The 144,179-nt window shown below is 40.6% G+C and overlaps 1 protein-coding gene across 2 annotated transcripts; it reads right to left on the reverse strand.

The window, feature by feature from the left end:
* Nucleotides 1-26,463: 26,463 nt before the first annotated feature.
* On the reverse strand, nucleotides 26,464-106,252 carry PDCD6IP (programmed cell death 6 interacting protein). Of its 2 annotated transcripts, none has more exons than XM_080815179.1 (18): nucleotides 105,898-106,252; nucleotides 82,549-82,603; nucleotides 80,834-80,903; nucleotides 76,926-77,053; nucleotides 73,656-73,809; nucleotides 72,377-72,477; nucleotides 70,008-70,124; nucleotides 61,895-62,117; nucleotides 60,756-60,879; nucleotides 58,356-58,533; nucleotides 50,632-50,743; nucleotides 48,908-49,077; nucleotides 41,621-41,869; nucleotides 41,147-41,281; nucleotides 39,644-39,738; nucleotides 29,376-29,499; nucleotides 28,062-28,252; nucleotides 26,464-27,135 (listed from the first exon to the last, which is right to left on the reverse strand). In XM_080815179.1, the coding sequence occupies exons 1-18, from the start codon at nucleotides 106,104-106,106 to the stop codon at nucleotides 26,961-26,963; spliced, it is 2,610 nt and encodes an 869-aa protein (XP_080671305.1). In that variant the 5' UTR covers nucleotides 106,107-106,252; the 3' UTR covers nucleotides 26,464-26,960. The 2 variants fall into 2 exon arrangements, with proteins under 2 accessions (XP_080671305.1, XP_080671304.1); XM_080815178.1 differs by having other exon boundaries at nucleotides 70,008-70,139.
* Nucleotides 106,253-144,179: the final 37,927 nt, after the last annotated feature.

Below are 144,179 nucleotides of genomic sequence, written 5' to 3' on the forward strand. Positions count from 1 at the left end.
TGAGGAGGTATAAATAGTATCATTCTCCTTTCATGGAAGAGGCTACTGAGGCCAGAGCCTAGCACAAGTAACTAAATTCATTAAATATTTGATGTCACTATGAGAGTGGTGTCAATAAGAAAGCCAAGGCTTTGACCAGAATATACCTAAGATCCCAACCCAACAACTTCTGTGCCAGCTGAGTGTCATTGGTACTGTTTCCAAACTCTTCTGGGCCTCATTCTCCATATGTACAAAGAGAAGATAATACCTATTTCAAGGACTTGTTATAGAATTAAATAAGAGAATTAAAGAACATGTCAGTGCTTGCCAGTAGTATACTGGCAAGTATTAAACAATAGGCTCTATGAAGAAAGTAAATGTCTGCATGTGTATACGAACATAAGTTTATTATAAATTGCTATTACCATAAAGGATGTTTAGCATACAATTGACAAATCATAATAAAATACACAATACTTAGTATTACAAATTCTGCATAGCCAATTGATGCTAACAGAAAGCTTCCATTGGTATTTTCCAAACTCTTATATTGGTAGCCAATTTACACCTCCAATTCAACCAGGATTTGACAAACAGAATTGGATCCCAGTCTGCTATCTCTTTCCCCAACAGATGTATCATCAATAAATCTGATATGTGACATAGAAAAAAAAAAGAAAAAAATTGCCTATAGGCAAATTATCATTAGTGTCTATTTAAATTTCCAACTTATTTTTGTAGGTTAAAAACTTGCAAAATGAGGGATGCCTGGGTGGCTCAGTTGGTTAAGCCTCTGCCTTCAGCTCAGGTCGTGATCCCAGGGTCCTAGGATCAAGTCCCGCATCAGGCTCCTTGCTCAACGGGGAGCAAGGAGCCTGCTTCTCTCTCTGCCTCTGCCTGCCACTCTGCCTGCTTGTGTGCTCTCTCTCTCTCTCTCTCTGACAAATAAATAAATAAATAAAATCTTTTTTTTTAATTTGCAAAATGAAAACAAATCAATACACTCTAGAATGGATCATACTCATTTAAGCAAATATTAATTCAGTTGTGAATAACTTTACCTCATCAGCTTCTTACCCCCTTCCCAACATGGAGAAGAGCTCTGTTTTAGCCAGATCAGCCCTCAAGAATTTTGCAATGTAAAATCTAAAAGATGAGTATGCCAGACATTGCCAGCTTCTTATCCAAGGTCTGTTCTTCCCTTCTTTATTAACATGACTTTGATTATTTTTACAGTGTTCAAAGTAACCAGTTATACTTATCTTCCCAGGCACCCTTGCAGCTGGTGATTACCATGTGACCATTTCTGGCCAATGAGATGTAAGTGGAAATCTACAAGATGTGGTTTCTGGGAAATCAACTGTTTTCCTGATAAGAACAACATATTCATCAGGCACACGTCTTTTGCCTTTGGCTAGTCCCCCTCATCTGGCCTTGACTACTCATCCTTCAGTGCCCAGATCAAGCATTTTGAGAAAAGCAGCCCTGAGAGATTTTATCCAGCAGTTGGCCTAGTTGTTATCAACTAGGCTGTGATGTTCCCCTGATGAAAAAGCAAGTTCACAGAATATCAACATTGGCAGAGAACTCCAACAAGACAAAATAATATGACTCCATAATCACCCCTGAACAGAGATAAAAACAAATACACTGTGCAACCACAGAACAACAAAGCATCCCCTCTCTAGGCTAACATGAGTCTCTATTTTTTTTTAAGATTTTATTTATTGAGGCACCTGGGTGGCTCAGTCGTTAAGCAGCTGCCTTCGGATCAGGTCATGATCATGGGGTCCTGGGATCAAGCCCCACATGGGGCTCCCTGATCCACTGGGAGCCTGATCCTCCCTCTCCCACTCCCCCTGCTTGTGTGTTCTCTCTCTCGCTGCATCTTCTCTCTGTCAAATAAATAAATAAAATCTTTTTTTTTAAAGATTTTATTTACTTATTTGAGGGAGAGAGAGAGAGTATGAGCATGAACAGGGGAAGGGCCAGAGGGAGAAGCAGATTCCCTGCTGAGCAGGGAGCCTTATGTGGGACTTGATCCCAGGACCCTGGGATCATGACCTCAGCCAAAGGCAGATGCTTAACCAACTGAGTCATGCAGACATCCCAACATGAATCTCTATTGCTTCTTTTCCAGTGATATCTCTAACCCCACTCCATTCCTCCCACTTCCTAGATTGAAAGTATTAAGATGTCCAGTTACCATGTCTCCAAAGGCAAAGGAAACAAAAGCGAAAATGAACTTTGGGGACTTCATCAAGATAAAAAGCTTCTGCACAGCAAAGGAAACAGTCAACAAAACAAAGAGGCAACCCACGGAATGGGAGAAGATATTCACAAATGACACTACAGATAAAGGGCTGATATCCAAGATCTATAAAGAACTCCTCAAACTCAACACTCAAAAAACAGATAACCATGTCAAAAAATGGGCAAAAGATATACAAATGGCTAACAGACACATGAAGAAAATGTTCATCATCATTAGCCATCAGAGAAATCCAAATCAAAACCACATTGAGATACCACCTTATACCAGTTAAAATGGCAAGAATTGACAAAGCAAGAAACAAGTGTTGGAGAGGATGTGGAGAAAGGGGAACCCTTTTACACTGTTGGTGGGAATGCAAGTTAGTGCAGCCACTTTGGAAAACAGTGTAGAGATTCCTTAAGAAATTAAAAATAAAGCTACCCTATGACCCTGCAATTGCACTACCGGGTATTTACCCCAAAGACAACCAAAGATACAGATGTAGTGAAAAGAAAGGCCATCTGTACCCCAATGTTCATAGCAGCAATGGCCACAGTCGCCAAACTGTAAAAAGAACCAAGATGTCCTTCAACAGACGAACGGATAAAGAAGATACGGTCCATATATACAATGGAATACTATGCCTCCATCAGAAAGGATGAATACCCAACTTTTGTATCAACATGGATGGGACTAGAGGAGATTATGCTGAGTGAAATAAGTCAAGCAGAGAGAGTCAATGATCATATGGTTTCACTTACTTGTGGAGCATAAGGAATAACACGGAGGACATTGGGAGTTGGAGAGAAGGGAGTCAGGGGAAATTGGAGGGGAAGAAGAACCATGAAAGACTGTGGACTCTGAGAAACAAACTGATGGTTTTGGAGAGGAGGGGGGTGGGGAGTAGGTGAGCCTGGTGGTGGGTATTGTGGAGGGCACGTATTGCATGGAGCACTGGGTGTGATGAACAAACAATGACTCTTGGAATACTGAAAAAATAAAATAAAATAAAATTTAAAAATAAAATAAAAATGTCCAGTTACCAAATTGCCCCGCTTTCTAACAACACTATTCCAGAAAATATCCCTTATTTCCTTGTACTCAAATCACCAAACACAAGCCCAGATCCTCTATTAAGCCCCTCCAAGCCTCCTCTTACCCAGACCCTCCATGCTTGTCTGCCATATGTGTTCTCCTTCTGTATGGCAAGTTACAAACACAACCTTAACTACGTGTGTGTTCCTGGGGACCTCTGGCAGGTGGCTGTTGACCATCCCATCGTCTCTGACCTTCCCCAACCCAGCAGAACAAAATGCGTATTTCTGTGTTACCAGTGTGGACGTCCAGCATCCCCAAACCCTGTTCAGAACAACACCCTGCGGCGACGTTTCTTGTTGTGTTGCCCTTCTTGCTGTAACTGTCCCACGACCTCTCCCATAAGACTGCTTACTCCCTGGGCAGGCTACTGGGATGCCTGCGGAATAAATATCCCAACATTCCACACCCCAAAGCAGCCCAGAGAACCTCCGTGCCCAGCACCAAATAGCTCCTAAGCGCTCATCCTTCTCCGCCCCCGCCTCCCGTGGAGCCAGAGCACGGGAACGCGAGAAAGTTGCTCCTCGTCAGCACTTCAGATGCGGCTTCCCATTTTTGCCTTACATGCTGTTCTTAAATTGGCCAAGTCGCCATGACTGCTGATCATTCATCGAGGCCCCCTCTGTGACTCTAGCATCCCCCGACGGTGCTGTGCCATTTTATTGAAAGCGAGGACTGCAGCAGCAGGCAAATAACGCGAACACGACTTAATGAGTTGATAACACCGAGATCCTTCACCAGAGGGAGGAAGGGAAGAGTCTTAGGGTTTAAATCACCTCCATAAAACATCTGCAAAGAGGAGTCGGAGAGGCTGCCCGGAGCCTCTGGTTCTTGTTTAACATGCACAATTAGCAGTTTTACGAAGCAGCCTTTTGGAGACAAGCGCGTCCTGAAGTGTACCCTTTGGTTCCTTCTTCAAGTTGGACTCAGCGGCCTGAAGGCAAGCCGCATTGGCCCCGGCCCCGGAGCCACTGCACGCTGCCTCTCTGCATTCTGGAAGAAATGGCAACTGTTTTTTTCCAAGGAAAACATCATGTTTCCCAGCTTTACTGAATGTGGAGCAAAATTTTTTAAGGGTCAAAAATATCAGGTTTGGTTGTTATGGTGGTTTTTTTTTTTTAAGATTTTTTTTTAAGATCTTATTTATTTATTAGAGAGAAAGAGAGAAGATCACGAGCAGGGGGAGGGGCACAGGGAGATGGACAAACATACTCCCCGCTCAGCAGGGCGCCCAATGCAGGGCTTGATCCCAGGACCCTGGAGACATGACCTGAGCCAAAATCAAGAGTTGGCCACTTAACCAACTGAGCCACCCAGATGTCCCGCTTGCTTTCTTTTCTGTCCAAAATGGTTCCCTAGTTGGTAAGGTCAGTGCACATACCACTCGCTCACCCAAGTTCCAAATGAAGCTTCATGTCTACCCACCATGTCCTCACTCCTGCAGCAGCCTCTGCCCCCGTCCCAGAGCCCTGGTCTCATCAGGAAGGAACTGGGCTCACAGACAAATACACAGGAGACAAGGTGCCCAGCAGGACTCTGAAATCAAAGGAAAGAAAGAGCTTTTCTTCTCTCTTTTTCCGTAGTTGAAGGGGGGTTGGAAGATAACAACATGGTCCCATTTTTTTCAACACAAATTAATTCTGCCAGCCACAGGAAGACTTGTAAACCAGATGCCACTTCTCAATAGTTTAAGAAACATATGACCCAGGGGCACCTGGGTGGCTCAGTGGGTTAAAGCCTCTGCCTTCGGCTCAGGTCATGATCTCAGGGTCCTGGGATCGAGCCCCACGTCAGGCTCTCTGCTCAGCAGGGAGCCTGCTTCCCTTCATCTCTCCCTGTCTGCCTCTCTGCCTACTTGTGATCTTTGTCTGTCAAATAAATAAATAAAATCTTTAAAAAATATATTTAAGGGATGCCTGGGTTGCTCAGTCATTAAGCGTCTGCCTTCAGCTCAGGCCATGATCCCAGTGTCCTGGGATCGAGTCCCACATTGGGCTCGAGTCCCACATTGGGCTCCCTGCTCAGCGGGAAGCCTGCTTCTCCCTCTCCCACTCCCCCTGCTTCTGTTCCTCTCTCACTGTCTCTCTCTCTCTGTCAAGTGAATAAATAAAATCTTTAAAATATATATATATTTAAAAAAAAAAAAAGAAACATATGACCTGTCACCCCTGAAGGTGGGGTTCTGTTATCTGAGCCCAAAATCAAAGGAATATTACAAGAAACATTTATACAAAATCTTTCAAGTGCTTATGGTTCTCGGGGGGGGGGGGCAGGGAATGGTGGAGGAAGTGAGCCTATAAAATAAGCATCCAAAAATGAATGACACAAGCTCTTACATCACACGCCAGAACTGATCTTGCTGCTTGTGTTTCCAGCACACCAGGGACAGGTCCCTCTGGGAGCAGAGTCAGGGACACAGCTAGTTCCTGAAGTTAGCCACAGCATGGATGGCCTCCAAGGAGTCAGAGAAGGTCTGGCCTCCTACCTCACCACCTAGCCCTCCTAGTGCCCCGCTAGCTCTGCCTCCATCATTCTATCGTCACCTCCCACCTCAGCTACCAGCAACTCCCTGCCGTCACTCCCCCCCACACCCACCCAACATCACACCCACATGATGGCTCACAGACCACCCCTGCATATAAAGCAGGGAGAGACCAAACACAGAGGCCAGCCACTCCAGCAGCTGGTAAGTCTGACAAGCAAGGAAACTTATGAGGCTTGCCTTGGCTAGCCAGGGGATGAGCGGACCTGCACACTTGCCACTAGGATCTTAAGGTTTCTAGAGAAGCGTGAACAGGGTTCAGCCATGTATACCATCCAAAAGGTCTCAAAAATACAGTGCGCTCTCAAGGCTGCGTCCTTGAAAACAGCCCCACTGGGGCAAGGTGGGCGGATGGTATACTCCAAGGACAGGAAGGGGTGAGGAGTCTCTGAATGCCCACAGGTAGCTCGCCCGCCAGCCCTCGGTCATGTCCTCTCCACGACCTCCTGCAACACCACCCCACCAGGACTCCTCCACTGCTACCACTCACCATAGAATATCGAGGAAACGGGGTCCAGGGACGTGAGACCACTAGTCTCGAATGCATAGTAGATTCTCACAACCCTTTAACTTTGTCATCAGAACATGTGTAACAAGTTGCCTTGGGCGATGCAATAATAATAATAGCTCAGCATGTGAATGCTTCCTACCTGCGAGGGGCCACTCCAAGTACTTTGCATGTGCAAATTCATCACCAGTCCTATTCCAAATATGGGGAAACCGACGCACAGAGGGACTCAGTGACTCACTTAAGTGCTGCAGCTAATAAGTGTCAGCGCTGGGACTTAGCCCAGGCCACCTAGCTTGAGAGCCCACGCTCTTGACCACTTTGTCACACTGTCACTTCACCCAATAAACCTATGACACTTATATGAAGGGTATTCATTAAGTTCCCTGCTTATTGGAGGTACCACCTCATAAACAAAGCAGTAAGCTGCCACGGCTCCCACTCCTGGCTGCTAACACTCGCCAGGGAACATCACGAGCTCCAGGAACAAAGCGATCATCCTTCCTGACAACTGCCAGGCACCGGGCTAGCTGGGGACTCACTTTGTTTTCTTAATTCTCACAATACTCTCATGAGATAGCTAATATTAGTCTCATTTTATATTTGAGGAAACTGAGGCTCAGAGCAGATCAACAACTTGCCTCCCAGTCATGCTGTGGACACCTGTGAAAAGCCCCTATTCAGGTAGCTCAGTGGGTGAAGTGCCTGCCTTCGGCTCAGGTCATGATCCCAGGGTCCTGGGATTGAGTCCTGCATCGGGCTCCCTTCTCAGCAGGGAGCCTGCTTCTCCCTCTGCTGCTCCCCCTGCTTGTGCTCTCTCTCTCTCCATCTCTCTCTGACAAACAAATAAATAAAATATTTTTTTAAAGATTTTATTTATTTATTTGACAGACAGAGATTACAAGTAGGCAGAGAGGCAGGCAGAGAGAGAAGGAAGCAGGCTCCCCACGGAACATAGAGCCCGATGTGGGGCTTGATCCCAGGATCCTGGGATCATGACCTGAGCCGAAGGCAGAGGCTTTAACCCACTGAGCCACCCAGGCGTCCCTAAAATATTTTTTTTTTAAATTTTTTATTTGACAGAGAGAGAAATCACAAGTAGGCAGAGAGGCAGGCAGATAGGAAGGGAGAAGCAGGCTCCCTGCTGAGCAGAGAGCCCGATGTGGGGCTCGATCCCAGGACCCTGGGATCACGACCTGAGCCGAAGGCAGAGGCTTAACCCACTGAGCCACCCAGGTGCCCCTAAAATATTTTTTTTAAAAAGAAAGACCCCCTACCTATTCAGAATGGTGGCATTTACCCAACACATGCTAAGCACTCCGTGGCACACTATAGAGCAACACAGCATTGTGGGGGAGGGGGAGCCCCTGCTGCGGCCCCAGCACCCAGGATGGTGCCTGAAAAGGCACCTCACAATAGATGACGTCCTCAGAAGATGAATGCATGCGTGCACGGGGGGATGAGTGCACGGAACAATACTGCCCATAATTAGGACCGCAAAAATAACAGCCAACCGTCGTCCAAGGCGGGAGAAGAAGGTTGTGTAGCAAATGTTACTTTTAGAGTCACTGCGGGAGGTGGGAGCACAGAGCCAGCTGCAGAGCGGGAGTGATCCCCCCCCCCCCGCCCCACCCCACACAGAGACCTCTTGCTGGTGCTTCTTCAGCCTGACCCAGTTCAGCTCTAGGGAGGGCGTGGAGAGCTGTTTCTTGGTTCCATGCTGACTCATAAAAGTGGCTGCTGCCCTTTGCAATTAGACAGCCTAGACCTCCATTCTGAGCCCTTAAACATATACAGTGACCTACGTGCTGATGCGGCCAAAGGACAAGGAACGTGTGAAACTGTTCCCATTAAAATCAGCCCTGGGGGCAACCACTGCATAAGCAAGTGGCCGGCCTGGCCCAGGCCTCAGATTTCTGTTAGATTTGTGTCCCCTCCTCCCTCCCACACAAACACAGCACCTTCTCCTAACAGCCATTGAGTGCTTGGCAAACTTTCTGCGGCGTCTCTAATTGACGGTCTGCGTCTACTAGAATAACAAACCGAGTGTACCCTCTGCTTTACAAGCCTGGGATTGGCGGGGGGGTGGGGGCTGAGAAGACCGCAAACGCGACCTGGGCACTCAGCTACCGGTCTCAGCTAGGCCTAGGAGGCTCTCTTGTTCATAGCACATCTGCCCGGATTCACAGAACAAGAATGCTGCGGCTCTTGGCAAGATCTCAACTACAGGGCCCCAATTACATTGCTAACAGTAAAGAAGAAAACTTGAACCAATTTTAGAACAAGAGTTAAAAAGGAATACAGAAAATTCCCTGCTGTGGTCTTCTAAAACATGAGTGGGGAAATATCTCCCTCTTGTGGTCTAACTGGGAATTGCTACTCTTACCCAGAAAGTTTTCCACTGCTTGAAATTCATAAAAGTTTTTGTGCCATAAACCATACCAGAAGGTAAAGCCAAGGGACCTTTTCCCAATTCATAAGTCAAAATACGTAGAATTACAAGGAAAACCAATTAAATCTAGATTTGTTCACCCAATTATTAAATAAATGGGGGCTGTATAAATATATATGCTTCTTTAACACAATAAATAACAAAGCCTTATTACCAAAATGCTTACTACCACAAATAAAAAGTAGTGATGAGAATAAATGATATTTTGAGAAATCAGGGACAACTGTGACACAATATGCAAATAGCTAGGATTTCCGGGAGTGACAAAGTTATAGGTTCTGATACTACTACATAGGTCAGTGTTTGACCTTTTATTGTCATTTATAATTGAAGGAAATTCTGTATTTCAATTAGAGGTCCAGCTCCAGTCCTTCCCCATTCCAGTGCATGGGTCTCCTGAGTTCATCCACAGACCCCTTGGGGTCGGGGGAGCCCAGCTAGTCTAACCTAGCTTAATCTAATCAGTGAGCGGCTTTGCCACATGAGGCAAGGTTGCCAGTTTGTTGTGCATCAGGAGCAAAAATGCAATTGTTATCGCCAGGGTGTGTGAGAACTAGGGATGCCGAAGAAAACGGCCAATCCAACATGTTTAATGTAACAGAAACGACACTGGTCTAAAAGCCTGAAGCACTAGCTTCTGACCCGGCCTGGCCTGAACATGCAGGGAAAGGAAGAAAGATCAAGTAGAGAGAAGCCAGAAGTCATAGAAGGCGAAGAGTCCCCACAGGTTAGGGGACGTTTGCCTGTGTTAGTGATGCGGGAGTTCTACTCTGTTGGTGCCCTCGGTTCTTGGTCACAACGCTTGGAAGAATGAAGAGGGAGATGGAATGAAGAGGGAGACCAGACGAAGAGTGGTGGGCAGCAGAGCAGAGTTCACTGAGCGATTGTACAAGGCTCCTGGAGGGGGAGGGGTGGCCCAACTCTGGGTTGCCTCCAGAGTTTCTAAGTTTAGGGAGTTTTTGTGAGCTCTTTTGTGGAACTATCTTAAGCAGTCAGGGTGTGCTGAGTCATGCCAATCAGGGCTTTGTTCATGCATCTACCTATCGATATCAGGTTCATATCAAGTGCGGATGGTCTTTTTTTGCTGACTTCTAGGGGCTTACGTTTTAACTGCCCTTGCCCATGATAGTGACAAGTGCATTGCGGATAATTGTCTTCGTTTAGAACATTTCGCAGAAGTCATTCCTGCAAAGGCTGCAAAGCAGAATGTCAGTGTGTCCTGTCTAAGCTGCAGAACAGGATGTCAGTGCTGTTTTGTCTTAGCTGTCCTGATTCCGTGCTGTCTTGTTGGGGACGCTGGCCCGGAATACCTCACTGTCCAACCAACTGCCAACACTAGTAATAATCAAAACGGCCAAGTGGTGGAGCATCTACCGGGGCCATCTTTCAGGCATTCTGCCATTCCGAGGGAGGGATTATTACCTCTTTCAGCAACGAGGAAACGGAGGCTGACAGCAGAAGTGTCTTGCTCAGAATCACACAGCAGGCTAGTGGTAAGTCCAGGACTAGAGCCCAGGTCAGTCCGGTTCTTACTACCAAGTCTTCAATCCCTGTTGGTTTGTAAAGCCAGGAGCTTCCCGGGTGAAATCCAAAACTGCCCCCCTGTACTCAGAGGACAGGGAGAGGCCAAAGAGGCCGAGCACCCCAGATCAGTACGTGGCAGGTGGACAAGCCAAGGAATTTATGAGGCTTGTCTTAGGCAGCTGCAAAATGAGTGGATCTCCACACCCACAGCCGGCATCTGAAGGTTTCTCGAGAGGCCTTCACAGGGTTCAGCTAGCTTATACCATCCAGAGGGTCTTACTGCCCCGTCAGAGCTGCATCCCTGAAGATGGCTTCCAGGGTGAGAAAAGTGGGCAGAACGTACATTTCGAGGCCTGAGGAGGGGTGAGGAGATTGTGAGTGCCCTCTCCAGTTCATGGATCAACTGGATGACCGCCTCCAAAACTGTGCCCCGTGACCCGCTCTTCCAGTCCTACAATCCCCCTTACTCCACAATGGGCCCTGAGTGGGGGCAAAGTTTCAGTCGGCGTGGAAATGGCTGGTGTGCGGCCCTCAGGCTGCAGTGGAGGCAGATACCACAGCAACAATATAGGCACGTCCAAGAAAACGGAGTAAAATAATGATCCCCCAAACAGGTAACAGTGTTTTCCATTAAGAGCTCCGTGATCCAAAGCACTGATTTATGAGGCCCCTAAGAGTAAGGGGGGGTCCAATCCCTCAGGGTATCCACGTGTGTCCTCATGAGATGTGATAAGGAAAATGTGCCTGCAGACTCCTCAGGTATGAGCATGACATTCGGTTGGGATGACGGCAGAGGTGTCTCCTTGTGAGGCAGCAGCAATGTCCAAGGCCATCCTGTCTTGGAAGACAGCTTTTCTCGTTAATGACATTTCAGTGTTCAGTCCAGAGAGGTTTCGTTGGCTCTCATCTAAGACTTACTGGGCGAATTCAGCAAGGGCTTCTACTTGTGTGATAAAGGCTTCCAGGCCAAGGGAGGGAAAAAAAGACAGCAGCCAAATGGTTGTGTATATGCGTGTATCACATGTAGTGTGTTTCAGCACGTCTGGCTACAGCAAGACAGTAGGGTCCCAGGAGAGATGGAGGAGTTCCCATTCTCCCTGCTGCAAAGCACCTCATCCAACCTGGAGGGACATCCCCTTGCACATTCCCGTGGGTAAGACCTTTCCCAGTCTCGATGGACTCGCTGTTCTCAGCATCCTCGGTGAGAGTCAGGGCAACGGCTGTCTCCCTCAACTTCCATACCTTTACGAGTTGGGTGCCTCGACAGGGGTCTCCAGTGTGACCTATGGGGCACCGGGCCCAACTGGTCGACCATTCAAACATATTAAAGCTTGAAGCTTTAGCCCCCCTGCCCCGCCAAGGTGATTTTACCTGTTAGTAATTTAATCCGCTGCTTTAATATTCCTTTTTTTTTCTGCTTGTGGATTTTAGGGGAGATGCACCTCCATTCAGTGTCATGTTCTTTTGCCCAGGCTTGCAAATGCTGCCTTCTAAATGTGTCCCCTAATCAATGTCTAATCAGTGAGGGTATCCATACGTGGTACTCAGCTTCTCTTAACCCCTCAATGGTGGCAGGCCTGGTTTTCACGGCGACAGGAGAAGCATGGGTTAGACCAGCTGAGGTGCCCACATGCCAAGGCCTCTTTAGAACCCTCACTCAGAGGGAGAGGGCCAGTATAATCGATTTGTTGCCTCAACAGCTGCCTCAGTGGGAAGGACCCCAACCCCAATGGGCCCCCGTGATAGCCACTACTTGGAATGATAAATTGAAGGGGAAGCCAGTACACAGGGCAAACCTCGGTCCCATCAGTGCTTCTGGGAAAGGCAACATGGGAGCAGGACTTAGGTCAGAGGAGGGCTCCCCATGGAGAATGACCCAACAAACATGGCAACCAGGGACCTCCTAGCTAGAGGGTCTGGTCCACTTACCACAAGCCTCTAATTGACCAACCAATTCCACAGCAAGTCCAAATGTGTCCCTTCTCCCCACTGGGCTGCCTAAACTTCATCCCACCACATCACTCCTCTGCCTACCACCCTCTTGGGGCCTTTTATTGCCGGGTGAGGTCTCTCACCTGCTGCCCTTTCTCACCTCTGGAACTTCCCAAACATTGCCTTTGTCTCCCAACAAGCACCACTACCTCCCCCGCCACACACACACACACACACACACGCACACACACACACACACACAGAGTGAGGGGAAGTCTCTCTCGCTCATCTAGACATCACAGGAAGGAACGTGACTGGCCACACTCAGTACACCCACCCTGAATCCCACTCCAAGTCCTCCTCTGCCATCTCACCAACTATGGATTTTCTCTAGGGCTGAGAACCCTGTTCAATATCCGTGTGTCCTCCACGCGCCTGCCGTGCCTCTTCAGGACCACCTTTTCTGAGGACGGGTCCGCCTGGCTCACCTCACCGTCCTCCCTGAGCAGGTCTCTCCTCACAGCATCCAGGCCACCCCACCAAGGACAACTGAGGGTCACCCTCACCCAAGATTCAGGTTCCACAACCCATTGCCCAGGAGTCTAAAGCACATCTCCGTTTGTTGGCCTGAGTAGGACCCGCTGTGGAGCCACCAAAACCAGCCTTGTTAACTGGTTCCCTTCACCCACGAGTACCCAGTCTTTACAGCATCGGTGGCTGGGAGGCATGAGGTGAGGGTCTGTCGTTCAGAACCTGGGATGGGATGTGCCACTCAAGTCATGCAACACCTACTGTGAATGTACAGGCCTCGCTTGTAAATTTCAGAACTCTCCAAGGAAGGGCCTTCCACACCCTCTCAACTCATCCGTCGGTGCGGACGCCTTTCAGCAGCCAGCTGTGTGCTCTGAAGGCCTGCTCTGGCTCTAAGGAGCAGGTCTCAGCAACTGAACCTTTGCTCCAAGAGCCCCGGGGGCCTGAGGACCTCACCCTTGGGATTTCATGGTCTCTTGGCCTCCCATCTGCTGCACCTCAGACAGGGCCCAAGTAAGACTAAAAGACTTCTCCTGGGACCAAGCCAGAGCTTTATCTCCCCAAAACACTCATGGTTTCTAGTGGGCTCATTTCTACCACAGAATAGCTCTCCCCACAATCTGGGCAACCGCTTGGCCTAGGCCTTCCACAGTATGACCAGACTAGGGCCATGTTAGGATCCAGGCACCTACCTCCCAGGCACGGGGCACCCTGCCTCCTGGGAATGTGAAAAATCAGTCTCCTCAGCCCTGCCACACACATGACTTACTCCTCTCCATTCTCCCAGCCCCCATATCTAACCAGTGCACAAAACCATTTAGTCTTTTGAACCCCATCTCATCCTGTACCGGACCGAGGCCCTGAGAGCCCCCTTACTTCTGCTGGCCAGTCCTCCAGCGGGATCCCAGCCAACCCACCCAAATGAATGCAGTGCTGCCTGAGACCATGACTGCGGGCGTGCACAGCAAACATCCTTCGCTGTCCCGGGGGCGGCCCCGATGCGGTGGTAGGTGGCTGTCAACCAAAGCTAACTGCACCAGGTGCCCAAGGAACGTCCATTTGTTTACTCAGTAAAGCCCATCCCACAGGCTGGTGAGAAATTCAGTCTCAGCCATTACTGGCTCCCCATACAAATGCCCAAGCTGGTGCCGGGCCCGGGGTCCCCACACCATGGCACCCAGCCTCATGGACGCCCCACTTCACATGCTGCAACACCCTCTCTGGGAAAGCTGCGATCCCTCTACAACAAAGAGCTAACTCCTCTGAGATTTTGCCACTTCCTTCATCTCCTACTCCCAAAGACGCCAGGGGGTTCTGCACCCCACACAGCATGCAACCCCTGCACAGGAATAAAGGGCTTGGCTACCCGGCTGGAGCTGAAAACAAGGAGGAAAACATGGAGAGCACCCTCACACAAATTCATAATGTAACACCCACCTTAAACCCACCGTGGTTCCCAGGTCAACTTCACTCTCCTAGAATAGAAATTCCTTGCGGGCACAGCTGCATCCCAGGACCTCGAACAATAAGGAGTCTCTCAACATACAACGCTGAATTACTAGGGAGAAGAAAATGAATGGTTAAAGACATAGATGCATGTTGGCATCTATGCATTGGTTCAGGTCACGATCTCAGGGTCCTGGGATCAAGCCCCGCATCAGACTCTCTGCTCGGCAGGGAGCCTGCTTCTCCATCTCCCACTCCCCCTGCTTGTGTTCCCTCTCTCACTGTCTCTGTCAAATAAATAAATAAAATTTTAAAAAGAGAGAGAGAGAGATGCATGTAAGAAATGGGAGCAAATGCCCTCTTATAAAACATACTCCAAGCAACAGGGGAGACTTCAGAACCTCTTAAAGTTTCATCTCAATGAGGGCTCAGCTCCTTGACATGCCAGCCCCCGGGACTCAGTCTCTCCAAGCCTTGTTTCTGCCTCTCCTGTAAACTGGGGCGAAGCTAGTGGCCACCTCGTAAGTGGTTGTTTAGATAAGGCAGTGGATTTTGAACGCCTAGAAGAGGACCTGGAACATGACGGACACTCAATAAACGTTAGCTATTTTTGGCGGCTGCAGCAACAGCAGCACAGAAGAGGAAGCGCTGCTTGTCCTTAGAGATATTGAGATCAGAGGCCAGCAGGTGAGCGAGAGCCCAGCCCCAGCTCATCTACGAAGCAGCCATGTGACCTCGGACGAGTGGCTCAACTTATCCACAGCCAGCGACTCCTCTGTTTGGACTGTGAATCAAATAATATCACTTTCATAGGGTTCTTATGAAGCATAATGAATCATTACTGAAAGACACAGTAGCGTGCCTAGAAGTTGAACTGGATAGTCGATGTTGAGCAAGTCACTATTAGATGAAATAGAGTAACTACTAGGAACGCAGCAGTGGTTGGCCATGGAGGGAAATGTGAAACTGGTAAAGACAGCAACAAAATATATCTGTGGCAGCCAAATTAAAAAGGCTTTGGAGATGGGGTGTGGAAGAGTAAATGCTGCAGAAAAATGAATTCTGAGTTAGAAGTCTCTGATGGCTAACGTTACCTGTCGACCTGACTGGGCCAGGGTGTGTCCACACAGAGTTGAACAGTATTCTGGGTGTGTCTGTGAGGGTGTTTCTGGATGAGATTCACACTTGAACCAGTAGACTTAGTAAAGCAGACCGCCTCCCGAATAGGGGCAGGCTTCCTGGAACCCACTGAAAGCCTGAATAGAACAAAAAGCTGAGCCAGAGAGAATCTGCTCCCTGCCTGATGTTCTCAGAGGCGGGCATGTCTTCTCCTGAACTGGAATTCCTATCGTTAGCTTTCCTGGTGCTCAGGACCAGAGACTGCAGATCTTGGAACTGCTCAGCCTCCATAAATATGGGAGCCAATTTCTTATAACTAATACAAAAACCATTTCTGGGGCCCCTGTGTGGTTCAGTCGGTTAAGCATCTGCCTTTGGCTTGGGTCGTGATCCCAGGGTCCTGGGATCAAGCCGCACATCAGGTTCCCTGCTCAGTGGGGAGTCCGCTTCTGCCTCTCCCTCTTTCCCTCCTCCGACTCGTGCACTCTCTTTCTCTCTCTCAAATAAATAAAATCTTTTGAAAATCCTAAAAAAAAAAAAAAACATTTCAGGGCACCTGGGAGTCTGACTCTTGATTTTGGCTCAGGTCTTAATCTCACGGTTCTGGGTTCAAGCCCCATGTTGAGCTCCGCATTGGGTATGAAGCCTACGTAAAAAATAGCGGGGAGGAAAGGGAAACCATTTCAAGAAAGTCTCCCAGAACTGAGAGAGAAAAAGTTTGAAGATTAAAATAATGGGTAGGGGCGCCTGGGTGGCTCAGTGGTTTAAGCCGTTGCCTTCGGCTCGGGTCATGATCTCGGGGTCCTGGGATCGAGTCCCACATCGGGCTCTCTGCTTGGCAGGGAGCCTGCTTCCCTCGCACTCTCTCTGCCTGCCTCTCTGCCTACTTGTGATCTCTCTCTGTCAAATAAATAAATAAAATCTTTAAAAAAAATAAAATAATGGGTAAAAAAATGACTGATATTATTGAATATTTATATGCTAGGCACACAGAAAACATATGAGGGGGATCAAGCATCATAACAATAGGAATTTCAGAGGGCAGTCAAAAAGCACATGGAAGAGAGATCATTCTAAGTTTAAGAAAGGCTTGTGTTTTTTATTTGAATCTCCCTGATGGCTAGTGATGATGAACATTTTTTCATGTGTCTGATAGCCATTTGTATGTCTTCTTTGGAGAAGTGTCTGTTCATATCTTCTGCCCATTTTTTAATATGATTGTCTGTTTTGTGTGTGTTGAGTTTGAGGAGTTATTTATAGATCCTGGATATCAACCTTTTGTCTGTACTGTCATTTGCAAATATCTTCTCCCATTCCGTGGGTTGCCTCTTTGTTTTGTTGACTGTTTCTTTTGCTGTGCAGAAGCTTTTGATCTTGATGAAGTCCCAAAAGTTCATTTTCGCTTTTGTTTCCTTCGCCTTTGGAGACATATCTTGAAAGAAGTTGCTGTGGCTGATATCAGAGGTTACTGCCTATGTTCTCCTCGAGGATTCTGATGGATTCCTGTCTCACGTTGAGGTCTTTTATCCATTTTGAGTTTATCTTTGTGTACGGTGTAAGAGAATGGTCAAGTTTCATTCTTCTACATATAGCTGTCCAGTTTTCCCAGCACCATTTATTGAAGAGACTGTCTTTTTTCCACTGAATATTTTTTCCTGTTTTGTCGAAGATTATTTGACCATAGAGTTGAGGGTCCATATTTGGGCTCTCTACTCTGTTCCTGGTCTATGCATCTGTTTTTATGCCAGTACCATGCTGTCTTGGTGATCACAGCTTTGTAGTAAAGCTTGAAATCAGGTAACGTGATGCCGCCAGTTTTATTTTTGTTTTTCAACATTTCCTTAGCAATTCGGGGTCTCTTCTGATTCCATACAAATTTTAGGATTATTTGCTCCAGCTCTTTGAAAAATACCGGTGGAATTTTTATCGGAATGGCATTAAAAGTATAGATTGCTCTGGGCAGTGTAGACATTTTAACAATGTTTATTCTTCCGACGCAAGAGCATGGAATGGTCTTCCATCTTTTTGTGTCTTCTTCAATTTCTTTTAGGAGTGTTCTGTAGTTCCTCGGGTACAGATCTTTAACCTCTTTGGTTAGGTTTATTCCGAGGTATCTTATGGTTCTTGGTGCTATAGTAAATGGAATCGATTCTCTAATTTGCCTTTCTGTATTTTCATTGTTAGTGTATAAGAAAGCCACTGATTTCTGGACATTGACTTTGTATCCTGCCACATTACTGAATTGCTGTATGAGTTCTAGTAGTTTGGGGGTGGAGTCTTTCGGGTTTTCCATATAAAGAATCATATCATCTGCGAAGAGAGAGAGTTTGACTTCTTCCTTGCCAATTTGGATACCTTTTATTTCTCTTTGTTGTCTGATTGCTGTTGCTAGGACTTCTAATACTATGTAGAACAAGAGTGGTGAGAGTGGGCATCCTTGCCAGTTAGAATGGCCAAAATTAGCAAGACAGGAAACGTGTGTTGGAGAGGATGTGGAGAAAGGGGAACCCTCTTACACTGTTGGTGGGAATGCAAGTTGGTGCAGCCACTTTAGAGAACAGTGTGGAGATTCCTCAAGAAATTAAAAATAGAGCTTCCCTATGACCCTGCAATTGCACTACTGGGTATTTACCCCAAAGATACAGATGTAGTGAAAAGAAGGGCCATCTGTACCCCAATGTTTATAGCAGCAATGGCCACGGTTGCCAAACTGTGGAAAGAACCAAGATGCCCTTCAATGGATGAATGGATAAGGAAGATGTGGTCCATATACACTATGGAGTATTATGCCTCCATCAGAAAGGACGAATACCCAACTTTTGTAGCAACATGGACAGGACTGGAAGAGATTATGCTGAGTGAAATAAGTCAAGCAGAGAGAGTCAAGTATCATATGGTTTCACTTATTTATGGAGCATAACAAATAATATAGAGGACAAGGGTAGATGGAGAGGAGAAGGGAGCTGAGGGAAATTGGAAGGAGAGGTGAACCATGAGAGACTATGGACTCTGAAAAAGAACCTGAGGGTTTTGAAGGGGCGGGGGTGTGGGAGGTTGGGGGAACCAGGTGGTGGGTATTAGGGAGGGCACAGATTGCATGGAGCACTGGGTGTGGTGAAAAAACAATGAATACTGTTACGCTGAAAATAAATAAAAAATTAAAAAAAAAAAAGAAAGAAAGGCTTGTGTTGGGGCGCCTGGGTGGCTCAGTGGGTTAAAGCCTTTGCCTTCGGCTCAGGTCATGATCCCAGGGTCCTGGGATCGAGCCCCGCATCGGGCTCTCTGCTCAGCAGGGAGCCTGCTTCCCTTCCTCTCTCTCTCTCCGCCTACTTGTGATCTCTGTCAAATAAATAAATAAAATCTTAAAAAAAAAAAAGAAAGAAAGAAAGAAAGGCTTGTGTTTTTTTTTAAGAGTGCGCGCGCATGTGTGCACACTCGCACATGCACACACGAGTGGGAGGAGGGGCAGAGGGAGAGGCTGTCAATCTGCTGAGCACAGACTCCTGGGCAAGGCTCGACCTCACAACCCTGAGATCATGGCGGGAGAGGAAATAAGAGTCAGATGCTTCACCAACTGAGTCACCCAGGCGCCCCAGGCTCCAGAGTTTATATCAAAAAGTTCATTTAATCTCCAGTTTCTGCTCTGACATGTGACCACTCCACACACACAAGGAAAAGGCCAAACTGAAAACCAACCATTCCTCTTAGAGCATTTGGAGCACTGAGGTCACGGGGGACACAGGCCCCAAACTGGAGCAACGGGCAAAGGCAGGAAATCACCGCTCCCCAGGGTCTGGGAGGAAAATAAACCAGAATGGACAAAACACTGAAACAGAGCGAAGGACTAGCTCGAGTTAAAAGCTTCTGGGGCCCAGGCTTAGATGGAAGGGCCCCCCTATTTCATGAGTTTTGGCTCCAGGAGCCCCACCAGGTTTCCACGGGGAGGACTGAGAAAACCTCCTCCAACTTCCAGCACCGGAAAAGGAGATGAACCAAAAGACTGTTCCGTTCTCTGCCTGCCTGCAGGGGGAGCCGCGTCATCAGAGCCGAACCAGCTTGGGGGGGGGGGGGGGGTGGACAACGCCCGCCCGGTTCCGGGGTCCTCAACCATCCTGTCTGATAAGGCGTGGGGGAGCGCTGGGAGGCACTGGTGAAAGTTCGAGCCCACACTCCTCCCGCCTGCAGCCCGACCCTATCAGCAGGGCTCCCAGGTAGTTAAGAGGATTACAGCTGCAAGGACAGGGAGGCTGGGATTCCCTTTAAGGAGTTCCTAAGGAAACAATAGAAGAAACAAAAAAACAAGAACACTAGAGGGAACTTGGCTTACAAACCTCCAGAAAACAGTAAACACAATCTAACTCACCAGAAAAATACAAACCCTCTCACTACAGGTCTATTTACCTCAGCTTCTCTGACCCAATACAGCATGTCTGCCTTTCAACAACTACAAGGCGTGTTAAAAGGCAAGAAAAAAACCCAGGTTGTTCGTCTTGGTTTTGGTTTTTGGCACTCGGGCCTATACATCCTCTGGGGAGTCACCACTGTGTTGTAGATCTCCACCTCTCTGCTCACAAGGGAAGCTAGGGTATGTCGTTTATTCCGTATAACCCAGGGAGCCCAATGAGGAAACTACCTGTTCATAGACCAGACTGAGTATAATTCACTTACTATTGCTGCTGTAATAAATGACCACAAACTTAGTGACTTCAGACAACACAAATTAGGGGCGCCTGGGTGGCTCAGTTGTTAAGCATCTGCTTTCCACTCAGGTCATGATCCCAGGGTCCTAGGATTGAGCCCCACATCAGGCTCCCTGCTCAACGGGAAGCCTGCTTCTCTGTCTCCCACTCCCCCTGCTTGTGTTCCCTCTCACTCTGTCAAGTAAATAAATAAGGTATTTTTTTAAAAGACAACACAAATAATCTTACAGCTCTTGAGATCAGAAGTCCAAAATAAGATTCACTGAGCTACAGTCGAGGTTTTGGTGGAACAGTGTCCCCTCTATCAGCTCTAGGGGAGAATCTGTTTCCTCCCCTTTTCCTATTTCTAGAGGCTGCCACTTTCCTTGGCTCATGTTCCCATGGCTCCATCTTCAAAGCCAGCAGGGTTGATGGAGTTGAGTCGTTCTCAGGCTGCCATCCGTTTCTCCCTTGCCTGTCTCCCTCTTTTCACTTTTAAGGCAACCTGTGATTACATGGGGCCCACCGGTAATTTAGGGTAAAGTACCTATTTTAAGGTCAGCAGGGTAGCAACCTTAATTCTACCTACAACCCTAATTCTCCCACTTTGCAGCCTAATATACTCATGGGTCCCGAGGAATAAGACAGAGACGTGTTTGGGAGGTCATTATGCTGTCTACCACAAAGTAAAATTAAATGTGCTTATGTTCTGTTCTTTTAGGTGCAGTTTATTTTCTATGCTCCAATGTTAGAAAGTTTTCTTGCTGAAAAATTAAGTATCAGTCTGAAATACAAATACTGTCAAAAATTGTGAGATCTACTCTGGGTAATTACGAAAACTCATAAAGCATAATGGGATTAGAGATTAGTGACTGTTCAAGACATGTCATTAGTGCAAATAATGCCAGGTGTACCTGCACTTCAAACAAAGTCTGTGAAGTTTCCAGCTAAAAAGGCAGTCTTTGGTCTTTATGAAAGAAAGGAAGCCAAGGCAAACTTTGGTTTTAGATCCAACTGTCACAGTTCACTGCCTCCCTTCCACAGAAGGTCACATCACATCTGCTGCTGGGAGTTGATAACCCTAAAGACAATTTGAACTCTGTGCGTGCTGGTAGCAGACACTGTCTCCAAGGAAGGAAACTGGATGAGACATTGTTTCATCACATGCCTTTTCTTGCCTCTTGTAATTTATACCACGTGTATATACTTACTCAAAAAGTACACTAAATTTTAAAAGAACATATGATGCAGCCCAATCTATTGTGGTGGGTGGTGAAGGTTGTAGGGGTGAAGGTTCTTCTTTATCCCTTCTTCTAGGTTCTGGTAGAAAAAGAAGGCATTGGCCCTTCACAGGGGTCCCTTGTCTGGGATCAGGTGCTTACTGGTAACAGAAAAGCCACAAGACTGGAAGCACTAGGGGATTTGATGTAAGACAGACAACAAGATCAAACATCCTAAATGGTCAAAGGCCACCCCAAGATGAAAAAGGGAGGAGACCCAGCTCTGCCATGTTAATGTATTTTGTAAACTGAGTAATATAAAACTGAAGAGGGGCACCTGGGTGGCTCAGTGGGTTAAGCCGCTGCCTTCGGCTCAGGTCATGATCTCAGGGTCCTGGGATCGAGTCCCGCATCGGGCTCTCTGCTCAGCGGGGAGCCTGCTTCCCTCTCTCTCTTTCTGCCTACTTGTGATCTCTCTCTGTCGAGTAAATAAATAAAATCTTAAAAAAAAAAAAAAAACTGAAGAGAAACACAAACAAAACGCAAGCAAAGTCCAATTATTATAATCCAGAGAGGATGCCTACTGTAAAAATAATAGTGCATTAACAATAGCAATCTAAATCCTGTTTATAAAAAAATTTTTTAAAAGGCAAGATTTGGCTGGGGGTGGTGTGATAAGAAAAGTATTAATGTTCCAAATAACTAGAAGAGAGTAAACATAATCCAAGCAATTAAAGACAAGAAAAGGAACCAGAGAAGACAAAATATACCAAACAAAATGATCAAAAGATCATATAATTACAATTTTAACAAAGTTGCAAGTGAAACTTTCCTATTCGATTAGCCACAAAAAAGAAAAAAAAATCTGATTGGGTCCAGTAACTACATCTGAACACCTATAACTAAGGCAAGCACACATAATTTAGAAATTTTGCTAATGCATCCAAAAAGAACACAATGGTGGCAATTTTAATAACAAAAAATATTACAAGGTGGAAAAGGAACAGTCATTTCATGTTCACAATAGACATAATTAACATGAATATGAATCACATGACTTCAAAATACATAAAGAGAGTTAAAAATACAGTAAAACTTAAGAGTAAATTAAACGGTAACAGACATGAGCCTGTTCATTAGTTGAAAGGGACTAAGCAACTTCTAAACGCGAAGGAAGAGTATCAGGAGCCACAGAACTGACAGAAGCCAGGGTCCCTTGTAGGCGGGATGCTGAGGCAGACACTCAGGATGTGCGTGGACTGATTATATACACAGGAGAGCCTGTGAGCCAATGGGGACATTGGTTGGCAGTGGCCTGAGGCTCTCTGGTACACAGGCTCCGGGCAAGCTGAAGCCTGCTCTCTGCAGTTCCTAAGCCAGCCCCATGCGACTTGACGAAGTAAATGCTAAAGCCACCCCAGCACATGAAGCTGCTCCTTGCTCTTTAGACTGCAGCACAACCCAAGCACCAGGCACTGGCCTCTCACTGCAAACAATCTACGTGTCCAAGCCCCTAGTGTGAACTCTGTACTCTCCGACCCAGATGCCAGATAGGTGAAAACAGAAGTAAGATTAAACTAAAAAAAAAAAAAAAAAAAGAAGTAAGATTTAACTATGCCCAGTTGATGTATTTAAAATTTATATAATAGGGATCCAGACTATTGATTCATTCCTGGAGCCAGTTTGTTCAACAAATTTGGAAGACATACAGCATCAACACACTTTCGGATAAATTGTGCATTGTGAGCTACATAATAAAACAGTTGCATCTGACCTTAAAACATGGAAGTAGAAAGAAAATGTTTTAAAAGACGAACACATTTCAAAAAATTTAAGAATAAAACATGAACACATTTCACCACCTCCCCTTTCCTAACCAACTGAATAACATACCATACATTTCCAAAAATTAACCCCCCCAAGAAATGACACCTGAGAAGATTCCTCACAGACCTGCACCCCTGAAACAAATAATACGTTGTATGTTAATTAAAAAAACACACACACACAAAATTACGATGGGTTTTGCTTGTTTAAAAAAAAAAAAACTGGGGCAAATCACAACTAATGAAAAACAGTCCATCCATGGATCAAGTATGGGGCTGACCGCTGTAAGAAAACATTTAAACACGGTCTCACGCATTTAGTCAGAGTGGGTATTTTTTTATTTCCCAAACCACCATTTGTCAAACTGCAGAAACTATAAAGCTGAAGGATAAACACTTCAAATAAGAATTCATACTCCAAGGAAGTAAGAATCTTTCAACTTTTATTTCTAGGATACATTCATCTGGAACCCTTTTGTTGCTTTACAATTTTCCCCCTAAGAGAAATGAATACAATAAAAATATAATCCAACTACCAGCAGTGTTTGTAACCAGAAAAGAATCTAAAATCTCTGGTGTGATAATATAGGATTTTTTTAAAAAATATAAACTTCATACCAGAAATAAAGCCTGAATATTCTCTTTTTCTTTAAAAATATAATTTTTCCTTCTTAGCTCTTCCATGTAAATCTTATAATCAACCATTTAATTCTACAGTCTATTTTTATACTAGTAATTTTAACACTATAGCAGTTTTTCCCTACTTTGTATCCTGTTCTGTACTGTGAATCAACTAATAATTGCAGAAGTGTTTACAAAGAGAGAAAGAGAGATGCCACTAGGTTGTAGCAAGATTCTTCAAGATATACCAATCATTAAAAGAAAAAAAAAAAAATCCCCATTAGCAAACTGAAACCTACTGAACAAACTGCATTTTATCATGTTTATGAAATTAGAAAATGTGTATAAAGCACTTTTGCAAACTTTGTAAAGCTCTAATGGAAACATTTTTAAAATCTGTTTTAACTAGAAAGGCTGCTGACTGGGATAGAGTGTCAGGGACAGAAGGTTCTGTGAAATCTTGTTCTTTTTTTCTGTTAACTACTTACATTTGGGGAAGGAGAGATTATAAACTGCGAAGAAACCGGGGTTATGGGTACAGGAATGTCTCACAAAGACTGACTGGTTTGCAGTGACATATAACTGTTCTTCTTAACTGAGAATAAAAATCAAAGGACATGGGAGTAGACCAATACTTTACACCAGACTGAGAAGTCAAGCTATTTGTCTCCAACTAGGAACAAGAAATTGGAGAAGTGAGGCTTTTCCCCCCTACTTCTGACTAGCTTCTCCATGCAGAGCTTCATTACTTGCAGTCCTTTTAAAAACAGTATTCCAAACCCAAACTTAAATGGTCTGGGAATGGTTTCTTTAGTTTAGGAAAATTATCAAAAAGTCTAATTATAAACATAGGTAACAAAATACCTAAACCAGAGTTGACACTTTCCTACCTCTAGATGAATACCATTGTCCATAACACCTTTTTAGGGTATTCTGTGGAATATAAGAAGTTAAGCAAAGGACAAGAAAGTCTGGTAACAAACATAATCCCAGTGGGGGCTTCCTGGCTTGTTAGAATGCAAAACAGACTAACATAAACTTCTTACCATGAGCTACCCTAATGAAACTAGAAACGCTATGAGGACAGCCCCAGCAAGGAAGGGCTGCAGAAATCTGGTCATCTGTACCCAGACACAGGCAACCAAAAAATGCATCCACAGTTACCTAAAGGATGAGTGAACTGACCAGAGAGTGGGTCTGCATTACTGTGTAAAAAAGTCTTTGAGCGAGTCAGGCATGATGGAAGAGGCTGCCACTTGGGGCTTTAGAGCCTCCTTTCTAACAGTTTCTGAACAATTTCCCGTGGCTCTCTAGGAGCAGGCCTGGCTTAGCACACAGAATGGGCTAAGTGGCCTTCTAACCTCTTTCGCCCCTCTGATGCTCTTACTCTTCTTAGAGCCTTCTTTCCCCAAGAGAATATTCAGGCCAATTTGTTTTTTGTTTTTTTCTGCATTAGTAAGAATAAACTAGCAATTTGGAATACCCCTAACTCTGAGTATCTCATGTTAGTATAGGATACCATGAATAGTAAGAATAATAAGAATGTAGAACTTTAATGCCTTTTACATAAGTGTCAAAAAAGCCTATGTCATAGTTTGATGATTCCACATTAATAAAATTTAGCTATGGTATGTAAAAAACTACTTTTGCCAAGGTTTTAACTATTGGACTTTAAACCAATTTCAATATTCCATGGAAAGGTCATTTGTAACATGCCTTCATGTTTTCTACGTACAACAACAAAGTAAGATTTTTTAAATGTACATATATTTTTTAACCAATGCACTCCCTTTTACAATCACACCTCCAGTCCAACATTTAAAATATAAACCCAAAATGTCAATGAAAAGAACAGTGGACCAAATGACAGTATCATTTAAATGTAACAATAATGCAGAAAAGGTGAGCATCAAAACTTAGAAAATAAACATAAACAGATTCATTGGAAATCTGCTCATATGCCTGATGTGTTCAGAAACGAACCTCACACAAAACAAATCCCACTATTAGACAACTCATACCTTTCTCTTTTACTCACTCCATGATGCATGTCTCACTATTTTTACTGAGGTTTATACAGTGATTAATTATCCTAACAGCAGAGCTTAATATTAAATATACAGGCTATTCCAGAATTGGCATATGCTCCCAACAATTGTTTTGTACGCTCCCTGAATTATGAAATAGTCTAGTATTTTAGGAGCATAAAATGAAAAGGGCTTAGATTGACTCAGATACATTGTGCATTAAATGTTACTAAGTTAAGACAGTAAGGTGGAAAAAAGGAATAGAAGGGTACAGCAAATTTTCTTTAAACAATTCCATTACATTAAACAGTACTATCCATGATATGTATTTATTTTAAATAGGTTATGAAAAAAAGGGAAAAAATTATTATCAGAATTTGTATCAGTTTCTTGGAGGCTAATAAAACTTTAAATATACATATTTATTTGTATATTTATTTGAATAATCTTTGGTAGCAATTGTGTTTCTCCCACATTATAGGACTTTTCAAAATAAATGTCAAAATTAATTTACTAATCAGCATATGAAAGATAAATTATGGTACTATTCTTTTGGTTTTCCTATAAACCTGACTATTAACTTGCACTAATCATGCACTTAAACACAGTTATCTGTTTAACTTATGTACATATAAAATGAGAGACTAATACCAGAAAGAAATTAGACAGTAATGAGAATCAATGACAAAACATAACAATGACAACTGTTCTTAAGTAATTTATTTTTAAATTATAAGATTTACAACGCTTTGATTATGCAAAATAGTATGGAAATTAAACCAAACTGATAAACCAAAAGAGAAAGAAAACTTAGTTTTCTTGAATATCAGTACTTAAACCATCATTGTAAGTATCTGATGTCCCAACCACGTCTTATGTAGACATAAGTATAATAATTTCAAACGTTTCACTTGTGGGTTTAATTTCTCATTTTCAACTTTTATGAGCTGAAATGTAATTTATTTCAAATCCTATTATACCTATTATAGTGTTTGTACTGCAACAGCAGCATCTCTCAGTGTGCAATCAAATGTGGAACTGGGGCACAGTTTTTAGCTTTCAGCCACAGACAGAAATTATACACTGTGTTCAGTATAACAGAGTACGTTATATTAACCAGAACATAGAGTTTAGTACACTTATTGCAGGGTTGGTACTTCTTTCCCTTTGAACTGAACCAGCTGAGCTTCTGAGCTGACATATTACTGCTGTGGATAGTAAGACTGCTGTGGGGGCTGAGGGAAGGGGTATGAAGGCTGCTGGGGTCCTGGGTATGGAGCCTGTCCAGGGCTCTGGTGATACACTGGCGGATATGGCATATTATACTGGCCGTATGCGTAAGGATTGTAGCCCATGGGCATGGGCATTTGGCAATACCTGATGAAAAGAAAACAAACAAACAAAAAAAGGGATTGGTAAATCAAATACTGGAAAATGAAATGTAACAATTATTCTAAAACCAAGTTTTTTTCAAGAAAGTCATTTTTCTCTATTTCTCAGTCTAGCAGAGAACATTAGGGAGAAAAAAAAATAGCTATTTCAAGGTACTTATTAGAAAAAAAGTGTTCCTATCTGTTAATACTTGAGATAAAAGAATATCGAGTATTTAATACTATCCAGAAAATAATACTATAATGGAAATAAGACTAAATATTAAACTATTAACTAGGAATAAAAATGGAGACCCTTAATTTTAATGTAACAACCTAAGTACCTTCCTGATTCACAAGATTCAATACTCACTGTAATGCACATAAATTCACCGTTAACAAAGTTTTAATATTTGGAAGACAGAATGTACTTACAAAGCAAAGTCTGGAGCACATCTTAAGAGGTAGTCAAATGTCTGGATTTTTAAGATTAAAAAATTATCACAAAGAAAGCTGTTCTTTAAGAAAGCACATGCCGTAATTAGAGTCGTGTTCAACAGTCTGTCAGAATGCCAATATTTCAAAGTACAGGTACATAAGCGAGGCCTTATCAGTCTTCCTAAGTTCAGAAAAGGTGCCTATCCGTTGATCACCAAAATAAAGACGACCAAGGAAACACATTCTACATTCCATAGAGAAGAGATTTAAGATGAATCCAGCATGTAAAAACTAAAAACATAAATAAGCCTGGGAAATAGCCATTCAATTGCTCAAATAAGTGCCTGTAAAATTATTTTCATTTCTGTGTAAACTGACAATGCAGATTATTCATTCATGACACCTCCATTAGAGAAGGGGTAACCCTGTTTTTAAAAGGCTAACCAGAGCTGGAAACATTAGCCAATTCATTCAGATATTCAGTTGCAGCCTTACCCGGGATATCCTGGATAGGTAGGATATGGGGGTCCCTGGGCCTGTGGAGGGGGAGCTGCTGAACCAGGAGCGTGTGACGGAGCTGGCGGAGCGGTGCCTGTCCCCACTGGAGCTGGAGCAGTAGCAGGAGGAGCTCGATTTGATGGAAGCACAGGAGGTGGAGGCCGGGCTGGGGGTTGGGGCTTAGCAGGCTATAAGAAAAAGTCAACATTGACTACAAAATGTTTTATGTTGCTGTCAAATTACTGTCAGTTAAGATAAGTGAGGGTATATGAGAAACTCTAGAATCCAACCAAATATATTTCTAATTTCCATTTTTAAATGTTGACTTGTTGCTCTAGAAATGTAACAAGCTGAGGAATAATTCTCCAGTTTCTGGAAACTGCACAGCTACTGCTCTGTTCCTAATGCCTAATCATTTCTGTACTCATTACTGCTCCCATCAATGGTTAGACATTTGAGATGGGAGGAAGGAGCAAGTCAGGTACAGTTTTTTACTGTAATCTCCTCCTAGCCACATTTTTTATGCAAACATTTTCAAACACTCAAAAACTTAAAAGAATAGTATAATAAACAAATGCGTATTTACCAATTAAATTCAGTAATTATTAACATTTGGTCATGTTTGCTTTATCTATAGCTATATCCATATATTTATCTACCTAAATGTTTGCGGAACCATGTGAAAGTAAGTTGCAAACTTTATGACACCAGCCCTAAAGACTGTAGCATACAAGTCCTAATATTCTCCTACATAATCAAAACACCATTTCACTCTAAGAAAATGAACAGTTACTTCCTAATGTCATTGCGTATCCACTCTACATTCAAGTTTTCCTATTTATCACCAAAAAAAGCTCTTAAAGGAATTTTTATAAACCAAGATCCAATCAAGGGTCATGTACTACATGATTATTATGAATCTTTCCTCTTTTAAACCAGAATGCCCCACACCTATTTTTTTTCTTTCCATGACATTCACTTTCAGAAAACACAAAGTGTCTCAGAATGCCCCAGTTCTGGATTTCTCCAATTATTTCTTAATGGCACAATTTAACTTCTTATTTTGTAACACTGTATTTGCTATAAACTGAGAGGTGGTTCTAAAGACCTGATTAGATTCAAGTTGAACCTTTTCTGGCAAGAATTCATGAGTAATGCTGAATCCTTTATATTGCAAAACATCAAAAGGTTGGTCAATCTGATGAAAACTGGTAACCACCAGATCTTTACAATGTAAAGCCTGTTTCATCCTTCACGGCAAGCAAGCACTAATGTAAAACTTCCATTTACAAACTGTGGTTGCTTACTGACCGGCATGGTTCTTGGTGCTGGCGTTGGAGGAGCTGGCGCATGTCCCCCAGCTGGGGAAGACTGATATGCAGGTGTAGGAATTGACGGAGCACTAGGTTCCCTGGCAATGCTTTGTTGCAAGTCCCTTATTAAAGACAGAAGTGTTAGGAATTAACACAATTTTAAAAAACAACATATGTAAAATACCAGATCTTTTTTTTTCATAGTTTTTTTAAATTTAAACTCAATTAATTAACATATAGTGTATTACTACCATCAGGGGAAGAGTTCAGTGATTCATCAACCTTATATAATACCCAGTGCTCATTACATCATGTGCCCTCCTTAATGCTCATCACTCATTACCCCATCCTCCCAACCCCCTCTCCCCACCAGCAACCCTCAGTTTGTTTCCTATGATTAAGAGTCTCTTCTTTGGTATGTGCTATGGTGAGTGCTGTGAAATGTGTAAGCCTGATGATTCACAGACCTGTACCCCTGGGGCAAATAACAGATTACATGTTAATTTAAAAAAAAAAAAGAGTCCCTTGTTGTTTGTTTCCCTCTCTGATTTCATCTTGTTTTATTTTTCCCTCCCTTCCCCTATGCTCCTCTGTTTTGTTTCTTAAATTCCACGTATGAGTGAGATCATATGATATATGACAATTGTCTTTCTGACTGATTTATTTCACTCTGCGTAATACCCTCTTAGTTCCATCCATGCCATTGCAAATGCCAACATTTCAATTTTTGATGGCTGACTAGTATTCCATTGTAGACAGATACCACATCTAGATCCATTCATCTGTTGATGGACATCTGGGCTCTTTCCATAGTTTGGCTATGGTGGACATTGCTGCTATAAACACTGGGGTGCAGGTGCCCCTTCAGATCATTACATTTGTACCTTTGGGGTAAGGGTCATAAGGTGCTCTATTTTCAACTTTTTGAGGAACCTCCCTATTGTTTTCCAGAGTGGCTGTACAAGTCTGCATTCCCACATGCATCCTCACCAACATCTGTTATTTCCTGATTGTTAATTTTAGACATGACTGGTGTGAGATGAATACCAGATCTTTTTAAATTTTTTCTTCTCTTCATATAGGAAACAGAAAATAGACTCAAAACAATGATGGTATTTTAAAATATACCTTTCTGTTCTTGGCTAGAACAAACTCAAATCTTTTTTCCTACTATTTAAAAAAATAAAATTAGTTCTTTTTCTATTTCTGAAGACTAGGAAAAGATCAGAGATCACAGTTATAGCTAGAGAAAGGAACATGTCAAACTCGGCAGGCAGTCCTAAGACTGCCCACTCACTATTAAGAAGCCACCCCTAGATGGAAACTCCTAATATACTGGCCTATCTAAAAGTTATCAGAACACCACAACTGCACACAGTCAGCCAGCTGTTTCATACCAGTGTTTTAGGAAACAAAACAACAGGTGAGAAATCTAACCTGTTCAAACCATTATGCAAATTTCTTGATGAAAATTTTCTGAAGATATTCAAAGAAATGCAACACTGAGATATTTTATGTTAAAAGATAACCCTAACATCTATATCTAAAGTAAATGCATGACAGACTGTTAAAAGGACTATTAAAATCGAGTATTAAATTTTAGGAAAATAATTTAAAGTCCCCTCCAACAGTAAACTGAAATCCATCCCAAAATCTCACTAACCAAAACCCTAAGGTAAAATGCACTCTATGAAACACATGGTATTGACCAACTTCTATCTGAACTGAGTCATATACACAAAAAAGTAAATATGGCAAGCCCCAACGTGTTCGCAACAGCACCTGATGTCCTGACATAACAAGTAACTGCAACTCCCAACGTCCCCCCCAGACCACACTTTCACTACCAAAAAAGGGTCCCAGTTAGAAGATACATTAGTCACTCTCTATATAAAGAAAGCTAATACACACTCATCAAGAAACCAAAAATACAGAGCAGCTGGGTGGCTCAGTTGGTTAAGCATCTGCCTGCGGGGCTCAGGTCATGATCCCAAGGTCCTGGGATCCAGCCCAGCATCAGGCTCTCCGCTCAGTGGTAAATCTGCTTCTCCCCCCACCCCTCCCTCTCCTTCTGTGACCTCTCGCTTGCTCGCTCAAATAAATAAAATCTTTAAAAAAAAAAAAAAAGGCAAAAATAATTCTTAACGTTTGTAAGTTTGTAATAACTGCTTACAACATAAATTAGAAGTTTTTAATCAGTATTAAAATTCAAAAAATTCCGATTTTTTGAAATATGTGTATTTCATATATACAAGTATGTTTTACCATATTTAATATGTAATACTTCACTTATTATAATGGTTTCTATAATTATAATTGATTAGATACTTGACTATATTACAAATGCAATATCTAACATATGTAATTATATTATAAAGCCTTAACATAATACTTTTCTTTATCTTTGATAAACTCCAGAGATAGCTGCAATAAGTGACATACTTACAGGACAACGGAGAATTTCCTAGCCACTTAGTAATAATTATATAACTCAGAGCTATTAAATCATGAGACTAATAACATAAAAAAGCAAAAACATATGAAATAAAACCCCACCAGTATTTCATTGCCAACAACCATCATTACTGACATTAGTTTCAAATCACTAGTGAAAAGAAGGTAAAGTTCAGAGAAAAATATTTATTCTTTTTGCACACTGAATATAAAGAAGACATATTAGTCATGAGGAAAATGAAAATTAAAACCACAATGAAATAACACTACACATCTACCATAACAGCCAACTCTCATACACAGCTGGAAGAAATATAAATTAGTACAACCACTTTGGAAAACCGAAAGCTTCAACTAAAGCTCCATATACATATACCCTCTCACCTAGCAATTTCACTATTAGATATATATCCAACAGTACTGCATGTATTTGCTCACCAGAAGCAGGACCTAGAACTAGCCCATATGACTATTAAATACCTGAAATGGGGCTAGTGTGAACTGAGATGTGCTGTAAGTGGAAATTACACACCAAATCTCTAAGACTTACTCCGAAAAAAGTAGTATGTCATACATATTTTTTATGATTATGTTTAAATTATAATATTTTGGGTATACCAGCCTAAACAAAATATATTTTGGGGGGTTTTTTGTGAGGTTTTTTTTTAAAAGATTTTATTTATTTATTTGACAGAGAGAGAGAGAGAGAGCACATGAGCAGAGGGAGTAGCAGAGGGAGAGGGAGAAGGAGAGAGAGAGGGAGAAGCAGGCTCTCTGCTGAGCAGGGAGCCCAAGGCAGGGCTTGATCCTGGAACCCCTGGATCATGACCTGAGCTGAAGGCAAACGCTTAACCAACTGAGCTACCCAGATACCCCAACAAAATACATTTTTGAAAATTTAAATTTTAAAATGTGGCTACTGGAAATTTTAAATTGCATACATGGCTGCATAGTACTTTCACCATACAGACAAAGCTTTATTTCACTAGTCCTGGACATTTGGTTTGCTTCTATTCTTTTACTGCTACCAGCAAAACTGGGGAATCAGATTATAGAACATTCATCCTCACACTCGTCATAATATAATGGCTAAAACTACATACTACTCAAACACCCAACAGAATATGTATGTAACTTATAGCACATTTACACAATGAAATACACCCAAATATGAAAATTAAAGATCTACAACTACACACGACTATACGGTAAGTCTCACACAGTGCTGCCTGTAAACCAGGTACCAAAGAGTGCATGTGACTCCAGATACACAGTGCAAAACAGGAGAAACTAGTCCACACTCTCACAGTAAGGATAATGGCTGCTCTGGGAAAGTGGTTAACAACTGAGTAGATGCGTGGATGAGGCTTCTGTGGTGCTGACAATGTCCTGTGAACTGACCCAAGTGTTCAGTGCGTGACTACATTGTTTGTGAAGATTCAATAAGATATACACTTATGTATACTTTCTCAAAAGATTTTATTTATCTATTTGGGAGATAAAGAAAATAAAATAAATTTTATTTATCTATTTGAGCAGCAGAGGAAGAGAGAGATGCAGATGCCCTGCTGAGCAGGGAGCTGACCTGGGCCTCAGTCCCAAGAACCTGGGATCACAACCTGAGCTGAAGGCAGGCGCTCAACCCACTGAGCAACCCAGGTGCCCCTTATGTATACTTCTGTTGTGTTTTTATTTTATAATCAATAAATATGTTTGAAGGAATTTAAACCCCTGGTATTAAAAGTGATTTTAACAAAATAAACCCTCAGATTTTTAAAAGCTGATGTTGTGTCTATTTGGCCTACCTTTTTTTTTTAAGATTTTATTTATTTATTTGACAGGGAGAGACACAGCAAAAGAGGGAACACAAGCAGGGGGAGTGGGAGAGCGAGAAGCAGAATTCCCGCCTAGGACAGAGCCCGATGCGGGGCTCAGTCCCAGGATCCTGGGATCATGACCTGAGCCAAAGGCAGATGCTTAACCACTGAGCCACCCAGGCGCCCCTGGCCTACTTTTCCATCTTCATTTACCTTTCAATCACCAAGCTAAAATCACCTGACAAGTTGATGAATGTTTCAGAATTGATTTTGTTCATAGTATAAATATAGAAATACACATGCAAACAGTAACAAACCTATTTTTCAAGCTAGGTATTTGAAATATGAAATATCTGAAAACAAGAATATCCCCAAATGTCTTGCTAAGCCATGAACCTGTATTATACTACACAATTCTGAAGAGAGTTATGTTAGCCTATTTTACCCTAAAGATTTAAGTGGAAAAACAGTACACACAACTAGAAAGTAAATTATCACAGGCAACAAAAGGATTTCAAATAGGAGTCGGCAAAATTTTTTGCATAAAGAGCCAGACAGCAAATATTTTAGGCTTTGCAGGATATAGGGTCTCTGCCACAAACACTCAAGACTGCTGTCATCAGGGCAAAGCCAGCCATAGATAATATGTACAAAAAGAACACAACTGTGTTCCAGTAAAACTTGACTTTATAAAACTAAGCAGCAAGCTTGACAACCTGGACACTGTAGTCTGCCAACCTCCAATTTAAACTTAGAAACCTTTTTTGGGGGGCACCTGGGTGGCTCAGTTGGTAGGGTGGCTGCCTTCGGCTCGGGTCATGATTCCCGGGTCCTGGGATCAAGCCCCACAGCGCGCTCTCCGCTTGGCAGGAAGCCTGCTTCTCCCTCTCCCTCTGCCTGCAGCTCCTCCCATTTGTGCTCTATCAAATAAGTAAATAAAATTTTAAAAAAGAAAGAAAAAAGAAACCTTTTTTGGCTCTCACTTGGTCCTGAGATACAGAATTTAAGGGTCCTGTACAGTCATCTCAATGGCAGCTGCTTGCTTAGGTGAAGGAAAGGAAAGAGGAGCAGGGGGTCCTGCTCCAAGCCCCTCACCCAGCTTGCATCTGGGCCAGATTAATCTTTATCTGTTTTACAAACCAGGCTTCTCTGTAACACTAAGTTTGAGCAAAGGGTTCTGCAGCTTTAAAAAAAAAAAAAATAAAAGGGGGTGGGCAGTAGGGAATGACTCTGAAAATTCAGCTGTACAGTCTGAAAAATAAAAATCAGACTACTTGGATGTAGCTGTAAAAACATACGAAGATCCATTAATTATTTAATTTCACATAACTTTCTGAAAACGTAATGTGTTCACTTGCTTCAAAAACCAAAAAGTGAGTGAAAGATCCCTATCTGCAAGTTCCCGCTCCACCGCTCACACCCCCAAATACACACTAATCTTACGAACCTGTCCAGCATTACCTGACCATAAACCAATTCAAATGTATTTTATTTTCTCCTTTTTTACACAAAAAGCATACTTTACACCATTCTGTATCTTTCTTCTTTACCATGACTATCTTCAAAATCTCTCCATACCAATAAATAGAAAACATACAAAAGAAAAAAAAAAGAAAAAAACTGTACAGATGTAGCTTTATTTATTTCACCAGCCCTAGATATTTGTTTCTTTTACTGCTACAAGCAATTCAGAAACGAATTGGTTAATGTCATTTCTAGCATATGCTAACACATACCAGAATAAATCGTCAAAACCAGACTAGCTGGATTAAAAAGATGTACGGATTTGCAATCCAGACCTTTAGAGCAAAACTGCCCCACACAAGGATGCACCAACATGCATTCACAGCCACAGATGAGACCTGTTCTCCCACATGTGCCAACAAAGCATGTTTTCAAACTTCCAGATTTTTGCCAACCTGAGAAATGTTACTTCAGAATAGTTTTAATTTGCATTTACATTTATTGAATGAGGGTGGGTTTCTAGTTTATTTATCTACTTTTTAGGTTAAGCTCTAGGCCAAGTGGGGCTTGAACTCACAACCCCAAAATCAAAAGTTGTGTGCTCTACCAACTGAGCGAGCCAGGTGCCCCAGACAGGTATTTTTTCATAAATGCTTAGGAACCACTTACATTTCCTCATCTGCCAAATTTCTGTTTACAGCCTTTGCCAACTTTTCCATTGGGTTTTTCTTGTCCTCAGTAATATCTGAGTTCTTCATAAACCAGTTCTTCATAAACCAGTAAATTTGCCTTTCACCTTTGTGAGCAAGTTTCAAATATTTTCCCCTAGTTTATTATATAAAGACTCAGCTTATATTATGATGAAATTTTCCTTTTTAAAAAATGGCTTCTAGGGGCACCTGGGTGGCTCAGTCGGTTAAGCGTCTGCCTTCAGCTCGGGTCATGATCCCAGGGTCCTGGTTCGAGCTCCATGTCGGGCTTCCCACTCAGTGGGGGGTCTGCTTCTCCTTCTGTCCCTTTCCTCCCACTTGTGTTCTGTCTCTCTCAAATAAATAAAATCTTAAAAAAAAAAATGGCTTCTAGATTTTAAGTCAGAGTAAGAAAGACTCATCCCATTTCAGCTTTATAAAGGAATTCTCTCATAAACATTCTATTTTATCCTACACATTTCAAGTTTGATCCACTTGGAATTTATTCTGGTATAAAAATAACTTTTATTTTCTAAACGGCAAGGCAATTGTCTCTAACATCTTCTGATTGGCTTAGGATCTTTTTTTACACTAAATTCACAATGTATCAGAGTCTATTTGTATTTTCTATTTGGTCTTTGGTCTGTCTAATCATGTACCAGTACCACTGTGTTTTAATTAGACACAATATTATATATTTTAATATCTCATAGAATGAGTTTCCCTTACTGTTCTTTTTACACTATTTTCCTGGCTAATAATTTGACAGTTTTTCTAGCTAAGTTTTAGGATCAACTTATCTAGTTTTAAATGAAAATCTGTTTATTTTAAATCAATAAATTATGTTGAATGTGTAAGAACTGACATCTTTATGAAGTTGAGTCATCCTACGCAAAAACATGACACATCTTTCAAATTCAAGTCCTCCTCTGTGCCCTTAAAGAGTGTTTCAAAGTTTTCTACATACAGGTCTCACAGACAACAAATTAATTCCTATGTATTTTATGGTTTTTGTTGCTATTACAAGTGGGGGTCTTTTCTTCCATTGTATCTCCTATATTTATTTATATGAAAGCTACTGTTTTCTATAAAATATATTTACAATCCATTGTCTTCAGTAATAATTCTATTATTTGCAGAGTTTTGGGGTTCTCATGGATTTTTAAGCTGTATTATCATAAAGTTGTATAGTGAAGATTTTAACTTCTCTTTTTCTATTTAGAATTTTACTCTTTTGTCTAATTATGGGGGCTCATACTGCCAGTATGGTATTAAATAATAGAGTTGATAGTGGGCCTTTTGTCCTTGCTTTTAGAAGGAATGTTCACATTGTTTCTCCATGAACCATGATGCTGAGTTTTGTGCAGATATAAAAAGACTGGTACACACACAACAGTGTTAAGAAAGTATTTACCTACTCCTATTCTACTGAATACCAGAAGACTTTTTTTTTATTTAAATTAGCCAACATATTAGTTTTTGATATAATGTTCAATAATTCATTAGTTGCACCCAACACCCAGTGCTCATCACATCACATCACATCACATGCCCTCCTAAATCCCCACCACCCAGCTACCCCATCCCCCCACCCACCTCCCTATCTGCAATCCTCAGTTTGCGTCCCAGAATCAAGATTCTCTCATGGTTTGTTTCCCTCTCTAATTTCTTCCCATTCAGTTTTCCCTCCCTTCCACTATGACTGAGTCTCTGCACTATTTCTTACATTCCACATATGAGTGAAACCATATGATAATTGTCTTTATCTGATTGACTTATTTCACTTAGCATAATGCCCTCCAGTTCCATCCATGTCAATGTAAATGTTAGGTATTTATCTTTTCTGACGGCTGTGTAATATTCCATTGTATATATGAACCACATGAGACTTACTTTCTCCATTGTTTTTCCTCACCTGTGAAAACAATCTTCTTTCCCTTACATGTAAAAAAATACTGAACCAATCATCGCATTACTGGAATAACCACCCTATCCCCGCTTGTTCATGGTTCTTTTTCTAACATACTGGTATCAATGGTTAAGTATTTTATTCAGGACTTTTGCAACCATATTCATAAGTGAAACTCATCTGAAGTCTGGTTTGTCTTAATCTTTGTCAGATTTTCTTATCAATAATTTGGAGGGGTTTTTTTTAGTCTCTAAAGCCATGTTTAAAGTTCATTAATTATTTGCTTTTCAAATGTTTAGCAGAAGGGGTGCCTACATGGCTCAGTCGGTTAAGCATTTGCCTTTAACTCAGGTCATGATCCCAGGCTCCTGGGATCGAGTCCCACATCCGGATTCCTGCTCTGTGGCGAGCCTGCTTCCCCCTATGTCTCTCTCTGTCTCTCATGGATAATTAAAAGGAAAAAATTAAAAAAAAAAAAAAAGGTTTAGCAGAAAAGCTCTAAAAACAACATTGCCAAGAAAGAGGTGGAGGGGGTAGCTCTTTGACAGTATCTCCAACAACTTCTATGAAAAACAGTTCAAATGTGAACAGAGGGGTGAATAAGGGTGGGGCTGGTTGAAGGATTCAAGAAAGACTCATGAATATAATAGTCTCTGAGTTCTTTACATTCATTACTATCCTAAAGGACAGTTTGACTGGATATAAAATCCTTGGCTCATATTTCCTTTCCTTGAGTTCCAGTAGCAATCACTCTACTTTCTCCTAGCACACAGTGCTATGAGCCTCAACTTTTTCACCTTTTTATAAATGGACTTGACTTTTTTGCCCAATTGCCTAAAGGACTCCGCCATTATCTTGTAAGGCTAAAAATTTATATTTGGTGTTGACAGTTCTTATTCATTTTTCCTGACCGTAAGATAAACCTTTTTGATAAGCTTTCACTTATTTTAGGAAAATATTCTTCAGTAATATTAAGTATTTGTTCTATTCAGGGTTTTGGTTTCTCTTCTTTCAGCAGAATTTAGTTTTGCATATTTGGATCTTCTTTGACCATCTTCTCTTTAATCCTTTTTAATTCTTTTTTTACTTTGGTTTCATTTTCTTTGATTTCCTCTTTTCTACTCTGTGCTCCTGTAGTCTTCTTCATGGTCTATCCTCCTTTTCACTCCTTCCCATTTCATCTGGTTTCTGTGACGGTTTTGTTCTTCTCTCTTCTACTTGTTTCCTGAATCCTGACACCTCACATTTTATCATGTCCTGTCTTTTTACCACCTTCCTTGAGTTCTGGCATTTCTGTGTGTAGCATTCCTCAGGGTGATTGCCTCCTAAGCCTCTTCTCTTTTTTTCTTAACTCATGATGAAATGTTCATTCAGAATTTTCATCTGTTCTGTAACAATATGATTCTGGGGAATATTCTCCATCTATTAGATTTTATTAAATTTTGTTCATTTTTCACCATTTTTAATAAGCACTGTATCATTGTACCAATGCTGTGTTAACTCTACAGGTCACTCACCATGGAATGAGTCCTATGCTATGGCCCAGCTTTCTCAGCAGCCTCCCTCTGAAGGGCCATAGCTGATGTTTTCTAAGCTATTCACCTTGTCTTCCCCATATTCTGTACCTCTAGTTTTACATGAGGAATCTGTCTGCCATTTCAAGGTAAACTACTTATGTTTATTATTAGCATTTCTGATACCTGCCACCCTGAACTATTGTTTTAGCATTTCTATGACATCACTGTGCTTCCAGCACCCGGCGTTTCTGCTCCTTTTCATCTTTAATCTCAGATCATGCAGCTTGCTTGTTATTTTGTAAATGTCCAGTAGGAAAGGGAGGAAATTGCTATTTCATACTGCCAAGTTCACCCCAAAGTCTCCACATACAACTTTTCAAAAGAAAAATACAATTCAATACACAAAATAAACTTACTTTAAGAGTTCATCTCTTTCTGTCTTCCGCGCAAACACTATATCACTGCATTTGTTCTGGAATCTGACCAAGATTTCAGTCAGCTCATTGTAAAACTGTAAGCAAAGAAGAAATACAAGTAATAAACCAGAATGATTTTTTTTAATCTATAGAGGAACACAATCGAAAGTTCATTAATCACGATTAAAGTTAAAGAACTAAAAACCTCTTCATGAGATAGTCATACCCCTGAGGTTCAACAACCTAATATTGAATATGACCTAACTAAAGAAAATAAAAATTAAAAAATCACTTTTAGAGAACATTTGTCATCAAAAAATGGAACAAGTTCTAAGTTTCACGATGGTGACTATATTCCCAATTCCTAGAGAAAAGTCAATTACTTAATAAATCTATGATAAAAATATGAGACCTATTTAAATGGATTAGATTTGCATATTCACTTCAGAAATATAGGTATCACTTCAGAAACCCTTAGAAGTATTTCCAAAGGCTCTCTGAAGAGTTTTCTCAGCTTATCTATTTCAACAAAGCATTTTAAAACAAATAAACTGGTGTCTTATTCTTCTATTTTCAAGGCTTTGTAGTATTTCTACCCCCTCTTCACAGGGTTTTACATTATATCCACTGTATTTGTATCAAGATAACTTTACTCAGTGATCATTATGGAGTTAAAAAACTGCAAGGTATCCTATACCTAAAAAAATTAAAAATCACTTGCTCCCTCAAAAGCAAATCAATGGTAAAAATAAATATAATCACTTCCCTAAGCTATTTAAAGGCAAAGCAAAAAAATACTTAATATACTTAGTAAGCACCCTAAGACTCAGGCAGATCACAAGTCTATCATCATCCATCAGCACCATCAGCACAGAATATAAAAGCCATACCCCCTCCTCCCTTCCCCACCACAGATCAACTTCACTTCAACTACTCCTATTCCCTCGTAATTCACTCAAAATAATCAACTTTCGGGGCACCTGGGTGGTTCAGTCAGTTAAGCCTCCTACTCCTGATTTCAGCTCAGGTCATGATCTCAAGGTTGTGAGAATGACCCCCATGTCGGGCTCCATGGTTAGCACCAAGTCTGCTTGTCCCTCTCCCACCTCCCCTTCTACCTCTCCCCACTGCTCACTTTGAAGAAGTTCTCTTTTCCCTCTCTCTCAAATAAATAAAATCTTTTCAAAAAAAATTTTTAATTAGTCAATTTTCTTTTCTTTCTCCCCAGAACCTATCATTAGCTTTTGACATCTCTGTGCTAATTCTTTTGCCTGAAATTCCTACACCCTCTTTTTGCCTGATGAAATATACAATTCATTCTTCAACATTCCCATGAAATATCGCCACCTTTAAGCTCTCTCTTGCTCACAATAAGCCTCTCAGAGACGAAAGTCATTAGAGCTAGGATTTCAAGAATAATGTGGTACAACTGGAAACACAATTAACTTCTCAAACTATATTTTTACATCTGTGCTGGTGAACTATTATTTTTGTACCTCATACCTTCGTGCCCTCCTTCAAATTGGCTACAAGTTCAACAAAGTTGTCATATGCAGTAGCTAAATTCTTCAAAACTTCTTCTCTTAAGTTAGCTTCATTATTAGATTGCTTCATTTTTGAAAACTCCTGGTGTGAGACCTTGTTAAAGGAAAGATTTATTAACCAAATTAATATAGCTCATAACATTTTTATTGTTACTTTGCCAACGACATATGAAAATCGTATATGACTGCATGCCAGAATTACTAGAAATTTACCTAATATGTTATTTCTTCTGTGATAACACAGTACTTTAAATCTTTCCTTAAAGTTAAAAATACCACAAATTCAGTGGGTATCAAACATAACCAACAATGACTGCAGATTTCTATTAAAATGCATCACTCACAAAAAAAAACAATCCTAAACAGATATAGATTTAGTCCAGGTGTATCCTATTTTCTTTACATAAATCTTATTAAAGCATATAAACTTTACCTGAATATTTTTAAGAAGTTCTTCCTGTTTCTTTAGAGATTCTTGGACTTTAGCCGTAAGACCTCCATAGATTCGATCCAGTTCAGTGACAGAAAGAGCTTCTTCATTTATGACACCATCTTGAGCCAAAGCAGTCAAAAATTTGCTTGTCATGTCGAAGTTCACTGATTTCAGGTCATTCTCCAGCCCTTCTCTTTCTTTCTTTACTTCATCAAGATTTGTCAATAAGGACTTTAAGACATTTACAACCTTAACAATTAAAACAAAACAAAATAAAACCCCTTTGTTTAATTGCCCAAAACACCCAGAAGCCAATTTCCAGAAGGGAATTATATACAAAGGTTTACTCAGTGTTGGATGATTTCTCAAAGAGCCAAGCATCAACTGTACATCAAGTTTACTTAGAGACAGACATTGTACCTTTAGTGGACTCAGCTTGTAACAGGAGGCAGCAATAATTGTAACAATAGCAAGCACAACGATTTACTTAACATTTACTATGTGCCAGGAACTGTCCTAAACACTTCACAAATATAATTTAACGTAATCCTTCCAAAATCCCATTGGGTACATATTTATTACTTCTATTCCACAGTTGCAGAAACTGAGTCTCAGAAAAATTAAGTAAGCTGCCTAAGGTTACACCACTACTAAGGAGTAGAAGTAAAATTTGAGACTTAAGTCTGCCTAACTCCAAAATCAATCTCTTAACCACTCTATACTATATACCATGTCCCTGTCATGGCTGCAAGGTAGAAGAAGGTGTGTTTCTGCCAAGTACGGAGATACCCTATTTGCTGACAAAGAGAGACTGAGAGACATATAGACAGACATGTAGATACAGAGACACAGATATATATATGGACAGAGCATCTTAGATAAAGAGAGCCAGAGATGCAGATAAAAAGCTATAAACCATGTGTTTATTTTATATACTGAGAGAGAGAGAGAGAGAGGAGAGGGCTCTTGTACATCTGTTCATATCATTAAAAGTTTTCCATGGGAGAAGGGGGGCAGCAGGGAGGCATCTGCGTGGCTCTAGCAGTTAAGTGTCGGCCTTCAGCTCAGATCATGATGCCAGTGTCCTGGAATCAAGCCCTCTCAGCAGGAGTCTGCTTCTCCCTCTCCCTCTGCCCTTCCCCCTGCTTATGCTCTAATAAGTAAATAAAATCTTAAAAAAAAGGGGGGGGGGGACACATGATGACTCAGTTGATAAGCATGTGCCTTCCTGAAATTTGTTTAGCTGTAAGAAAAATGCCGCCTTTTAACTTTCTCCCAGTTATGTCCAAAAAAACTAGAAAGAAAAAAATAAAAAGTAGTCAAGTAAAAGAAAACTGGGGGAGAAACAGGAATATGCAAAACTGGTTTAAAAAAAAAAAAACTAGTCTACTAAACAAAGCTGAAAGTCAAGGACACTATAACACTATTACCTATAGAGAAAGAGACTGGGTGCTTCTTCCACAGTACAGCAACTAAGAGCCTCTCATCAAATACTGCAGTGACAGTACCCCAAATTAGCTAATAAATAATATGAGAAGACAGACATAGTTCACATGAAGAAAACCTCTTCTTCACTGAGGAACACCACACAGGGCAGCAGAGTAACGTGGGAAGAGAACCCCAGCAGAATTTATAGAATCACAAGTTCTAATACCACTTCCACTATGTAGAAAAGCTAACTTCCTAACTTTTATGGTAGTCAGGGGTTTTAAAATCAGTGATAAAAAGGACCAAGTATGTATTTAGTAAGTCCTATTCTATTCCAAAATGCTACGATTCTAAGTCTCTGGGGGAAAAAATGGCATTTGAAGCAACCAATTTATAAATGAACTTTTAGACCACCATAAAAAGAGTCCTTATATGACAAGCATCCTCTTTTTTTATTTTTTTTCAAACTGTTATATATACTAGTTTAGCCATATTTTAGATTGTATAATACCGGCCTTATTTTAAGAGTGACTACAGCAGAAAATGAATTAAACTGCTTCCACAAATGAATGACCAGAATAGTAAGAAAAGTAAACCACTACCTAAATTTTCTTATCCACTCAAGTTTGAAGCTTAATGTGTCATCAAGTTAAAGTATATCAATAGTTAGAATCCCTCTGTACCCCCATGTTCACTACAGCATTATTTACAACAGCCAAGATATGGAAACCTAAATGTCCATCAATGGATAAATGAATAAAGATGATGTAGTGATATACACACACATGCATATATACACACACAGAGTCTATATTCAGCTATTAAAAAAGAACAAAGTCTTGCCATTTGTGACACGAATGCACCTTGAGGGCATTATGCTAAACGAAGTAAGTCAGACAGAGAAAGACAAATACCGTATGAACTCATTTACATGTGGAGTCTACAGAAAACCAAGCTCACAGATATAGAGAACAGACAGACTACTGCCTGAGGTGGGGCATAGGGGTGGGCGAAAGAGATTAAGGTAACCCAAAGGTACAAACTTCCATTAATTAAATACATTAAGTCATGAGGCTATAATGTACAGCATGGCAATTATACTTAATAATACTATATTGTGGAGCACCTGAGTGGCTCAGTCAGTTAAGCTTCTGCCTTCGGCTCAGGTCATGATCCCAGGGTCCTGGGATCAAACCCTGCATCAGGCTCTCTGCTCAGCACGGAGCCTGCTTCCCCCTCCCTCTCTGCCTGCCTCTCTGCCTACTTGTGATTTCTGTCAAATAAATAAAATCTTTAAAAATATATAAATAAATACATACATTAAGTTATGAGGCTATAACGTACAGCATGGCAATTATATTTAATAATACTATATTGTGGGATACCTGGGTGACTCAGTTAAGCATCTGCCTCTGGCTCAGGTCATGATCCCAGGGTCCTGGGATCGAGCTCCATGTCAGGCTCCCTGACCAGCAGGGAGTCTGCTTTTGCCTCTCCCTCTTTCCGCTCCCCCTATCCCGCCTTGTGTTCCACTCTCTCTCAAATAAATGAAATCCTCTAAAAGAAAATAATAACAATAATAATAATAATAACAGGGGAGCCTAGGTGGCTCAGTCGTTAAGCATCTGCCTTCAGCTCAGGTCCTGATCCCAGGGTCCTAGGGTCGAGCCTCGCATCAGGCTCCCTGCTCAGCGGGAAGTTTGCATCTCCCTCTCCCACTACCTCCTGCTTGTGTTCCCTCTCTCACTGTCTCTCTCTCTGTCAAATAAATAAATAATCTTAAAAATAATAATAATACGCTACGTTCTTAAAAGTTCTCACCACAAGAAAACAAATTCTGTAACTATGTGTGATAACTGATATTAACTAGATTTACTGTGATCATTTTACAATATATAAAAATACTGAATCATTATGTTGTACACCTGAAACTAACATAATGTTGTATGTCAATTATACTTCAATTTTAAAAATTTAAACATTTATTTCTATGTTTTAAAAACAGCTCCAATTAGCTTTCAACTGCAATTAATTGAATCCCTTTATTAATAAGTTAGGCTGCCAGTAGTTATCACTGCATCAACACTTTTTGAATCCTTACGTGTTGGGTACTGCTCTAGGTTCTAAAATACAACTATTAACAAAAGCAGAATTGGTTCATGTGGGGGACAGGGGAAGGGAGGAGGGAATTAGACACACACAAAAAAAACAGAGCAATATAGTAGACAATGACAATGGAAGGCAAAGGGTGACATCTGCGGCTTTAATGAAAAAACTAGTGGTAGCCATGCAAAGGGAAGAAAGACCCCAATAGAAAGAAAGCAAATGTTAAAGTCCTAAGGCAGGAACAAGCTTCCCATGTTCAAAGGGAAAAGACACACACACACACACACACACACACACACACACACACACACACAAAGCCTAGTATGGCTTTAACACAGTAAAAAAAAGATAAAAGGGAGAGAGATGAGGTCAAACAGAAAGGCAGGAATGAGATCACCTCAGCTGTCTATACTTCACCTTTAAGACCAAGAGCTACAAACTTTTCTAATAAAGAACCAAACAGAAGGGGAAAGGAAAAAATGACAGAAAATATTTTTGGCTTTGTGAGCCATAGTCTCTGTTGCAACTATCTCTCCCTTTCTAGTGTGAAAGCAGCCACAGATGAAATGTGAAGGAGTGTAACTATGTCCAACAGAAGTTTATTCGTGGATACTAAAATCTGAATTTCATGTAACGTTCACATGTCACAAAACATTATTCTTTTGACTTTTTTCAACCATTTAAAAATGTAAAAGGCATTCTTGGCTCATAGGCCATATGAAAACAGGAGGCAGGCTGGATTTAGCCTGCAGACAATCGTGTGCCAGCCCCATTTAGATGATAAAGCTCTCTGTAGCATCTAACAGCACCATACACATTCAGGCGCAGAACAAATACTCTCAACGAGATTTTCAGCTTTACTTTTCAGTCCCTGCCATTTTATTTTCAGAAAAGGCAGACATGAGAATGTCTCAACAACAGAACAGTGGGAACCTGATCACACTTGCCCTACACTAAAGCAAACCTAGAGTTTTGCACCCCTCTCTGTTAGCGACCATGGTGCCATAATTCCTGGCATACAGTAGGCCTTCAACAAATTTTTGGTGAACAAACCTCAACACCTATCTAGACACTTCCTGTTATGAAAAACAGAGAATAAAAGTAGCATTTGCAGTTCACCTACTAGATGATTTTGTGTGAACCAGAAAAAAACAAGGCCTACAAAGCTTTGGACAGTGCTAGTTTATGCACTATCTCTAAGGAGATGGACATTTTTTTTTCCCCAAAGAGACCCCTCCATCACCCAAGACAGATGCAATACTACAAGTATAAATGGATATCACTTTTGTACAAAAAAAAAGATGCCCCTTCCTCTGGGTAGACTCAGCCCTACACCAGGGCCAAGGCTTGGCTGGCCAAGTGTAGACTAGATTCCATACCCCTGCTGATCAGACGTGCACAGTCACAAGCAATGGTCCTAAGTATTTAAAAAAGGATCTTTAAATACAAATTACCCATAGCTTGCAACATTTTTCAGAGTATCTCAAGATGTAAAAATAGATGCCCAAAGAGACTAAAGATAAATAGTAGAGTAGTAGGCCACTTCACAATTTAAAAAAGAAAAAAAAAAAAAAGAGCCCCACCATTAAGATTGGACTTCTTAATAAAACATGTATGTACTTTGTATTCACTTTAATAATCAGAATTCAAATGACTATGCTTTTATCATAAAAACTCTGGCTAAAATGTGTCATCAACAACTATGACAATTACCTGAAAGAGCTTTAATAAATATGGTATTAATTAGTCTTTTTGATAAAGGCACATAATTAATGAATATATAGAGCACTGAATATTTTTGGTTGCTTCTATCTAGAAAATCTAGCTTCAGTAAAAAAACTTCATATTGATTATAAAAGTTTTCTTCCCCTATATAATACCGTTACTAATTAACAAAAACAGCCCTGACTACAAATGTATAAAATAACAAAGTAGTGCATGCTAATTCTGATTTTGCTCAGCAGAAACCATTTTTGCTTTTCTACTGAAAGCAGGAGAATCAAAGGACAAAAGCCACATTAAGTTCTGAATCACGTACAAGACACCAAAAAGAAAAAGGAGAGGCGGAGTAGCTGGCTAGCTTAGTCAGTAGGGCATGCGACTCTTGATCTAGGGGTTTTAAGTTCAAGCCCCAGGTTGGGTATAGAGACTACTTTTAAAAAATGAGACAGGGTGCCTGGGTGGCTCAGTGGGTTAAGCCTCTGCCTTTGGCTCAGGTCGTGATCTCAGGATCCCGGGATGAGTCCCGCATCGGGCTCTCTGCTTAGCAGAGAGGCTGCTTCCCCCGCTCTCTCTGCCTGCCTCTCTGCCTACTTGTGATTTCTCTGTGTGTCAAATAAATAAATAAAATCTTTAAATAAATAAATAAATAAAATAAAAAATAAAAAATGAGAGAGAGAAGAGGATGGGAAGCAGGATTTTCTTTTTCCTAAAATAAAGAAGGGCCAGACTTTGTTGCTGTTCAGTGGGTCTGCAGTCTCTCCTCCTCACAAATTAATCTAACCACCTTCCTTCTTCCTTCCCTCCTTTTTCTTAAAGCATCTAATTTATATTCTTTGTTCCATCAGGTTCCCCCTACCTTCAGAGCTTCGGATTCTGTGCACTTTCAACTATGAGGTCTTTACTGTGGGGGCTCATTTCCACTGAACCTCTCCTCTGGTAGCGTCTCCGACACACCACTCTCTCGATCCTCCTTGGATTTTGTATGTGTACACTTTGTCTGCCTGTCTACTCTGTTCTCGTCCTGTGCCAATCTCTTAAGAGGCCCCTGAAGAGATAAGCTCCAAAATACTGGGATTTAAGTGCTTTGTCATCTAAATCCTCACAGCATACTTTCTATAGTCACGACACATATCTACCCTGTACTACAGTTCTCCTTGTATAGGTCTAATCTTCCCACACTGGGCCATGAATTGAGGGTAAAGGCTATGTATGATTCATTTGCTGATTTTTCAAAGTACCTAGTATAATGCCTTACAGAGGAGGTATCTAAAACCTTGGTTGGATAAATACATGAAATGTTTCTGTGGAAAGGCAAGGCACAATACTGATAACTTTTGAGACTTACTATCCCAGGAAATTCACCTTTTTCAAGAAGTTTTCAGCAAACACTTCTTGCCCTTTGGCTTATTTTCCTATGCACTTCATTCAGGATCTATCTTATTCAATTAACACCTACTACAGTGATCAGCCACTAAAGCATATTTACACCTTTGGACTTTCTGACTGACATGCCCCACTGTTGATTTTCCCCTTCCTGTCACAAAGAGAAATGCTATAATGATGTTACCCACTTATTAACATGCACAGCTGGTTGATTTTCCCTTTAGAGATAGTCCCAGTGGAATACAGTGGATGGCAATAGAGAATGATGTAACAAACAACAAAGAATTTATGGTCAGAAGAGCATCTGGTCAAATCCAGTTCTTTCACTTCAGAAGTTTCCATGTTTCCAAGCCTCTCCCTTTTATAAAACCTGAATGAACTGAATATTGAACTTTTTATAAAGTATCTAGAATATAGTACCAAGCTCATAGGAAACATTCAATAAATAGAAATTAATTATAAGATGGTAATATTACTAATGTAATTACCTATTACACAGTATATATATCATGCTACTTCAAATATAACAACCTCAATTGCATTTCTGAAAAGAGGACAGTAAAGAAGTGGCAATTAATTGTATTCATAATGGCTTGAACATAGTTTTCCTAAGCAGATGACCAACCTCATCAAAATGCATCTGCTTACCTCACTGCCCTGCATAGTCTTTGCTGGGTTAGCAGAAGGGATGGCAGCATTCAGCTCAGGCTCCGGCTTACACAGAAGTGCAATGGTGTCACGGTGAGACTGATAACGTTCTTTTACTTGCCCATCTGCTTGCACAGCTTTATCCAAAACGGCTCTGAAGTTGGTTCCCTCTGTGGGGGAAAAAAAAATGTTACCAGAGTACAGCAATGACTTTAATAGTAACATTTATAGGCTGATTATACTTTTAGTTCTGCTCTCCAACTTTACTTTTCTCCCCTCTTCTATTCATTATATAATGGAAACTGAGCTCCTGTCACCCTTGGCATTTTTGTTTCTGGCAAAACGCATGGGTATACACCTTAGCATATATTTGTGGTTACTATCCACCAAATAAAAACTAACCGGCATTAGTCTAATCCTTTCCTACTACTCATTAATATAGAGAGAAATCATTCACTCCAAAAACTGTTGCAACTTACTTAAAAAGTATTCCCCTCTCACAGGATCACTGCTTCAACTTGACTTAAAAGAACAGCAGTTAACATTTTTAGGAAAAAAAGTCAATAGTACTAATTATATAATAGTAAATAAATAAATAAAATAAGTCTCTAGCTACCATAAAGACACTTACCTTAACAAACACAAATCTTAATAATTAAATTCTTAAAAAAATAATAATTTGATTTCAAATTAACTCACCTTTTACCACCCACTACTAAGTGAAATGACATTACAAAACTATATGCATATAATATGATCTCATTTAGGAGTGCCTGAGTGGCTCAGTCAGTTGAGCATCCAACTCTTGGTTTTAGCTCAGGTTACAATCTCAAGGTCATTGAGATCAAGCCCTGTGTCACACACCACATTAAGTGGGGAGTCTTGAGACTCTCTCTCCCCTTCCCCCAGCTAGCACATTCCCTTTCTCTCACTCTCTTTCAAATAAACAAAATTAAAAAAAAAAAAAAAAACAAGAACTGTTCTCATTTATTTTAAAAATATGCATAGAGCTTAACACCAGTTCCCGGAACCAGTGATATCTAGTGGTTATATAGATGCTCTAAGGAAAAAAAAAAAAAAGAAGGCACAGGGCTTGGAATATGAAAAGAGAGTTACAGAATCATTTTCATTTTTACTCTGTATTTTTTAAGAATTCTTTAGAATTTGAAAAAAAAAAAAAAGAATTTTTTAGAATTTGGGGGGCACCTGGGTGGCTCAGCCAGATGGGTGTCCGACTCTTGATTTCGGATCAGGTCGTGAGATTAAGCTCCAGGTCAGGATCTGTGCTCATAAGGAGTCCGCTTGAGATTCTCCCTCTCCCTCTCCTTCTGTACACACACCCCTACCATGTGCTCAATCTTTTTTAAAAAAAGAATTTTTCAGAATTTTTAAGAATCTGAATTTCTTATAATGAACATGAATCACCTCTGTTATTTATTTTTTATCTCACCTTGAACTGAGGGGAAAAAAACCTGTGTTTTCAAAATAGCAGTTTCAGTAAAAACAGGTTTACAACTGACCCTAATTTAATCAAGCAAAAATGTGGATCCAAACTGGGAATTTATATGGGCACCTGGATGACTAAGTCAGTGGAGCATGCAACTCCTGATCTCAGGACTATGAGCTCAAGCCCCACGTTGGGTATAGAGATTACTTAAAAAAAAAATCTTAAAAAAGAAAAACTGGGAATTTATTCAAGTAAAAGCCACTTATATACATTTTACCTGCTCTTAAAGGCTTATAGAGTTCATTAGATGGTGTCCTTTGCCAGCGTTCCTTGAATTTTGCTCTTAAATCATTGTCAGTTGCTTCTTCTTCATCCAACAATCTTAATGACTTTTAAAAAGGAAGTAAAATAACAATGAAGTATCATTTCTGGTATAAAAAAATTAAAACATTTTTTAAATGATCAGACTCAATATTGGTGAGAATTAATGGATGGGAATACCCCTACTTTACTGGCTGAACTATAAAATGGTACAATTTTTGTTGCACGAATCCAAGTTATAACATATTTAACAAACTCTTATAAAATTTCAGGTTAGCCATTACCTTACTCAATAAATTAAAAAGATAAACTAAGAGATTATGTATATCCATACACAAAGGCTACTTTGAACAAAGATTCTTTTTAAGATTAAAATAAATAGAAAGCCTTAAGACCTCAGATGCCATAAACAAAACAAAGAGAAAGACATTATCTTATCCACATGAAAATCAAAGATTTAGACTTTTATCCCAGTACAACAAACTAAAAAATAACATATACAAAATAGCTTCTGAATGTGTATCTGAGAAGACAGAATAGTCGGGGGCCAGAACACAAGAAAGTGTTAATAATCTACCAGGAGAAATAAGTGCTAAAGCACTGGTACCTGCTAATCCCTGGCATCTTAGAGCAGAGGTCTGCAAACTTTTCTGGCAAACACTAGAGTAGTTTAGGTTTTGTGGGCCTTTGTGGACCATCTCTGTCACATTTTTTTTTACAGCCCTCTAAAAACAGATTAAAATCATCTTTAACTAGTGAATCATATAGAAATAGGTCACAAGCCAGAATGGGTCCACTGTACATAGTTCACCAACTATACAGTTCACTACTGGCTTAGAATGTGAAGGTAACAGAATAGGAGCAGGACACAAGAAACACGGGTGGGGCTGCTATGAGTAGATGTCCCATCAAAGGCATTACCCTCCCACAGACTGGGATACTTCCACATGGGGGACACTCACTGGATGAATTTTTTAAAAGGAAGACTGCCTGACAAAAACTTGACTTGTGTTGGCTCTAAATAGAAAAGAAAAGAAGTATCACCTAAGATTCCTAATCAAAAGCCTGTACTTAGGACTGGAAATCACACTACCTGTGTGAACAAAGCCATAAGACATACCTCTGACAAAAAGGTTAACTACAAAATTAATAATAATAGTAACAGTATAAAATAAAAAATAAAAATTCTCTAGAAGAATTCACTTTAAAACCTAGACCTCAAAGAATTCCCACATATAAAGTTCCAGGAAATGTGAATTCATAATAAAAAAAAATGCAATGGAGTATTTTGGACTAGATCTTGAAAAAGAAGGGCACTGATGGACTAACTGGTAAAATCTGAGTAATAATATTGTATCAATGTTAACAAATGAACCACGGCCACCTAAGATTTTAACTCTAAGGGAAGCTTGGTAAAGAACTCTGTACCGAATTTGAAACTTTTTTGTTAACTCTAAAATTATTCAAAATTAAAGTTTTAAAATTTAAAAACAAGAACACATACAAAAAACCCACCAAACTCAAGAGGAAACAAACCATGGTGAGCAAGAGTCAGCAAAAGGAACAAATCACAGAACCAAACCACAAAGACAAGAGATACTGGAATTATAAGATAAAGATAAAATATATTTAATATGTGTTTAGAGTAAAAGATAAATTGAAAGTGTGACACAGGAGAAGGAGAACAGAAAGAACTGAAAAAAGGACTAAGTTAGAATTTCTAGAGATGGAAAACATAATAAAATTAGGAAGCTAATCACTACTTAAAAGCTGCTAAGATATAACTGAAAAGGATCAGCGAATGGGAAAACGAATAGGAAGAAATTATACACAATAAAGCAGAGAACAATGAAAATAAGAAGCTTAAGAGACATGGAAAATAAAGTTACGGGCTCCTGGGTGGCTCAGTAGGTTAAGCATCCAACTCTTGATTTTGGCTCAGGTCACCGTATTGGGGTCCTGGGATCCAGCCCCATTTCGGGCTCTGTGCTCACAGGGGAGTCTGTTTCTCCCTCTACACCACCCCACTAACTCTCTCTCTCTCTCTCTCAAATAAATAAATAAAATCTTCAAAAAAAAAAAAAGAAAGTTAAGAAGAGTCAACTTAAATATAAATTAGCAACCCAGAAAGAATTACTAATGACAATAGGGAAAAAGAAATGTTCCAGGAAATGAAAACTAAGAATTTTCCAAGATGGATGAAAGATTCAATTCCTCAAATTCACTAGATCCAATAAAGTATCAGTATCAAGCAATTTAAATGGAAGAAAATCCATACCCAGACACAACATAATAAAGTTTAAAGAAGAAAAGAGTATACAACTTCTATGCAAGTTTAGAAAGAAAGAGAGAGAGAGAGGAACTATGCAATAAAACCAGGAAAAAGTGGAGATGGGGTGGGAGAGAAGGAAACATATAGAAAGAAAAAGAGACAAGTAGAAATTACAAAATATAGCAGAAAATAAATAATATGAATAATCAGTTAATATAAATGGACTTAACCCTCCACAGAAACACATAAAGGCTGTCAAACAAAATTAAGAAGACAACTCCTGCTACATGCTATTTAAAAAAGACACAGCCACAAGGGTAAACAAGTTGAAAGTCAAAAACATTACAAGAAAACTACAGATCAAATATATAAATACAGATGCACAATGCTCAAAAAAATACTACCAAAGCAAATCCAGCAGCAAATTAAAAGGATTATATTCCGGGACACCTGGTGGCTCAGTCAGTTATGCATCCGACTCTTTGATTTCGGCTCAGGTCATGATCTCAGAGTCATGAGATCGAGTCCTAGCATCAGGCTCTGCACTGAGCATGGAGCCTGCCTAAGAGTCTCTCTCTCTCCCTTACCTCCTGCCCCTCCCCACCCCGCTTGCATATGCAAGCACTCTCTCTAAAAACAAAAACAGAAACAAAAGACAAAGGATTATATATCATGACCAATTAAAATATCCTAAGAATGCAAGAACGGTTAAAATCGAAAAACCAATCAATGTAATATTCTGTATTAACAGAATGAAGGAAAAAAATATAAGAACATCTCAAGATGTAGAAAAAATATTTGACAAAATCCAATGTCCTTTTATGATTAAAAAAACAACAACAACAACTCAACAAACTAGGAATAGGAAAGAACTTCGTCAACCTCATAAAGGACATCTATGAAAAATCCACAGCTAACGTCAGAGTGAAAGTTGGGAAGCTTTCCCCTAAGATCAGGGACAAGACAAGAACATCTGTTCTCACCACTTCCATTCAACACTGTACTGGCCAGGGCAATTAAGCAAGAAAAAGAAATAAAAAGACATCCAAAAAAGAAGTAGTAAAACAATCTCTACTTGCAGATTACATGACCTTAATGAAGAAAATTCTAAGAAATTCACAATATAACCATTAGAGATAATAAACAAACTTAGTAAAGTTACAGAATACAAAATCAACATAAAAAATCTATACTCTATACTCTATACTCTAGCAATAAACAATCCAAGAAGGAAATTAAGACAATTCCATCTACAATAGCACCAAAAGAATTAAATACTTAGGAATAAATTTAACCAAGGAGGTGCAAGACTTGTACATTAAAAGCTACAAAACACTGCTGAAAGAAATTAAAGAAAACCTAACTAAATGGAAAGACATTCTGTTCATATTCATGGACTGGAAGATTTAATATTGTAAAGATACTCTCCAGGTTGGTCTAAACATTCAGTGCAATTCCTATCAAACTATTAACTTTAGGATTTCCTATATATAAAGGTTAAATCAAAACCACAATGAGATACCACTTCATACCCACAGGATGGTTATAATTAAAAAACAGAACAATCAGAGGCACTTGGGTGGCTCAGTCGGTTAGCGTCTGCCTACAGCTCAGGCCACGATCCCAGAATCCTGGGATCAAGCCCCATATCAGGCTCCCTGCTCACTGAGGAGTCTGCTTCTCCCTCTGCCTGCTGCTCCCCCTGCTTGTGCTCTCTCTCTTTCTCTGACAAATAAATAAAAAAAAAAAAACCCTGAACAATTTAAGGGTTGGAAAGGTAATGTAAAGAAACTGGAACCTTTACACACTGCTGGTAAGAATGTAAAATGGTGCCACAGCTCTGGAAAACAGTTTGGTAGTTCCTCAAAAAGTTGAACATTGAATTCCTGCATGACCCAACAACGCCCCTCTTCTGTATATACCCAAAAGAATTTAAAACAGGTGCTTTAAAAAAAAAAAAACCTGTTCACAAATAGCATTATTAATAACCAAAAAAGCAAAATTACCAATATTTATTACTGACAAATAAACAAAATGTGATACATCCACACAATGAAGTGTTAGCCATAAGAAGAAATGAAGTGCTGGTACTACAACATGGATGAACCTGGAAACATTATTCTAAGTGACAGAAGGTCAAAGTTCACATACCGTTTCTGATTCCATTTATATGAAATGTCCGAAATAAGCAAATCCACAGAGACAGAATCAGAGTAGTGGCTGCCAAGAGCAGGGGCAAGGAGGAATGAGTAATGACTGCTAGTGAGTCTGGAGTGAGTGCTAGCGAGAATGGAGTTTCCTTGGGGTGATGGAAACTCTGAAATTAGACAGTGTTGGTGCTTGCACAATATCCCAAACATACTAAGAACAACAGTCCTGTACACTATAAAGAGGTTAAAATGAATTTTGTTATGCAAATTTTACCTCAAAAACAAACAGACATGCAGTTGTGAAATAAATACAGGAGATTTCTTAAAAGAATCAGGTATGTTGAAAAGAAGAGGTATCAACAAATGAAAAACAACTCTCAAGATGGCTGAAAAGCCCAAAAAGCACACTAAATAACCAATTACTGAGCTAGAAGGCTGGCCTGAGCTAGTCTCACAGGAAGAATGAGAGCACAAAGAGAAAAAGAAGAAGAAATGTTGAAAGATAGGAAAACTGATCATCACCAAAAGAAACCACCACCCATCTGACAGAAATCCATTAAGAGAGGGCAGAGAAAAAGAAGTAACTAAAGAAAAAGAATCCACGGACAGGAATCCAAGGTTAATAGGGCCCAACAGTTCCCTGGTGAAGATAAATTTATTATTTAAAAAAAAAATTAGTGAATACTTGAATATTTCTGAAAATTATCCCTAATTTCTAAAAGCTACCAGAGAGAAATGAACACTCAAAAAGAGGACCAGCTTCACCTTACTTCTCTCAACTCACAACTTAATTAAAATGAGACTCTCCAAGTACAGCTGACAGAATAACAGTGACTACTTCACAAGGCTGTTAGAAACATCAAATAAGATAAACAAAAGTACTTCATATTAAGATAGGCAGACAACAGACATATACCATACATGTTAATAATGCCAGTTTTTAATTATAAGATAAGCTTTTCACACATTAGTATTTCTAATGAAGATGCTGCTCACAACTGATACATAGCATTTCAATAGACAATGTTCTTTTCCACGATTGTTTCAAAATCAAATATGCATCTTCTAATCAATGACATCTTAAAATCAAGGAAATATAGTAATATTTAAATAACTACTAAGTAGCAGGCACATGCCTGATCCCACTTCACAGCTATCTTATGTGATAAATATTATTATCCCATTTTTTCCATAAGTAAACTAAGACATGAAGATGTTAAGTAATCTGCCCAGGGCGACAGCTAACAATAAAAAGTGGGGATCATGTTCAAATATAACTCCAATATTCAATAATGGTTTATTATAACTTTTACCTACTAAATGCCCCAGACTACTACTGACTTGCTATACCTGCATTTTCCAGTGTTTGTCTCTTCCCATCAGACAATTACTTCTTGCTGCTTTCACAAACATGTGATCTTAAACACCACTCTCCATTTTTTCCTCCCTTTGTCTATCTACTATTCTAACGTCATTTCAAGTGCAACACCAGATAACAAGCTTGCTTAATCTAATAATCAACAAATTTTAAAGGACTATAAGGCATTCTCATGAATAAATCTATGACCTTAAGAGCGGTATCTGTCAAATATTAATTTGCAGGGGCACCTGGGTGGCTCAGTGGGTTAAAGCCTCTGCCTTCAGCTCAGGTCGTGGTCTCAGGGTCCTGGGATCAAGCCCCACATCAGGCTCTCTGCTCGGCAGGGAGCCTGCTTCTTCCTCTCTCTCTCTGCCTGCCTCTCTGCCTACTTGTGATCTCTGTCAAATAAATAAATAAAGTCTTTTTAAAAAAAATATTAATGTGCACACAAAACACCATGGGATCTTGTTAAATGCAGCTCCTGATCCAGAAGGTCTGAGATAGGGTCTAAGATTCTGCATGTCTAGCAAGCTCAGCACAGCAAGGCTTTGGTACTGAACTACATAACATCAATTCTGTTTGCTTTCAATTTTCTTTTCATTGACTACATCTACATAGATGAGGTTGATAACACTGATAGTATAATTAATGTAGAACGCCTCATGAATCAGATTCCGAAGGCCAATACTGCAGGTAAGTTTTCATTTAAGTTTCCAATAGCTAATATGCCACTATCACTATCAATTTATCATTTAGTATAATCATAATAATCCTTTTAAAAGGCAATCCTTTAAAAAAAAAAAAAAAACAAGGGAGGCAAATATTCTCATCCCCAAGGTTCACACTGTCTCAAGTACAGATGACCCCTGAATAACACAAGTTTGAACTTTATAGGTCCACTTGTAAGTGGATTTTTTACAGTACAGTATTATAAACATATGATTTTTATGATTTTCTTTGATTTTAATAACATTTCCTTTTTCTAGGTTCCTTTAATCTAAGAATGCCGTATATAATATATATAACATACAAAATACGTGACAGTCAACTGTTTATGTTACCAGTGAGGCTTCCAAAGTCAACAGCAGGCTATGAGTAGTTATGTTTGGGGGAATCAAAAGTTATACTCATATTTTTGACTGCATGGGGGGTTGCCATGTTGTTGTTGTTGCCATGTTGTTTTATCTTGTTGTTCAAGATAAAACTATACTTAAGTACTATACCCCTGCCCCAAAGTACTTGGAAATGATATAAACATCCTTTGAAAATTAACTGAAAAATTAAAACATGGATTAAAGCAATGACAACAGAAGTTAACTAAAAAACGTGACTCCTAAACTGGCAAAAGCCAATATAACCATTTTGACTATATTTATCATTAAAGAAAAAAGTGAATCAATGTGGGGAAAGACGTGAAGGCACAGTAAAAGAATAACACTGTCAAACAACTGACTTCAGCCAAAAAACTTCCTATTGATAAAATATGCTCTCTCTACTGAAAGATGGATGTGGTGGGCTTATAAAACACTTGAAGGCCTAACTTCCTTAGTCTGATTCCACATTTACCAAGAAATCTAATCTTTCAAAGAAATCATTAGTTATGAAGGCTCTGAACAGTTTATATGATTGTAATTTCTCACAGTATATCAATATTACATCGTGGTCCATGAGTTTCATTAATGTGCATTTATAAACCCTTAAGACATGGATGAACCCATTCTCACTCAATCAGAATTCCTCTTGGAAGCTGAAAGGCAGTTGTGGGTCACATTAAGTTCATCAGGATGGTGAGTATTACCCTACAAAACCCAAGAGAAGAAAGGATCCAGTCCTAATCCCTGCTGGACACCAAGTGGCAAACAGTTTTTACTTGAAAAAACAAATCTCTTAAAACATACCTCATCTAGGATTTCTCTATTTCTTTGTAATAGTTCAGGTAGCTCTTTGATCAGCTGATCAACAGTCTGGATGCCTCCCTGTTCAATCACAGACGTGGACTTAGTCAATATAGACTGAGGTACAGTATCTCCAGATACATCTTCAATTGCTGCTGGAAGATTAAGGGAAGCTAATACCCTGAAAAAAATGAGATACTGTGTCATCTGGAGGTCTAAATCATCTTTAAAACCTTAATCTCCTATATATACTAATCAATAGCAATGAAGTTTTAGCACCCCAAAAAAGCTGAGTACCCTCATCAATGGAAAAATAAAGATAAAGGGGGGGGGAAGCAAAAAAAACAAAACCAGTAATTGATAAAATTAAAACAAAACTGTTAAAGAATTAAGTTCACAGTTCAGAATTAAAAACCAAAAAGTAAGAAATGCACATTAAAAAATACTAGCTACGGGGCACCTGGGTGGCTCAGTGGGTTAAAGCCTCTGCCTTCGGCTCAGGTCATGATCCCAGGGTCCTGGGATCGCACCCCGCATCGGGCTCTCTGCTCACCAGGGAGCCTGCTTCCTCCTATCTCTCTGCCTGCCTCTCCGCCTACTTGTGATATCTCTCTCTCTCTCTGTCAAATAAATAAATAAAATCTTAAAAAAAAAAAAAAACTCTGCCTTCAGCTCAGGTCATGGTCCCAGGTCCTGGGATCAAGCCCCGAGTCGGGCTCTCTGCTCAGAAGGGAGCCTGCTTCCTCCTCTCTCTCTCTGCCTGCCTCTCTGCCTACTTGTGATCTCTGTCTGTCAAATAAATAAATAAATAAAATCTTTAAAAAAAAAAAATACTAGCTACCTTGGGCTCACAGTTCAAACTTAACTTCTTTCAGTCTAAGTAATTAAAAGACAAAATCTGAGGCAGCTGGGTGGCTCAGGCAGTTAAGAATCTGCCTTAATGATCCCAGGGTCCTGGGACTGAGTCCCCCATTGGGTTCCTTGCTCAGCAGGGAACCTGCTTCTCCCTCTCCCTCTGCCCTTCTCCTTTTGCCCCTCTCCCGGCTCTTGCTTGCTTTCTCTCTCTCCCTGATGAGAATAAATAAATAAAATCTTGAAAGGAAGGAAGTCTCAAAGATATGTATCTGACAAAGGACTTGCTCTAAAATACATAAAGAACAAGAAAAACTCAATTTTAAAAAATGAGCTAAAAATTCAACGGACACTTCACAAAAGATATATAAATGCTAATAAGTACATGAAGAGTTACTCAACACCATTAGTAATCACAGGAATACAAATTCAACCACAGTGTGATACTGCTACACACACACTAAAATAAATAAAAATGAAAAGATTGACAATACTAAGTGCTGCTGAGCGGGTGGGAATATGAACTGGAATAACCACTCTGGAAAACAATCTGGCTATTCTGCATGAAGTTAAGCATATACCAACCACACAACTCAGCAATTCTAATCCTAGGTATTCACCCAAGGGAAATAAAACATGTCCACACAAAGATTTATGCATCAGTGCTCACAGCAACTGTAATGTCCACCAACAGTGAATATAGAATTAACAAATTGTTACTTAACTATAAAATGAAATACTGCTCAGTAATAAAAAGGACCAAACTGATATAACATAGATGAATCTCAAATTATTATGCTAAGTGAAAGAAGCCCAACACATTCTGAGCATATACTGTATATGCAACAGGTACTATAAATACTATAGCAACACTACAATATGCTATATACTGTAATGTACATATAATGTAATACACATGCTATAATAATTACATTTACAGTAAACTGTATAAAAAGTAAAACTAACCTAGAGTGACAAGGAGCAGAGAGCAGTAGCTAAGGGCCAGGGAAAGAAGAACTAAAGTGAAAGAGGCATGAAGGAACTTTTTAGGGTGATGGAAACGTTCTCTATCTTGATCATGGTGGCGGTGGTTACACGGGTATGAACGTTTATCAGGAAGAACTGAACTATACACTTAAAATAGGTGTATTCTGTTGCATTTTATTGAAAATTATACTTAAGATATTTTAAAAACCAATGAATTATTTTTTTTTAGCCTTAATCCACCAGCAACAAAAACTGGTTCAGAATACTGAATATACCATGTACCTTAACTTACAAGTATAAATATTCCCTAAAATGCAAATCAGTAGCCAAAACTACTCTCTTTGTTTCAGTAATCAAATTTATCCCAAATACATTTACTGGGCTTAATAAATACACAGTATTCACAAGAAGTGCACATAGGTGTATATTTGCTATTTCACATATTCTTGACATTCATCTGCAAGCTCAGAAAACTAAAATGTTCATAAACTATTTAGTTATAAAACACTCAAACAGAAACATTAGAACTTTAGAGATACATTCATGAAGTTAAGCTCTACCTACCCATTTGCCAAAGTCGTGGCTTCTCTCATTTGAGCAATTGATCTGTTAACCAAGTCAGCTTTCCTCTGATTATAGGTGGCCAATGACTGCTGCACTGACACAGGAACCATAGTCTCAAACAAATCTAAAATTAGGAATGAAAATTTCAACAAAATTTCAAGACAAAACACCTGTAAAGTGAATGCTCATATTCCCTTTCCAATATTCACATAAAAAATCTATAAATACTTAAAAATCAAAACCAAATCACTATTAAAAGTACAATAATGAAGAAGATTTTTAGATCACTATATTCAGGGACAATGACAATGAAAGCTTTCTTTTTCTTTGATCTTAATTTTCTTAACTTTTTAAGATGTGTTTGTCATTGACATTTTAAGATCTTTGGTAAAGAAGACTTACATGTAAGAAAACACACTGTTCATTTGCTGATTAAGTAGCCTACAGTGCCATGGTTTGATTTCCAGCTCCTTCCACCACTTCCTAGCTCTGAAACACTGGGCAAAATTACTTAAGCACTCTGTGAATCAATAACCTCATCAGTCAACTGGGGATAACAGTACATATCTCATGGGACTATTGCAAGAACATGAATTCTGAGCTAGCATCTGTAACTTAAGAGAATCCCTGGCACACGGTAAATACATCTTGTTTGCTAAGTAGAAAACAGTAAGATAATCACCTTTTCCCAATAACTTAGAATATTATTCTTGGGATTTCAGCTAGACTACTATATACTGAATGTATCTACAATATCTAAGGATAATATTTACTTCATACAACTATGACTCCGTAAGTTTATACATTTAAAGTCATATTTATGAATGTTCATTTTTAATGGCAGACTCTTAAATCAATAACAAATGTTAACAAAATGACAAATGCTTAAAGTCTATCATTACTCAGTTTCAAATTCTCTGACTCTGTTGTATAGAGATACTTTATTACCATTTACTCTCCATCTTGAAATTTCACTATAGATACACTACTTCATTTTTATTCTCATATTCATTTTAAACATGAATGCAAATCATATTCAAAGCATACAACAGCAGTTATATGATTTTAGCTTAAAAAAAAACAGATTAAACTGGGGAAAAGATGAGTAAGATTAAAGTGCATCTCAATACTTGACATACCAGTGAATTTCTGGCTGATGGGTACACTGACTGGGGTAGATTTCACAAGTGTGGCTTTGCCAATAGGGTCTAGATCTTTAAGGTCTGGAACTCGATCATGATAAATGAAGTCATTATCCTTCTTTGCTGCAGAAAGGGCACGGCTGATTTTGTCAGAAAAATCTTTCACATTAACATATTCATCATAGCGAGATGCCACTGTCTTAATCAATTCTGCTGCATGCTAAAGAGAAAATGTTAAAAAAAAAAAAAAAAAAAAAGTTTTCTTTTTCTCAACCAAGGATCTAAGCATTGGTTTTTCAAAACAATCTTCGAGGACTTATATTTCCAGCAATGTGGTCACAGAATAACGTCGAAATTATCCCATCACAAAACACCAAAATATCAAAAATAAAGAATAAACATAGCCAGCATCCCTCTAAACACATGGGTGAATTACTAGGAAAGTAAAAGAAATCCATGGGCCAATAAGTATAAACTGACAGTGAGGGAGGCGGGCTGTCAAATATTTCTGTATCCCAAAAGACTAACAATTAAAACGCATTAGAAGTGGGGCGCCTGGATGGCTCAACGAGTTAAGCGTCCAAATCCTGTTTTCGGCTCAGGTGGTGATTTCAGGGTCGTGGAACTGAGCCCCACATCAGGCTCCATGCACAGCAGGGATATTGCTTCTCTCCCTCTTTCTCTCCCTCTCCTTCTGCCTCTCTCCCAGCTTGTGTGTGCACTATTTCTCTCTCTCTCCGATAAATAAATCTCTGCAACACACACACACATACACACATATTAAAAGCTCTCATGGAACCTGAAATACAGAGACATATCCATCTACTGAGAAACATGCCCTCAACTCACATAGAGGCAGGAACCTTGAAGAGCTACTCCAACAGTGAAAGGATGAATCATGAAAAAATGACCCAGCCAACACAGGAAGGCAACGAAGAAGCATGTTATCTCAGCATCAACAGGAGTATTCTTTTTTTTTTAAAAGGTCTATCCTCATAATTCGTAACATGAGCAAATGCCTCACATAAATGCAGGACTCGAACTGCATTACTCAGGTGGTTTCAGATACAGTAACATCAGATAAAATAGGCAATAAAGCCAAAGGCATCATTAGGGATAAATTAAGTACTTAATGCTTAACATCTGCCAATTTGCCAGAAAGACATAAAATTTCTTATACTTTGCATTTAATAAATCTCTATGTATATAAACAATTACAATGCGAAATGGATAAATCTACCCCTCATCAGAGGGGAAAATTTTAACATTCCTGTCTCAACATGACAGACCAAGTAAACAAAAAAATTATTAAGATTACAGAAGATCTGAACAGCACAATTAATGAGTTTGATTTATGAGACATTGAGAACCTTGGAATCCACAATAAGAGAATATATAATATCCTCAGACATACAGAGAACATGTATACAGAGTAACCACTGAAGATAAAGCAAGTATGAAACACCGAATTATAGAAATACATGAACAGGGCGCCTGGGTGGCTCAGTGGGTTAAGCCTCTGCCTTCGGCTCAGGTCATGATCCCAGGGTCCTGGGATCGAGCCCCACATCGGGCTCTCTGCTCAGCAGGGAGCCTGCTTCCTCCTCTCTCTGCCTGCTTCTCTGCCTATTTGTGATCTCTCTCTGTCAAATAAATAAATAAAATCTTTAAAAAAAAAAAAAAGAAAAGAAATACATGAACAGCTTAATGATACAGAAATACAAGAATGGTTTAAGAAAACCTACTTATATAATTCTCCAAATAATACATTTTTAAAAATCAAATTATCTACATAGGTGTTGAAAAAGCATTTGATAATATTCAATATTCATCACTGATATTTTTTAAAATCTTGGTAAAATCAAAATAGATACCCAATCCCTTAACATGATAAAATCTTAAAATCTTAACCCCCAAAGCTAATATACTGAGCAGAAAAATTTAAGAAACATTCCTAGAGTCAAAATAAAATGGTATCATCAACAACCACAGAATATGTCAAAACAAGACAAAAAAAAAAATGAAATCAGACATATAAAATTTAAAAAAGGAAAAAAATAATCATTTACAGATGATGTATTCGTATACCAGGAAAACCTAAAAGTCAACTACACTATTCTAAATAATGTGAGAGGTGGCTTAGATGCAAAATCAACAGAGCAAAACAAAAGCTCCATCTTCAATGGAAACTAGGAGACGGAAAATATACAAATTTAAATCACTTATCACATTTGATTTGTAAATATGTGGTCAAATAGCAAAGTTAGTACTACAGTATTCAGATATACTGAACACACTGGAGAAAAAAGGGACTGCTAAGTTCCCCTCCCCCCATGAGCGGAAATGACTTTAAGCAAATCTGAAAATGATGAAATGGAATGAAGTAACAAGTGCCAACAGATGATAAAGGCAAAGCCAAATGGCCCATGTCAGCCACCAGAGGTCACAGGAAAAACCAAAGTGCTAAGGGGCCTCATCCCAAGCGGGGACTGCTGAGAGCAAGAGGCTGATTAATCAAAGGCAGAGAGGCTGGGGGAAGTAGACAAGAGGAGTGAAAAGCAGGGAGAAAGAAGAAAGGGGGTGAGCACTCAGAAAAGGCCAACAAAATAAACTCTCAAAGCAGATGCACCACCCTGTAAAGCAAAGGCTGTGAGGAATTCAGGGAAACACAGATTTGGAGGTTAAGCCTCCTTCCTCAACCAGTCTAGGTTTATAGAGACAAAGAAGCGAAACTGAGGAGGGTGCCCATACACAAAGAGGCATGGAACACTCCCAGGTGCCATTCCCCCACTCAGGAGCCTCTTGCTATCTATCAGAATCAATCCTCATTCAAATACAAGTAACCAATATGGCATCCCATCTGCCTCAACACAAAGAAACCAAGAGGAAAAGGATGAAAATGAGCATATAAGTAAGTTTCCAACAGGTAATGAAAATTCACCAAAGAAATGCTGTCACAAAGCAGATGAAAACAGCATGCTAAAAAAACTAAAATAAACTAAGAAACTTAAGGGTATAATCATAGTATCAAAAGAACACAAAATATGAACAGAGGACCAGATGGCCCAGACAACAGTGGGTGAACAGCAGATAGCAAGAGAATGTGCAACAGGAACTGACAGAACTCAAGCAAGAAAATGAAGAAAAACTCAAAATCACTTTTAAAGATTGAAATATTTACACAAGTAACAAAAAAGAGATAACAGACATCATTTAAGAAACACACAATCCAAGAAAGTGAGGAAAATTCAATATGGCAGCCAAGGAGAGGGAGGCCATTACAAAATAAAGATTTGTAAAACACATCAACCAAATACAATGTGAGGACCTTGTATGGATCCTGATTTGCACAGACCAACTGTAAAAAACAGTAAGAAAAAATCCAGGAAAACTAAACTAGGTCTGGATAATATTACATTACTAATATTAATTATTAACCAGTTATTAATTTTGCTGGGTGGAATGACACTGTAGTTTTAGAGTTTTAAGTCTTATCTGTTAGAGATATATAGTAAAGTACTTAAGGATGAAATTTGTGAAATACTCCAAAAAAATAAGAGGGGAAGGGGAAATAAGTGAAACACAAATAGCAAAATACTGATAACCATGGGCACCAGATATTTGATGATTCATACATTACATAGATTTTTTTTCAAATTTTCCATAGTAAATATTTAAACTAAAAAAATTCATATAGAAGCATAAACAAAAAGAACAATCAGGAAAATTCAGAAATGAGAGATGGATACCTATCAGGCATTAAAACACTCTAAAGAGTCAATGACTAAAACTGTATAGAACTAGAACAATGAAACAGAATAAAAGTTTAGAAATAGACCCAAATATATATGACGAATTTAGTGTGTGACAAAGCCAGAATCTCAAGTCAGTGAAGTAAGAAAGTCACTGTAATAAATGGTTTGGAGAGGGGCGCCTGGGTGGCTCAGTGGGTTGGAGCCTCTACCTTCGGCTCAGGTCATGATCTCAGGGTCCTGGGATCGAGCCCCCCATTGGGCTCTCTGCTCAGCCTGCTTCCCCGTCTCTGCCTGCCTCTCCACCTACTTGTGATCTCTGTCAAATAAATAAATAAATAAATAAAAATGAATAAATAAATGGTTTGGGGACAAGTGGGTAAGCCATCTGGAAAAAGGAAAACTGGATCCATACGTCACATATCAGGAAATTTGAAGTGGATCAAAGATCCAAGTATAATATACAGTAAATTACAGATGCATTATACTTTTATTATCAGCAATCCAATTTCTAGAAATTTAAGGTATGCCTGCTGCTGTGGACTAAACTGTTCACACCGCCCCAAAAATTCCTATGTTGACGCTCCAACACTCAAAGTGATGGTACTTGGAGATGGGACTTTTAGAAGATTATGTTCTGATGAGGCCATGCAGGCAGAGCCCTCATTATGGGATTAGTGCCTTTCAAGAGGATGAACCAGAGAATGTGCTCTCTCTCCTCCCCTCACCCATGTAAGGACACAGAGAGAAAATGGCCAACAGTCTACAAACCACAAAGAAAACTCTCACGAGAACCTAACCATGCTGACATCCTGGTCTCAGTCAAAACAAATTCCTATTGTTCAAACTCTCAATCTATGATAATGGAAGCCAGAGCCAAGACACCTGCTGAAATACAAAATGCCATGCATACATAATTATTCACTGCAGTTACTACTTGCACAAAATCCTGCAAACATGCAAGTATCCAGCAAAAGGGGACAGCAATAAACTGCTATTTATACAATGAAGCACACTTCAGCTCTAAAGAAAAATTAGGAAGGTGTCTCTATTGCTATATTATTATTATTATTATTATAAGTGCTGCCAAAGCAAGCACCCTATTGCTATATTAAAATGGAGAGATCTTTAGGATATGCTGTTGCATGCTTAAAGCAAGACACACAACACTATATGAAGCATAGTACCTCATATGTAAGAATGGGGAGAGTTAAGAAAATACATTGTGTGTATTATGTATGCAAGTGCATATATTTGCTTATTAATTTCAAAGAAAAAAAATACTGAAAGGATTAAATGAGAATCTAATGGAAATCACCTTTGGGGCAGTGGGGAAAAAAGATGGAGGAAACAGACAGAAGGCAAACAGAGAAAGGTAAAGTATATACCTTTACATATACCTAATTTTCCCAATTTTAAATTTCAAAAAATTTCAAGCCCACAGAAAAACTGAAAAAACAGAACAAGGAATAATAATAGACCCAAACTTAGGCTCAACAAGTGTTAGCAATTTGCCGTATTTGCTTTATCACTCTTTCCCATATATACACTTACATGTATTTTTTTTTTTTTGCAGGATCATTTGAAACTAAAGTTCATCCATAAATATGTAAGCATACATCTGGTAAGAACAATCTCCTTAATACCTACAAATTACTATCACAACTAATAACAAGCAATACTTTCACAAAAAAGTTTTCCTAGGTTCCTCATTAATAAATTAAGTATATTTGACAGATACTCATTCTAGAGAGTCACATTTTTATATCTATCTCTTTTTACGTCTTTCTGAAAACTGTACTTCGTCTGCGTTAGAGATTCCACCAAGATAATCAAAGGTACAGCCTTCTGGAGCCAAATAAAGGGCACTGTCCAGGAAGGACAGCTCATGAGTCCTATAAAGCCCAGGTACAATTTTTCTTGCCCCAAAAGTAAATCCCAAGCAACAGTCTTACCTTCACTACTATTTTATCTACTGTTTTCCTTTTCTTGACTCTGTGATTTTGGTTTTGTTTCTTGTTGGCTCATATCAATGTTTCTTTCCCCCGCTGCTGACAGCAATGATTGAAAAACTGGTTTAATGGTGTGATCACCTAATGATCTCTATCAGGTTCATGGGGGTACTCTGAGCCATAGACTACAGAGAATATGATTTATTGGTCATCTTTTTCTATTTGTTGCCTATTTCTGAGCTCAAAACAAGTAATAAAGAAAATCTCACCCATGGAAAGAGGAGCAGCCCTTTGAAATATGAATTAGTGTTTGTATTCTATGTTAACTTTTGACCTTTGACTAAAGCTAAAACTGAAGTCAGCAACTCTCATGTGTCTGTAACTGCAAAAAGTCTTTCCATCTCACTGTTAAAAGTCTGAAACAGTTTCCTTTTTCCAGAGGGGATTTTAAATAAAGAACTCCTGTGTAACTGGTTTATAGACACGAAGAGCTTACTTGAAACTAACAGTCCTAAAATTCCCAGAAAGTAAAGGAACTAAACTTCTAATACTTTAAATATGCTAGCCTGAAAAAAATTCTTCCCACAGAAACCACTTTTTCAAGAAGCATTTTTATGTAAGAATCTAAGTTACTATAATCAAAGTGAACTCTGGACAACTGAAATATGTTTGAATATCTGTATTTTACTAGGAAGTATACTTTTCTCTGATTTTGTCCGTGTGAAGAATAAGCATACATTTTTTTTTATAAGACTTGGCTTTCAGGGTGCCTGGGTGGCTCAGTCAGTTAAGCGTCTGCCTTCAGCTCAGGTCATGATCTCAGGGTCCTGGGATCAAGCTCTGCTCCGTAGGGAGCCTGCTTCTCCCCCTCCCTCTGGCCCACACTCCTGCTTGCTCTCTCTCTCTCTCTCAAATAAATAAATAAAATCTTAAAAAAAAAAAAAAAAGACTGGGGTTTCTTCCCCCATGAAAAGACTAATTAATCTAAACTTCCCAAATGATATGTGCAGAATATCTTCTAATATCCAGTCCATATTTAAAGTTCCATATTTAACAGTCCTCCTCCTACCCTCTGCTCACCAATATTCAAATACAAAGAATTCATATAAACAGCCCTTACCCCTGCTGTGAAATTGACCCAGATGTCACAAGTTTCTGACAAACCCAATGCTGACAGTATGGACAACTGCACAGAAGATATTCTGCTGTTTACCAAATCTATTTATATATACAGTTGACCTTGTACAACGCAGGAGAAAGAGGCACCAACACCCTGCAACACAGGAAAAAATCCACTCTCTTGACTCCCCAGCAGCTTAACTACAAATAGCCTATGGCTGACCAGAAGCTTTACCCATAAAATAAACAAATAACACATATTTTGTAGGTCACATGTATTTTATATTATACTCTAACAATAAAGTAAGCTAGAGAAAAGAAAATGTTATGAAGAAAATCACAGAGGGGCCCCTGAGTGCCTCTGTCAGTTAAGCCTCTGACTTTTGACTTTGGCTAAGGTCATGATCCCAGGGTTGAAGATGGAGTCCCACATCTGGGCTCTGCACTCAACAGGAAGTCTGCTGGAGATTATGCCTCTGTCCCTCAACTGTGCCAACCCCCACCCCGGAAATGAAAAAACCTTAAAAAAAAATTACAGAGAAGAGACAATACATTTACAGTACTATAACATATCTGTGTTTAAGTGGGCCCACACAGTTTAAACCTATGTTGTTCAAGGGTCAACTGTATCACCACTGTCTTTCTCAAGCTATGGAACTGTGTGTCTCAATTCAAAGGCTAGGCCAAAGTTAAGCACTCCACAACTTTTCTGAAGCATGGCAATTTAGATTATTTTCTATTAAAAAAAAACATGGATGGGGGGGTGGCTCAGTCAGTTGAGTGTCCAATTCTTGTTCTCAGCCCAGGTCACAATCTCGGAGTCATAGGATCAAGTCCCGTGTTGCGCTCCACCATCAGCGAGGAGTCTGCTTGAGATTCTCTCCCTCCCTCTCCCTCACACTCTCTCCCTCTCTAAAATAAATAAATAAAATCTAAAAAACAAACAAACAAACAAACAAAAAAACATGGTGGGGCACCTGGGTGGCTCAGTCCATTAAGTGTCTGCCTTTAGCTTAGGTTATGATCTCTGGATCCTGGGATCAAGCCCTCAGCATGCTCCCTGCTCAGTGGGGAGTCTGCTTCTCCCTCTCCTTCTGCCCAACCCTACCCCTTCATCCCCCCACCCCCACTCATGCTCTCTCAAATGAATAAATATTAAAAAAAAAAAAAAAACCACTTTAAAAAACACCCAGGTAAAGCCTAAAGATAAAGACAATCACTCTTCTCTGCTGATAGGGGCAATGAGTGGGAAAGATTTTTATGAGCATTTATTTCCAAGAGACTCACCTGTAACCTTGCGATCTCTTCTCCAAATTTCTTCTGTTGCTTTGCCAGGATAGACTGGTGGTACTCAGCGTTGGCCTGCATGATACAGTGCTTTGCAGCCAAGACAGGGAACACCTCCTGGAAATAAAAATACTGACCAGGGGAGAGTCCAACCACACAAACCACCACAGACAACATGGGATGCAGGAAGAAAAAGGAAAAGGAGACAGAAATTAGAATCACCCCATTAATGGTTTAGAGATAGGTTAGTCATTAGGTGTAAACAGAGAAGACCACATGATTCTGCAGGAACTGAATTCAATGAATTCAACTTTTTTCTTCCAATTAAAATTAAGGGGTTTTTCTTTTGAACTGTTAAGTGAAGCCAATTTAAGTTTTTTAAGTCTTCGATCAAGCCATGAAGTCAACATTTTGTTTACAAAGAAGACAGGAAAGCATGCATTAGAAAGAGAAGGGAAACACGACATTCACAGAGGAATACCAAGCACAGGGCTTTAGAAGCTTTCTTATGAGTCCTTACCCAGCCCTTAGAGTTAACTAAACCACCATTACTCACATACACTAATGAAAATGCTCTATAGCTGACTGTTTCATCATGTTTAAAAGACAAAAGACAGTAAATTAAGTTCCCACTTACATTTATACCCTGAGAATTTTTTAATAATGATTTCTAGCCATATAAAAATTTAATATAAATGCTAACATTTCAGATCATATACTCAAAAACACACAGCAAACAGACAAATGTACTAAATTAATACCTAACACAATGAAGTGTTATTTTTGCCCTAATTTGTTTTGAAAAAAATTCCAGTCAAAATTAGTTTTAAAAGACCCAAACACATGAACCAGAGAAGCACTTATTTCAGTAGATGTTCTTCCAAAATGTCAAATCCTAGCCTGCAATCTTGCTGTCTTTAGGAAGTACATGACATATGAAAACCAAGAAATATACTAGGTAGTCATGGTCTAGACAAAAAAAAAAAAAAAAGACAGTCAAAAACTCAAGTACTACCTGGTATGCTTTCCTGTCTCCCAGTGAATAATTTGCTAGCTTCCTGGATCACTACTTGCAGATATTCCAGTTTTATAACTAGAATATGAAAATACCTTATGAGCTTTATTAGTAAAAAGGCAAAAAGGACATCTGAATCTCAAGCTGTACTCATGCCAGGTCTCAAGGTAAGGCTGGAGCAACTTGCTATTTAAACAGGAGATTTTCAAGGAATACCAGGAATGCTGCAGAGGTAGTTTCCAAGTCTTTGAAGGTGACATTCTTCTCTCCGTGACACGACTGAACTAATGGCCCAACAGGATGTAACGGTACACTGTGCAGCTGAACATGAGGTCTTTCAGATGAAAAAAAGGTGAGAGAAGATCCCAAGGCTCTTTCCACAGTACTAACATCCAAGAGTCCTGGGCAAATTTCTACGGATCTCTTGATGTATTTTAAATCTCCAGGAATTCCTTCACATGAATTCCTAATTCTCTAATTTGTGCTGTTGAGATATTTATGTGCTTTTTTACTTCACTACAAAATTATCTGCAATTTCATAATTTAAAAGATTCCTGAATGACATAAATCAATAATTCTCCTACAAAAAATCATGTAACAAAAATCATATGCAGATACAGATAAAACCAATTACCTGAACATTTCTGAAAGAGTAGCTGAAACATACATTTCATACAATCTGTTAAATTCCCTTTTTTAACCATTCTGAGTTCACTTGTTAGTCTAATCATCTGCTTTGTCATTTACAAATGATCATCACTGACGAGTCTTTTCAAATGCCACTTCAGAAAAGTTTACATTAAAACAATTAATACTCCCTGTGATGTGTGGTTTAAGATGGTTGTTTTCCTTAGCTGTCCAATAGCAGCCCAATTTTCTATCCCTGTTGGCAAAACTTACTTCTAATCAAAATATTAGATGAATTTGTTTCTTTTGCTTTTGTCTTTATGTCTGTTTTGTGCCTTAAGACTCATCTTTAAGAAAACAGGACAAAAATTAAAAGAGTGACTAATCAACATGCTCAAGTATTCATGCTTATACCAAATCACCAATGAATCAGAACTACACAAATCTTCATGTGGTAAAATTACTGGAGAGGTTCAAAAATTTCCAGAAGGAGTTTTAGCTTGGAAAAACAAATTTAGTTAAGAGTAGAAACAAAGGCATACCCTAAATATAAAAGAATTTTCCATGCATCCTAAATAATTTCTACAAATATATTCTCCAAATGCCTCTCCTAAAATTTCACATTTCTTTATAAAACATAATTTTCAATGCACCTTCTTATACACAAAAACATCCAAGTTATTTCCACATGCAAAATAACCAAGTGTTTACAAAAACAATAACTGACCTTGGGGAGAGTATCTTTGTACTGACACTGTTTAAAAGCATCACCAAAGTAATCTGCAGCCTGATTAGCCAATTTAGCTATGATGGCATCTTTCATTTTATCTGGAATAAAATATTAAATTGACCATTATAATTAAAATAAATATAAAATAATCATGGTAACAGTATAAACACCAAGATCACAAGTTTGTATATTTGTCTAAAAAAAAGTCCTTACTGATGAAATCAATTCTTCCACATAAAATTTAACCACTTTATAGGCAAATCCAGAGTCAGAAATAGATTAGTGGCTGCCACAGGCTGGGAAAAAAGGAGAATGGGGGGGGGGGGGGTTGGAGTTTGTTTCTGGGGTGACGATATTTGAAAATAAGGGATAGTGCTGGTGGTTTCAAAACTCTGAATATACTAAAAAACAATCAACTGTAAATTTCAAAAGGGTAAATTTTATTATATATGAATTCTATCTTACTATCTTACTATTAGCTGTTATTTTATAAGATAAAAACTATTCCAGTTCATACTGCTTCCATAAGATGACTGCTCTCTTATTTTCAATTTCTATGCACTTCCATAATCAGACCATATCCCAATCTCTCATACTAACTTACACATCTCCTAAGAACTGTTTTTATTTCCTCATTCACAGGATCAGGGACTCTGTCTAGATGCTCCTTCTTATTAATTACATCTAGTTTAGAGTAGATCTCTTCGAAGAAACTCTTCTTGACTAATCAATCTAAAATTACCATGACTCCCCCAGTATCCTCACCCAGACCCAGACCATCAGGCATTATCACATAATCTATTTTATTTTCTTTATACCAATTATCTCCCTTTAAAATCACCTTGGCTACTTACTTTCTTGCTTATTATCTTTCCCACACTAAAAATGTAAGCTTCCTGAAAATAAGAATCTTGTTTATTTGCAACCTCTATCTAGAGCCTAGAGCAGTGACTGGCACACAGTAGGTACCCAATAAATATATGCTGAATGAATGAATTTTTGACCCACTACAAACCTACACAAATACTATTCTAGAGTTTAGTATATTAAGACAATAGCTATTTCATAAAATGCTTCAAACACAGCCTACATTCATAAATGTTCATTTGTACCACTTTATTTCAGAAAAAGAAAGTTGAAAATTTTCAATAACCCATGTGTTAAGTTCAAAGAGGAATGCTCTACATTGAGCATATTATATTCTAATCACCTTCCTATTTTAAAAGCTTATCACTTCTTTTCACATGCAATGAAATGGAGGAAAAATTAGAATTACCTCTTGTGGCTTTTAAAAAAAATACTTCTTGGGCCTGTGCCAACATAATAAGACTGAGGGTCCCAACAGTATCTGGAGATATGTCCACAGTAGGCTCTCGATTTAAGGCAGATAAAACTGTCTCTTTAATATGTAAAAAGGCACCACTAGCAAACTACAGGGAGGAAAAAAAGAACTTCTTTGAAATCTACAGAAACCCAGCCAAGACTTAATTTTCTACTATTACACACAAATCATTTCAAATGTTAATTTAGTTGAACAGTTACTATTTTTAAATTTTTATATTGTTACAAATCTAAAAACATCTGACCTATAGACAATAATGCTGTACAGTTAACAAAAGATTTAACAAAGATTAAAAGTACACTGCAGCAAAAAATACAGTAACTTTAGAGGACAAATTGGTTAAACTTATTTTTAGATTACTTCCTCAAGACTAACATGAGAATAGAGGCAGGGATAAAACATTATTAAAATGCATTTAGTACTAAAATGATTTTACTTTGATCCCAAACAAATCCATCTGTCAAATAATTAAACATGCCATACTTAGGGAAAACCTCAAATAGTACAGGTGCCTAGTCCTCTGAAGAACAGCATTATTATCCACTGTTAACGATTTCTATTTGACTTTCAAAGGTCCCTGGTGAAATGTTCCCCATCAGATTTTTTATTCCTGATTATATTTTGCTGAAGTTAACACAAAAATAACTGCTTTTATGAAACAAATGATCCTGGGAAAAAGAAAAACATCAGTCTGGGTTTAAAAGGTGTTGTGGGGGTTGCCTGGGTGGCTCAGTTGGCTAAGCACCTGCCTTTGGCTCAGGTCATGATCCCAGGGTCCTGGGATTGAGTCCACCACATCAGTAGTGTCAGGCTCCCTGCTCAGCAGGGAGTCTGGTTCTCCCTCTCCCTCTGCCCCTCCACCCTGCTCATGCCCTATCATTCTCTCTCTCAAATAAATAAAATCTTTAAAAATAAACTAAGTAAGTAAGTAATTAAAGGTGTTGTGGGTTATAGAGAGATGCTCTGCAGAGATAATTCAAGGTTAACTGTACTGAAAGTGAAAATCGTATTTTCTGCAGTCAGAAGTATAAAACTAGAGCATGTGCAAGAGATGATGACCTGACCTTGCTCAACAAACTAAGAGAATCACAGACTAGAACAACAAAGCATCCAGTCTCTCTCACCAACCATGGAAATGGAGGCCCACAGAGGTTATTAAAGAACACAACCAAGTGCACACAGGTTCTTGGTGGCAAACAGCCTAGACCGGCTTAGGATCTAGGTCTTCTTACCAATATTACCCCTCCCCTTCCATCACACTAGGTGACCTACTGTGAATCACAGAAGTGATTCACAGGATGTAATGTTCTCAGTAATTAAGAATTCCCTTTAAGATATCACATGCCAATTAACTGAGTTACAGTTAATAGAAAAGTAAATAATTAAGTTTACTTCATTTTCACATTTTTTTTTAAAGATTTTATTTATTCATTTGACAGAGAGAGATCACAAGTAGGCAGAGAGGCAGGCAGAGAGAGGAGGAAGCAGGCCCCCTGCCGAGCAGAGAGCCCAATGCAGGGCTCTATCCCAGGACCCTGGGATCATGACCCGAGCCAAAGGCAGAGGCTTTAACCCACTGAGCCACCCAGGCGCCCCCATTTTCACATTTTAAAATATTGGCCCTCTATAGACTCGAGAAGAAAAGGGATGTGCATCATGTTTGTCATCCATGCCCATTCAAAACTGCAGGGCAAGCCACAATTTGGAGCACCTTGTTTGCTTAAAATGTACTTTCCTCTCACTTTTTTATTTTTTTAAGATTTTATTTATTTATTTATTTAGCAGAGAGAGACACAGCAAGAGAGGGAACACAAGCAGGGGGAGTGGGAGAGGGTGAAGCACACCTACAGAGCAGGGTGCCTGATGTGGGGCTCGATCCCGGGACCCTGGGATCATGACTCAAGCCAAAGGCAGACACCCAACAACTGAGCCACCTAGGCACCCCCCTCTCACTTTTAAAAGAGCATTCCTCACCTCACTCATAAAACTTAAATATCAGGAAAAAATCAGACTCAACCTCTAGGACAAGCAAATTCCAGAGCCAAAGAAGACACTAGAAGCACCGTTTGGAATTCCATAAAATTTGGAATCAGAACACCTGAAACCCCAGTGGACCAGTTATTAACACTCTGACCTTTTAGTCTCCTTGCATGTAAAATGAGAATGACATTATGTAACATGCATTACAAGGCTTATATGAGAGTAAAATAATGTACGTGAGTACACTTTGTAAATTAACAACATAAAACATGAGAATGTAATTATGCATACCACTCAGCAGCAATTTGTTCTTTAAATAAAAACAAAAATAAAAGTTAATACACTGCCACAAATATGCCATATTAGTAAATGATAATATCTAAAATCTAAATTTAGCCAACTTAAGAACATTACATATCTGACCACATTTAAATATGACCTCTTTGTGTCTCAGAGTTAAAATTTTCTTAGGTCTTAACTTTTTTGACAATGGTGAAATTTTAAATGTGTCTCACTCTAAGAAAAAAATATATTAAAATAATGTACATCTGACCCTTGAACAACAGAGGTTTGAACTACACAGGTGCACTTATGCAAGGATTTTTTTTTTTCAATAAATACAGTATGGTACTATATGGTACTATGGTACTATAAATATATCTTCTCTTATGTAGTTCTTAATAACGCTTTCTTTTCTCTAGCTTACTTTAAGAGTACAATATAAAATACAGGAAACATACAAAATGTGTGTTATTTGTTCATTTTATGGGTAAGGCTTCTGGTCAACAGTAGGCTATGAGTAGCTAAGGTCTAGGGGAGTCAAAAGTTATTACAGTGTATTTTTTGACTGTGCAGGGGGTCAGTACCCCAATCCCCATGCTTTCAAGGTTCAACTATATAAAATTTTTTAAATGAGGTCAATTACTTGAAAGGGATTTACCAAGAACTTCACCTAAAACATTCAATCATTTGTTCTCCCAACATTTATTGAGCCTTTCTTATGTGCCAGGCACTGTGCTAGGTGCTGGGTATACAATGGTGAAGAAAAACAGAGCTGGTCTATAGGTATGACGTTTATCAAAATTCAAAAGTATTCAGTAACTCATTAAAAAGTACATTACTTTTCAAGAAAAGTATAAAGAAACATCTATAAACCTCAATACAGATTATTTTCAATTTAATACAATGGAGCGTTAACCATTATATGGTTACTTTTCTGCATACCTGGTAATGCTTAGCAGCAATTTTCAATCCTTCATCATTATCCAGGTTCTGTTCCGCTGCAATCTGGCTAGCTAGGGCTGCACAGTTGAACAACACACAGCTCTTTTCATATCCTAAGCTTGCAAGAGCTGTAAAAAATTAAGAAGGAAAAATTTTTCATTTATTTTTCTAAAAAAAATGAATGCTTCAGAGATTGACTCTCACAAAAACAAGTTTCCAAACATTTTTTCTCACCCAAAATAGTGCCCATATTTCTAATGCTGTCCTGCCAGGCATTTATTTCCACAGCAATATTCCTATCATCTAAAATTCAAAAGATCAATGAATTATTCTTTCCTTCCCTTTATGTCCAAAATGTTGTGAGGTTCCAAATGAAGTCATTTCTCACTTAAATCCAAATAAATTATTCCCATTTTCTCATCACCGCTCTCAAAATTGTATTTCTCACCTCATTCAAGCCAGTTCTTCACTACCACAAACCTAACCCAATTCAAGCACCTCCAAGTCTCACTCCCTTATGCCAATATATCTCTCAGAAGGCAAGCAGATAATGTGGTTAATATACAACTCTGCTCAAGAAACTACACACTTCACATCCACTGGGATAGCTACTATCAAGAACAGCAACAATAAAAAATAACAATTGTTGGCAGACATATGGAAAAATTGGAACTGCTGTGCACTATTGGTGGGAACGTAAAACACTGCAGCTGCTATGGAAAACAATATGGCAGTTACTCAACACATTAGAAATAAAATTCCCATATGATCCAAAAATTCCACTTCTGGGTATATACCCAAAGAACTGAGAGCAGTCACAAAAAGATATTTATACACCCATGATCATAATCAAAAGGGAGAAGAAACCTGAAGTGTCCACTGATGGACGAACACATAAACAAAATGTGATATGTACATACGATGGAATATCATTCAGCCTTAAAAATGAAGGAAATGCCATCACATGCTACATAGTGGATGAACCTTGAGAACATTAAGTTAAGTGAAATAGGCAGATCACAAAAAGACAAACTTACAGGCATACCTCATTTTATCGTGCTTCACTTTATTGGGCTTTGCAGATAACTGCATTTCTTTCTACAAACTGAGAGTTAGTTAGTGGCATCAAACAAGTCTATCAGTGCCATTTTTCCAACAGCATTTGCTCGTTTTGTAGCTCTGTGTCACATTTTGATAATTCTCACAATATTTCAAATTTTTTCACCATGATTATAATTATATTTATTAGGGTGATCAGTGATTACAAGTCACTGAAAGCTCAGGTGATGATTAACATTTTTTAGCAACAAAGTTTTAAATTAAGTTATATACATTGTTTTTCAGATATAATCCTATTGCATACTTAGACTATAACACAGTATAAACGTAACTTTGATATGCACTGAGAAATAGAACAAAGCTTTACATGTGAACAAAAATATATTTGCACTCTTATTCTTAGCATCCTAAAATTACACAATATTCTAATGAGTGGGTAGGCCATGCTTTATTTAAGCAAGACATTACTGAAGGACACCTAATTCCCAGTATTTGCTACTGGACGTGCCTTGATGAACTACCTCCTGCTTTATTTACGTTAAGTTTTTTGCTTCCCACTTCTTCCAGGAACTTGGTTCCTCACTTAATCTATCTCACCATCAGCTCCTTTTCAGCCTATCAATTCGACATTAAAAATCCTTTTTCTTGACCTGGTCTCCCTCTCAGCATAATGCTCCCTTGTCCTTAAATCATTACTGCAAATTTTCTGAAATAAGCAATTCATATTTGCTGTTTTCATTTCCTCACTTCTGGTCCACACTTCAACCGGATGCAATTTGGCTTCTTCAGCATCCCCTTAGTGAAACTTCTTTATTTTCTGCCGACCAACAACTTCTCCAACTTTACATGACCTGACCTCTGCCACAACGACTCTGTCGGTGACATTCCAACTTGAATGAATATTAGAGTTACGTGGAAGTATCTTCAAAGATACTAACTTCAGTGGCCCGCCCTGAAAATTCCTCCTACCCTATCACATCTGGCATTCTATATCTTTACATCTGTACCTTTCACATTTTCCCCAGGTAATTCTATTGTACAGCCAGTCTCAGAAACCACTGGACATGACCTCTGAAATTCTCCTGGCACTCAATTCCATGTCTCTATTTTCCCCTGGTTCCTCTGAGATTTGAAGGCTTTGTCTCATCCTCATTCCCAGGAACCTCTTCCCCTGTTATCCTTAAATGTTATAATCCCTACCTCTTTCACACTTTTCCCAATCTACAGACTACCAGAGGAGACAGATTTATCATTTAATGATAACTGTTTTCAAATCAGTGTCTCTACCACTTCTGAGTTTTAAATCCAGTTCCCAAATGCCAAAGAAAAATGTCTACCCAGACATAACACAGAAAAGTCAAACTCAACTTGTCTTTAAGGAATAAAGAACAAGTCAAACCAAGTTATAAATCTGAAAGTCAACCCTCAACTACTACTCTTTTGTGAGAAATAGTCAGCATATCCAGTTAGTTTCAACTCTGAAATGTCACTCACACCATTCCTCCTCTTCTGACCCACATATACCACCCTGTCTAATCTCACCAACCTTCACCAGTCTCTTCACTGATCTACCATATCTCCTTTAGTCTCTAGAGTTAGACTTTCAGGAATCACATCCCACTTCATTAAATCCTTGCCTTATGACCTCAGAAAGTCACTTAATCTTTCTAAACCAGTGTGTCCAACTGGTAATAATAGTGGCTTTCTTAAATGAAACAAGGTGAAACCAGAGAGGAAGACAAACCATAAGAGACTCTCAGGAAACAAAGTGAAGGCTGCTGGGGTGGAGGGGGGTGGGAGGGACGGGGTGGCTGGGTGATGGACATTGGGGAGGGTATGTGCTATGGTGAGAACTGTGAACTGTGTAAAACTAATGAATCACATATCTGTACCTCTGAAACAAATACATTATGTGTTAATAAAAAAAAGTTCTTTGAAAAAAAAAAAAAAAACATTGCCTTTCTTCATTGGGCTTCTGAGGAATTCAGTAAGATAGTATGTGTGAAGCCCCTCCACAGGGCCTAGATGTAATAAATACTCAATAAATGTTAGTTATTAATATGTAATAGAGAAGAATACAAATTCAGAGTATATTTTCAACTGTTCATAATCTACTTTCCAATGTCTTCACCCTCCATAATCCTCAATTCAACCTATGGTTTCAAGCCTTAACAATAATTATATTAATATGTATTATATATAATTTCTACTGTATGTTATTATATATAACATATACTCTATAATGCATACTATAAATAATGCATTACATGTAATCATTTATAACAAAACATATTACTATTGTTCATTGCAGCTAATATTTATTGCATACTCTTCTAACGACTTCACATATATTCACTCATTTAATCCATGCAAGAACCCAACGAGATAAATAGTATTTCACAGTACTATTTATCCCCACTTATCAAAAAAATGACCTTGTGTTCTAATGTTCAACCTGTAACGTTATTTTTTAGGTGAGAAAACCAAATTCACCCTTCAGAGCCTAATTTGAACACTGCTCTCTTTCAACAAGCAGAATTCATGTCTTCTTCATCTATGCTCCCACAACTTAGTTCATATACTCATATACTACCCACTGTATTTTAGAATGATCAGCTGTCATCCTAGTCAGACTGAATACATTTTTATAACTAGGATAGTGCCTGGCAAGGTGTAGGCTCTCTATAAATATCTGGAAATTACATTAAAATTTGAAGTTAAAAAGAAAATAAAATGTAAAAGTTTTTATTATTTACAAAGAGTTGTTAGGAAAGCAATTTTAAAAACCTAAAATAATACAAAGTGTTTAGACCTAGTTTCTTATCATTTTTATTAAAATAATTACATACCCAATTTTACAGATCCTCCAAAAAGCGAACCTTTATCAAAAGCATCCTTCCAGGTAAATGTCAAGCAGATCTTGATAGAAAGAGAGAAAACAGAAAATTATCCTACTTTCTTGGATCTTATAAAATATTAGGTCTCTTTTGAAGGAAAATTCACAATGAGGAAAAGGACCAAAGTTTGTCAAAACATTATCCTCTCTAGTCAACTAACTCCTTTCCCTTTTCCTGGGCCATAAAATTTTCTTTTTTTAAAGTAAAATACTGGCACTAAGATATTTCCAATGGTCATTCTGCCTCAGTAATTATACATATATTATCCTCTCCAGAAAACACTATCTTACCCATCTTTACAACATACAATGGCTTGAATAGAACAGGCACTTAAATAACTGTCATATAAGCTAAGAGAAGCAAAGGCAACAAAGTAAGTACTATACAGGTTTCCCAGAAAATAAAATTAAAAACGATTCCATGATGACAAAGTAGGAGAGGGGTTACTATTGGGGTAATGAGATGAGATAATATGTTATTTTTTGATTTGGGTTGTGTTCATACATGTATATTCACTTTGTAAAGATTCAAGTTATAGGGACGCCTGGGTGGCTCAGTCGTTAAGTGGCTGCCTTTGGCTCAGGTCATGATCCCAGGGTTCTGGGATGGAGCCCCACATCAGGCTCCCTGCTCAGTGGAAGGGAAGCCTGCTTCTCCCTCTCCCACTCCCCCTGCTTGTGTTCCCTCTTTCACTGTGTGTCTCTCAGTCAAATAAATAAATAAAATCTTTAAAAAAAAAATTCAAGCTATACACGACATGTATGTATGCGATACATAAATAAAAAGTTCACTTATAAAAAAAACTACATCTCACCCTGCTTCTAAAATATTCCATACATAAAGTTTAAAAAGAACTCACCATCTTTTAAATCATGTATTGGAATCCCATACAAAAATCTCAGAATTAAGAGAAATTTTCTATATATACAAAACCAGAGAGAATAACATAATGAACCCCACATAGCCATCACCAGTTTTAGCCATTTGTCCTTCTTGGTTCACCTACCCCTACGTTCCCTGCCCCACCTCCAACCCCTAAACATACACTTCTTTCCTTGAGTATTTTAAAGCAAATTTCAACACATTATGTCACCTGTAAAACGTCAGTACAAGACTGTTTAAAGTATTTTTCATAAACTACATTATTTTAAAACTTAGAAATGTCACACAAACTAAAATCTCGTTTAATAAGTCTCTCAGCATTTCCAATATCTAGTCTTTAAGAGAAAGCAGACATTCTTACAGTGTAACATCTAATCATACCAGCACTTGCAACTTCATATGCAACTATATGTGTCAAATTTTAAAACACATAAACTGAGACTAATACCTCCTCAATTATAGTTTCCTTCTTAACTCTGTAAAAGCCAAAGAGAAGGACCTCACAGATTATGTTAATCAGTCAAAAGATCATACTGATATAAAATGTAGGGGGGAAAAAATGCAGCCCAATGTTCCACATAAACCCAGAAGTAACTAAGCATGGACAGCAACAGAATTCCAAGACATTCTTCAAAAAGACATCCAATTTTTATGAGATGGGCTTATAAGCTTCTAATTTGTACTGAAAGGTATCATAAAAACATAAAAATAGTAAAGTGATACCATGTGTGGGAGGAAAGTTTACATTATACAACTTTTAAAACAAATTAAAATTAATGACTTACCTGATTTTCAGAGAATGGGAATTTGGGTTCAATGGAACAAATCTGATCATAATACCTAAAAAACAAGAAAATTTATAATTACCAGAGCTAAATATTATATACATTTATGTATGTACAACTGGTTTAGGAGTACACAAAACTTATTCATGCTTTGAGTGGCCCACAAATCAAATTCAGTCATTTTTAAATAAATAAACACAACCTTTCAATGCATAAAACAGAATCTAAAATGCATGCAATAAAAAAAACTGTACAAAAGACACATACTCATCACCAAAGAAAAATACTTAAGTATTAATGACTAAAAGCAAACTAACATCTGCCCAAGACCACTGTACTTCTTAAAATACTATTTCTTATTAAGGTAACTATTTATATCCATTGGGTAAATTACTATACCTGGCAAAATGATATATTTTTTTAAACATTTATTTATTTATTCCAGAGAGTGCATGTGAGCAGGGGGGGCAGGGCGGGGGAAGCAGACTCCTCACTGAGCCCAGAACCCAAAGATAGGCCTGATTCTGTGACCCTGACATCATGACCCAAGCCAAATTAACAGTTAGATGCGCAACTGAGCCACCCACATGGCTAACTTGTTAGTAAACTGCTATTTAAAAACAGGTTTACTAACTTTCAGATATGCTTTGGTTATATACACTTCTGTCCCTCTCCACCACTGTCACAACAGTTCATCAAAGCTTCTACCCTCCCCAGAAATAATCCCATGATTATATTGGTCAGTTTACCTTCAACAATGGAGGTAAGAATATCCAAAGGAAAAAAGACAATTTCTGGGATACCTGGGTGGCTCAGTCAGTCATGATCCTGGGATGTTGGGATCAAGCCCTGCATCAGGCTCCCTGTTCCTCCCTCTCCGTCTGCCCCTCCCCCTACTCGTACTCGCTCTTTATTGCTTTCTATCTCAAATAAGTAAAATCTTTAAAAAAAAAAAAGCAAGAAAAGAAAAAAGACAATTTCTTCAACAAATGATGTCGGGACAACTGAACAGTTTTGCAAACTATGGAAAAAGAACAAAACTGGATCACTTTCTTAGTGGAAGATACTGGGGGACAGGTCACAAAGGTGATGGGGATTAAGGAGTACACGTGATGAACAGAGGCTGATGTATGGAATTGTTGTCTATAGTTAAGAGTCTGCTTTTTTGTTTTTCTTTGTTCATTTAATGTTTCTCAAATTCCACATACAAGTGAAATCACATGGTATTTGTGTTTGTCTGACTTATTTTGCTTACTATTATACTCTCTACATCCATGTTGTTGCAAAAGGCAAGATCTCATTCTTTTTTATGGCTGAGCAATATTGCTGTGTGTGTGTGTGTGTGTGTGCATGTCTGTGTATACACACCATTATCTTCTTTATCCATCATCTATCAACGAACAGTTGGGCTGCTTCCATAATTTGGCTATTTTACATAATGTTTAAATAAACATAGGAGTGCATATATCTACTCAAATTAATGTTTTCATACTCTTTGGGTAAATACTCAATAGTGGAATTACCACATCATATGAGAGATCTATTCTCAATTTTTTTTTTTTAGCGAGGGGGAAAAAGCAGAGGGGGAGTGAGGGAATCTTTAGTAGGCTCCATGCCCAGTACAGAGCCCAACAAGGGTCTTGATCTCATGACCCTAAGATCATGACTTAAGCCAAAACCAAGAGTGGAAAGCTTAACCAACTGAGTCACCCAGGCACCCCTATTTTTAATTTTTTAAGGAACCTCCACCCTGTCTTCCACAGTGGCTGTACCAGTTTGCACCAATAGTATGCAAGGATTCCTTTTCCTCCACATCCTCACCAACATCTGTTTCTTGTGTTTCTTATTTTAGCCATTCTAACAGGTGTGAGGTGGTATCTCATGATAGTTTTTCCTTTTAAAGATTTATTGTTTGAGGGGCACCTGGGTGGCTCGGTCACTAAGTGTCCACCTTTGGCTCAGATCATGATCCCAGGGTCCTGTGATCAAGCCCTGCATCAGACTCCCTGCTCGGCAAGGGGCCTGCTTCTCCCTCTCCCACTACCCCTTTCTCATTATCTCTCTGTCAAATAAATAAAAAAATCTTTAAAAGAAGAAAAAAAAGATTAATTATTTGAGAGAGAGAGCATGCAGATGTACAAGCACAAGCAGGGGGAGGGGCAGAGGGAGAAGGAGAAAAGCAAACTTCCCACTGAGCAGGGCTCGATCCCAGGACCCCAAGATCATGACCTGAGCCAAAATCAAGAGTGGGATGTTTAACCGACGGACACCCAGGCAGCACTCATAGTTTCGATTTATATTTCCTTGATGATGTGTGATGCTAAGTATCTCTTCATGTGCCTGTTGGCCACCACATATTCTGCCATTTTTTAACTGGATTGTTTTGGGGGTGTTAAGATTTTAAAGATTCTTTATACATTTTGCATACTAACCCTTCGCTGGATATGCCATCTGCAAGTATCTTCTCCCATTCCATCGATTATTGTTTAGTTTTATTGACTGTTTCCTTCACTGTGCAGAATGTTTTTACTCTGATGTAGTCCCAATCATTTATTTTTGCATTTGCTTCCCTTGCCTCAGGAGACACATCTACAAAAAGTTTCTATGGCTAATGTCAGAAAAGTTACTGCCTGTGCTCTCTTCCAGGATTTTTTGGTTTCACATCCACACTTAGGTCCTTAATCTTTTTTTTTTTTTTTAAGATTTATTTACCCATTTTAGAGAGAGAGCGAGCGCCCACATGTGCAGGGGAGGGCAGGGGAAGAGAGAATCCCAAGTAGACTCCAAGCTGAGCACAGAGCCCAACACAAGGCTCTACTACATAACCCCAAGATCACCACCAAACTGAAACCAAGAGTCAGATGCTCAACCAACTGCGCCACCCAGGCACCCCCAATTAATCCATTTTATTTTTGTGAATGGTGTAAGAAAGTGGTCCAGTTTTCCCAACACCATTTGTTGAAGAGACTTTTTCCCACTGGATATTCTTTCCTGCTTTGTCGAAGAAGAACTGACCATAAAACTGTGGGTTCATTTCTGGATTTTCTATTCTGTTCTATTGATCTATGTATCTATTTTGTGCCAGTACCATACTGTTTTGATTATTACACCTTTATAATATAATTTAAGTACAGAATTGTGATGCTTGCAGCTTTGCTTTTTCCAGATTGCTTTGGCTATTTGCAGACTTTAGCAGTGCCACAAAAATTATTGTTTGTTCTAGAGGCGCCTGGGTGGCTCAGTTGGTTGGGCAACTGCCTTCGGCTCAGGTTGTGATCCTAGAGTCCAGGCATCGAGTTCCACTTTGGGTTCCCTGCTCGATGGGGAGTCTGCTTCTCCCTCTGACCTCTCCCCTAACATGCTCACGGGTGCACGTGTGCGCGCACTCTCTCTCTCTCTCTCTCAAATAAAAATCTTTGGGAAAAAAAGAGAGAGAGATTGTTTTAGTTCTGTGAAAACTGCTGTTGGTATTTTGGTAGGTATTAAAATAAATGAGTGGATTGCTTTGGGTAGTATAGAATTTTAACAATATTTGTTCTTCCAATCCGTGAACATGGAATTTTGTTCCCACTTCTTTGTGTCATCTTCAATTTCTTTCATTAGTTTTCTCACTACAGGGCTTGCACCTCTTTGGTTAGGTTTATTCCTAGGTATATTATTATTTTTGGTGCAAATGTAAATGGGATTTTTTTTTTGAAGATTTTATTTATTTATTTGTCAGAGAGATAGAGAGAGTACAGGTAGGCAGAGGCAGAGGGAGAAGCAGGCTCCCTGCAGAACAAGAAGCCCGATGTGGGACTCGATCCCAGGATGCCGGGACCATGACCCGAGCCGAAGGCAGCCGCTTAACCGACTGAGCCACCCAGGTGCCCTGGGATTGTTTTCTTAATTTCTCTTCCTGCTGCTGCTTCAATATTGGTGTATAAAAATGCAACAGATTTCTGTACACTAATTTTGTATCCTGTGACTTTACTGAATTTATCAGTTCTAAACAGGTTTTTTTTTTAAGATTTTATTTATTTGACAGAGAGAGAGAGAGATCACAAGTAGGCAGAGAGGCAGGCAGAGAGAGAGGGAGAAGCAGGCTCCCTGCTGAGCAGAGAGCCCAATGTGGGGCTCGATCCCAGGACCCTGAGACCATGACTGAGCCAAAGGCAGAGGCTTAACCCGCTGAGCCACCCAGGCGCCCCTCTGAACAGTTTTTTGATGGAGTCGTCTAGGTTTTCTATATATGGTATCATGTCACCTGCAAAGAGTTCAAGTTTTACTTCTTCCTTACTGATTTGGATGCCTTTCACAGCCTTTTGTTGTAGACTGCTGTGGCTAGGACTCCCTGTACTATGCTGAATAAACGTGGTGAGAGTGGCCATCCTTGTCATATTCCTGACCTTAGAGGAAAAAAAACTCTCAGTTTTTCCCCATTAAGACTACACTTACCTTGATGAGCACTGAGTAATGTACAGAAATGCTGAATCGCTATAATGTACCCTTGAAACTAACAGAACACTGTATGTTAACTATACTGGAATTAAAATTTAATGGGATGTCTGGATGGCTCAGTCAGTTAGGTGTCTGGCTTCAGCTCAGGTCATGATCTCAGGGTCCTGGGATGGAGCCCGATAGGGCTCCATGCTCAGTAGGGAGTCTGCTTTTCCCTCTCCTTTTGCCCCTCCCCCTGCTCACACTCACTCTGTTAGTCCCTCTCAAATAAATAAAATCTTTAAACAAAAAAAGAAAACAAGGGGCGCCTGGGTGGCTCAGTGGGTTAAAGCCTCTGCCTTCGGCTCAGGTCATGGTCCCAGGGTCCTGGGATCGAGCCCCGCATCGGGCTCTCTGCTCCGCAGGGAGCCTGCTTCCTCCTCTCTCTCTACCTGCCTCTCTGCCTGCTTGTGATCTCTGTCAAATAAATAAATAAAATATTAAAAAAAAAAAAAAAAAGAAAACAAAACAAAAACAAAAACAAAAAAATACATCTAGGGCTCCTGGGTGGCTAAGCTGTTGAGCATCTGCCTTCAGCTCAGGTCATGATCCCAAGGTCTTGGGATCAAGCTCCACATCAGGTTCCCTGCTTGGTGGGAAGCCTGCTGCTTCTCCCTCTCCCACTTCCCCTGTTTGTGTTCCCTCTCTCATGTCTCTCTCTCTCTCTCTCTCTCTCCCCCTCTATCAAATAAATAAGTAAATAAAATCTTTTTTTTTAAATCTACCCTCCCTTTAGACTAATGAAAAAGTCACCTAGCCAACCTCCCTGTCTCCTTGAGTCCTTTCTCTTTTTTTAAGATTTTATTTATTTCAGAGAGAGAGCGCGTGCGTACATATGCATGTGCATGTACACATGTTCTCTCTCTCTCTCTCTCTCTCTGGAATGGGGGGCAGCCAAGGGGCAGAGGGAAAGAGAGAAGCAGATTCCCCGCAGACCAGGGAGCCCAACCAGGGCTTGATCCCAAGACCCCAGGATCATGATCTAAGCCCAAGGCAGACACTTAAACAACTGAGTCACCCAGATGCCCCTTCCTCATTCTTTTCAACCTATTCCCCACACAGCAACCAGAAAAATCATCAAACACAAAGCATTCTTCTCCCTCATCAGACTGACCTTTGAGCTAGCAAGAAGGGTTGGGAGTATCCAAGGCCAAGCCTTCTAACTGGCCCGTCTTTCCTCCTTCCTTTATCATCTCCTCCCTCCACCCTCCTTCATCAGGGTTACCATTCCAGTAACTGTTTCTAAGGCAAATTTTTCAGGGAGAGAGGCAATGCATCTGAGATCAAATATTTTCTCTGACACAGCCCTGAGTTTGATTACAAACAGGAAGTATTAAGCAATTAAGTAAATACACTGAAGATAATGTAGGCTAAGTTTCTAAACTTGGAGGTATCAGTATTAACTTATTTTTTAATATAGTGGAGAAATACAAAAACAGGTATAAATGTGTGTGAGTGATTTCCTAAGTGTATATACCAAGAGAGCCTAGAAGCAACAACACCTCAGTAGCAGTAAGTATACCCAGAGCCCCGATCAGTAATGCTCTGCTTTAGGAGCCAACACTCCCAGAAATGGCAGACTCCATGGCTGAGACCAAGAAAATTCAAGATTCAAGCCTAAAATATCTTGCTATGTCAGACAGTCAAAGAAGTACTCATGGGGTACCTGGGTGGCTCAGCGGGTTAAGCCTCTGCCTTCGGCTCAGGTCATGATCTTAGGGTTCTGGGATCAAGCCCCGCGTCAGGCTCTCGGCTCAGCAGGGAGCCTGCTTCCCCCCTCTCTCTGCCTACTTGTGACCTCTCTCTCTGTCAAATAAATAAATAAAATCTAAAAAAAAAAAAAGTACTCAAAAAATGAGAACATGTCAAAGACACAAGAACTAGCTTTAAGGGGATCCTGCTAGCCAAGTCCAAAAACTTTCAAACAAAATAACAAATCATAACCCACTGAGGAAAGTAAGAACGCCAATCCAAAGCAAATAAAACAAATAAACAGGTGAACAGAGAAAGCACCACCCTACTGTACAATGCCAACTTATAACATGAGAATATAAGAAAGAGTTAGAAAAATCAGCATTTGGCACCTTTCTGAGTATAATATCTATTTCGGGTAAGATACATCAATGGGTGCTAACGCAAAAAAGTTTGATGGAAATAGGGTATTACAAAGATTCAAAGTATCTCCCTACAAAGTACTTACTAATTAATTAGTTCAACATACTCATTAACTGTCAGGAAAACTAGCCAACTGTCATCTTGACGAAGTGATAAAAGTTAAACATTAACAGCCCAGGACAAATCAACCTCAAGTTCTTCCTGACATGCACCAAAAAAACAAAAACAAAAACAAAAAAACCACAGCTATACTTTGGTGGTACTACTGCCCAAAAATGCATAAATCACAAGAAAATATAAGACAAACCCTAACTGAGGGACAGTCTATGAAGAAACTAGCCTATACCCTTTTAAAATGTCAAGGTTGTGAAAAACAAGGAGAAACAGAAGAACTATTCCAGACTGAAGGACAAAAAAGAGCCAACCAAATGCAACACAGAATCCTGGATTAGATCCCCAATCTGTACATGACTCTGTCCAACAGCATTATTGGGGGAACTGGCAAAATTTGAATGTGTTTAATGGATTAAACGGTAATATTAAATCAATGTTAATTTCCTGATTTTGAAAGTAGTACTGTGGTTATATAGGAGAGTATTCTTATACTTAAAAAATGAACTCTGGGGACGCCTGGGTGGCTCAGTGGGTTAAGCCTCTGCCTTCAGCTCAGGTCATGATCTCAGGGTCCTGGGATCAAGTCCCGCATCGGGCTCTCTGCTCAGCAGGGAGCCTGCTTCCCCCCCCCCTTCTCTCTCTCTGCCTGCTTCTCTGCCTACTTGTGATCTCTCTCTGTCCCTGAATAAATAAAAATCTTTTAAAAAAAATTAAATAAAAAGTTAAAAAAAAATAAAAATAAAAAATGAACTCTGAAAAAAAAAAAGAACTCTGCAGTATTTTTTTAATTTTATTTATTTGACACACAGAGAGAAAGCCAGGGAGACAAGTGGAGGGAGGAGCAGAGGGACAGGGAGAAACAGACTCCTCACTGAGTAAGCAGCCCAATGTGGGGCTTGATCCCAGAACCCTGAGATCCTGACCTGAACCAAAGGCTGACGTGTAACTGACTGAGCTACAGGCACCCCTGAACTTTGAAGCACTTTAAGATTTTATTTATTTATTTGACAGACAGGGATCACAGGTAGGCAGAGAGGCAGAGAGAGGAAGGGAAGCAGGCTCCCCACTGAGCAGAGAGCCTGATGGGGGGCTCGATGCGGGGCTCGATCCCAGGACCCTGGGATCATCACCCAAGCCGAAGGCAGAGGCTTTAACCCACTGAGCCACCCAGGCGCCCCTGAACCTTGAAGTATTAAACACTTAAACCCTTTAATGGATTCCTATTATACTCAAAATTACATACAAAATTTTTGACAAAGTCTGGCATTACCTAGCCATCATTCAACTCTCCAGCCTCATCTGAGAATATTCACTACACACTTTTGTCATTAGTCTATGCTTTCCCCTAGCTTAGGGACTTCACCTATATTTTCCTCTGGAAATTTTTTTTCTCTGGGAACTTTCCCATTATAATTCCCCACTTTTCTTGTCCAAGCTGATATGTCATCAAAAAGTCTTCCCTCAGAGCATCTGGGTGGCTGAGTCAATTAAGAGTCCACCTCTTGATTTCAGCTCAGGTCTTGATCTCAGGGTCATGAGATCAAGCTATGCTTGGGGCTCCCTGCCGAGCAGGGAGACTGCTTGAGATTTGAGATTCTTTCCCTCTGCCCCTCCCCCACCCAGCTCACGCACCCTCTCTGGCAAATGATGAATCTTTGAAAAAGAAAAAAAAAGTCTTCCCTCATTCACTCATCCATTCAACAAATACATACTAAGAATTTCCTATATGCCAAACACAATTCTAAGACATAGAAATTCAGTAGTAAATAAACATTTAAAATTTTGAGCCCTTGTAAAGCTTACTTTTAGAGGGAAAGACAAGATAGCTAAGTAAAAATAGAGCGAAGGGGTGCCTGGGTGGCTCAGGTCGTGATTCCAGGGTCCTGAGACCAACACCAGTATCAATCCAAGTCCCTGCTCAGCGGGGAGTCTGCTTCTCCCTCTCCTTCTGCCCCTCCCCCTATTTGTGCACGCTCACACTCTCTCTCTCTCACTCTCTCTAATAAGTAAATAAAACCTAAGAAAAAAAAAAAAAGTAACAATATAGTATAGTACATAATAACAGTGCTATGGAGAAAAAGAAGAACAAAGTGTGGGGCACCTGGGTGGCTCAATTGTTAAGCGTCTGCCTTCAGCTCAGGTCATGATCCCAGGGTCCTGGGATCAAGCCCAGCATAAGGCTCCCTGCTCAGAGGAAAGCCTGCTTCTCCCTCTTCCACTCCCCCTGCTTGTATTTCCTCTCTCACTGTCTCTCTGTCAAATAAGTAAATAAAATCTTTAAAATAGAGGTGACTGAGTGGCTCAGTGGGTTAAGCCTCTGCCTTCAGCTTAGGTCATGATCTCAGGGTCCTGGGATCCAGTGCTGCATCCAGCTCTCCGCTCAGCAGGGATCTGATTCCCCTTCTCTCTCTGTCTGCTGCTCTGCCTACTTGTGATCCCTCTCTCTGTCCAATAAATAAATTAAAAACCTTAAAAAAAATCTTTAAAATAAATAAATAAGAAGAACAAAATGTTATACAGGGTGATGTGAGAAGACGGTAGTCTTAAATCACTACATGTGGTCACTTGACTATATATAGAAGTAAAAATTTTAATAATTTAAAACATCATGAATAACGGAGAAGGCAAGAAGGAGGTGATGTGATGAGGCAAGCAGATAAGTGAGATAAAAGCACTACCAGTCAAGGGAAGATCAAGTGCCAAAAAGCTGGGACAAGAGTATGCCTGAAAATACGCTGCCATGGCAAGGAGGCCAATAAGGTCACAGAACAAGCACAGGAGAAAACAGTAGGAGATGAAATCAAAGAAGTAATGATGCCTTGAATACAACTGTAAGACTTCTGGCCTCTACTATATAGAATAGGAAGGGGACCCATCAGAGAGTTTGGACAAAAGAGTAACATGAGCTAACCTATTTTCGCAGAGTCACCATCCATGGCTGCTGTGTGGAAAACTGACTTGCAGTTGTGCAAGAGCAATAAAGAAACCAGTCAGAAAGCTATTACTGTAATCCAGTGAGAAGATAATGGTAGCATGGACAAGGGTGTTCCACTTTGGTGGCAAAAGTGTTAAGGGCAGGGGTGCCTGGGTGGCTCAGCCGGTTAAGGCTCCAACTCTTAGTTTCAGCTCAGGTCATGATCTCATGGGTCATGGGATTAAGACCTGCATTGGGCTCCCGGCTCAGCAGGGAGCTTGCTTTAAAGATTCTCTCCCACTGCCCCTTCCCTCACTGCTCACTCACTCTCAGTCTCAAATAAATAAAATCTTAAAAAATTGGGGTACCTGGGTGGCTCAGTCATTAAATGTCTGCCTTTGGCTCAGGTTATGATCCCAGCATCCTGGGATCGAGCCCAACATTGGGCCCCCTGCTCAGCAGGAAGCCTGCTTCTCCCTCTCCCACTCCCCTGCTTGCTGTCCTCTCTTGCTGTCTCTCTGTCAAATAAATAAATAAAATATTTTTTAAATAAGTAACATAAAATCTTCAAAAATATATAGAGAAAAAAAAAAAAGATTTGATACAGGCAATCAATCTAACTCCTACTTAAAATTAGTTCCCAGGGCACCTGAATGGCTCAGAGGGTTAAGCCTCTGCCTTCACCTCAGGTCATGATCCCAGGGTCCTGGGATCGAGCCCCACATCAGGCTCTCTGCTCAGCAGGGAGCCTGCTTCATCCTTTCTCTGCCTACTTATGATCTCTCTCTCTCTGTGTCAAATAAATAAATAAATCTTTAAAAAATAAAAATAAAAAATGAAATTAGGGGTGCCTGGGTGGCTCAGTGGGTTAAAGCCTCTGCCTTCAGCTCGGGTCACGATCCCAGGGTCCTGGGATCGAGCCCCACATCGGGCTCTCTGCTCTGCAGGGAGCCTGCTTCCCCCTCTCTCTCTCTGCCTGCCTCTCTGCCTACTTGTGATTTCTGTCTGTCAAATAAATAAATAAAATCTTTTAAAAAAAAATGAAATTAGTTCCCCTCTTCCTTTATAATCTCTTAGGCCTCTGAACTCTGCCTTCATAGAACTTACCACAGTTTGTAATACATTTAGTTGTGGAATTATGTTTAACGTCTTTTCTCTTAAAAGATTCTAAGCTCCCTGAAAGCAGAGACTGGGTCTGTTTGTTCACTATTTCACTACTACCCCAAACAAATAAATCAGTAAAATGCAAAGTTTTTTGAAAGTAACTTTTTTTTAATCTCTGAAAAATAAATCCAAGATTCTCTTGTTTTGATAATAAACAAACCCTACTAAAGAACATGGCCATAAGGACAAAATACCAAGTACCAAGGACCTGAGGCAACAGAAGGCAACTGCGTGCCTAAGGGTGTTCATGGCACAGCAAGAAGGCTCATATGGCTATAGGGTGGGGATTTACAAACTCTTTCTGAGAATGGCTATTGTAGGCTTTGCCAAGCAAAAGGCAAAAAATCAAGAATAACATGTTGGTTCTTATATAACAAGAAAGAAAAATCCTGCCTAACCTATATCCTTTTTACCTAAGTCAGGCCATCTCAGATGGTGGGCACACTAGGTACAACTGTCATTAGCTGGAGCCATTTCCAAAGGAAGAGTATCCAGTTCTGTGGAGAGGGCACCACTGGGGGGTTGCGGGGGGGGCGGGGATAGGTAGGATAGCACTGAACACAATCAGCTTCATTCTCTGCCCCAGTGACACCCAAATTCCAACACGCCCTTCTCTCCTCCCAGAGAGCCCAGCCATCTCAACTTGGGCAGCTGGCTCAGCTGCTGGAGACAAGGCAATTTGCTGAGTCACCAATCCCCAGTCTGATATTCTACATTCGCTGCCAAGTGTAGGTGGCACCAGAGCAAACCCTGGGCAGCAGCAAGGTGCAGCCAATGGACAGGGAGGCAGATGCTGGGAATAAAGGGGACAATGGGACAGAGCCAGCGAGGTCTCCAAAGCTCAGAGCCCTAACCAACTAGAGTGGTGGCTATGGAAAATATAAAAATAGGCAGCTGGGCAGGCCTTAGTTTGTTGACTTCTGCTCCAAAGAAAGCAGGAAAGGACGTAGTAGGAAATAAAGCTACTTCCTCTGCAAATGGACCAGGACCCAAAAAAAAAAAGAAAGGCTAAACAGCATATCTTAAATTTTTTACACCTACTCTATTCAACGTATTTGGGGTCAACTCTCAAAACAAGTTGTGTGGGGAAAGAGTGCATTTGTAGCCTATATTTAATTGACTAGAAGCTTCATGATGGAATCCTCAAAAACAGCTGTCTCAGGAAAGGTTATGTAATTTAAAGTTAAGTACTGTTAAGTACTATGGGACGGCAGTCATTGGAAATCAACAATATCTGAACCACATGAAGTAAACTCCAAGAGAGACGAAATAATGCTTTTCAAGGAAAGGAGCCATTGATAACTACAGTTAAAATGCTGTTCCTAGGGCGCCTGGGTGGCTCAGTGGGTTAAGCCTCTGCCTTCAGCTCAGGTCATGATCTCAGAGTCCTGGGATTGACGCCACGCTGGCCTCTCTGCTCAGTGGGGAGCCTGCTTCCCTCTCTCTCTGCCTGCCCCTCTGCCTGCTTGTGATCTCTCTCTCTGTCAAATAAATAAATAAAGTCTTTAAAAAAAAAAAAATGCTGTTCCTACAGCACCAATTACTCCTTTGATATATTTCCATCATACAACTCCTTGTAATTCAGCTTAAATCTCAGGTCTCAAAATTCCTAAAGAGGGAACAAGAGCAGAAACAAGAGAATCTACCCACCTCTCTATCATTTAAATATGATTTACTAAGGGCACCGGAGTGATTCAGTCCTTAAGTGTCTGCCCTCGGCTCAGGTCATGATCCCAGGGTCCTGGGATTGAGCTCCATCAGACTCCCTGCTTGGCGAGAAGCCTGCTTCTCCCTCTCCCACTCCCCCTGCTTGTGTTCCCTCTCTCGCTGCATCTCTCTCTGTCAAATAAATAAACAAAATCTTTTTAAAATAAATAAATAAATAAATATGATTTACTAGATCAGCAGATTCTAGCTTAGGCTATACCTCTAACAAAGTAGACCAAGACTGCAAGTTTTCCACAAGTAGGAAGAAGGAAAGCCAGTGTCCTATACCAGAGTTGGCGCAAAAAATAAAAAAAAAAAAAGTGCATTATGATTATGATAAATACTACTATAGAGAATCTGTATGTACTTTAATATTTTAGAAATAAGTAATTTTTTAATCAATTATAAACCTTAATCATGCTTAAGAGGTATAATGTCACAGTGGGCAATAGCTCAGGCTTGCAAGTCAGACAACCCTGAGTTTGAATCTCAACTCCACCAACTCAAAGCTGTGTGACTGTATGAAAGTTATGAATAACTTCTCCAAACCCTTCCTAATGTGAGGTGATAGCTCATTAATTTAAGCATGAGGAAAAAGATGATACAATACATACTAAATACTTAAAATAGTATTGATATATAGTACATTTGACATAAATGGTAGCTACAGATTATTTTGCAACTATCCAGAAAGGCCTTTTATGTTCTCCGATAATTTTATAAACCTCAGCCACCTTAGAGCAAATATTCAATAGCTCAATTTTTAAAAGCTCACGGGGGGAGAAAAAAAAAAAAAAAAGAACCCTAGGAAATGAATTCATTTCTTTGAATATACAAAAGACCAAAAGACAGTTATAGGACAAACTCCCATCAGAAATTCTAGTTTTAGGTACACCTGCATAGCTCAGTCAGTTAAGCATCTGCCTTCGGCTCAGGTCATGATCCTGTGGTCCTGGGATCCTGCTTCTCCCTCTGCCTGCCACTCCCCCTGCTTATGTGCCCCCTGCACTCTCTCTCTCTGACCAATAAATAAATGTAGTATTAATAAAAAAAAAAAGATGAAGCTTTCTTCTAAGGTTTTCTTTTTAAAGATTTTATTTATTTATGTGGCAGAGAGAGATCACAAGTAGTCAGGAGAGGCAGGCAGAGAGAGAGGAGGAAGCAGCCCCGCCGCTGAGCAGAGAGCCCGATGTGGGACTCGATCCCAGGACCCCGAGATCATGACCTGAGCCGAAGGCAGAGGCTTAAGCCACTGAGCCACCCAGGTGCCCCAAGAGGTTCTAGTTTTAAGGGCACCTAGGTGGCTCAGTCAGTGAGCATACAATTCTTGGTTTGGGCTCAGGCTATGATCTCATGGGTGATGGGATCAAGCCCCATGTTAGGCTCCCTGCAGAGATTCTGCTTGTAGTGTCTCCCTCTCCCCCTTTCCTGACTCATGCGCATGCACATGTTGCCTGTTTTCTCTCTCTCTCTCTCTCTCTCTCTCCACATCCCCTAAAATAAATAAATGAGTCTTTAAAAAAAAAAAGAGAGAGAGAGAAGGAAAGAAATTCTAGTTTTAAAGTTTGAGCGAAGATGTGGAGATTGAGAACAACCAATCCACGCTAGCCAAAGCGACACTGTAATGCAAATTCACATGACCTATACAGCTCTAGTCACTACTTAGGGCTGTGCAACTCCTGACCACCCACCAGAGAGAAACAAGAGAATCCAAAGAGCTGGACCACTTATTGGTCAGAGTTAACAGATCCTTCTGCAACCTTATTTTCACACTTCTTCACCCAATTTATCACATGAAGAATCATTAATGAAGCATTTTGCAGCAGAACATAGTAGAAAGTAAATAGTCAGGGAGTCAAGAGGTCAGGATCTTAGTCTAATCCTACCACAAAATCCACTGTGTGGCCTTAAACGTCCTGTGGGCAAAGGACTCTCCCTTAAGGTTACACAGAATGAAGACAGTCCTAACAAGCTTTTTTATTTACTAAACGTTAGAAGTCAAAACACAGGAGTGCCTGAGGGGCTCAGTGGGTTATGCCTCTGCCTTCAGCTCAAGTCATGATCTCAGGGTCCTGTGATCCAGCCCCATGGGAACCTACTTCCCCCTCTCTCTCTCTGCCTGCCTCTCTGCCTACTTGTGATCTCTGTCAAACAAATAAATAAACTCTTAAAAAAAAAAAAAAAGAAGTCAAAACACAGAAAAACAAATCAGATTTTAAATCTTCCTTAAAATTGCCTATTCAAGCTATCCTACGACCCAGCAATCACATACTGGGTATCTACCCTAACAATACAAATGCAGGGATCCACAGGGGCACATGCACCTGAATGTTTATAGCAGCAATGTCCACAATAGCAAAACTATGGAAAGAACCTAGATGTCCATCAATAGATGAATGGATACAGAAGAAGTGGTATATATATATATACAATGGAATACTATGCAGCAATCAAAAGAAAAGAAATCTTGCCACTTGCAATGATATGGATGGAACTAGAGGGTACCATGCTAAGCGGAATAAGTTAATCAGAGAAAGAATTATCATATGATCTCTCTGATATGAGGAATCTGAGAGGCAGGGTGGGGGGTCATGGAGGGTAGAGAGGGAAAAAATGAAACAAGATGGGATCAGGAAGGAGAAAAACCATAAGAGACTCTTAATCTCAAGAAACAAACTTAGGGTTGTGGGGGGGTGAGGGGGTAGGGATAGGATGGCTGGTTTATGGAATTTGGGAGGGTATGTGCTATGGTGAATGCTATGAAATGTGTAAGCCTGAGGATTCACTGACCTGTACCCCTGGGGCAAATAATACATTATATGTTAATTTAAAAATTTTTTTAATTCTGTCTATTCAGGGGAGCCTGGCTGGCTCAGCTGGTTAAGCTTCAGACTCTTGGTTTCAGCATCATGACCTCAGGGTCATGAAACTGAGCCCCAAGTGGGGCTTTTTAAGATTTTATTTATTTAACAGAGAGAGAGGAAACACAACCAGGGAGAGAAGTGGGAGAAGCAGGCTCCCTGCTGAGCAGGGAGCCCAATGCCGGATTTGATCCCAGGACCCTGGGATCGTGACCTGAGCGGAAGGCAGTCGCTTAATGACTAAGCCACCCAGGCGCCCAAAAAAATAAAATATTTTTTAAAAAAAATTTATGTTTATTCATCTATGCAGAATAAAATTACTGAGCCAAATCAAGGTCTGCCAAGTACAAGCACTTTCTGAGACCAAGGGCCAACTATGATGTATCTTTATTTCCTCCACACAGTTTGAGTAACAAATCTGTAGTAATATCATTAGTACTAAAGTTATCTTAATATCTTCACCCCCAAACTAACAATCAGAATGTAAGCAACAGTTGTGAAGTAAAATGGAACAGCAATATTTTCTTTCCTGATCCATGAAACACTAGTGTTTGAAAAAAGAATTCAGAAATTACGAGACTAGTTCCATCAACTGTACTTTTTATAAGTGAAAAACGATACTACCATAACACAACAAACATTAACCCACAAGAGAATGACAAATTTAGAATTTTTACAAGACCTATATAAATGACTTAACACAAAGCTAAAATTACAAACTATTAAAAAAAAAGTCAATGAAAATACTAATATCAAAACCAGTGAATGCAGCCAAAAGCAGACTGAGAAAAAGCACACAGTTCTAAAATAAATGTATTAGAAAAACAAGAGGGAAAAAGTTAATCACTCAATGCAAAAAAGATAAAGAAATGTAAATGACAAAGGCAGAAAAAAAACAAAAAACATACACTTGTTAAAGCATTTATTTGATAGGGGCGCCTGGGTGGCTCAGTGGGTTAAGCCTCTGCTTTCCACTCAGGTCATGATCTCAGGGTTCTGGGATCGAGCCCCGCATCGGGCTCTCTCCTCAGCAGGGAGCCTGCTTCTCCCTCTCTCTCTCTCTGCCTGCCTCTCTGCCTAACTGTGATCTCTCTCTGTCAAATAAATAAATAAAATATTTAAAAACACACACACACATTTATTTGATAAAATAAAATAAAGCCGTATTTCTTTAAAAAAAAAAACTGTTTATTTGAGAAAGAGACAGAGAGACAGAGTGCGAGCTCTTGCAAGCATGGGGGACTGTGGAGGGCAGAGGGATAAGCAGACTCCCTCCGGAGCAGGGAGCCTAACTCTGGGCTCCATCCCAGCACCCTGAGATCATAACCTGAGCCCAAGTCAGACACTTAACTGACTGAGCCACCTTGACTTGATTTAAAAAAAGGTAGTTCCAAAAAAATTAAAAATTAAAAATTAAAAAAGGTAGTTCCAAACCCTTAGCAAATCTGATCAAGGGGGAAACCCACATTAACACGTGCACATTAGGAATAAGAAAAAATTTCAACTACCAATTACGAAAATAAAAAATTTTGTGAGGACTTCTGTATGACAAACGGTATCATAAATGCAATTAAGAAACAAGACACAAGGTGCCTGGGTGGTTCAGCAGGTTAAGCCTCTGCCTTTGGCTCAGGTCATGATCTCAGGGTCCTGGGATTGAGGCCCGCATTGGGCTCTCCGCTCAGCAGGAAGTCTGCTTCCCTCTCTCTCTGCCTGCCTCTCTGCCTACTTGTAATTTCTCTCTCTGTCAAATAAAATAAATAAATAAATAAACAAATAAAATCTTTAAAAAAAAAAAGAAAGAAAGAAACAAGACACAGGTGTGGACATTTACAAATATGCATAATGGGAAAAAGGGTAAATAACCAGAAAACGTAAAAAGCTCCTAAAAATCATTAAGGAAAAAAAAAAACAAGCAACCCAGAAAATGGGCAAAGAAAAAGAACAGGCGATTCACAGAAAAAGAAACTAAGTGACCAGTAAACATAAGATACTCTAATTCAGAAAAATCCAGGCAATGCAGCCAAAAACAAGATACCATCTCTCATCCAACATTTCACAAAAAGCAGTAATTTAAATTAACTAGCAAGTACCAACAAGGATGTGGAGGAATAAAAACTCACATATACCTGTTGATGGGAATGTAAATTGATAAAACCACTGTGAAGAGCCAAAATACAAGTAACTCTCTTCCAGTTAACCAGAGATCTGAATGAACATCCTTCTGCTTCCTCCCAAAATTCCACTAAAAAAAGGAATAAAAAATTTAAAAGATGTAAATGCACAAGGACAAAGACAACAGGAAAACAGCACAACAGCATACAAGAGATTTCAGGAAATTTTCTAAAAGATGAGAAGTGGATGAATGAAACAGAGAGAGAAAGCTGAAAATCTGACTCCCTACAGGGAAGGAGCTAACAAAATAAAAGTCAAACCATCCCAGAGAAGTCAGAAAGGATATGAATTAAGAAACGTAAGGTACCACTCAAGAAAGGAATTTAGGGGGCGCCTGGGTGGCTCAGTGGGTTAAGGCCTCTGCCTTCGGCTCAGGTCATGATCTCAGGGTCCTGGGATCGAGCCCCACATCAGGCTCCCTGCTCAGCAGGGAGCCTGCTTCCCCCCTCTCTCTCTGCCTGCCTCTCTGCCTACTTGTGATCTCTGTCAAATAAATAAATAAAATCTTTAAAAAAAAAAAAAGAAAGAAAGAAAGAAAGAAAAAGAAAGGAATTTAGTGTAAGTCTGGGAAGGGAATGGTTGAAAATCTGGAAAAAACCTTCAGGCTCCCAGCTCCTCTACTCTGAGAAAAATGTTAGGTATACCAAGCACAGCTAACGTGGGAATCAAGCACAACTAAGTGGGGAGGAGGATGCAGACTGAGAGGCTACGGCTGGGAGAGCTAACTGCCTGCATCATTCTCTCTCCTTCTTCCTTACTAACAGAACCACAGATTTCATGTGGATATATGGCTGCCCTTAATAAAAACTCCCTTTTCTATCCTACCCTTCTAGGAGATATGGATATATGCTAACGTGACATATGCTAACATATGAGCAAGGTGTTATGGGGCAGTTTCCAGGGAATATTCTGGAAACTGAGCCCTCCGCCTCCTTTCTCCCTTCTTCTTTCCAACTATCTTAATCTTGGGTATGACTACTATCTGGGCCTTAAGAACAACTCTAGGTTTTACAGAGCAGACAGCTAGAAGACACCTGAGCCTGATGAACTTCACAGAACCACTATACCAGCCTCAGACAACCAGAACTTTTTACACAGGAATACAATCATAATTTAACTCACTGATAATGTAAGATCTCATAAGTGCAGCTAAATCCAACCCTAATACAGGTGTCACACTAGACTAGATAATGTATATATGACTGCTGAAATCCCCAACCTCCATTCGCCTTGATCAAATTTCAAAAAGCTGACAACCAGGCTTTTTCATGGAAGGAGACAGGAAGCTTTCTCTCTCTAATTGCCACAAAAGACACAGACACTGCTATCTGATGTTTCCTTCCCCAAAACCATGGTTCCTCTCTGACCATCCTGAAGTTTATCAAGGCTCTTCTAATCAGTTTTAAGTTAAAGCCACTTTGTAAAGGATGATGTCCATTCTCAACATGATAGTCATAAATGTATATTTTAAGAAATTTTAATAGAGCTCTATTAGTAATGATAAGAAAGCAAGTTCATCACTGGACCTCTACATGGTGCTATGTACCAATACTCATCAAGCTAGCTGCTGTTCCTTAGAAATTAGCTCCAACCTTCTGATTCAAAAATTTTACTTAGGGGACGCCTGGGTGGCTCAGTTGGTTAAGCAGCTGCCTTCGGCTCAGGTCATGGTCCCAGCGTCCTGGGATCGAGTCCCACATCGGGCTCCTTGCTCGGCAGGGAGCCTGCTTCTCCCTCTGCCTGCCACTCTGTCTGCTTGTGCTCACTCTCGCTCCTCCCTCTCTCTCTCTGACAAATAAATAAATCTTTAAAAAAAAAAAAAAAAAAAATTTTACTTAGAAGTTCATTATGTGGGCCTTCTGGGTGGCTCAGTTAGTTAGGCATCTGCCTTCAGCTCAGGCATGATCCTGGAATCCTGAAATCAAGCCCTGTGCCCTGCTCTCTGCTCAGCAGGGAGCCTGCTTCTCCCTCTCCCTGATGCTCCCCCTGCTTGTGCTCTCTCTCCCTCTCTTTCAAATAAATGGTAAAATCTTAAAAAAAAAAAAAAAAAAGTTCATTAAGTTAAGAGCACCTGGGGTGGCTCAGCCAGTTAAGTTCCAGCTCCTGATTTCAGCTCAGATCGTGATCTCAAGGTCATGGGATGAGCCACGCATCACGCTCCCTGCTCAGCTGACGCAGTGGGGAATCTGCTAGAGATTCTCTCCCACTCCCTCTCCCACTCCCTCTCCCCTTCCCCCAGCTCGCACTTGCATGTATTCTAATAAATAAGTCCTTTTTTTAAAAAATAAAAGTTCACCAAGTTAAAAATATGTAAATTAATGTTCAGTTTACACAATTACCCAAACATAATTATTAAAGTAAGATATTCCAGGGATGCCTGGCTGGCTCAGCTGGTAAAGCATGCAATGCTGATCTCAGGGTCATGAGTTCGAGCCCCACGTTGGGTGTGGAGCCTATTTTTTAAAAACTTCAAAATTTTAAAAAAATAAGATATTCTGCTTGCTTGATTGAAAAAACAGCTCACACCTGTCTGATTTTTGCATACTTGAGGAAGTTTTTTTTTTACATCTCCATGCTAAAATTTAATAGATTACAGTGTATCTGTTAGCTTATCCTTAACACACTAGAAAGGCAAGAAGTGAAAAAAATATATACATAACTGTTGAATGAATGGGCTAGAAGAATATAGAGAGTTACCAATGAAGCATGGTTACTTTCAAAGAGACTATCTCCGAAACAGCCCCAGTACCTAGGAATAGTTCTCACATTTATGCCTGAGAAGAGAATAAAGGACTGAACAAATGAATGACGTTTTAAAGTTCACAGCAGAACCCTATCACAACCACTATCCACCATTCCCTCTTTTCTGTGAGTCTTAAAACTATGCACCAATTGGGGCGCCTGGGTGGCTCAGTCATTAAGTGTCTGCCTTTGGCTCAGATCATGATCCCAGGATCCTGGGATTGAGCCCCACATCCGGCTCCCTGCTCAGCAGGAAGCCTGCTTCTTCCTCTCTCATCCCCCCGCTTGTGTTGCCTCTCTCACAGTCTCTCTTCTCTGTCAAATAAATAAATAATCTTTAAAAAAAAATAAACCATGCACCAATTGTCTCTGAACACTCCAAGCTCCTTAAGGTTTGGGACCAAATTTAATCTACTTAACAAAACTGCTAAGTCTACAAGGAGATGTTAAGGTATATAAGGAGATGTTAAGGAGATGTATATAAAACTTCCTTGAGTATGCAAAAATCAGACAGTTGTGAGATGTTTTTTCAATCAAGCAAGCAGAATATCTTATTTTTTTAATTTTATTATTTTTTTAAAAATAGGCTCCACACCCAACATGGGGCTCGAACTCATGACCCAGAGATCAGCGTTGCATGCTTTACCAGCTGAGCCAGCCAGGCATCCCTGGAGTATCTTATTTTAATAATTAACGTGGTTCATTACACCACATTCATGCTTTCTTAATATTACTTGTGAAAAATCCTCACTGAATACTATTCCTGTCTACATAAAAATCACTTTGTTTTTTTAAAGTATGTTAGTTCTAAACAATGACCAAGAACTCCTAGGTTACCCCCAACAAAATGCTCATACTAAGTATAGTTAAACTAATGATCTTTGCAACCCAATAGTCATATAACTTTAAAAATGACACCAAAGGGTCATAATCTCTCTAAGCAATATATTCAGTATACTTCTTTTGGGGAGCCAGCCCTTCCCCATCCCATATTAATACAGCTTTGATCCATGTGGGATGGAAAAGTTAAACCAGCAGACTGACTCAGACAAAGGCAATTAAATTAGCCTATTTCCCCTATTTTCCATCATCACAAATGGGCACAAGCCAACCCAGTCAGAGACCTCCCATGGACTTTCACCAGAGATAAAGAGAAAATTGTGGAGGCCGAGAAAATTAAGGCCATCCCACCTCAAGTTTAGCTGATGTGGGAAACAGAGGCAGAAGAAAATGATTAAAATTCCTTACCGACTGACAAGCCCAAGAGTGGCTCTCCCCTGGGGACTTAACTGCCCTCACCTTGAGGTTTTGCTAAGGACAATCCTAGCCTGACCGACCCCCTACCCCGACAAGTCCGACCAGGATCCTGTAAGTCTACTTTAACAATTCCTTTAAGAAACTTTATCTCTAAACCTCCAAGATAGTGTTGAGAATCATTCCCAAGTATATGGCCCATTGATATACATCTAAAGGGTCTCACAAGAAGATTTTTATTATTGGTAATAAATAACCTTTCTCCCAACAATAGGTAGCCCCTCAAGGTCCTGGAGACCTTGATTCCTTAGAGACTTATATCATCCATAATCCCCTTTGTCCTCACCCACTGCCGAGTCCACCCCTATTCTGCCTTTAAAAACTCTGACTATAATCTGGTTCGGGGTCCAAGTCCCTACACTGCTGCGTGGGGTATACTTGGGCCCAAGCTTAAGCTTGTCAAATAAACCCTCGTGTGATTGCATCGGTGCTTGGCTCCTTGGTGGTCTCTCAGACACGAAAACTCGGGCATAACAAAAATCGCTCCTCATTTAAGATCCTGAGTATTCGGGACCACTGTCATTACAGTAGAGCTACGTGGGACCATGTCCTCCAGCACAGGAACAAAGCTCACCTAAACTTAGGGAATCATCACAAACCCAAGATGATCTCCAGTGATGTTTAAAGCTAAAGAAGTGATACTCCTAAACTTCTCAGACACAGGAACAAACTAATTTAATCTAGGGTTCTCTTTGCATTCTAATACAGCTGTTTCTCCTGTGAAACAAAGAGAATGTGTTTGCATAGGTACCAACTAGGCAAAAGAAAATTTTTAACTATGAAGTACTATAAAAATCTTGTCATCCCACCCGAAAAGTACCACAAATGGAACCCTCATTAAATATAGCATGAGCTCAATAAGCATTTGTTAACAAATCACTTCCTTATGTGCATACCTTCTTGTGAACAAACTGATTTTAAGCAACCTATCTTGAACATTCTGTCACTGAAGCTTAATTTCAAACAGTCCCAGCTCCGAACCTTTGGAATTCTCCATCATTTGATTATGATGAACTTAAGATAGCCCATTTAAAGTAAAAACAATGTAATGAGTACTAGACATTTGTCCCAATGCCCCAATTCTGTCACTTTCCTCAAGCAACTACTATTATGAAATCTAAACCTGGCCAAGAAAGTTTTGCGGTGAGGGCGCCTGGGTAGCTCAGTGGGTTAAGCCGCTGCCTTTGGCTCAGGTCATGATCTCAGGGTCCTAGGATCGAGTCCCGCATCGGGCTCTCTGCTCCGCAGAGAGCCCGCTTCCCTCTCTCTCTCTCTCTCTCTCTGCCTGCCTCTCTGTCTACTTGGGATCTCTCTCTCAAATAAATAAATAAAATTAAAAAAAAAAAAGTAAGAAAGTTTTGTGGTGATGCAAAAATGGGGAAGGGTGGAGTCTCAGAGACCTCCCCCCCCCCCCGCAAAAAAAGTGAGGAAAATTAGTTCTGGAAAACGTGGCGAGAGAGCAGTAGAGAGCAGGACGTGGCCGACCGTTCTCCCCAGGTATAGGACGGACGGAGTCTCAGCAGACCAGGGGCAGGGGCGGGCCGGCGGGACGACTGGGCAGGGTGAGTGGTGGCCTACCGGGCCGCTCCCGCTCACCAGGAAGGAATGCAGACCACACCTACGCTCCCAACCAAGCCAGGGCGGGGCGGCCCGACTCCGACCGTGGGTGCGAGGGCGGGACGCAGGAAAGGCCGAGGAAGAAGGGGGGGTGGGGGAAAGCGGCGGGCCGCAGACCACCTCCCCTTCGCTCGCCCCCGGGCCCACCTCAGGAGCGTCTCGAGAGCGCCCTCGTGCTTGTCCAGCGGGCGGCCGAGGGCGGCGCGGCGCAGCTTGCTGAGCTCCTCCGCCGCGCGGCAGTACTGGGCCTGCTCCTCCCCTCCGCTCGGGTACGTCTGCTGGATGAACTTCACCAGCGGCTTGGCCAGGTCCACCTCCGAGGTCTTTTTCAACTGTACCGAGATGAACGTCGCCATGGCGAGCACCTCGGCCGCCGTTCGGGCCAAACAGACCGCAGGACGGCGACGAGAGTCGAGTCGGGCGGACTACCCGGCTGGCGGACCGACGGACCGAGGAGCCGACGGACGGGCTCTCCGCCGGTGCTTTGGGTCCGGCCACTTCCGGGAGCTTCCGCGCAGGCGCACGCGGGCGCCGCCTGCAGTCACGTGAGGCGGTCGGGGGTTCCCCGGTGCAATTCGCTTGGGCCCAGCTTCGGTTGGAGCTGGCTCTTTTCGGAAATGGAATTCTCCCATTCCAGCTCACTGTCGTAGCGGGTGGACCGAGCGCTTTCACGTAAAAGTAACTATTCCTCCGTCCGAACAGCTGGTGAAGTACTGTTCAACTGCCATCTAGGAGAGTTTTCCGCTACCTGTCCAAGACGGTGCTTCAGGGTTGTTGTGACCTATGGTAGTTCATTCAGCGGAATGCTGTACACAAGGACTGAGCCTTGTAGCTTGTAGGCAAGGTGTCCCTGCCATTGTGCAGCTTACAGTCAGGTAAGGACACATACTAAGGTGGACGAACAACAGTGTACTTGGACTGTAGGGTATTAGGGTCCCTTGGAAAAACCTGATTTAAACAAGATAATTAGAGAAGGCTTCTCTGAGAAGATTAACTTAAAATGACCCACACTTTGAGAAGTGCTTGACGTTAGAAGAACGGAAGAGTGGCAAGGGAGAGCCTTCCAGACCAAGGGAGTGCAAGTGCAAAGGCCCTAGGTGGCAAGCACTTCCCTTCTTCTGAGAGTTGAAGCGAACTGTGGCAAAAACTTAAAAACCACATGGGGAGGGGCGCCTGGGTGGCTCAGTGGGTTAAGCCGCTGCCTTCGGCTCAGGTCATGATCTCGGGGTCCTGGGATCGAGTCCCGCATCGGGCTCTCTGCTCAGCGGGGAGCCTGCTTCCCTCTCTCCCTCTCTCTCTGCCTGCCTCTCTGTCTACTGTGATCTCTCTCTGTCAAATAAATAAATAAATAATCTTAAAAAAAAAACACACATGGGGAATGGAATGAAATAAAGTTGGAGGAGTAAGCAGGCATCAGTCATTCACAAACTTATAGGCCAAGTTAGAGAATTTGTATTATATAATAAATGCAAAGGAAGCAATAAATGGGATTTAAGAAATATTGACATGATAGAATTTGCATTTTAAAAAGGTCATCGTATCCATCAATCTGATCTCTTGATGGGTTGTAGTATGAAGTAAACGATATCATCTATGATATATTCCAAGCAAAAATGTTTAACTTGAGTCTATCAAACCTTTGCATCCAACACAATTACTAGAAATACTGGGGATAGAGGAGCAAAATACATAAGAGGCAACCAAACATCGAGGAGGTAGAATATTCTGCAGAATAACTGGCCCCATCTCTTCAACAATGTATTGTTATGAAAAAAGCCACTGCTGTATGAAAAGAAATCTAAGGTACACAAGAGTAGATTGAATCCTGGTATGAACAGACCACCTTATAAAATGCATTTTCAGGAGAGCTTAAGAAATTTCAGTATAAATAGACTGACTAGGATGAAAATGTATGGCCATGGAAAAATGGAGATTATTAATTGAAAAAAGCAAGTCACAGCACAGTACGTATGTTATAATATCTCACTTTGGTTACAAATACAAAATAAATGTATTTGTGTACTACAAAAAAATCTAGGATTATACCATAAGGGTGTTAACAGTTGCAATCTTTGGAAGTGGAGTACGTATTTTTATTTTCAGGTGTACAATATAGTGATTTGACAAGTCTGCAAATCATGCTATGCCCACCACAAGTGTAGCTACCATCTGTGACCGTACATTGCTGTTACAATACCATTGACTGTATTCCCTGCGTTGTACTTTTCATCCCTGTGACTTATTCATTCCGTAACTGGAAGCCTGTCTCCCACTCCCCTTAACCCATTTTGCCCATCCTCCACCCCCCTCCCTTAACAACCATCAGTTCTCTGTATTTATGGGTTTTGCCTATCTTTTCTGTGTAATTTTTTTTACAGCATATATACTATTGTTATAAAAGTTTGTCTTACCAAATTTTCATTTTTTAATAAAAGATTCTAGGTTAAAATAAAATAGCCACTTAACTGCTATGTAGAGAATGCATTAAAGAAAGGCAAGATGAGGGGCACCTGGGTGGCTCAGTGGGTTAAAGACTCTGCCTTCGGCTCAGGTCATGATCCCGGGGTCCTAGGATTGAGCCCCACATCTGGCTCTCTGCTCAGCGGGGAGCATGCTTCCTCCCGCCCTCTGCCTGCCTCTCTGCCTACTTGTGATCTGTGTGTGTGTGTGTGAAATTTAAAATATATATATATATTCAAAAAGAAAAGCAAGGTGAAAGTTATGATCATGTCAGAAATACAGGCAAGAGATCATGAAAGCCAGCATTAGCAGGAGTGAGCTAAGTTGATGTGTTTTTGAGTTAAAAATTGAAGAATTTCCTGATAATCAGGATAGGAAGGTGAAGAGAAGGGAGGGAGCGATCAAGGAGGCTTCTGGTTTGGGTGCCTGATCTTCTGAATGGTCAGTAGAATTATTTACTGATAGAAAAACTGATGTATCATCCACTGATGGGGTCAGGGGGTGGGGAGTGTTGGTATCCAGCCATTCAAGTGGAGTCAATAAATTGATAGTTGCGTTTATGGGATTAGAGCTTCAGAGAGAGGTCTTGCTTGGGAATCGGCCGTCAGCATACATACAAATTATTTTTAAACCCCTGGGACTATAAAGGAAGACAAAGAAACAGAAATAGATCAGAAGCTATCAATTAGGGAGGCCTAGGTGGCTCACTTGGTTAGGCATCTGCCTTTGGCTCAGGTCTTGATTGGGATCGAGGCCTGCGTAGGGCTCCCTGCTCAGCAAGGAGCTGCTTCTCCCTCTCCTCCCCGCTCATACTCTCGGTGGCTATCTCTGTCTCTCTCTCTCTCTCTCAATTAAATAATAAAATCTTTTAAAAGAAGAAGAAGAAGAAGCTATAGATTAGGAAAGATAGAATCAGATTAGTAATTTTTTTTTTAAGATTTTACTTATTTATTTGACAGAGATCACAAGTAGGCAGAGAGAGAGAGAGAAAGGGAAGCAGGCTTCCTGCTGAGCAGAGAGCCCCGATGCGGGGCTCGATCCCAGGACCCTGGGATCATGACCTGAGCCGAAGGCAGAGGCTTTAACCCACTGAGCCACCCAGGCGCCCAGATTAGAAATATTTTTAAGGCAGAAGATGATAGAGTATCTTGTAAGTTTGGTTGACAGAACTGACGTACTGGAGAGCGAATGAACATTCAGAAGAGCCTGAGGAGCAAAGCGTGTGAAAAGTGGAGAGGAAAGGGTAACCAAAACTGGGAGGGTAGAAGGAAGGGATTAACTCTGTAAGATAAATCATTTGTTGAGGCAGATGGAGAATGAACATAGATGTGCCTAACCATATTGCATTGGTCAAAGGAAGATTAAGGTGATCCTGTCTGATGGAACTTAAAATCCAAACTCCCCCTGAGGGTTGCTGGGGGAAGGGGGTTTGTGGAGAGGGTGGTTGGGTGATGGACATTGGGGAGGGTATGTGCTATGGTGAGTGCTGTGAAGTGTGTCAGCCTGATGATTCACAGACCTATACCCCTGGGACAAATAATACACTATATGTTAATAAAAAAAAAAATCCGAACTCCTTACTGTAGCTTGATCTATTTCTGCATATCTCTTCAATTTCATATTTTACCACTTGTTCCTCATTTATTACTACCCAGTCACATTGGTCTTATTTCAGTTTTTCGAATTCACTGAGATCTTTCCACATATGACTTAGAATACTTCCCCCCTCACTTTCTTCATATATAAGTGGAAATGCCTCCTTCCCATCATAGCATTTAAAGTAGATTCCCCCTTGTTAATGTCTAACTCAGCCATTGTTTATTTCTTTCAAAACACTTATCCTAACTAGCAAGTATTTTTGTTGTTGTTGATTGAATTTTTGTCTGACTTCCCCACTAGAATATAACCTCTATAAGGGCAAAATTGTGGTGGTTTTTTTTTTTAATACTGTTATATCCAGCGCTTGGCACATGGTAGGCACTCAGTAAATAGTTTTAAATGAGTAAGTGAGTTTCACTGCTTGTAAAAGGAAAAATTGGATTCCTATTATCAAAGTAACACACATTTCTCAATAACAGATACCCTCATTAATTTGGCAATAAGCCAATGTAGTTAATTAGGCAATAATCATTAATTAGGCAGTAGATCAGTGGCCAAAGGATTGCATATTAGGAAAGGCTAGCTTTGTGTTCTGATAATAAACAATTTCAGAATCTCAGTATCTTAATTTAGTAAACATTTGTCCCTTATCTACATAAAGTCTTATATAAGACAGGCAGCTAGTTTTCTCAACATGAGATGCCACTTTCGAAGGGGAATAGGAAATCTAGAGCATTATGCAATAGCTTTTCACTGCCTGAGCCCTCACTTCCACTCCCATTTCCCTGGCTGGAACCTCTCACTTGGCCCTATCAAACTGCAGTTGGACTGGGAAGGGTAATCTTTGTGCCCAGGAAGAAGGGGTGGGCTGGATATCAAGGACCACCAGTGATGCATTCTAAGGATGAGTTTCACTGCTTTAAAACTTACTTAATAGTAATGATGATTTTCCATCTGTGGAATGAAACTCCATAAAATACATTCTTAGAGTACAGTCTCAGTGTAATGTTTGGGGAGATACTAAATCAGTAGATTTTCCTCCCTGATAATCCGTAGTTCTGGTAGGCCCATCATTACCCCCATTGATTGAACCAATGGAAATAATTGCTTCTTTGGACGGGTAAAACCCCACTGAAAATGGGTGAGTTTCAAAACAGAGTTCTTGAAGTCCATATTGAGACAATAGCCTGAAAGTAAGCACTTGTGATTTTTGGAGGAGTAGAGATTTGTTGTTGTTGTTGCTGGTGGTGGTGTTTGTTATTTTTTAAGATTTATCTTTTTGAGAGAGACAAAGAGAGTGAGCAGGGGAAGGGGCAGAGGGAGAGGGAGAGAAGCAGACTTCCTGATGAGTCCAACCCAGGATCGTGACCTAAGCTGAAATCAAGTGGGACACTCAACCAACTGAGCCACCCAGGCGCTCCCAGAGTCAAGCTTTATTGAGGAAAGAGGCTTATAAAAGCCAAGCCTAGAAGGCCACAATAGAGTTTTTTAAATGAATGAGTGGGTAAATAGGGCAAGGGTTTGATGGAAGGGAAGTTCCTGCAATGTAATAAAGAGAAAGGTCTTTGGGTGCTGAGAGGAAGGGTCTGAGAAAGAGTGAAGGGCAGAAGGTAAATGAGGTGTCCTCACTTCATTACTCTACACTCTATAGTGTTGGGTAGATAGGGGATGGGGGAAGGCCTCAAGGGAAGGAGATGAATAGAAACAAAGAGACAATGAAATCAAGAACAGCAAGAATGGTACCCCATGTCACCTGGGAGACACATCCTGTGTAAGGAATGGAAAGTGGGGAATGGTATGGGGCAGGGGCACAGGTTTTTTGCAATATGTAATAGAGAACCATTTGTCTTTTTAATCTATTTGCATTTTAACTTCCAAAAAAATAAAAAATATGCAAAAAAAGAAAATTAGTCATTTTTCACATATGGGTGTATAAATTTTGTCCACATGGCACCAAAATTTTTATTTTAATCCAATTAACATATAGTATATTATTAGTTTTAGAGAAAGAGTTCAGTGAATCATCAGTCTTAAATAATACTCAGTGTACACCACTTGACCTCCTTAATGTCCAACACCCAGTTACTCCATCTTCCCCCCGTCCCCTCCAGCAACCCTCAGTTTGTTTCCTATGATTAAGAGTCACTTATGGTTTATCTCCCTCTCTGATTTTGTCTTGTTGTATTTTTCCCCTCCCTTCCCCTATGCTCCTCTGTTTTGTTTCTTAAATTCCACATATGAGTGAGATCATATGTTAATTGTCTTTCTCTGATTGACTTATTTCTCTTAGCATAATACCCTCTAGTTCCAACCATGTCATTGCAAATGCCAACACTCATTTTTCTGATGGTTAAGTAGTATTCCATTATATAATATACCACATCTTCTTTATCCATTCATCTGTCGATGGATATCTGGGCTTTTTCCATGGTTTGGCTATTGTGGACATTACTGCTATAAATATTGGGGTGCAGATGTCCCTTCAGATCACTACATTTGTATCTTTGGGGTAAATACCTAGTAGTGCCATTTTTAGGTCATAGAGTAGCTCTATTTTCAGCTTTTTGAGGAACCTCCATATGTTTTCCTGAGAGACTATACCAGTTCACATTTCTACCACATCTACCACATCTACCACAAAGGGTTCCCCTTTCTCCACATCCTCACCAACATCTGTCATTTCCTGAGTGGTTAATTTTAGCCATTCTGACAGGTGTGAGGTGGTATCTCGTGGTTTTCATTTGTATTTCCCTGATGATGAGTGATGTTGAGTATTTTTTCATGTGTCTTTTGGCCATTTTTATGCCTTCTTTGCAGAAATGTCTGTTCATGTCTTCTGCCCATTTCTTGATTGGATTATTCTTTGGGTTTTGAATAATTCTTTATAGATTTTGGATAATAGCCCTTTATCTGGTCAGACATTTGCAAAATATCTTCTCCCATTCTGTCAGTTGTCTTTTGGTTTTGTCAACTGTTTCCTTTCCTGTACAAGAGATTTTTATCTTGATGAAGTCCCAAGAGTTCATTTTTGCCTTTGTTTCCCTTGCTTTTGGAGACATGTTTAGCAAGAAGTTGCTGTGGCTGAGGTCAAAGAGGTTGCTGCCTGTGTTCTCCTCAAAGATTTTGATGGATTCCTGTCTCACATTTAGGTATTTCATCCATTTTGAGTCTATTTTTGTGTGTGATGTAAGGAAATGGTCCAGTTTCATTCTTCTGCATGTGGCTATCCAATTTTACCAACACGATTTGTTGAAGAGACTGTCTTTTTTCACTGGACATTCTTTCCTGCTTTGTTGAAGATTAGTTGACCATACAGTTGAGGGTCTATTTCTGGGCTCTCTAATCTGTCCCATTGATCTATGTGTCCCATTTTTGTGCCAGTACCATACTGTCTTGATGATTACAGCATTGTAATAGAGCTTGAAGTCCAGAAATGTGATGCCACCAGTTTTGGTTTCCTTTTTCAACATTCCCTTGGCTATTGGGGGTCTTTTCTGGTTCCATACATTTTAGGATTATTTGTTCCAGCTTTTTGAAAAGTTGATGATATTTTGATAGGGATTGCTTTGAATGTGTAGATTGCTCTAGGTAGCATGACATTTTCACAATATTTATTCTTCCAATCCATGAACATGGAATGTTTTTCCATTTCTTTGTGTTTTTCTCTGTTTCTTTCATGAGTGTTCTATAGTTTTCTGAGTACAGATCCTTTGCCTTTGGTTAGGTTTATTCCTATGTATCTTATGGGTTTTGGTGCAATTGTAAATGGGATCAACTCCTTAATTTCTCTTTCTTCTGCCTCATTGTTAAAGTACCGAAATTTTTAAAGAGAAATAGGGAAACTATTAAGCCTTTTATCTAGAATTACTCCCTAGGTGAGCCCACTCTCATCCTATATACTACTGCTCCTATTTCCATCAGTAGCCAGTTCTCTAACACCATTCACAGCTATTGTAATAACTCCTGCCCTTGCCACCAAAGTGTCTCCCAAATGAGTCACTTCACTTGAGTAAGATAACTTCTAAGAATAAAGTATCAGAATTATTTTTTAAATGCTTTGTAGGATAGAAATAAATATTTCTAGAGAGCTGAAAATTGTCTTGTGAGCATCTCAACATTGAGGGCATGTTTTAAGACTCCTATTTTCACTAAAATCCAATATTTGTTTAAGTATTTCAGGTTGAAAGAGGAGCACCCTCACCCTCTCCCCCTGACTTTTATTGTTAATTTGCTTTTACAGCTATATGAGGATGTGTCTTTAGTCTGTTCCCTGAGGCACACATTAGCTCTGTTTCAGATCCAAGGAGCAGTCAGTAAGTGTTTTTAGTGTCTCTTCGTATTAAACTTGAGTTTCTTTGTAAGAAAATTATGCGTATACGCAGAGTATGTGTAATTTCATTTATCTTTTCTTATTTAATATTTATGACCTCATGCTAAAAAATTATGCGTATACGCAGAGTATGTGTAATTTCATTTATCTTTTCATTTATCTTTTCTTATTTAATATTTATGACCTCATGCTAAAAAACAAACCCTGTAAGCTTTATTGGTACAAAGCATCAGTAACATTTGGATGACCATACTAAGTTATTCAGCAAATGTCTCTGAGTTCCCACTATATGCCAAGCAAAATTTAAATCAAGAGAATTCTGTAACCAACCTATCAATCTATTGTATATATTTATAGAGATCTTGATTCCCCCCTCACAGAGGATAGTTTGGGAGATAGTTGTTCATAGGAAGAGGTCTAGGAGAACAGTTAAGGGAAGTCCTAAAACAGCAGCTGTGCAACAGACCTAAAGATTAGCAAGCCCAGATTAAAGCAGAAGGATGAAGGGCTCCAGAAGGAAGGTCCAGAGAGAAGAAAAGATTGATGGGATTATATATACTACCTTATATGATGGAGGCTTCAAAAATATATATATTATCAGGAAGAAGGAAAGAATGACAGTAATATTTTAAGGAAAAAGACTGAGCAAGTAAGGAAATAAATCATAGTACATAACCTAGTATGCTATTAACAAAATTTACACTCATAATAAACATTAATTTTTTTAAGATTTTATTTTTAAGTAATCCCAACACCCAATTTGGGGCTCGAACTTACAATCCTGAAATCAAGAGCCACATGCTCTACCAACTGAGCCAGTCAGGTGCCCCTAAACAGTAATTTTTTAAGGTAATGTCCATCAGTTTTTTTCCTGGAAAAATTACTACTTTCTCTTTGTAATTAACAGGTAATTTGTGGCAATATACTGTGAGACTGTATAAATATGTTGTTACTCATTAAACATTTTTCCACTGTTTTTTTTCATGCTTTGATGATTCTTGCCTGAATCTATTATTATGATGATGATTGCAAAATGGAAATGTTCTTTTTTTTTTTTTAAAGATTTTATTTATTTATTTGACAAACAGAGATCACAAGTAGGCAGAGAGGCAGGCAGAGAAAGAGAGGGGGAAGCAGGCTCTCCGCTGAGCAGAGAGCCCGATGCGGGGCTCAATCCCAGGACCCTGGGATCATGATCTGAGCTGAAGGCAGAAGCTTAACCTACTGAACCACCCAGGTGCCTGCAAAATGGAAATGTTCTTACCCATCATTCCAAACAGTATTTATTTGTTGGCATTGTTTTGTAAGGAAGAGTTTTCTTTTTTCTCCCATTTATTTGTTGATTCATTCAGTTATGTATTTATATCATTAAAGATTCATGAATTTTTATTTTATCAAGTAGATCATAATCTATTCCTATCATGATATAGTTTGAAACTCTGTTTTGTCTAAGATTGGACCAATGGAAGCACCTTCAGGCTGGTTCCTATGTTCTTTTTTGTTTTTTTAAAGATTTTATTTATTTATTTGAGAGAGAGAGAGAGAGCACAAGAACATAGGAGTAATAGAGGGCAAGGGACAAACAGACTCCCCATGGAGCAGGGAGCCCAACAATGCTGGGCTTGATCCCAGAATGTGGGGATCATGACCTGAGCCCAAGGCAGATGCTTAACTGACTGAGCCACCCAGGTGTCCCTCCTATGTTCTTTTACCCCAACATTTGAATTTAAAATTTCAGGGGCACCTGGGTGGCTCAGTCTGTTGAGCATCAGACACTCGGTTTAGCTCAGGTCATGATTTCAGGGCCATGGGATTGAGCCCTCCATGGGGCTCAGTGGGGAGTTTGCTTCTCTCCCTCTCCCTCTGCCCCAACCCCCGCCTATGTGTGCTTTCTCTCTCAAATAAATAAATCTTTCTCAAAAAAGTTAAAAAAAAATTCAAACACAGCATAGAATTTTGAAGCGAACATCTATATACCCACCATCTAGATTCTAACATTAATATTTTATTATCATATGTATTTATATTTATCACACATCTATCTAGTCATTGTTCTATCCATCTATCCATTAATTTATCTTACTTTTTGGATATATTTCATGGTACAATGCAAACATAAGAAAGGAAAAGTAGAATAAGTAATTTGGTGAATAGGTGATGAGAATCAAAAGGTATTTAAATGATACCATCAAATGTCATTTAAAGCCAACAAATGAAATAGCAAAAAGAAGTGAGGAAAAGGGAGACCAAGTAAGAAAAGGGCATTAGTATAAAGGTAAATATTAAAATATATATATATATAAACTTTCCATAAATACCAAAGAAAACTAAAAAGAGCAAGTAGGCCATTTGGAGGAAAAAAGTAAAAATAATGATACACTCAACAAATAAAGCACAGAAAGGTATGACAAAATTGAGATCAAATATAACAATCATATAGTAAGTATAATTGGGTTTATATGAACCAATGAAAGGAGAAGACAAAATTCTATATTGACTCAGAAAGGAAAACCCAAATGTGATAGATTATAAAATTGGCCACAAATTCTTCCCTCCCTTCATCTCTGGCTTTGCAGTGTGATATTATAGATCTTTCCATCAAGGGGTGGAATCTTTTTCTCCAACCCCTTAAGTCTGGGTTGTTGATTTCAATTGCTTTGGCCAGTGGGGCGTTAGCGATTGTCATGCAAGTGAACACTTCACTCATTAGGGCTGCTCCCCTCTAGCAGCTCTTGAGACCCTATGACCTCTGTGTGTGCAGTCTAGCCTGTCAAATTATGAAAGACACGTGGCCCAGTCATTCTCCCAGCCCCTGCCGACAATCTGCTAATCATCAGACATGTGAGTGAGGCTATCTTAGATAATCCAGCCTCCAGCCAGACCCCAGCTGACACCAGACACATGAGCAAGCCCATCAGAGATTGGCTGAACCAGCCCAGACAACACATACCACCCAACCAGCAGAATCATGAGCTAAATAAATGACTTGTGTTCTAAGCCACTAAGTTTTGATATGGTTTATTATGCAGCAAACATTAACTGGCATACCACCACTTGTGGTACATACAGGCGATACACCTAAAGTCAGTGGTTCAGAAAGGATGAATAGGAATAGACAACCATACACTGGACAAATGGAAAAAACAAGAATGCAAAGGTTGGGGTGCCTGCGTGGCTCAGTCAGTTAAGCATCTGCTTCAGCTCAGGTCATGATCCTGAGGTCCTGGGATGGAGCCCTGAGGCAGGCTCCCTGCTCAGCCAGGAGTCTACTTCTTGATCTCCCTCTGCAGTACCCCCATTTGTGCTCATTCTCTCACTCTCTCTGTCAAATAAATAAAATCTTCAGGAAAAAAAATGCAAAGGTTGTTATCTTGACATCAGACAATTCAAGTCAAAAAGACTTAAATACAATTAAGAACACTTCATAATCCTAAAAGATAGAATTTCCATGGGGCGCCTGGGTGGCTCAGTGGGTTAAAGCCTCTGCCTTCAGCTCAGGTCATGATCCCAGGGTCCTGGGATCGAGCCCCACATCGGGCTCTCTGCTCAGCGGCGAGCCTGCTTCCCTTCCTCTCTCTCTGCCTGCCTCTCTGCCTACTTGTGATCTGTCTGTCAAATAAATAAATAAAATCTTTAAAAAAAAAAAAAAAGAATTTCCAGGGGAAAAAATGTAACTAAAAACTACAAGTAAAACTAACTGTGTATCAGGCAACCTAAAATCCATGTACCAAATATGTTTGTACTATGTACCAAATAACACAACAACTGCCATCACAAAAAAGCTACAAGATTAAATTTCCAAGTAATAATTTCAAATCTTGGGGCACCTGGGTGGCTCAATGGGTTAAAGCCTCTGCCTTCAGCTCAGGTCATGATCTCAGGGTCCTGGGATCGAGCCCCACATTGGGCTCCCTGCTCATCAGGGAGCCTGCTTCCCCTTCTCTCTCTGCCTGCTTCTCTGCCTACTTGTGATCTCTGTCTGTCAAATAAACAAATAAAATATTTTTAAAAAAATAATAGTAATAATAATTTCAAATCTTTGGGCCAAGTCTATGAGTAGATAAAGGAATTAAAAGGAATATTGCTCAGGGATGATCCAAAGAAGATAGACTTGGAAGCAAGGTAGGTGGATTAAAAGTAATAATGTATAATACTAACCTCATTATGAGAGATGTGGCCTTGCAAATTATAGGGCAGATGGAAGGTATATTCTACTTTGTTATTAGGCTGCACTCTATGAAAATTAGTATTTGTCTTTGGGAGTTGATGATTCAACAGTAATCTGCAGCACCTTTAAGAGAACAAAGTGACTCATCTACCTACTTTTTGTGGTCTGGATAGTCAAAGTTCCCCACCAAAACTTGGACTATGAGGGCACTTTACTGCTCTTACCCACCACACTCTCCCCCAGGGTACTGGTCTAGTGGTTCTCAGTGAGAAGTAATTCTGTCCCCCAGAGGACATTTAGCAATGTCTGGGGACATTTTTGGTTTTCACAGTTTGAGGGGGTGGAGGACAATGGGGGAGGGATGCTCCTGACATCTGGTGGGTAGAAGCTAGTAATGCTACCTACAATGCACAATACAATGCCCCACAACAAAAACTCATCTAGCCCAAAATGTCAATAGTACCAAGGGTGAGATTGACTCTGGAGAAATGCGCTCTTCAGAACGGGCTCCAAATGTTGAGGAATATGCTGCTGGGGGTATAGTCCAATCCATTGGAAGGGGTGGGTTGTTCCAAAGAATGAAGAAGACTTTCTCTGGGAGGCAAGAAAGAAGCATTGTTTAGAGAGATTGGTGCTTAAGAATAGGGGAGAAAAATTAGGAAGTGGGTATAACAGTGAGGGTTGAATTTCATAAGGACTTTTCCATTAAACTAAAGAGAAAGGCATTATCACTTGTTGTAGTTTTTGTCCCAATTCTCACTAAATAAGAATGAAGGAACCCTCTGCTGACCCCAGGAAGAAGAAGCTACCTCCTATCCTGGTGACTATGTCCAGAAGTTCCAGGTGGTGACCAGCAGCAACATGACAAGTGTTCACACAGAAATGAGAGCACCAGAGAGGAATACACATGTGAGAGCAGGGTACAGAGTACAACTAAGGGGTTTAAGATAAGTTGCTCTGTCTGGTAAATGTCAAGGTCCTCCGACCTCCCAAATACCTTCACTTATAAGGATAATGGGCTTATTCTCCAGTTTGTTTTTTGCTTTTAAATTTGATTTATGGAGTTTAAAAGCACCAGGTTGGAGGCACATGGGCGGCTCAGTAGGTTAGGCTTCTGCCTTTAGCTGAGGTCCTGATCCGGCTCAGCGGGGAGACTGCTTCTCCCTCTCCCTCTCCCCCTGCTTGTGCTCTCTCTCTCTCTCTCTGTCAAATAAATAAAATCATTTAAAAAATAAAATAAAATACTCAGGAATAAGTTTAATCAAGAAGATGAAAGATCTATACACTCAAAACTAGGAAACACTGATGAAAGAAACTGAAGAAGATGCACAAGAATGGAAAGTTAGCCTGTGTTGATGGATTCGAAGAGTTGCATTGTGAAAATGTCAATACCAGGAGCCTGGGTGGCTCAGTTCATTGGGCGACTGCCTTCTCAGGTCATGATCCCGGAGTCTGGGCATCGAATCCCGCATCGGGTCCCCAGCTCCATGGGGAGTTTGCTTCTCCCTCTGACCTTCTCCCCTCTCATGCTCTCTCTCACTATCTCTCTCTCAAACAAATAAAATCTTTAAAAAAATACAATAAAATGTCCATACCATGCAGAGCCATCTGTAGATGGAATGCAATTCCTATCAAAATTCCAATGGCGGGGTGCCTGGGTGGCTAAGTGGGTTGGGCCTCTGCCTTTGGCTCAGGTTGTGATCTCGGGATCCTGGGATTGAGCCCTGTGTCGGGCTCTCCGCTCAGTGGGGAGCCTGCTTCCTCCTCTCTCTCTCTGCCTGCCTCTCTGCCTACTTGTGATCTCTGTCAAATAAATAAAATTTTTTTTTAAAATTCCAGTGGCATTTTTTACAGGAATAGAAAAACAACTGTAAAATTCATGTGAAATTACAAAAGACCCCAAATAGCCACAAGAAAAAAAAAAACAAAAACGAAAACAAACCTGGAGAAAGAACAAAGCTGGAGGCATCACTCCTTCTGCTTTCAAGTTACATTACAAAGCTGTAATAATCAAACCAGCGTGGTATTGGCATAAAAACAGATATATAGATCAATGGAACAGAACAGAGCCCAGAAATAAATCCATGCATATTTAGTCAATTAACTTTTGACAAAGGAGCCAAAAATATACAATGAGGAAAGTATAGTCCCTTCAGTAAATGGTGTTGGAACAATTGTATATCCATCTGCAAAGGATGAAACTGGACCCCTATCTTACACTATACTCAAACACCAACTCCACATGGATTAAAGACTTGAATTTAAGAAGAACTCTTAGAAGAAAATGCAGGGGATAAGCTCCTTGACATTAGTTTTGGCAATGATTTTTTGGACTTGACATCTAGAGCCAAAGCAACAAAAGCAGAAATATAAAAATGGGACTAAATCAAACTAAAAAGCACAACAAAAAAAAACAGGGGAAAAAAAAAACAACCCATCAACACAACAAAAAGAAACTATGGAATGAGAGAAAATACTTACAGACCATATGTCCATTAAGAGGTTAATATCAAAAATCTGTAAGGAGGAGGGCACCTGGGTGGCTCAGTGGGTTGGGCCTCTGCCTTCGGCTCGGGTCATGATCTCAGGGTCCTGGGATCGAGCATCGGGCTCTCTGCTCGGCGGGGATCCTGCTTCCCCCTCTCTCTCCGCCTGCCTCTCTGCCTACTTGTGAACTCTCTCTCTCTGTCAAATAAATAAATAAAATCTTTAAAAAAAATTTTTTAAAAAATAATCTGTAAGGAGGGGTGCCTGGGTGGCTCAGTGGGTTAAGCCTCTGCCTTCGGCTCGGGTCATGGTCTCAGGGTCCTGGGATCGAGCCCCGTATCGGGCTCTCTGCTCTGCAGGGAGCCTGCTTCCTCCTCTCTCTCTCTCTGCCTGCCTCTCTGCCTACTTGTGATCTCTGTCAAATAAATAAATAAAATTTAAAAAAAAAATCTGTAAGGAATTCAGCAACTCAACAGCAAAACAACCAGATAACCCAGTTTAAAAAAAAAAAAAAAAGGCAGGCAAAGGACCTGAATAGATGATTAACAAATGGCCAGCAGGTACATGAAAAGATGCTAATCATCACTAATCATCAGGGGAATGCAAATCAAAACTACAGTGAGCTATAAGCTCACACCTGTTAGAACAACTATGATCAAAAAGATAAATATTAAATGCGAGCAAAGACATGGAGAAAAGGGAACCCTTGGACATTTGTGAGAACATAAAACCACTCTGGAAAACAGAATGAAGTTTTGTCAAGAAATTAAAAATAGAAATACCATGTGATCCAGCAATCCTACTTTTGGGTATACATCCAAAATAACAAAATAATTATCTCAAAGGGATATCTGTACCTCACTATTCATTGTAACACTATTTGCAATAGCCTCAACCTACGTATATGCTGACAGTAAATATGATTTTATGTATAAATAAGTTCAGCCATAAAAAGAAGTTAATCCTGGGGCGCCTGGGTGGCTCAGTGGGTTAAAGCCTCTGCCTTCGGCTCAGGTCATGATCCCAGGGTTCTGGGATCGAGCCCCGCATCTGCTCAGCAGGGAGCCTGCTTCTCTTCCTCTCTCTCTCTCTGCCTGCCTCTCTGCCTACTTGTGATCTCTGTCAGATAAATAAGTAAAATCTTTAAAAAAAAAAAAAAAGAAGAAGAAGAAGAAGAAGTTAATCCTGTCATTTGCATCAACATGAGTGAACATGGAAAGGCATTATGCTAAGTGAAATAAGCCAGACAGAGGAGGACAAATACTGCATTCTATCATTTATATGTGCCTCAGAGGGAAAAAAAAAAAAAGTCAAACTCATAGAAACATAGTAGGAAAATGGTAGCCAGAGGCTGGGGAGGGGGGATAAGGGCAGGTTGGTAAAGGGTACAAACTTTCAGTTATAAGATGAACAATGTACGAGGATCTAATGACAGCATGGGGACTACAGTCATTGAAATTTGCTGAGAGAGAATTTAAGTGTTCTCACACACACGCAAAAGTGATGGAAGGTGGGAATTCTTTCACAATGTCTATCAAAATATCACATTGCACAATTTAAATATATTGCAATCTCATTTGTCAGTTATACCTCCATAAAGTTGAAGGGGAAAAAAACAAGGTGAAAATGAAATGATGAGAAAGATGGGAAACTGCTCATTCTCACAGACCCCAGTGTCTTCTACCTCTGCCCCACAAGGTGTCACTGCTGAAACACGGAAGATCGGCTATGTCACCGACGCTCACCAGATGGCGCTATTACTGAAACAAGTACTCAGAGTCTGCAGTTCCAATGTTACAAAAACCAAGGGCTCTTTCTCTTAGAACACACAAGAGGGAAATTTATAAAGACTGAGCTGGAAGCCTCTCCTCCGGGCCAGCAAGTTAGGTCCAAGCCCCCCCTCTCCTTTGTGGTGAATTGCTCCTGGGTGGCCCTTGTGTCTTGCTGCCATCTCAGGTCGGAGGCCACTTGAGGGCGTTGAAAGTGCTGTCGTAACACTAACCCTCCTGAAGAAAGCAGCCCGGGTCTCAAAAACTTCCTTCTCAGAACTTCCTTCCTTCTTCCCGGGAGACCTCCCAGAAGTCTCCTTCGTCTTTGGGAAAGTGGCTGACTTGCTCCCAATCTGACAAGAGGAGCAGCATTCACAATTCCCAAAGTGCCCTGCTACACCCTTGCCCTGCTTGCCTTACTCCTACCTAATTAAAAGGAATCCCCCTTCCAGAACAAAGGGTAAGTGGGGGACCTCAACTAACAGAGACACAGCTGTCAATTTTTTTTTTTAAACTTAGTTAGGTATCTCCATTGCTAGGGTAGAGGAGATTGAACTTAGGACCCGGAGATGGGGAGTTGCATGCTCTTCCCATTGAGCCAGCCGGGTCGCCCACAGCTGTCAATTTTTTTTTTTTTAAGACTTTATTTCTCCATTTGAGAGAGAGAAAGAGAGCATGAGCGACAGCAGCAGAGAGAGAGGGAGAAGAAGGCTCCCGCTGAGCAGAGAGCCTGATGCGGGGCTTGATGGCAGGAGTCTGGGATCATGACCTGAGCCGAAGGCAGATGCTTAACCAACTGAGCCACCCTGGCACCCCAAAAGCTGTCAATTTTAAATGGTATTAGCTCTGTAATAAAAATGCAAAATTCTACCTTGCTGAGCAGCTTATTACATACAGAAATGGGATTTCCGAGGCGGTGGGAAGGTCGCTGGGCAGCCAGCAGAGACAGGTCCTGAGGGCCACACAACTCCCCCCACAACCAGCTCTGCACCTCTCGCGCCCACCTCTCCCACCCACCATCCCCAGGCCCCTAGCCCCCTAACCACCCAGCCCAGGACAGCCATATGGACTGGGGCTGGGGCTGGATGGACAGACACCTCCCCCTACCCCTCCTGTGTGTGGTTGCCAAAGTTTTTTGTTTAGACTTTTGTTTTGTTTTGAATAAAAAAGATCCTGCCAACAAAAATACAAACAGCAAAAGTTGGATTTTACCACACATACTGTTTTAAGTCTGTTTTCTTTACTTGTGGTATCATCCAGTGGATAAGAATGTCTAGAATCCCAATGTCTTCATCTACTTCAACTTCTATGACAAAAATACCACAGACTGGGTGACTTAAACAACAAACATTTATTCCTCACAGTTCTGAGGGCTGGAAAGTCCAACGTGAAGGTGTGGGCTGATTTGGTAGTTGGTGAGGTAAGGGCCCTCTCCTGGTTTGCAGATGTCCTTACCCGTATCCTCACGTGGTAGAAAGCAGAGAGAAGCAATGCTCTCCTGGCTCTTCTTATAAGGGCACTAATCCCATCATGATCTAATTACTTCCCAAAGGCCCCACCTCCAAAACCATCACATTGGGGATTTGGGTTCCAACATAGGAACTTGTGGGGGAACACAAACATGTAGTATAAAACCTGACTGACAAATTTTGAATTCTAACTTCAACATTTATTATCTGTGTGACTTTGGGCCACTTATTCAACATCTCCAAGTATCACTCTTCACATCTAAAGATATGTAATACTACCTACCCCAAAGGTTTACTGCAGAAATTAAATAAAATATATTAAATACTTGATAGGTTCCTTAGTGTGTGCTAAGTACATACTCAATGCTAGCTACTGCTAAATTATTTTGTTGTCATTATTGAAAGCCTTTCTTTGTATCCCCTCAAAGTCTGGAAGTAGAAGTAGTTCATCACTAAAAAGGAAACAACTTGGGGTACCTGGGTGGCTCAGTAAGTTAAATGCTGGACTCTTGATTTCAGCTCAGGTCATGATCTCAGGATCATGATCTCGGGGTCATGAGATCCAGTCCCACATCAGGATCTGCTTCTGGGTATGGAGCCTGCTTCTAATTCTCCCCCTCCCTCTCTCTCTCTTCCTGTCTTTAAAAAAAAAAAAAAGGCAGCAATATATTACAACCCATTAATGATTTTTATACAGAAGTAAACAGAGCAAGAAAAACTGAAAGCTTTTCCGCTAAGGTCAGGAACACGGCAAGGATGTCCGTTATCACCACTGCTATTCAACATTGTACTAGAAGTTCTAGCCTCAGCAATCAGACAACAAAAAGAAATTAAAGGCATCCAAATTGGCAAAGAAGAAGTCAAACTATCACTCTTTGCAGATGATATGATACTGTATGTGGAAAACCCAAAAGGCTCCACTCCAAAACTGCTAGAACTTGTACAGGAGTTCAGTAAAGTGTCAGGATATAAAGTCAATGCACAGAAATCAGTCGCATTTCTTTACATTAACAACAAGACAGAAGAAAGAGAAATTGAGGAGTCAGTCCCATTTACAATCGCACCCAAAACCATAAGATACCTAGGAATAAACCTAACCAAAGAGGCAAAGAATCTGTACTCAGAAAACTATAAAGTACTCATGAAAGAAATTGAGGAAGACACAAAGAAATGGAAAAATATTCCATGCTCATGGATTGGAAGAACAAATATTGTGAAAATGTCTATTCTACGTAAAGCAATCTACACATTTAATGCAATCCCTATCAAAATCCCATCCACTTTTTTTAAAGAAATAGAACAAATAATCCTAAAATTTATATGGAACAAGAAAAGACCTCGAATAGCCAAAGGAATATTGAAGAAGAAAGCCAAAGTCAGTGGCATCACAATTCCAGACTTCAAGCTCTATTACAAAGCTGTCATCATCAAGACAGTATGGTACTGGCACAAAAACAGACATATAGATCAATGGAACAGAATAGAGAGCCCAGAAATAGACCCTCAACTCTATGGTCAACTAATCTTCGACAAAGCAGGAAAGAATATCCAATGGAAAAAGACAGCCTCTTCAACAAATGGTGCTGGGAAAATTGGACAGCCACACGCAGAAAAATGAAATTGGACTATTTCCTTACACCGCACACGAAAATAGACTCAAAATGGATGAAGGACCTCAATGTGAGAAAGGAATCCATCAAAATCCTTGAGGAGAATGCAGGTAGCAACCTCTTTGACTTCAACCGCAGCAACTTCTTCCTAGGAACATTGCCAAAGGCAACAGAAGCAAGGGCAAAAATGAACTATTGGGATTTCATCAAGATCAAAAGTTTTTTCACAGCAAAGGAAACAGTTAACAAAACCAAAAGACAACCGACAGAATGGGAGAAGATATTTGCAAACGACATAGCAGATAAAGGGCTAGTATCCCAAATCTATAAAGAGCTTATCAAACTCAACACCCAAAAAACAAATAATCCAATCAAGAAATGGGCAGAGGACATGAACAGACATTTCTGCAAAGAAGACATCCAGATGGCCAACAGACACATGAAAAAGTGCTCCACATCACTCGGCATCAGGGAAATACAAATCAAAACCACAATGAGATACCACCTCACACCAGTCAGAATGGCTAAAATTAACAAGTCAAGAAATGACAGATGCTGGCGAGGATGCGGAGAGAGGGGAACCCTCCTACACTGCTGGTGGGAATGCAAGCTGGTGCAACCACTCTGGAAAACAGTGTGGAGGTTCCTCAAAAAACTGAAAATAGAGCTACCCTATGACCCAGCGATTGCACTACTGGGTATATATCCTAAAGATACAAACGTGGTGCTCCGAAGGGGCACGTGCACCCGAATGTTTATAGCAGCAATGTCCACAATAGCCAAACTGTGGAAAGAACCTAGATGTCCATCAACAGATGAATGGATAAAGAAGATGTGGTACATATACACAATGGAATACTATGCAGCCATCAAAAGAAATGAAATCTTGCCATTTGCGACAACGTGAATGGAACTAGAGGGTATTATGCTTAGCGAAATAAGTCAATCGGAGAAAGACAATTATCATATGATCTCTTTGATATGAGGACGTGGAGATGCAATGTGGGGGGGTTGGGGGGAGGTAGGAAAAGAAAAAATGAAAAGATGGGATTGGGAGGGAGACAAACCATAAAAGACTCAATCTCAAAAAACAGACTGAGGGTTGCTGGGGGGAGGGGGGACGGGAGAGGGTGGTGGGGATATGGACATTGGGGAGGGTATGTGCTATGATGAGTGCTGTGAAATGTGTAAACTTAGCGATTCACAGACCTGTACCCCTGGGGATAAAAATACATTATATGTTTATTAAAATAAAAAATTAAAAAAAAAGAAGTAAACAGAGCAATGGAAATTCAATATAAAGCAGGAGGAGAAAATGCAAATAAGGAAACAACTAAAAAATGACATAAAAGATGTTTCTCAAACTGTAGACAGACATTGTTTCTGTTCAGAGTGGTGTAATAGCTATATTCTCAGGACAACCCTGGTCACCTATCTAAGGTGACAACACAGCCAGAAGTAAAGTAGATTGTGATTCCTTGGTCAATTATGGACTCGGATTACTGGCACCAAAGGAGGAAATATGACATTAGGTTTCCATACTTCTGTGGTTCCCCAATATCAAATAAGAGAGTGGAGCCTATAGGCCTCTCACGACAGAAGGAAAACATGGTCCTAAGGATATGTTGGCAGAAGGGAACCAAAATACCTTTATTACTGCTACGCCTGTGGCTACACCTTTGACTGTGGCCTTGATGTTTCCCCAAAGTTACACAAAATAGGGGAAACTGGAGGAGAGTACACCATCTGCCAGCCTCATGCTAACCTATTATAGTCATGCAAAAACCAAGGAACTCAACACGATAAAGCATATAAAACTAAAGCATATAAAACTGAAACAGGAAATGAGTGTGATAGTAGGAGGAAAAAAACACTGCTTGGGGTTAAAGAAGATAAAGGAACTAGGCAAATAACCAAGGGAATATTTCATATTGGACTTTTGAAGTTAATCTAATAAGTGCAAGTTTTATATTAGAAAACTAAAAACAACATTTCAAAGATGAGACTAATTTTGACTAAAGTCAAAATAACTTTGTAGGAATTGAAAAGAGAAAAAAAAAACACATGCATCACCTAAAATAATGATAACCTTGGATTCTGATGTTTTGGCAAAGGACTGTGTCCTTGATAGTGCGGTGTAAGCTTGTATCCTGGGAGCTCTACTTGGAAATGTAATTGTCAAGGAAGGTGCACAAGGTGGCTTAAGGCACTTAACTTTTGGTCAGTTGGTGATTGGATATGGCCCCATGTCGAAGAGCCCTTTTTCATGCTTACATTGATAGTATTAGGAATATGGTTGCTTACACTGGTGATTAACGTATGATGTAAAAGAATGTGCATCAAAGTAGGAGGATAAACAAAATATAATTGTGTATGATTAAGATTGCAATTGATGTAGAATCAGAGGGTGGGCTGGTATTTTTGTGAACTTGGATTTGTTAGGGCATTAGGCCCTAGCATTCATTAGTGTCTGAGTAACTTGAAACCACAGGATGGATTATTGTGGTTTGATATGATTTCAAATCATATGGCAAAGACAAAATTGTGTTTTGGGGGGGGTTAAAGATTTTATTTATTTACTTGAGAGAGAGCGGGAGAGTGAGAGAGAGCCCAAGCTGGGGGAGCTGCAGAGAGAGAGGGAGAAGCAGGCTCCCCACTGAGCAGGAAGCCTGATGCGGGCTCAATCCCAGGACCCTGGGACCAGGACTCTGGGACCAGGACCCTCATCGAAGGCAAATGCTTAATCAACTGAGCCACCCAGGTGTCCCCAAAAAGTTTTTTCTCATAATAGAGTTGTTTTGGTGTAAGAAAGAAGTAAGTCGTGTCAGGATGTCATTGTCTCTTCTATTCTCACCCATGAGAACTCAGTAGTAGCTCTGCAGCAGAGGGACCCCATGGGGGTTCACCAGTGGAAACATAGGAAGATGCCACTAGACAGACAAAGGGACATTTAGAACATGAATCCTAGGAGCTATAAGGACTCTCCGAGAGTGATGTGACTGGCAAGATTCCACTTTGCTCATCTAAAGTATCTTTCCAAACACCTTGGAGAAATTCGCTGCTGCTACAGCAAAGGAGACACTTTCCAGGCAGTGGTAAAAGCCATGCAAAGGCCCCTCAGCAAAGTACATCTTGCCCATCAACACCAGCACCCTCCTTCCCTGAAAGGTGCTCTAGCATTCCTGAACTTTTACTCCTGCCCTGGCAGCTGGAGATGAGAACTCGATTGGCTCAGATGTCTCTCCAATTACCTACTTATAAAAATACAGCTCAAATTAATTTGAACTTTATTCCTTTCTTCTCCCCTTACCTGGACAATAGTGTGATTAATGGGATTGATCTAACGTGGAACTATGTTACTTCTGTAATGGTCAATTTTTTTTTTTTTGACATTTTATTCATTCATTTGAGAGAGAGAGAGAGAGTGCACCCACAAGCAGGGGGAGAGGCAGAGGGAAAGGGAGAAGCGGACTCCCAGCTGAGCAGGGACCTCAATCCGAGGACCCCAGGATCATAACCTGAACCAAAGGCAGATGCTGAACCATCTGAGCCACCCAGGTAGCCCTGTAATCCTGTCAATTTAAAACATGATCCTGTATGCCGTTGGTTGGAGAAATCTACACAGAGAACCAGCACTAAAGACAGTGTTGGCAAAGACATAATCAGTCTGAGCATTATTTGCCCCCCAAACAAAGCAGATGTCAGGGGAATCATGTGCATGTGTACACTCTAGGGCTGGGTTTAGGCAGACGCCAGGTATCCCCAAGAGCCTGCTATTGTGACCCACCCTTACCCAACACAGCCCCCTGTCCCAGGCTACCTTGACCTGTGAGGCTCACATCTGAGCAGGACACAGCCTGTCAACTTCCCATGGACCTGGGGTCCATCCCTAATTGCCTGCATTGCCTCAGGCATGGAAGGGGCCCATCCCTGAAATTCCCTTGGAGGCAGCCCCTGAAACGGGTGGAGGCCAGTCCCCAGGTGTACTTACTGTGTGCAGTTGTCCTGGGCTTCTCCAGCAATCAAGCTTCCCAGGTTTCCCTTTTTGGAGTGGAGCCTGACCACTCTGGCTAGTGAGCGAAGTGTGCCCAAGCCAGATATTTCTGAGGCAAAGGCTAAGGTGACAAAAGTCAGTGTCCATCTGGGCTAGCTGTCTGATAAGAGCCCAGACCCCTTCAGCCATAATAGCTCCCAGATGTCTCTCAGTGGAGGATACCCCAGCCAGTGGCCTCAGCCCCAGACTGGCAAAGGACTTCATAGCTGACAGTTCTCCACTTAGGGGCATGGTCAGTTGCCCACCTCCTCTGAGCTGCGCAGCTCTCGCATGCGCAGTAGGCACCCCGTCCTGCTTCGCAGGGCCCACCCCCGCCCCATCCAGGCTTTAGGGGCTGTGGCCAGTCTGCACCTCTGCTAGGCTCTTGGCTGGAAGGAGCTCAGCCCTGAAGCTCTTGCGAAAGGTGCGGTTTTTCAAGCGGCCAGAATCAGTCCCTAGCCCATCTGGACTAGCTGCCTGGTGAGCTCGCAGACGCAGCCATCCAGGATCCCAGGTGTCTCTTGTTGGAGGAGGCCCGGCAGCCTGCCAAGTGCCTGGTAAGACAGTCCAGCCACGACAAATACACGCATTTGTGCAGGTCAGGGCTTGGAATTAGGCAGCTGTCAGAAAACATCACCAGCAGCCCTTCCCCACTGGGCCACCAAAACCACCTGCCCTGCTCCACGTGGGCCTCTTCCCAGACTCCCACTACTGCCCCGGGCAAGACTGGCACATGCACAGTATGCACCATGTCAGCTGTCGGTGCTGCCAGTAACCCAAAGCCTGAGCAGCTCATTGGTTCCCGAACCACCTACTTGGGTTCAGGGCAGAGGAGCCCACAACCAACATCTTTCTGAGGTGGCAGCTTGAGAGTGCCCCCACTCAGTCCCCATTTCCACTGACTGCCTGATGGGGTGCTGGGCTTCCCAGCGATCACCGCTCCCAGGTGTCCCTCGTAGGAGGAGCCCGGGCAGCCCTACCGTCCCCAGCTGTGCAAGGCAGTCCACACTCTTCGAGTTTCCCCTTCTGAAGGAAAATGGACACAAGCTCGTGTAGGTTGGGGCTTAGAAGGAGGCAGATGCATGTACCCCAAATAGCCTGCTCCTGGAACCATCCTCTCCAGAGCCTGGTTGCGTTCCAGGCCCACCCCCAACCCTGACCTGGCAGCCCGCACTTGGGTAATACATACTGCCTCAGCCTCCTAACTCTGACCAGCCCTTTAGACCTGAGGGGCTGTGGCCAGTCCCACACTCCCTGCCTAGGTCCCCATGCAGAGGGAGCCCACCCCTGAAGCTTTTTTGACTTGGCCTCTCTTAGCAGGTGTCAGTTGCTGTCCTTTGGGCCCAGCCTCCTGATGAATTTCTCACTCCACCAGCCGTCAAGTGTCTGTGGTTCCTCTTATGAGAGAGCCCCGTCCCTACTAGGGAGTGCCATCTTGTCAAGGCAGTCCAGACTCCTCCAGCTTTCCTTGTGGAAGGAAGACATATGTTCATTTGTGCTGCTTAGGGCTTGGAAAGAGGCATAGGTTTTTCTGTTCAACGGCCTGTTCTCATGACCTGATCTCTTTAGATACTTACTCTGTTTGAGTCCCTGGTAATCCTGATTGGCTTGGCTTGCACATATGCACAATATAGAACCCATCAGCTCATCTGGGACAACCTCATCCCTCAAGGTTGGTGGTACTAGGCACCACCAGGCTTTGGGAGCTCAGGCTGTATAGCAACCCACTGAATAGCCTTTCTAGGAGGCTATTCCTTGAGAAGCATATTCCCCCATCTGGCAGCTAGTCCACCTGGGGACTGTAGGTCACCAGTTTTAAGCTGCTGCCTGATAAAGAAACTCAGGGTGGGATCCCTCTGCCCAGGACTATGCAGGTGTTTCCGGACCAAAGGACCAGGCCTGTGGGTTCTTCGCCACCCATCCTAGAGTATCAAAAGTCGTAATGTTCATTCAGGAGCATGGCAAGTCAGGGTAGCCAGGGACCTGCCACCAGATAGGCTGATCACAAGATGAGCTGTTGAGGTACAAGGCATCTTAGCTTCTTTCCAAGGTCTAACATACACAAGTGTACATACTTATTCCCCCTTATGATAAAGCTGGATAATTTAGACTGCCTCGCCAAGACAGGTGCTGAAAGGCTGCAGGGATAGTCTCCCATGAGAAACACCTAGCAGCCTTGATTACTGGAAAGCATGGGACTTCATCAGGCAGTCAGTCCAAATGGGCACTGTCACCAGATGAAGGATGCTGCCTTAGAAAGATTTTTGTGGGATGGACTTTCTTTGCCCTAGAGGCAGGCAAGTGATACTCAACTGATACCTGGTACACAGGTCTTAGGGTTCTGGCCCCCTTGCCAGACTGATGGAGGGCATAGTGTGTGTGTGCAAGTTGCACAGGTCAAGGCCCCCAGGGTCCTTGAACAGGGCTGTGTATCTTTTTTTTTTTAGGACCGTGTATCTTGAGGCTGTTTCATGGCGGGGACTATCAGGGGGTACCCGCATCTGCCTAATTCCAAGCTGTAATCTATAGAAATGCACATATTACTTCTGAAGAGAAAGCTAGAGAAAGCTCAACTACGTTGCCAGGGCTGGGAGGGGATGGGGCCTTGCACAGAATGGTCCTGTCGGCCTGGTTCCCAAGCCCAACTTACACACATGAGCATAGATATTGGCTTTTCCTCCATCCCTGTTTTTACTCAAGTCACCTAGGATCACATGCCCAAATAAATGACTTACACATAAGTTTTAACAGTAAGATCTGATTTCAGGGGCATCAGTGTCTATAAAAATTTTTTTTCAAAAAAATTATTTTTTTTCAGATTATAGAATCAGTGTTTCAAGGATACACAGTAAAGGAAAGGAATAAGATTTATTCCAGATTCCTATGAGAATTCCTTCTCCCATATGTACCCTTTCCCTCAAGGCTGCCCACCCCGAATCCCATTCCACCATCATTTCTTGGAACTCAGTAAGTCACAGCCACTACTCTCTGCAAAAATCCCAAAGAGGACACAGGTGGCATATGGCAAAGGCTTATTACCAAAGTATGGCTGTGGCCAAGAGTTTCTATGATGGACGAGTGTTTTCATTCTGGGCAATCTCAAATACAAGCCTGGCCAACAAACTTACTGCTCAGAAAGCACCTTCAACCATGAGTTCTACGTGACTCAGAGCAGACACCTGCAGGATCCGATAAACCCATTACTCTTTTGCACTTGATCTCTTTTGTCCATATTCCTGCTTATAAATATAACCATGGACTATGTTGAGCAATTTATCACTTTCACCACAATATTTTACTAAAAATTATTTTTTGGTCAAAAAAAAAATATATATATATGGCTTCTTGACCAAACAATTTGTGATCATTGGACTTTTGAGCAATTGTCATTAATGGATAGTTTTTTAAACAGGATAATTTCACGACTCTTATGCAAATATAAAATAAGAACACAGGTCAAAGACGTTATTTAACTCATTGACAAGTTAGAGGACTAAGATATTACAATTGGTTCAAAGAATAATTCAAATATATATATGTACCCATACACACATATATATATGCAGTCAGTAACACTGAAATGAATTTATAAATTGATGCAAAATTGGAAAAACTCCAGGAGAAAGGGAATCCAATTGCATTTCCACACATCAAAATTTATCTGCATGTCTGTGGATAAGAGCCATTTGCATGGCTCTCAGCCACCTACAATTCATAGACTTACAAAAGGATCACTCAGAAGGGCATGTTTAGACAATATCCACCTGTTTTTCTATTAAACACACCTGGTAATCATTTTACTCTGTTTCAACATCTTTCACATCTCTCCCCACATTGTCTTGTTTAATCCCCTCGTTTTACGGATAAAGAAAAGGAGGCCTAGATGAAAATAGCAGCCATTAGAATATATTTGCCACGCAGAAGTCAGTCAAATCTGAAGTTCGAGGCACCTGCTCCTCCGGGACAGTGCTGGACCTGGACTTCTGACCTCCACTTCTCCATCTTCCTTCAGTCACTATGTTCCTTTATTTCCACCGTTCATTGAACTGACCTGTTGCTTTTCATTTCCTAATATCATCCTTCTGCCAACCTCATTCTTACCCTAGGTCAAGGTGACAGTCTGTTTTGTCTAGTGACTTCTCATAGGTAACCTCAGCTGCTGTCATTTTATTTGCCAAACTTTGAATAAAGTCAGAGCCTTATGTTGTTTCTGCATTGCTATCCACCGATAAACCTGAGGTTTGTGATCAGAAAACAAGAACTGCTTTGAATCCCACAGACAAAAAAAAAAAAAAAAAAAAGAAAGAAAGTAGGTTAGCTCAAAGTATCTTTTCGTACCTTGCCGGTTTCTCAGTTTCTGTTTTTCTCTCTCAGAAGAGTTAACAGAGAGTGCAAATCAGCAGGAGATCTCCAGGCTGGTTAGCTGGGGCTGCTGTCTCTCATGGACACTAACCTGTCAATCTCTTCCTCCACCTTCCCTACTTTCAAATCCTCCGCATCCTCTAATACTCTGCCAGAGGCAAAGTCCTTCACAGAGTGGCCTGTGTACAGTTCAAAAAGGGGTTTTGATATATACTGTGGGCTGACTATGCTTTGAATCAAGAATGAAAGGGACATGAAATAAAGCAAAAAGCCACGACAGGAAATCAGATAGCAAGCCTTGTCCACTGCAAGTCCCATGGGACAAGATGGAAGGACACTTGGGTCGGATTTCCTAGCATTCAGTGCCACTGAGCAAGGTTCAGCTGCTTGCAGGGCTTATGAAATGCGGCTACAATCATCTAAGGAAGTGAAAAAGCAACAAGGAACCAGAACAATCAAGCTACCTACAGAGAGAAGGTATCTTGATTTATTTCCTCTTGCATTGCTTGCTATAAATAGCTTGGCATTGGCCTCCCTGTACTTGCTTAAGGGAAAGGATGTGAGGCCTTATTGTTCTTCCTTCTGTTATACTGATACAAGAAAGGGCGAAGGTGGAAGGTTACTCCCCGTCGGCAAAGTTCTGACACCAAACCAGCTGAACTAAGGAGGAGACTCATGAGATTGGCATGGTCAGAGATATCTGGTAGTCCAGACAGAAGTAAATCACAAGAAAAAAAAGAAGAAGTCATAAGATTCATTTCTATAGAAAGGAAGTGGCTAATTCATGGTAGACAATAAATACAGAATGAGCAGGGGAGAAACAGAGTGAGAGACCACAACCAGTTTCACTATATGGTTACTTATTTAAAGGTTTTTTAAAATTCATATTGGAGGGTACCTGGGTGGCTCAATCAGTTAGGCATCTGCCTTCACTCTGGTCATGATCCTGGGGTCCTGGGATTGAGCACTGTGTCAGGTTCCCTCCTGACGGGAGGGAAGTCTGCTTCTTCCCTTCCCTCTGGCCCTCTGCCCTGCTCATGCTCTCTCTCTCTCTCTCTCAAATAAATAAATAAAATCTTATTAATTGATTGATTGATTGATTCATATCAGGACTGAATCCACAATGTGTAAACTTGACACTCCTGAGGGAGGTCGGATCAGACATTCTCAAGGAAAGCTGGTCTTCAAATGCCTACCCTAAATGTGGTATACTGTGCTTTGGGACAGGGTGCCACCTGGTGGTCAATGGTAAATTTGTTTTCAAGTTAGGGGTCAGTAAGCCAACCAAGTCAAAGGTCTAAACTAGTACTGTCCAATTTATCTGCAAAGCGAGCCACATATGTGGGAAGTATGTGGAGAACTGAGGACCGTGTGGGTGCTAGCATGTGTTAGCAGTTTCTGTAGAAATGGGCAAAGGTTGTGGGAAGCATTTCTTGAGAATAGAAATGATGAGAGATGATTCTGGGTTTGACCCTAGATCCTTCCCACTAGGCCATTCATCTCATCTAAGAATCTGTTGAATGATCCACAAGCTCCAGGAACTGAGCCTTATTCTGGGTACCCAGCTTTTTATTCAGGAATATTTTGGAACAGCTGTATTGACCTGAGGTCACAGGGGGAAATGAATGAAGACTATTTGTGCTGAGCGTACTTAAGTGGAGCCCCAGAGTACTAGTATATATTATTTAACTCCAAGTTTAATGAAGGTCACCTGGGGCACCTGGGTGGCTCTGTTGGTTAAGCAGCTGCTTTTGCCTCAGGTCATGATCCCAGAGTCGGGGGGTTGAGCGCTGCATTGGGCTCCCTGTTCAGTAGAGAGCCTGCTTCTCCCTCTGCCTCTGCTGCTCCCCTTGCTTGTGCGCGCTATCAATAAATACATTTAAAAAAAAAAAAAGAAAAAAGGTTGCATGCACCACCAACTGAGCCAGGCAGGCATCCTTCATAACCTCACCTTTTATGGTTCAGCATTCCTAAACACAAAAAGACTTGAAACCATTCACAATCTTGAGATGTACGGGTCTGTACCTGCCTAACGGACTGGGAGTTCCAGAAGGAGGAGACACGACTATACTGAGAGACAGCAGGTTCTGGAAAGGAGAATGCCCACAGGACAGAAACCCTATTTAATTCACCCAGAGAGTGTCTGCATTTGGTTTTTCCTCCATCAATACCTTCTCCTGACATATGTCTCCACAGCTGTCATGCCATGGAAGAAAGTTATATATATCAAGATGTTGATTTTAACACTGAAATAGCAAAAACTTGGAAAGTATCTCAGTAATTATGATCCCTATGGAACTCTTTAATATGGCTTGTATGGCCAGGCATCTAGCTTCTCCCTGCCTCATGGACCTCATCTTGTGCTTTGTTCTCTCTGCTCAGGCCACACTGAACATGTGTTCATCCCTCACACCAGTATCCCTTTCACCGCAGGGCTTTTGCATCTGCTCCTCCCTTTACTTTTCTTTTTTTTTTTTTTTTAATTTATTTATTTGACAGAGATCACAAGTAGGCAGAGAGGCAGGCAGAGGGAGAGGAGGAAGCAGGCTCCCTGCCAAGCAGAGAGCCCAATGCGGGACTCGATCCCAAGACTCTGGGATCATGACCTGAGCCGAAAGCAGAGGCTTTAACCCACTGAGCCACCCAGGTTCCCATCCTCCTCCCTTTACTTTTAACTCTTCCCAACTTTCAGACTCAGTCTCCTAAGGCTGTCCCTGACCTTCTGACAAGGAGTCCCTAATCTTTAATCTTTCCACTCTTACAAATATGTACTCTCAGAGCATTTTTCTCATCCTCTCATTTGTCATAACATATATTCATATGTATATCCATGCAACTGTTTTGATTAATGTCAGTAGCCTCCGTTGGTGTGTAAGTAGACAGGGTCTATGTTCAATTTCATTCTCTATTTCATCAACACCTAACACAATACATTCCATAACTATTTGTTTAATGTGTATATCAGTGAATGCAATTCTTATTTGTGGTGATTTTCAAAATACTTAACAACTAATATGGCACGGACCCTTCTCATTCACCACTGGAGATAGCCATTAAATAACCAGCATAACTACACATGTCAACACAAACTATATATTAATCCTGACTGTATTACAATACCAAGGGTTCTTTCTTTTTATTTATTTTTTTAGTAGTCTCTACATCCAACGTGGGGCTTGAACTCATGACACCGAGATTGAGAGTTGCATGCTCTTCCGACTGAGCCAGCCAGGCACCCCCACAATCCTAAGGGTTCTAACATAAACTTATTGCTTTCATTCTGACCTATTACAGGATTTACATGGGACTGTAAATAATTAAACAATAGATTTAAAATACATGCAAAAATCAAATCAGATCTAGAGCTATGTGCTGAGTTTGAGTTAGATACTGAATCAGTTAGGATTAATATCAGCTCCATGTATAGAAAATCCAAATTAGGGGGGCACCTGGGTGGCTTAGTCAGTAAAACACCTGCCTTTGGCTCAGGTCATGACCCCAGGGTCCTGGGATTGATCCCCACATCAGGCTCCCTGGTTAACAGTGAGTCTGCTTCTCCTTCTCCCTCTGCCTGCCACTCCCTCTGCTTGTGCTCTCTCTCTCTCTCTGTCAAATAAATAAAATCTTTTAAAAAGAAAGAAAAGGGGTGCCTGGGTGGCTCAGTGGGTTAAGCCTCTGCCTTCGGCTCAGGTCATGGTCTCAGGGTCCTGGGATCAAGCCCCGCATCGGGCTCTCTGCTCAGCAGGGAGCCTGCTTCTCCCTCTTTCTCTGCCTGCCTCTCTGCCTACTTGTGATCTCTCTCTCTCTGCCAAATAAATAAAATCTTAAAAAAATTAAAAAAAATTTAAAAAAAATAAAAAAGAAAGAAAGGAAGGAAGGAAAGAAGAGAGAGAGAGGAAGGAAGAAAGAAAGAAAATCAATCCAAGTTAACAATGAATAAGTCTTGGGGTGCCTGGCTAGCTCAGTCAGAAGAACATGTGAGTCTGGATCTCGGTGTTGTGAGTTTGAGCCCCACACTGTGTAGAAATTATTTTTAAAAATAAACTTTTATAAAATGAGTAAGTCTTGCATGCAATAAGGTTTCATCATCACACATATACATATATTTACAAATCCAGTCTGGAATTAGTATGGAGACTTCAAGATATCATCAGGAACACAGGCTCATCAAGCTTTCTGCCCCTGCCTCACTAGAATGCTTGTCTTCATGGTCTAAGATGGCTGTTGGAGTTCCAGCCACCACATTTACATTCTAGACAGCAGGATGCAATACTAGGCGAAAAGCAAGAGAGAGAAAAAGACATGTATCAACCTTCTAAAGCAGTTTTCCAAAAACTGCCATATGAGTTTAATTCCTTGCATCTCACTGGCAAGAATTTAGCCATGTGGCTACACCTAACTGCATGCAAGACTGGAAAAATGGGAGCATTTGATCTAGGCAGTTATGTGACAAGCTAAAATCAGAAATTGTATGACTTTGGAAGATGAAGACAAGTTGGGGTAGGTGGCTAACAGTCTCTACTTCAGACAGATTCACATATTACACTATTTCTTTTAATGGGAGGGAATGCATAGAAATTTAAGAAACTGGTTTAAGGGGTGGTTGGAAAGGGGTAGAAAGAAGAGGTGAATGGGAATGGAGTAATACAGATGAGGATGGAGTTATATTTCTTTTTTTTTTTTTAAGATTTTATTTATTTATTTGACGGAGAGAGAGAGAGATCACAAGTAGGCAGCACAGCAGGCAGAGAGCGGGAGAAGCAGGCTCCCCACTGAGCAGAGAGCCCAATGCAGGGCTCAATCCCAGGACTCTGAGATCATGACCTGAACCAAAGGCAGAGGCTTAACCCACTGAGCCACCCAGTTGCACCTTCTTTTTTTTTTTTTCTTTTTTTTTTTTTAAGATTTTATTTATTTATTTGGCAGAGAGAGAGAGATGACAAGTAGGCAGAGCAGGAGGCAGAGGGAGAAGGAGAAGCAGTCTCCCCATGAAGCTTCCCCAGACCACACTGTCTTGGGTTTGAATTGACCAATCCAGCCTTAGCCCAGAATCCCCAAAGCCCTCCCTACCCATGGAGAATGATAAAGGCATATGTCCCAGGTCCTCTCCCTCTCTGCCTGCACCTGCCTTGACCTTCCCAAGTGCTCAAGTGGCCCCTTGCCCCATGCTGTGTACTTCCTCCAGATCTTGTGAGTAATAATCCTCTCTTTCAATTTCTCTCCTAATTTTTTGTTGAACCATGGCAACATTGACATCTTGCATTTCTTCAGCAAATATTAATTTAACAAAATTGTAACAAAAACATATTCTGGACTTCTAAAATAAGGAAAGGAAACTAAGAAATTAGAGGCATAGTGCAAGAAACCACAGTGGAAGGGGAGATTTCCACAAGCAACATTAAGACATTGTAGACCCATTCACCAGTGAAACCAGTGAAGATTTTGTTAAAAAGCAAACAAAAAATCAGTGTTTGTCTTTTCCCACCACTGCCACCGAGTCTCTGGGAGGTGGAGGCTCAGGTGTGCTCCAGATTGGACTCCACCAGTAACCCACTGCCATGGCTGAGGAAGGCATGGCGGCTGGCAGTGGAATGGGTGTTGGGACTCTGCTTTGCAAGAGTTGCAGAAGACCATCGTCCTCCACAACAGCCTAGCACGTGGAATTCGCTAAGCAGCCAAAGCTTCAGACAAGCTCCAAGCCCACATTTGTGTGCTTGCATCCAGCTGGGATAATGCTATGTCTGTCAATTTGGTGGAGGCCTTTGGTGCTAAACACCAAATCAACCTCATTAAGGCCAATGACAACAAGAAACTAGGGGGATGGGTAGATGGGTAGGCCTCCGAAAGGTGACAAAGAAGGAAAACCCCACAAAGTGGTTCGTTGGAGTTATATGGTGGTTATGGCAAAGAGTCTCAGACCAAGGATGTCATCAAGGAATACTTCATGTGCTCAAAATGAACAAATAAAAAACTTGATTCTTGTTGAAAAAGAAAAAAACAAAATCATTTAAAATCTCTAGAAATAGGGCACCTGGGTGGCTCAGTCGGTGAAGTGTCTGCCTTCAGCTCAGGTCATGGTCTCAGGGTCCCGAGATCGAGTTCCATGTTGGGCTCCCTGCTCAGTGGGGGAGCCTGCTTCTCCCTCTCCTCCCTGCTTGTGCTGTCTGTCACTATCTCTGTCTCTCTCAAATAAATTTTAAAAAAAATCTTAAAATAAATAAAATAAAAATAAAATCTCTAGAAACGGTCCCAAGGACATATAGCCTGTAAAAAAAAAAAAATACTAGAAAGAAAAAAAGAAAGAAATTAATTTACTAAAACAAAACAAAACAAAAGTACTAAAATTCAGTACAAATACTAAGAGTCTATGGTATTTAAGCTGAGACCTGCTCCTCCTTACCCCACTCCCACTCAGCAAGATGAACACTCAAGACCAGTACAGCCAAGAGAGAACATACCACTCCCTCTCCCCCCAGCTCACAGTTGGAGGGCTAGTTCCTACATGCAGCAGGACATCAACATTTCTGTCTGGTCCCCATCAACATTTTGTGGAGGCTCACTTCTTGTGAGTGTCACTGAGAAATGAGGGCTCCTTTCTTCTGCCCAGTTCTCATTCACAGGACTAAGGCTCTACCCTGGATGTGGTGCCTCTGGGAGTCCACAGCTCTGATTGTCCTCGCCTCTGCTCACCAGGCAGTGGTTCCAAGCCGGAAGAGGCAAGCCAGGAAGATGTGATGTTACTACTCCCTTTCTACTGAGTGCTCAATTCCTAGGGCAAGAGTGTCACTGGGAGAGAAGTGTGCCACTGTCTCCCATCCCCCCTTCGGAGTAATGGCTCAGAGATTTTGCCAAAGGAAAGAAGCAGGATGAAAAAGACAGCTCTTACTCTCTTCCCAAAGACACTGACTTCATCTGCTATCAATGCGGAGAAGTTCAAGCCTGAGGGTTCTCTCAAAAACAGTGGAGATTGTGGTGACAAGCAACTAAGAGGAGAATGACATATTTATTAGATATACAGGCAAAGTATAGGCCAGCTAGAAAACCTGGGAAAGGGAGCAGGGAAGAGCCTACCTGGGATCAGAATAAACTCAAATACTGCTCTCAGGGCACCTGGGTGGCTCAGTAGGTTGAGTGTCTGGCTCGTGACTGCAGCTCAGGTCATGCTCTCAAGGTCTTGAGATCAAGCCTTCTGTTGGCTCAGGGCTCTGCACTTGGTGTGGAGTCCGCTTGAGACCCTCTCTCTCCTTCCGCTCCTCCCTCAGCACATTCTCTGTCTCTCTCTCTTTCAAAATAAATAAATAAGTAAAATCTTGGGGAAAAAAAAGGATTTGAATTCCTTATTTTTCTGCGGGACAGAGACAGAGAGAGAGAGCACAAGGGAGAAGGACAGAGGCAGAGGGGGAAGTGGGCTCCCATCCGAGCAGGGAGCCCGATGTGGGCTTGATCCCAGGACCCTGGGATCATGACCCAAGCTGAAGGCAGATGCTTAACCAACTGAGCCACCCAGGTGTCCCACAATAAACAAAGTCATTAAAAAAAATTCTATTCTGTCAAAGGAGCCTGAATTGCACTGGTTTCGTCTGGAGAGCAATTTTTGCACCAGGCCTTTGCCAAAAATAATAGAGTGACCAGTGGGCAATTTAGTGGAGTCTAACAGCGGTGCGGTCCAAGGAAGAGATATTAAAGAAAGCCCCGCCAAAATTTCCACATCCCAGAGTGACTAGGGACAATGAGGGCAACATTAGAGGTTTACCACAGGTGAAGGGGAGGGTGGAGAGAGAGGAGAGTATGCTAAAATGATCCAGCCAGTCACTAAACAAATAAACAAGCAAGTAACAACAGCAAGCCCTATTGGAAAGGTTACTACGATATTATCGGAAAAGTCCAGTTTCTGACCAAAAGAAAAAAATTACGGTACATGCAAAGAAACAAGAAAGCATGACTTAACACTGAACCAAAAAAACAAAAACAAAAAAACAGGCAACACATACTGCACGTGAGAGCAACCAGATGTCAGAGTTAACAAACCAAACCTTCCCAGTAGCCATTTGTTTCATGTTTGGTCCAACCTATAGAGAGAGAAGGTCCTGGCTAGAAATGCCTGGGGGCAATGCCACTTCCCCAGTGTGGAGGCCAGACCAGCTCCTGTGGTTCTTTCGACTGCAAGATGCAAGTCAGCAACAGCCATGAGGAAATGCTGGGGGAAGAAAATAAGGTTTATTACTGACAAGTCCTGGAGCGTTGGTACATGGCTCATCCGGGGCTATACAGTGAGAGCAGGGGTACAGACAGAGAACATGGCCCTGGGGTTTTGCCGTTACTGCAGTCAGGGGTGGGTTGCCTAGGGTTTTACAGGTTCAGTCTTTATTGGTGAATTTAAAACCTAAAAGTAGGAATTAAAGCGAATGAAGAGAAAAACATAGCCCCTCAAATACTAGCAAAACAAGTGGCAATATATAAAAATGTGGTGCATCATGACCAAGAAAGATTTATCCAAGGAATGTGAGTTTGGTTTAATATAATTATTTTATTTATTTATTATTTTAATGCATCATATCACTAAAATGAAAAAAGAATCACATGATCACCTCAATAGACACAAAAAAGCATTCGATAAAATTCAACACCTTGTCAGGAAAACAAAACACTCAACAAACTTCAACAAACAGGGACAGAAGGGAACCTGACAAAAGAGTATCTATAGGGCATGTGGGTGGCTCAGTTGGTTGAGCGACTGCCTTTGGCTAGGGTCATGGTTCTGGAGTCCCGGGATCGAATCCCACATTGGGTTCTTCTTCCTCTGACCCTCCCCCTTCTCATGCCCTCTCTCCCTCATTCTCTCTCTCTCAAATAAATAAATTAAGTTAAATCTTTTTTTAAAAGAGTGTCTATAAAAACTCACAACTAACATATTTAACAACTAACATATTTAATGGCAGAAGACTGGATTTTGGGACGCCTGGGTGGCTCAGTTGGTTAAGTGTCTACCTTCAGCTCAGGTCATGATCCCTGGGTCCTGCGATAGAATCCCACATCAGGCATCCTGCTTGGTGGTTAGCCTGCTTCTCCCTCTGCCTGCTGCTCCCCCCGCTTGTGCTCTCTCTCTGACAAATAAATAAATAAAATCTTAAAAAAAAAAAAAAAGAAAGAAAGAAAGACTGGATGTTTTCCCCCTAAAATCAGGAATAAGACTAGGATGTGCACCACGCTATTTCTGTTCAAAGTTGTAATAGAAGGTTCTAGTCAAGGAAATTGGTCAAAAATAAAAGAAGGCATCCAGACTGGAAGGGAAGAAGTAAAATTATCTCTAACCACAGATGATGTGGCCTTAAATAGAGAAAATCCTAAGGAATTACCTGAAAAGCTATTAGAAATAAGAAACAGTTCTTTTTTCATCAAGGCTACAGAAAACAAGATCAATTTTTTTCTATATACTTTCAATGAACAATCTGAAAATGAAATTAATAAAATAATTTCATTTGAAATAGCATCAAAAAGAATACAACTCGGTTGCCTGGGTGGCTTGGTCGGTTAAACGTCTGCCTTCAGCTCAGGTCATGATCCCAGGATCCTGAGATCGAGCCCTGCGTCAGACTCCCGGCTCAGCAAAGAGCCTGCTTCTCCCTTTCCCTCTGCCTGCTGCTCTGCATATTTGCACTCTCTCCCTCTCTGTCAAGTAAATTAAGTCTTTTAAAAAAAAGAAGATAACTCTTAGAAACATACTCACAAAACAAGTATAATACTATATGTTGAAAACTATAAAACATTGTTGAAAGAAATCATAAAATATCTAAATAAATTGAAAAAATCCCATATTTTTATATATCAGAAGATCAGAAGACAATATTATAAAGGTGGCAGTACTCCCCAAATTGATCTACAGATTCAATGCATTCTCTATCAGAATCCCAGGTGACTTTGTAGAAATTTACGACCTGATTCTAAACCGCACATCGTATTACAAGAGCTTCTGAAAAGCTCAAAACAATCTTAAAAAAGAACAAACATGGAGGACTCACATTTCCTCATTTCAAAATACACTACAAAGTAATGGTAATCAAGACAGTATGGTACTGGCTTAAGATTAGACATAAAAATCAATGAATAGAAGTGAGAGCCCAGAAACAAACCCAGGTGTCCAG

This window comes from Martes martes (genome assembly GCF_963455335.1).
Source record: "Martes martes genome assembly, chromosome: 1".
In the NCBI taxonomy this organism is placed as follows: Eukaryota; Metazoa; Chordata; class Mammalia; order Carnivora; family Mustelidae; genus Martes; species Martes martes.

What these genes read in the sequence shown, in the direction of transcription:
- PDCD6IP (XM_080815178.1), bottom strand. Translation starts at nt 106,106, where the DNA reads ATGGCGACGTTCATCTCGGTACAGTTGAAAAAGACCTCGGAGGTGGAC. An exon ending in AACTTCTTAAAAATATTCAG is followed by an intron (nt 41,282 to 41,620) that starts GTAAAGTTTATA and finishes TCCTTTAACAAG; the next exon opens with GTCTCACACCAGGAGTTTTC. An exon ending in ATTTGAAGGAGGGCACGAAG is followed by an intron (nt 39,739 to 41,146) that starts GTATGAGGTACA and finishes CTTTGCTTACAG; the next exon opens with TTTTACAATGAGCTGACTGA.